The 121,896-nt window shown below is 48.5% G+C and overlaps 7 protein-coding genes across 16 annotated transcripts; 2 read left to right on the forward strand and 5 right to left on the reverse strand.

Annotated features, from left to right (window-relative positions):
* Positions 1–914: 914 nt before the first annotated feature.
* LOC121457180 (granulocyte colony-stimulating factor-like) lies at positions 915–2,355 on the reverse strand. 4 transcript variants are annotated; one of them, XM_041665928.1, is made up of 5 exons: positions 2,316–2,355; positions 2,056–2,228; positions 1,619–1,726; positions 1,353–1,499; positions 915–1,079 (listed from the first exon to the last, which is right to left on the reverse strand). In XM_041665928.1, the coding sequence occupies exons 1-5, from the start codon at positions 2,353–2,355 to the stop codon at positions 915–917; spliced, it is 633 nt and encodes a 210-aa protein (XP_041521862.1). The 4 variants fall into 4 exon arrangements, with proteins under 4 accessions (XP_041521862.1, XP_041521860.1, XP_041521864.1 ...); XM_041665926.1 differs by having other exon boundaries at positions 2,047–2,228; XM_041665930.1 differs by lacking the exon at positions 1,619–1,726.
* Positions 2,356–8,209: 5,854 nt separating this feature from the next.
* Positions 8,210–21,487, reverse strand: LOC121457080 (26S proteasome non-ATPase regulatory subunit 3). The gene is made up of 12 exons (XM_041665737.1): positions 21,110–21,487; positions 18,044–18,234; positions 17,400–17,537; positions 15,706–15,842; positions 13,677–13,867; positions 12,771–12,874; positions 10,565–10,679; positions 10,359–10,478; positions 10,140–10,243; positions 9,772–9,927; positions 8,774–8,824; positions 8,210–8,663 (listed from the first exon to the last, which is right to left on the reverse strand). Exons 1-12 carry the CDS (start codon positions 21,315–21,317, stop codon positions 8,586–8,588), a joined length of 1,593 nt encoding a protein of 530 aa, XP_041521671.1. The 5' UTR covers positions 21,318–21,487; the 3' UTR covers positions 8,210–8,585.
* A 4,641-nt stretch (positions 21,488–26,128) lies between these two features.
* On the reverse strand, positions 26,129–38,462 carry LOC121456791 (gasdermin-A). Of its 3 annotated transcripts, XM_041665250.1 has the most exons (12): positions 38,399–38,462; positions 36,817–37,035; positions 36,446–36,626; positions 32,329–32,494; positions 31,197–31,293; positions 30,694–30,741; positions 30,372–30,398; positions 29,808–29,828; positions 28,981–29,135; positions 28,393–28,507; positions 26,932–27,005; positions 26,129–26,756 (listed from the first exon to the last, which is right to left on the reverse strand). In XM_041665250.1, exons 2-12 carry the CDS (start codon positions 37,028–37,030, stop codon positions 26,514–26,516), a joined length of 1,341 nt encoding a protein of 446 aa, XP_041521184.1. In that variant the 5' UTR covers positions 37,031–37,035; positions 38,399–38,462; the 3' UTR covers positions 26,129–26,513. The 3 variants fall into 3 exon arrangements, with proteins under 3 accessions (XP_041521184.1, XP_041521185.1, XP_041521186.1); XM_041665251.1 differs by lacking the exon at positions 30,372–30,398; XM_041665252.1 differs by lacking the exons at positions 29,808–29,828; positions 30,372–30,398; positions 32,329–32,494; positions 36,446–36,626; positions 38,399–38,462 and having other exon boundaries at positions 28,981–29,168; positions 30,679–30,741; positions 36,817–36,873.
* A 12,419-nt stretch (positions 38,463–50,881) lies between these two features.
* Positions 50,882–51,658, reverse strand: LOC121456156 (leucine-rich repeat-containing protein 3C). Its single transcript, XM_041664016.1, has one exon. It carries the CDS (start codon positions 51,644–51,646, stop codon positions 50,882–50,884), a length of 765 nt encoding a protein of 254 aa, XP_041519950.1. The 5' UTR covers positions 51,647–51,658.
* A 13,284-nt stretch (positions 51,659–64,942) lies between these two features.
* LOC121457148 (ORM1-like protein 3) lies at positions 64,943–70,671 on the forward strand. Of its 3 annotated transcripts, none has more exons than XM_041665879.1 (4): positions 64,943–65,067; positions 67,935–68,128; positions 68,808–68,959; positions 69,194–70,671. In XM_041665879.1, exons 2-4 carry the CDS (start codon positions 67,955–67,957, stop codon positions 69,327–69,329), a joined length of 462 nt encoding a protein of 153 aa, XP_041521813.1. In that variant the 5' UTR covers positions 64,943–65,067; positions 67,935–67,954; the 3' UTR covers positions 69,330–70,671. The 3 variants fall into 3 exon arrangements, with proteins under 3 accessions (XP_041521813.1, XP_041521812.1, XP_041521814.1); XM_041665878.1 differs by having other exon boundaries at positions 64,948–65,067; positions 67,930–68,128; XM_041665880.1 differs by lacking the exon at positions 64,943–65,067 and adding an exon at positions 65,103–65,202 and having other exon boundaries at positions 67,930–68,128.
* A 4,670-nt stretch (positions 70,672–75,341) lies between these two features.
* Positions 75,342–86,135, forward strand: LOC121456149 (gasdermin-B-like). The gene is made up of 10 exons (XM_041663998.1): positions 75,342–75,451; positions 76,258–76,497; positions 80,192–80,405; positions 81,925–82,090; positions 82,725–82,806; positions 83,166–83,210; positions 84,695–84,855; positions 84,969–85,110; positions 85,438–85,508; positions 85,979–86,135. The coding sequence occupies exons 2-10, from the start codon at positions 76,263–76,265 to the stop codon at positions 86,126–86,128; spliced, it is 1,266 nt and encodes a 421-aa protein (XP_041519932.1). The 5' UTR covers positions 75,342–75,451; positions 76,258–76,262; the 3' UTR covers positions 86,129–86,135.
* A 10,224-nt stretch (positions 86,136–96,359) lies between these two features.
* On the reverse strand, positions 96,360–103,803 carry LOC121456789 (zona pellucida-binding protein 2-like). Of its 3 annotated transcripts, none has more exons than XM_041665246.1 (8): positions 103,634–103,803; positions 103,446–103,511; positions 102,276–102,401; positions 100,975–101,136; positions 100,212–100,430; positions 99,605–99,687; positions 97,860–98,040; positions 96,360–96,774 (listed from the first exon to the last, which is right to left on the reverse strand). In XM_041665246.1, exons 1-8 carry the CDS (start codon positions 103,680–103,682, stop codon positions 96,680–96,682), a joined length of 981 nt encoding a protein of 326 aa, XP_041521180.1. In that variant the 5' UTR covers positions 103,683–103,803; the 3' UTR covers positions 96,360–96,679. The 3 variants fall into 3 exon arrangements, with proteins under 3 accessions (XP_041521180.1, XP_041521181.1, XP_041521182.1); XM_041665247.1 differs by having other exon boundaries at positions 102,709–103,511; positions 103,634–103,684; XM_041665248.1 differs by lacking the exon at positions 103,634–103,803 and having other exon boundaries at positions 102,702–103,616.
* Between the last annotated feature and the right edge of the window lie 18,093 nt (positions 103,804–121,896).

The following is a 121,896-nucleotide window of genomic DNA, read 5'->3' on the forward strand; positions in this document are numbered from 1 at the left end:
GGTGAAGAGACATTGTGTGCACGTGTTCAGTATGCCCAAGCTGCAGCTCATCTGCCCCCATCACCGTGCCCCCTTCTCCCGCTGACTCATGATCCATCTTCCTCAAGAAGCTCTGACTTTGAAGGCAAGTGTGCATTTCCACTATTGTGTCCCTGTCACTTAGGACGTACAGAGTGGCACCCAGACCAGTCAGTCCCAGCCCCGTCCTCTCCTGCCATCCACCAGCCCCTGGACAGGCATCAGCCAAACCCAAGAAGGAAAAAGGACTTTTACTGGATACAGACACTTTATTCCTCAAGCTTGGTTACAGTGAGCAAGTGGGGCCTAGAGGGAGTTTAGACAGGTAGGCTTCCCTCTATGCTGTGCCCTCCCGGGGGGGGGGGTCCTCCTGCCTTTTCTCTCTCACCCCCCCTCCCAGCCCAGGAAGGCCCTAACAAAGAATCCAGTAAATTCCAGGGCCAAACCTGGCTGCCTCTGCCGCTTTGGGGACAGGGAAACATGCAGCGTATGGTGAGCAGAGCAAGGGATACAAAAACCCAGTTTGGGAACACTTCTGTTTAAATATTAAACAGGGTTGTCTTGTCTCCCCAAAGGGAGACCTCCTGATGCTGCCAGGACCCTGAGATAGGTGTCTCAGGGTGGTGGGACTCACTGTGGCTTTTTGTACCGCCACAGAACTGGGTGCCTGGAGCAGCCTCAGGAATCAATACTTGGTATTTACCTATCTCCCTCCAGCCCTGGGGGCAGGAGGACTCAAGAGCTTCCCCTCTCTATTAGAAGCAGGAGAACAAAACTCAGGAGTGGAGAGAAGGGCCTAGAAGCTTGGCGCTCCGTTTTCTCCATCTTTAAATAGTAGGTTTAAATAAGCATAAATATTAAATAGAGATAAATAAAATAGCTGGAAAGGGCTTTGCTCAGGGCTGGACCAGGTGGTTCAGAGCACAGTGAGCTGTCTCCAGGAATCTCTGCAGGTGAGAAGTGGCAAGGACACCTCCCGCCCGGCGCTGGAAGGCCGAGGTGAAGGTGGGCATGGTGCCCTGAGTGGGCTGCGCCGTAGGGGCCACCCCCAGGTTTTCCATCTGCAAGGAGGAGAAAATGAAGTTGGGGATCAGTCCTTCCTGCAGGCAACGGAGTGCTGGGAGTTAGTGAGCTGTCCCGTGGGGCTCACTCTTCACGTGGACAGCAAGAGCCAAGGCTCCAGCCCCCATCTGTTTCCTCTAATCAGCCAGAAGGAACGGAGGGGGGACTCCCTGTACATAGGCCTCTGAGAATACAGGAGCCTCCAGGGTGCCCAGGTAAGCTGGTGTGACCCCATCCTCACTCTTTTCCTTGCCCCTCCAGATGGAGCTCACCTGCTGCCAGATGGTGGTGGCAAAGTTGGCAACATCCAGCTGCAGCGTGTCCAAGGTGGGAGCCAACTCAGGAGAAATGCCTGCCAGGGCCTGAAGGAGGCCTTGGTAGAGGAAGAGTCCTCTGTGGAGCTGGCTCAGGCACTTTGTCTAGGGACAGTAGGAGGGTTAGGCGGTATGCAGTGGGACACCCCTTCTTTTCAGGAGCCCAAATACCACGGTGTAGTCCCTTCCCATTCTTCTGGTCCCCTTCTCCTCCAAGTACTCACCAGCTGCTGAACTTGGCTGGAACAGCGGCTCAGAGAAGCCTGTGGGATACCCAGCGAGTGGCCGAGCAGCACCAGCTCCTCCGGGTGGCACAGCTTGTAGGTAGCACACTGTAGATGGATGGGTCATGAGGGGCACTGGGCCAGGCTGTGCCTCCCTCCCAAGTCCTCTCTGTCCACTTGGCTTCTCAGCTCCCTATCGTCCCAGGACCCTAAGTACTGCCCCACTGCTGCCTCTTCTCATTTTCTCCCAAGTCCCCTTCATGTCCCATGTTCCCTTCCTCAGTGTTTTGTCAGTATTCTGGGTGTGGAATCCAGGCCCTGTGCACACTAGGCAAACGCGGCCGCTGCGTCCCCCTAGCCTGCTCCCTTCCCCTTTGCCCTCCTGTGCCCCTCCCTGCCTGCTCCCCCCCCCCCCCCCCCACACACACACTACTTACCAGCTTCTCCAGCAGCACCGAGTTCCCAGCCTGAATCTTCCTCACTTGCTCCAAGGACTTAAGCAGGAAGCTCCGGGGCAAAGGCAGGGGTGGTGGCAGAGAGGTGACGGAGACTAGCGGAGCGGCCTCTTGTCCTGCCCAGAGGATACTGTGCCACAGCAGCAACTGTAGGGCTGGCAGCAGACAGACAGGTTAGAGACACTTGGCCCCTCCAGCCTCCCTCCTTTCCACGCCCAGGGCAGGTAATCAGGGCCACTCACCCATCAGTCTCCTGGGGCTCTGGGCAGAAGGCTGAGCCATGGGTTCTGGGTGCTGTGGGCTCAGCTCTGGGTTCTGCCAGGGCCTAGCTCCAGGGGGCCTTTATACATAACCCCATCAAGGCCTGGGAGGAAATTACCTGGGGCTGGGGCAGTCAGGCTTAGTAATAACTTCCCAGGATTTATGCAAATTTTCTTCTGTCGCCCAGGACAATGCAGGGGGTTGGGAAAAGCCTTTGCGAAAGTTTTGTGAAATCGGGGAATCTCTGCTCCTTCCTTGACGTCTTGTCCCCCTCAAACTCTTCCTCCAGCCACACCCAGGCCTGAATTGCTCCAGGGTGTTTGGGCTGAAGTGCTGACGAAGCCCTGGGGGCTACAGAGGGAACTCAGCCAGACCTTGGGGAAGAATCAGGCCCCCAGGTCAAGACTGTTCCTATCTTTCTGTCCTCTGCCAGATATGCCAGGGTTGCCCCCTCTGCCCTTTCTGTGATTCTCAAGATACCTATACCTGGGGCAAACACTCTGAGAGAGAAGGAAGAACCCATTGTTCTCTTTCCGTACCCATAAGCTCCCAGGCAGCTGCCTCCTGCAGTAGTGCCAGGAGCCCTGGACAGCACCCTGGGGTATTGTTTTCTGTGCCCATTCCACATATGGATAAAAAACAAAGCAATTCAGCATTCGGGCTGCTCTGACCCAGGCTGATTAGCTGGGAACTCCCCAATACCCACCACCGTGACTCATCCCTTTAAGCCCCTGGATCCCGGCAGAGAGGCCAGAGGAAACCGGATGTCTGTCCTGAATGAATCAAGACCCTTTGGGGCACTTTGCTCACCTGACCTTGCCGTTCTGTTTCCCTGCCTGACTCTCCTGGCATGTTACCCTACCGTGGCGGAGTCTGGGGGTTCTGGAGTCGGAGTAGGACACTCGGGGTCCCGATGATCTCTACCCGACACAATCAAGTAGATGCAGGCTGGGGTGAGAAAAGAGAAACTGCATCTCCAATCCTAGAACTCTGTCCAGTGATGGCTCTGGAGAGACTGAGCCAGAAAGGGAAAAGCCTTGCCCAATCAATGGTAGGAGAGTTGGAGGGGCATCCCAACCTCTGTTTCAATTCCCACAGGGTTTTACTGGCTAAAGAGGAGGAGGAGCACGCTTATCTTTATCTGACTCACCTCATCTCAAGTTGTCTATTTCTGAGCCATTCCACTCCCACCTTTTGGGTCAAGGAACATAGACATCTTCTGATGCTGAAGCCTAGCTGACTGGGCGGGAACATTCCTGCAGCGAGGGTGCCCTCTGGTGGCCACATGTTTCCTAGGCGTCAGCTACCTATCTTTGCTTGGGAGGGCACAGCAGGAGATTCCTTTTCAAGACAGGGTTTCTCTATTGCCATCCTGGAACTTGGTCTGTAGACCAGGCTGGTTTCAACTCACATAGATCCGCCTGCCTCTGCCTCCCGAGTGCCGGGATTAAAGGTGTGCGCCACTGCTGCCGGACCCGAGATTCCCATTCTTTTAACATGCTGACTGGCAACAACTGGCTACCTCATTTGTCAGAAACTCTTCATTGTGTATAGGTCAGTGGTTCTTAGCCTGGGGGTTGCTACCCAGGGGTCGCATATCAGATATCCTGCATATCAGATACTTACATTACGATTCATAACAGCAGCAAAATTACAATTAAGTAGCAATGACATTTTATGGTTGGGGGTCACCACAACAGGAGGAAATTGTTATTGCTGCTAGTTGCTAGCCAGACCTCAGTGGTAAGACTGTCCCTGCATGCAGGAGCTGGGCAGGCTGCTGAGAGAACTGTCATCCCCTGTCTTTCTCAGCTGGGACCCGTGTGTGTTGCACTATTGACTGGCTGGGTAAGATGTGAACCCAGGGCCTCTGGCATACAGTAGTGTCAAGTAGAAGAGCAAGCGGTGACTTCCTGATTGGGTTTGAGGCTGGCTCCGCGGGAGGGAATCTACCCTGTGCTGTAGTCAGGGTCAGTGTCTATGGCTGGGAAGTCATTGGACCCAGCAGGGTAGGTACTGCTTTTGTTTTGGAAAATAGGCATGATGTGTTTGTCTAGTTGACATCCAAATAGTGATTTTTTTTTTGTTTGTTCTTTTGTTTTTGTTTTCCAAGACAGGGTTTCTCTGTGTTGCTTTGGAGCCTGTCCTGGAACACACTCTGTAGACTAGGTGGACTCAAACTCACAGAGATCTGCCTGCCTCTGCCTCCTGAGTGCTGAGATTAAAGGCCTGCCCCACCACCGCCTGGCTCCAAATAGTGATTTTTATGCCCATAGATAGTCAACTTCGGTCAGAGAAGCTTCTTTTTGTAGGGGGGTTTTGATAATTTGTCATAACTGTCAAAGTGCTGAATCCTCGGCTATTAGTGAGACAACCGTCACCTACCCAAGGCCCGGGGATCACTGTGGAGGAAGGCGGAAAAAAATGCAGAACTGGGGGCTGGAGAGATGGTTCAGTGGTTAGGAACACTTGACTGCTGTCCCAGAGGACCCAGGTTTAACTCCCAGTACCCACATGCCATTACTCAAGCTCCAAGAGTTCTGGCACCTTCATACAGACACACATGCAAGCAAAACACCTATGTACATAAAAAAATAAAAACAAATGATTAAAAAGAAAAAAGAATGCAGAATTAGAGGAAGGGGCTGTGTTGTAGAAAATGACACAGCCACGACACTCCAGTTTACAGCTTTTTTTCTATTTTTTATTTTATGTGCATTAGCATTTTGCATGTGTGTATGTGTGAGGGTGTCAGATCCTCCGGAACAGGAGTTATAGACAGTTGTGTGCTGCTGTGTGGGTGCTAGGAATTGAACCTTGGTCCTCTGGAAACCAGTGCTTCTAACCACTGAGTCATCTCTCTAGACCTTGTTTTGTTTTTCAAGACAGGGTTCCTCTGTGTTGCCTCTGCCTCCTGAGTGCTGGCATTAAAGGTGTGCACCACCACCGCCTGGCTGCTAACAGCTGTTGTAATGGTTACCTGCGTGAGACTGGGCCTGGCATCCTATTAGGGTAGGAAAGGGGCTCACTGCTCACCCCCAGGGGATTAATTAGCAGTTTGTGGTTACTGGGGGAGGAAGAGATTTTTCTTCAGGGTTATGGCAAGGTGCTCATGCCCCTAATAACTTCTCTGAGTTATTGTTAGAACGCTCAGAGCTTGGTGGTGGTGCACGCCTTTAGGCAGCTGGATCTCTGAGTTCGAGGCCAGCCCGATCAAAGTCCCAGGACAGCCAGGGCTACACAGAGAAACCCTGTCTCAAAAACAAAAGAACCCTAAAGATCACCAAAAACTAACGAGAGAGTAGAAGGGGAATTGGTTATGAGGAGGGAGGAGGAAGGGGATGAGCAGGAAGGAAATGCAGGGTAATGAGGAGCTAATATAGTCATCAAAATAAATTATATGTACTCTGTAATAGTGTATACTTTAATAGTGTATATATATATACATCATATATACTCTGTAATAGTGTATACTTTAATAGTGTATATATACATCATATATACTCTGTAATAGTGTATACTTTAATAGTATATATACATTATATATATACTCTGTAATAGTGTATATATATACATCATATATACTCTGTAATAGAGTATACTTTAATAGTATATATATATACATCATATATGCTCTGTAATAGTATATACTTTAATAGTGTATATATACATATATACTCTGTAATAGTGTATACTTTAATAGTGTATATATATATACATCATATATACTCTGTAATAGTGAAGCCTATTGTTGTGTACAGTTATATATGCTAATAAAGAAGTTCAAGGTCATCCTCAGCTATGTAGCAAGTTTGAGGCTAGCCTGGGCTATATGAAGGGGGGGGATGAAAGAGTAATGGCCTCTTTCCCCTGGACAGGTCACACAGGCTGAGCAGAGCTAAACTGAGGCCTGAATGGTTCATGCAGGGTTGTCTGCAGAAGCTCTTGCTGCCAGCTCCCCTAAAGGCTCAGGCAGATCTTCATTTTCTTCTTTTTTTTTTTCCAGGGCTGGATTGAATCTAGGACCTGGGGCATGCTAAGCAAGCACTCTACCCTGAACTGTATCCTTAGTTTAATTTAGAAATGTATGTTCAATGTGTATGGGTGTTCCGCCTTCATGTACACGTGTACGCCCATGCATTCATTGTCAGCGGGGCCCTGGATCCTGCGACTGGAGTTGTGGATGGCTATGAGCCAGGTCCTTTGCAAGAGCAACAAGTTCTCTTACCCAGTGAGCCATCTCTCCAACCCCCTTGTCTATGGTCTTTAAATGCGCTCTTTTGTGTTTTTGATATTATCATATAATCTGAGCCCAGCAATTGCAGCACCCGGCAGCTCTCATCTGCCTAGCATCTGGCTGAGGTTATGTTCTTGCTGGTAATGCCCAGTACCACAGGGTCATGGTCACCTGACCCAAAGAAAACCCTCTCCTGGTTTGGCGAGTTTAGGACTTTGAGTTTGTCATTGTTATAGTTGGTCCATTTACCAAGAGTTTCTGACTCTCATTCTTGAATCTGAGCCTTTTTTTTTTTTTGTCAACCTCCTTGCTAAAGACCAGCCTGTTCTGTGTAGCCAAGAGAAGCTACCTTGCCCCAGGAAACAAAAATAATAGACTATTCAAAGCACGAACTATTTGGGCACAGGATAAGATCATCTGGAAAGACAGAGTGGGGAGCTAGAGGGAGTCCTATCTCGTATAAGCAGGTTCAGACATTTTTTTTTTTTTTTTTTTGATTTTTCGAGACAGGGTTTCTCCGTAGCTTTTGGTTCCTGTCCTGGAACTAGCTCTTGTAGACCAGGCTGGCCTCGAACTCACAGAGATCCACCTGCCTCTGCCTCCCAAGTGCTGGGATTAAAGGCGTGCGCCACCACCGCCCGGCAGGTTCAGACATTTTATGATGCCGAGGTGGCATTAACTAGAAGCATGTAGCAAAGCTGGGTCACTGTGACCAGGGTTGGGCTGGGATCAGGAACCGAAGCAAAGACCAAAACACTCGGAGTGAATTGTGTTGCTGGTGAGGTGTGTCAGTGTGCAGTCCGCAACAAACAATACTTTAACCAGCCCAAATGTCGTGCCAGGCAGGTATTTGGGTGGCCTCCGAAGCCCAGCCCTCAAGGAGATTACAGACAGGCTGGCAAGACAAAGTTGTCCTACCACCCTGAAAGAAAACGTGACTAAGTGAGCAGGCAAGGCAGAAAGTGGTGCTGGACCAGAAGCCGAACACCACGCCACAGGACTCAGCACAGACAAAGGGGTGTGTGCGGTGACCCAGGGACACATGCCTAACCACACTGACCCAGTGGGGGCATTGCCATTAGTCCTGGGACACTCGACAACAACAGGTGTATGTCCCCAGCCATGTGCAGCTGGGGTTGGCTGGGGAGCTGAGGTGCCCCTTTTTGCTTTCAGTGAGCAGCCTTTCTCCCACTCACAGGGCCGTTGGGCAAACTGTTCGCACCCTGCCCGGCTTCGCTCTCCTGGGCACACAAGGCCAGCTGCTCATCTCATTCTTTCTTGACTTTTTGAGACAGATTCTCATAGCTAAGAGTTTCCTCTCGAACCTGGTCTAGGGCTGGGTTACAGGTGTTACATCATGCCTGGTTTGTGCAGATCTAAGAACCAAACCTGGAGATTCCCTGCAAGTTGGCAAGCCCTCTGACTTCCATCTCCCGTTCACCCCTTGAGTACCTAGAAGTGTGGGCCCCTGATTTGAAGAGCCAGGAGGCCAGTCTAGTCCTTTATTTATCTGATGCCTCAGTTCACCTCACCGTGGCATCCTTCCCTGCGGATCTGCTGGATCCTGATCACACTGGTGCCAAGAAAAAGAAAGTCACCTGAGCCTGTCAACACTGCAATTGAACGAGTACAAGGAGCTTTGGAGAAGTTTTTATTGTTTAAAAATCATAATTGAAGCTTCAAAAACATACAACCCAACATGTCCCAACTCCAGACCCTAGTCCACACCCTAATCCGCGGTTCTGTCGTCCCCTCCTGCTGCCCACACCACCATTAGGCAGGGCTCTGCTCCAGGAGACTGCCACCCACTCTCCTAGCCAGTTTATTGCCACCAGCTACAGAGAGGCATGGTAGCAAGAGGGGATAGTTGGCTCCCAGCATCTCTGACCCTTGCACATGTGCAGTCTGTGAGCTGTGTGTGGGAAAAGGAGGAGGCCAGGTTCCCGGCAGAGAACCCCTGAGTGAAAAGACAAAAGCCAGTCTCCACTCAGCCCACCCCTCCCCAAGCCCTGGCTCAAGGGAAGCTGTCGTCATCATCCTCCGCCATCTCCTTGGCAAACTCCAAGTCCTGCTGCTCTCGCTCACGCCGTTCCTGTGGAGAAAGGGGCTGTCGGCTTTACCCAAGGGAGGGGCTGCCCTGCCCTGCCCTCCAAATCCTTCCCTGCTTTCCTTTGAGAAGGTCCACCCTTCATTCTCGCTCACCTCTGCCGACTCCAGGTCCTTGTTGTAGGATTTGGGAGGAAACCGCATGGCCTGAAAACAGCAGGTGGAGAGAGAAGCAGGAATCACTGGCATGCACACTGCCTGCTTCAGACACCAACATCTGAACATGGTGGGCCATGGTCACCCTCCTGTCCAGGTGGGAAGTTATCTATGCATGCATGCATGCAAGGCATGTATGTATGTATGCATGTATGTATGTATCTCTCTCTCTCTCTAAAGGCCGGCTGGCCTCAACCTCAGAGATCCACCTGCCTCTACCTCTCTTTAGTGCCGAGACTAAAGGTGTGCACCACCACACCAGTTTACTTTTTTTTTTAAATATTTATTTATTATGTATACAATATTCTGTCTGTGTGTATGCCTGAAGGCCAGAAGAGAGCACCAGGTCTCATCAGAGATGGTTGTGAGCCACCATGTGGTTGCTGGGAATTGAACTGAGAACCTTTGGAAGAGCAGGCAATGCTCTTAACCTCTGAGCCATCTCTCCAGCCCCACCACACCAGTTTAGAACTGAATTCTACCAGATGTCAAAGGTGAGGCATAAAGGGCTTCCCACATCTGCACAGCACACTTAGTCAGATTTGAACGGTGACAGTAACACCCTGGTTCCTGGGTGAGGAGGAAGACCAACCAAGTCAGTGTCTAGGTACAGAGGGGTTAGAACCTTCCACGGAAATGCTGCCCCATGATTTATACAGGTTAGCCTGGCCAAGTGCTCCATGGTGTGCAGTGATAGTCTCAGTAGTCAATCCCTGAAGAAGGCTGGCCAGGCAGCAATTGACCATGTTTCACAGGCAGAGGCAGGGGCTATGGAGCCTTGGCTGAGCCCTCTGTCCTACAGCCCTGCTGCACATCAGTGATTTTCAGACATGGGCTAGGAACTGGGTACTAGTCAAGTACTAGGCTTCCGTGAGGAGTCTGGGGGAGGGAGGGTCATAAATGGCAGCTAGCCCAGTCAGTAGCCAAGGGCGGCTCACCTTGACAGACATGTTGTGGATGTCCAGGCAGAAGGAGATGCGCTGGTGGAAGGCTAGCTGGGGTTCCCGGGTAGAGTAGATATCAGTCATCTCTTTGGATTGAACGTAGCCCTTCTCGTGATTGATGCTGGCCTCAATCACACCATCCCGGATAGCCTGCAGGCTCCCAGAGGGAGGAAAGGTCACCTCCTGCGCTGTTCTAGTCCTCTATCCTAACACTCAAGCCCAGACTCATTTTCTTCCTGGCAACCTCCCGGCTTTGCTACAGTTACTGGCATTTCCTGATGAGACTGGTTATTGCCATACCCTCTGGCGAATTCCTTTCCACTCCTGCCCCCTGTGTAAGAGGCAGGAAGGGCACATCCCACCTTGGCGACAATGAACTCTGCATCCTCTGGACTATCCAGCTGCAGCTTCTGGGCAATGTCCGCCAGGGAGATGCGGGAATAGGAGAGGCTGATCATGCGCACACCTGCGGGGGGAGCAATGGGTGGGCAGGTGGCACGATGGGTCACCATCCACCTACCCGCGAGGCTGCCCGTGCCAGGAAGAAAGTCCACCTGCACCTGTGCAGACCCCAACCACACCTGTCTTAATCACATTGTGTCGCAGTCGGATAATTAGGGTGTAGGTCCCGTCTGTTTGAAACTTCTCTCCAAACTGATCCAGGACTTGGTTGAACTTGGCAAGATTTCCTGTCCTAACAGCTGTAAGGAAACAGGAGCGCTTTAGCTGATGTAAATGGGCACACTCACCAGGCCCCAGGGCAGGGCTCTGGGAGGGCAGCCCTTACCTTGGGTGAGAAGGAAGTAGGGCATGAGAGAGCGCTTGAGGGAGGGCTGGCGGAACTGCAGGCGGTCTGGGATCTCCCCCAGCAGGAGCTCCACCACAATCAGAAGCTTGTGCACCTGCGAGGGGTGTGACAGGGAGCTCAATGGACAGTAAGCATGTAGATGGGGAAATGAATGGGGCAGAGAGGGCAGAAGTGTGATGCACACAGTCAGGTGTATCTTTATTCCTGGAAAATGTCCAAAAATGGATTCTGATCATATTCATCCTCCATTCCCTTCCCCTAATTCCTCTCAGATCTACTCCCAAAGTTTGTCTTTTAAGTTTTGGTGGTTTTTTTTTTTTTTTTTTTTTTTTTGAGACAGGGTTTCACTGTTTAGCTCTGGCTGTCCTGGAACTAGCTCTGTAGACCAGGCTGGCCTCAATCTTACAGAGATCCACCTGCTTCTGCTTCCCAATGCTGGGATTAAAGATGTGCACCAACAGCACCTGGTTATCTTCTTTTTATTATTTATTTATTATGTATACAATATTCTGTCTGTGTGTATGCCTGCAGGCCAGAAGAGGGCACCAGACCCCATTACAGATGGTTGTGAGGCACCATGTGGTTGCTAGGAATTGAACTCAGGACCTTTGGAAGAGCAGGCAATGCTCTTAACCTCTGAGCCATCTCTCCAGCCCCCGGTTATCTTTTAAGGTTTACGGTAGAGAAGCAGCTCCATTAACGGGTGCTAACTAGCCGTTATCTACTCCTGAACAGAACGATTGTCCCCGTTTACCAGCAGTACCAGCACCCAACAGTTCCAGTGCACACTCTGGGGCACTGTGACACCCATCGTTAATCCCAGCATTTGGGGGGCAGAAGCTAGCTTCATCCACACAGAGAGTTCCAGGCCAACCAGGGCTAAATAGTGAGACTCTGTTGAGAGAGTGTGTGTTGGAGAGAAAGACACTTCTTTGTAACCAGGGTCTTGCTACACAGTCCCAGTGGGCTCAAACCTGCAGTGCTCTTCCTGCTCTTCCCAAGTGCCTGAGCATACAGCTGCACCTTCCAGCCCAGCTGCAACCTATATTTTAGTTTCGAAAGGGGCAGAGCGGGGGACAGACCCTCTCCTTAAACACACACATCCCAGGCTTCCTCATCAACCTAACCCTGGTCAAAGACCCCAGGCCAACTCTTAGCACCATCCTGCCCCAGATGCTACCGTGAGGAGCCATGAACCCTTACATCTTGTTTGAGATACCAGACTTTCCGACGGGGTTCCACCAGCATGTGACACACTATTGCACTACCTGTAGCTGTCGTGATTTTTATTATCTGAGGCACGCGCTTACAATACGTAGTTCAGGTCGGCCTCAAACCTGCTACCTTCCTGCGTCAGTCTCCTAATTACCTGGATTACTGTGTGCCTTAGCGATTTTTAAAAGAAACTTTAGCATGTGACTTACAGTGTGAGCAACATTCCAGGCTGCTCATGTGTCTGGAAATTCCTTTGTGTGAAAATTCTAATATTCCAAAAACCAGTTCAAATTTAAGATTTCTTATTCTTTAAAACCAAGTGAGCCTAGTCCGAATGGAACGCCATGCTCTCTGCCACTGCCCCTGCTCACTCACTGACAAGGGGACAATGGAGGCTGGTGCCATGCTGCGGCAGGAACACAAGCCTATAGCTGGAAGAACTGGGTCCCAAAACTGGGCTCTGATACTTTACATAGGCCCATGGTCCTTGGAGGCAACATTCTCTCTCCCTGAAGCATCGCTACCGAGAGACGCCCTCTTCATCCTTGTCGCTCACAGTGCTGAACACCAAGGCCGATCCAGAGGCCTTTCGTGTCTGAAGGCATGAAGTGGCCAAGGTTTCTGTGCACAGGAGCCCTCAGCTTTGTGAATTATGAGACTGTCTGGATTTCCAGGCCACAGACAACACTCATCAAGTCAGGCACTTAAGGGTTCAGGTAAAAGCCTGGCATTCTCAACACGAGCCAGGCCATGCCTAGAATAACTGCTCAGAGTGCTGGGGAATCAGGAACATTCCAAACCCATCTCAGCATGGGCAGCCGCAGAGGAGCTGAACTGCTGCTGGCTGCTCTGGCACTCACAGCTGGGGCAGCTGCAGGGATAAGGGTCAGGAAGTGCAAGCTCTAGCATAGGGAAGCAGACCTAAGGGTACCAGATAAGCAAGAGAGGGAGGGCAAGGAGGTTGGCTGACCGTCTGTTTGAAGCCAACAGCTGTGTGCTGTGGGGCCTTGCGCAGGGCATTGGTCATCGTCCTCCGGGCTTCAGAGTACTCTAGCTGGATAGCTTTGATTCGGCCTGGACAGGAGAGGAGAGTGGGTCAGAAGAGTGTGTGGGGATGGGTGGGGGGTGGCTCAGCCTTTAATCCCAGCATTTAGGGAGGCAGAGGCATGCGGATCTCTGAGTTTGAGGCCAGCTTGGTCTACAAAGCAAGTTCTAGGACAGCCAGGAAAACCCTATCTTAAAAAACCAACCAAACAAAGCCGGGCGGTGGTGGCGCACACCTTTAATCCCAGCACTCGGGAGGCAGAGGCAGGCGGATCTCTGTGAGTTCGAGACCAGCCTGGTCTACAGAGCTAGTTCCAGGACAGGCTCCACAGCTACAGAGAAACCCTGTCTCGAAAAACCAAAAAAAACAAAAAAAACCCAACCAAACAAACAAAAAGTCAACGTCATTCACCATAACCCTTGGCTTTAGAACAATGTAAGCTTTTTTTTTTTTTTTAAATATTTATTTATTACGTATACAGTATTCTCTCTCTCTGTGTGTATGCCTGCAGGCCAGAAGAGGGCACTAGACCTCATTACAGATGGTTTTGAGCCACCATGTGGTTGCTGGGAATTGAACTCAGGACCTTTGGAAGAGCAGGCAATGCTCTTAACCGTTGAGCCATCTTTCCAGCCCCCAGTCTAAGCTCTTGCTTGCCTGATGATTTGTAGAGTAGCCCATGTGGAGGCCTTGACTGTGCTAATCAAACAAGCTTTACCCGATCCCTCCCATGAGGGATGAGTGCTGTCTGTGCCAAATGCCCAACCCTGAAAAGTCTGCATCAAGGAGCCTGAGCCACCTCCTGCTTTGTGGGTGGGGACCCCTGCTTACCTGTGTAGTAGAGGTACCTGGCCCACTCGTTGTTGTTAGCCTGTTCGGGGAAGACAGACTTGGACACTAGTTTCTCAGCCTGGTCATACAGGCTGTAATGTAGGTAATTCCGAAGCAAGAGGTTCAATAGGGTAGCCTGTCCGTCCGCATCATGCCGGAGGGTGGCTGTCCGGAGCCGGGCATGCAAGAAACTTTGAGAAGGAAAGCAAAGGGGTGTCAAACCCTCAAACCATGTCAGATGTGGTGGGTCACATCTTTGATCTCAGTCCTTGGGAGATAGAAGCAGGTGGGTTTTCTGTGAGTTGAGGTCAGCCTGATCTACTTGTCTAGTTCCAGGACAGCCAGGGCTACAGAGTCCCTGTCTCAAAGCCAAACAACACAGAGTCTCAAAACACAGCTCTGCACTGCCTGGCTCACCACCCGTCCACTCTGGTCGGCACTCGTCTAGAAGCACCATCCCAGAGAGGACAGCACCTGTGCTTTACAGCGGAACAGATGGGGAAGAAGCTAAGGAGAAACTGGGGGAAGAGCAGCAGGCAGGCAGGAGGCAAGAGGGGACTGGCTTCTTTCCTTTCGTCCCTTGGTTGTGAGCCCGAGCCTTTGGCAGCTGAGCTGTCTCTCTAGCCCCAGTTTTCCATTTTCTTTTTTTTAAAAAATATTTATTTATTTATTATGTATACAATATTCTGTCTGTGTGTATGCCTGAAGGCCAGAAGAGGGCACCAGACCCCATTACAGATGGTTGTGAGGCACCATGTGGTTGCTGAGAATTGAACTCAGGACCTTTGGAAGAGCAGGCAATGCTCTTAACCTCTGAGCCATCTCTCCAGCCCTCCATTTTCTATCACACTTATATGTGTGCACTCGAGTGCCAGCGTGTACACAGGGCACAGGACAACTTCCAGGGGTTGCTTCTCTCATTCCACAACCTGGGTCCTGGGGATCAAATTCAGGTTCTCAAGCTTGGCAGCAGGTATTTTTACCTACTGAACCATCAATATGGTTGAATTTCTTTTTAATTATTACATTAAAAATTGTGTATGGGTGAGTGTGCACTGGCGCAGCTATGGAGGTCAGAGGCCAACTTTAGGGAACCAGCTTTATCCTTCTATTTTGTGGATCTCAGGGACAGAGCTCGGTTGCTGGACTTTTACACACTGAACGGTTTCACCAGCTGCGATGGATTCTAAACAGCCAGGTCCTCACAGGACTAAGAGGTTACAGGGAAGGACAGACTGAGGAGGTTGTCTTGTCTGCCCAAGGAAGGACAGGAGGCAGCATGCTGGCAGAGAGGAGAGATGAGTCAAGGAAGAAAGAGGAGAGTCAGTTCAGTTCTCAGAAATGCCATGAGGGCTCTGGCTTTTCTAAAGGGCTGGAGCTGGGGTGGCAAAGCAGGTTTTGAACAGAAAACCAAAATATTTCTAGCATGTCCTTTCACCCCTCACTCCTTAGCTTTGGGCTGACAAAAAAGCCAGGGGACAGTTTGTTAAAGCCCAGAGGTTATCTCCACCGCTTACCCAGAATCTCAACTCCCCCTCTTAGGGCATGTTAGCTATTACCTGCTGGATATCTGTGGTGGTCTGAACAAGAATGTCCCCACAGGCCCATATATTTGAATGTTTAGTCACCAAAGAGTGGCACTATTTAGAAAACTTAGAAGGGTTAGGAGGTGTGGCCTTGTTGGAGTAGGTGTGGTCTTGTAGGTGGAAGTGTGCAACCAAGGTTCCAAAGACCCAAGCATCCAAGCACTCAGGAGGCAGAGACAGGAAGATCCCTACATTTGAGGCCAGCCTGGTCTACAGAATGAGTGCCAGGACAGCCAGGACTACACAGAGAAACCCCTCAAATAAGAATGCAGCTCTCAGGTACTGTTCCAGAGCCATGCATGGGGTCATAACAACAACGAACTAACCCTTATGAGTTGCCTTGGTCACGGTGTTTCTTCACTGCAACAGAGCAGTGACTGAGACAGGACCTCACACCCACTAGTCCCTCAACTGTGTAGTAGTGATGACCTTGGCTCTCGTACCTGCGCACCACATCCAGCTTGTCCAGGAACTCATAGACCCGGGCATGGTAATAGTAACACTTTGCAGCTACGAGGTCCAGGGCTCGGCGGTTCTGAGTGCTGATCTTCTGCATCAGGTCATCAGAGATTTTCTGGGCCTGGTGGGTGGGGGCACAAAAGAGAACCAAGTGGTAATCCCTCCAAAGGTCAAAGAGGAAATATCACGAGCCAGCAATTCTGCTCCTAGGTGTATATCCAAGAGAACTGTAAACAGTTACACACAAAAGTCTATAAACAAATACTATTACCTGCATCATTTAAAATAATCCAAGGATTTCTTGGCAGCTGAAGAACACTTAAAAAACCAAGTGTGGGGCTGGAGAGATGGCTCAGCGGTTAAGGGCACTGACTGCTCTTCCAGAGGTCCTGAGTTCAATTCCCAGCAACCACATGGTGGCTGACAGCCATCTATAATGAGATCTGGTGCCCCCTTCTGGTGTGCAGGCCTTCATGGAAGGCATGTTGTATACATAATAAATAAATAAATCTTTTAAAAACAAAAACAAAAAACAAGTGTAGTGCTGCATGCATATAAGTCTAGTGCTCGGGAGGGAGGAAGATCCAGTGTGAGGCTAGGCTGGGCTAAAGACATGAAACTAAACAAAAACTCATAATAAGCGCAGAAAGGTATATCCACTGGAATATGCCACAAAAATGTGATCCTCCAGGAGGGCTGCAGCAAGTCTCAGGCCAGCCCAGATGAGAGAGCAAGACACTGAAACAAAACAAAACAAAAACGACAGGCTAGGGTACGGCGTGGTGGGACAATGCTTGCCTAGCAGAAGCACAAATGACATCCTAACTTCCACCTTCAGTTAAAAGTGTAGAATGATGTGCTCACTGATCCACGCTGTGCCATTACCCACTGCAAGATCTTTAAACTTTGTGTCAAGAAGCAAATCTTCCAGAGACAGAAAGCCCATTGGTGGTTTGTGGTAAAGAGGGTGGCATTCGTGCTGGAGCAAGGAACATGCCCTTGGTGTTAGTGCTGATGGCTGTAGAGCCTTCTGTGTAGACAGAAAAACCACCCAACTGTCTACAGAAACAAACAAAAAACAAACAAGCAGGAGTTATAAAGTCTTGTGCGCTGGCATCCATGTGGGTGCTGGGTGTCGACCCTGGGTCCTGTTCAACAGTATCAGCTGAACCATCTATCCAGCCTTACAGAGTTGGCTTTTTTTAAAATGTAATTTTGAAAAATTACTTTTATTTGAGTGTGCATATGCCTTCTATCATTCCTTCTGTCTCGGCCTCCTGAGTGCTTAGGTAATAGACATGCCCCATGCATGGTTAGCTGTCATTTCTTTTTCTTTTCTTGGTTTTTCGAGACAGGGTTTCTCTGTGTAGCCCTGGCTGTCCTTGAACTCAGATATTTGCTTGCCTCTGCCTCCTGAGTGCTGGGATTAAGGTGTGTGCCACCACCAACTGGTTACTATTTCTTAAAGATGTACCCAAGTTTACTCTGCAAATGTGAGGCAGGGTCTCACTACGCAGCCCACACTGGCCCTGAACTCCTATTCTGTCTCAACCTCTGAGCAATGGGGTTGTAGGTGTGCACTGCCATGCCTGGCTTGGGGAGGCGGGATGAGAGGCAGTTCCCAGTGATCCCCTCTACTTCTGCACTGGAGATAACCTCCCAGGAGCATCCCGGGTACCTCTTTGTAGCGTTTGCTGTTCATTAGGAAGATGACCATGAGCAGCTGGAGATAGGCCTCCACTTCGGGGAGGAGAGGGGCTGATGCAGCTTTTCCTGTACGCGGACGGAACTGTAGATCGGCTTCTGTGTCCATGGGCTAGGAGAGGACAGAATTACCATGGAGAAGTGCAGCGAAACCAAGCAACAAGAATTCCCTGGGCACTCACTGTGTGTTTCGACACACACTTACTGAGTGCCCACTATGCACAAAGAAATTTTCCAGGTGCTGAGGATATGAGAATAAAGACAGTCCCTTTTTTTGGAGCGTCAAGGAGGCTGACGACAGAACAGAATAAAGATTTCTGTAATCTCACAAAAAGCTTAACTTAAGGGGCTGGAGAGATGGCTCAGAGGTTAAGAGCATTGCCTGCTCTACCAAAGGTCCTGAGTTCAATTCCCAGCAACCACATGGTGGCTCACAACCATCTGTAATGGGGTCTGGTGCCCTCTTCTGGCCAGCAGGCATACACACAGACAGAATATTGTATACATAATAAATAAATAAATATTTTTTTAAAAAAAAAAGCTTAACTTAAGAACAAAGCGACCACACCTGAGACCACTGCGAATCCTAGCCAACACCCTTAAAGCTAGCCCACTCACTTCTTCTAGGAAGGGTAGCAAGAAGTCTCGAGTGGCATTATTGGAGGTGAAGAAGCCATGCACGGCCTTATACAGAACATAGTGGTTGAGGCGGCGTGACGTGGACGGCAGCATCCGCAGCGCCCTCAGCACAAACCGAGGCTCCTTGCCCGAGACAGCCTTCTCGAGCTGCTTCACGTGCTCCTTGATGTCTGCAGAGGACCAGAGAGAGAAGTTACTGCAATTCCGCTGTCCCTTACCACTCTGGGGCAGCAGTTACCTGGAGCGTCTTACAAAGGGGGCGGTACACATATTTACGCCTTTGGGCCTAAAAGAATTATGCAGTATTTATGGCACAATCCACCGATTTTCAGACATAACCGGAAACAAGGAAAAATACAATTGGGGCAGGGGATAGGGTAGGCATAGCAGAAAGGCACAGAAAAGAAAACAGTTGAGAAACAAAGCAGAAGAAATACATGGAGATTTATCAGAGCTCAAAATAGGGAAAGACTTTGTAAAGAGCGGAAAAATCTCAGACAGACACACAGGACTGATGAGTGTGTCTGTCTATACTACAAAAAAACCCTTCTGAATAACCACGTCAACAAGAGAAAAATACGTGCAACAAATGGCCGGGTTTACATTTCACTTTACGAAGAACTTACAGAACTGATTAAGAGAAACTATGGGGGTTAGAGAGATGGTTCAGCGGTTAAGAGCACTGGCTGCTCTTCCAGGGTCCCAGGTTCAGTTTCCAGCACCCACATGGTATCTCACAACTGTCTGTAACTCCAGTTCCAGAGGATCTGACACCATCACACAGACATACATGCAGGCAAAACACCAATGTACATAAAGTAAATAAATAGATCTTTAAAAAAGAGAGAGGGAGGTCAGGTGGTGGTGGCACACGCTTTTAATCCCAGCAGAGGCAGGCAGATCTCTGAATTCAAGGCCAGCCTGGTCTACAGAGCAAGTTCCAAGACAGCCCCCACCCCCCCAAAAAAAGAGAAAGAGGGAGAAAGATACTACTGGTCATAACTTCAAAACAAAAGTGGACTTGGACAAAAAGCAAAGGACGGCAAACATAAAAGACACGAAGGTTGTATTTGGCAGTATGCAAATACCTGAAAACAGACTTTTTTTTTGGTTTTTCAAGACAGGGTTTCTCTGGAGCTTTTGGATCCTGTCCTGGAACTAGCTCTTGTAGACCAGGCTGGTCTCGAACTCACAGAGATCCACCTGCCTCTGCCTCCTGAGTGCTGGGATTAAAGGGTGCGCCACTGCCCAACAGAGACACTTTTATGCTACTAAATTAGCAGTATTTTTAAATGGAATGGAAACATAAACAGTAAAGAGAAAAGAACATTTATAATGTAAATCAGATTTTCAGGACAACTTAAAAAGCTTTAGAAATGGGGCTGAAGCGACGGTTCAGTGGTTAAGTGCACTGCCGCTCTTCCTCTGGAGGAGTAGCACCCACTTGGTGGCTCATGTCCATCCACAACTAGAGTTCTAGGAGTCAGACGTCCTCTTCTGACCTTTGTGGACACTGCACACAGGTGGTACACTTACAACCACCCAGGTAAAACACACATACACAAATTTAAATTTAGACATGTTTACCCTTTTGACTTAGACATATAAATTCTGGGAAGCTACATTTAAGTAGTTATAAAAGTCGATTAAAAGTTTAGGTATGGAGATGATAATTGCAAAACTACTTAAAAGAGCAAGAACCATGAAAAACTTTAACTGTGCAGTCAAGGGGCAGTTTCTTAGTGGCATCCCCTCACTGGGTGCTTGTGATACCAATGACCACAAACGGCAGCAGCTCCTGCTTATGGAGGGTTTGCGATGTATTTACTATGTGCTGGGCGCAGTTCATGCATTCTACGAAAAGACATAAAATCTTTACATACTAATATCTTGAGTCTAACTGTGTACTGCAGCGATTTCAATGATAGAACAGCTTGAAAACATGTTAACCATGCTTGAATTTTTCCCCGTTACTTTAGAATTCCCAAGCTTCAAATTCTCTGCAGTGAACACAAACCACAATGAAATGTACACACACTCTCGGGCGATGCTGAGTGACAGCTCTGCCACTGGCTACTTTCATTTCAGGTAAAAATCTTTACTAGGCACAGATACTGTTGCCAAGTTTTTAAGTGGGAGTTGATGCAGTCCACACACACACACACAGAAGTACCACTCAAGGCATAATGTGGCTTATCTCCGCGTTTTAAAGTGGTTTCTCATGCAGTTAAGCAAAACGAGAGAGAGAAAAAATTCTAGTAAGGAGCCTGTCCCACTTGAGCCAGAACTTGGGGAACTACTCCGGATCTTCTCACCTCACCCACTTCAAACATGGACAGGATGGACTAAGTGGGAAAAGTAAAATAGCAACTCTATAGAGACAAGAGGATAGGAACCCGAGAACTGGCATCTGGAAGAAAAAAGGTTGGTGGCTTTATAGGAGTTGAGGCCACAGGTAAGCACTATAAACAAACAAGAAGACAAACTCAGGAGTCGAAGTGTGGATGTGCTTGAACTCTTTAGGCGTGGAGGGGGAGTAAGGACCTCAAAAGAGAGGAAAAGAGCAACGGGACAGTTTAGATACTTCAATTACAGAAGGAAGCAAGACAAGGTAGAAATGGCTTTCCTAAGGCGTTCGCTAAAGGAAACCCTCTATAAACGCTCAGCTAAGGGGCCAGTGTACTACTACCCTGGCCTCTTTAGACACAAATACAAACGCTGATTTCTAGGGATCAGCAACGTTTCGGAGGTGCTAGAATCGGTTGGATGGGGTGTACATGGAGTAGATCAGTGGGAAGGACTGAAGAAAAGCCTCGGTGAGACCAAGATGCAAGAGGAAGTATGAGGAAGGCAGTCCGCAGCCTGGAGAACAGGTTCAGTCACCGGCTGGGGTCGAGAGCCGCAGGGTGGTGGGACGGGCACTTCCGACCCCGGCCCCATAGACCGAGGTAGGTGGAGGCTGCTCTGAGGTCCCAGGGAGAAGTCGCATCACCGTGGCCGCTGTCACCCGTGATCGCGGCACGTCCCGGACGCGGGCTCCCGTACCTTCCAAGGTGACAGTGTCCAACTCTCGCTGGGAGTGCTCGGTTGTGGCTGCCTTGCCGTCTCCCTCCCCCGTTGAGCCGCTCCCTGTTGCTGCCTCCTCTTTCATCTCCACATCCTGGGGGGCCGGCGGCGGCGGTTCTTGTTCCCCTCCCGGAGGCGGCTTTGCCTTGTCGGCGCCTCGGCGCCGCGCCGAGCCCTCCTGCTTCATGGCGCCCGGGGTCGCGGCCTGGTCCGGGGACCGAGGCAGGGGCCTCGCCTAAACCCTCACACCAGAGACCAGGCACAGAGCCGGGCCTGCACACCAGCGCGCGCTCGCGTCGGGCCGCACGATGACCGAGCAGCTGCAAACTCCTTCCCGGCGCTGGGGCTTCTGGGAAATGCCAGGCCCGGCGAGCGGATGGCCGAGTCCAGGGAGGGGAGAGAAATCAACAGCCGAGGTGCACGATGAAGGCGGATCTTCCAGGAAGGGGGAGGAGTCCGCAAGAATTTGTGGGGCTTAAGAGTGGTGATTTTATTTTCCTCTCGAGTGCGTATCTCCGGATGTCCGCGAGAGGTCCCTCTTAGGCTCCAACCTGGGCTACCACAGACTCTAATACGTAAGTGGATAGGACCTATCCGAGCGCAGATCCTGAAGACATCACAAGTTGCCGGGCTTTTTTTTTTTTTTCCTTTCTCTTCTCCGCCCGGCAAACTCTCCCAGTTTGCGCAGGTCAGGTCCTCTGTGAAATCCGTCAGGCTCGCGCTCTCAACGCACGCCGGGTGCTTCCAGCGCCGGGAAGAAGAGAGCCTGTGTGCTTGTAGCTAGGCTGTTAGATTGAACTGAGCTCTACCCCTTGGCATCCGAACTTCCTTGTCAAATTTTTGTATAGTGCTGAATATAAGGTAGACCTTCTCTGCAGCCTGAGGGTATGTTGGGGTAGGGTGTATTTGTGTAGAATTAGTCAAATTTAATAATAGGAGGCCACATAGTATACAGCTCAGGGCCAATATGTAGAGGATTGTTGCGAAACCCAGATCAAGTAAGGCTCATTCCTTTAACCCCTGCGGCGAGCTCCCTGACCAGCAGGAAGGAACAGCCACCAGACGAGGAGTCTTCTCAAATCACACTTTATTGGAGCCTCTTGGTTGTAGGGAGAGCAGAAAGTAAGGGGCAAGGGGCGCTGAACTATAGCTGCTTATATAGGGAGTCTGCCTAGCAACTTTTGATACTTTGATTCTGGAGACCCACCGGCAGGAAAGAAAGCAGGGGAACATCCTTGTCAATTACAGACCAGGATGTTCCCCTGCCGGTCAGGGGAAGTGTGGGCAGCTAGATCACAACAACTCACCCTGTTTTCCGGTGGAAGAAATGGAACCCTAATATGGAGTTATCTATCAAGCAAGGCTGGCGCCAAATGCCATCTTGTAATGGCAGCTATTCAAATCGGCTCCCAGCAAACCCCAGCCCTCGGGAGGCAGAGGCAGGCTGATCTCTGTAAGTTCGAGGCCAGCCTGGTCTACAGAGCGAGTTCCAGGACAGGCTCCAAAGCTACAAAGAAACCCTGTCTCGAAAAATAGAACAAAACAAAAGTAGGGCCAGATGTAGTGCCATCGTTAATCTCAGCACTAGGGAAGAGGATCTACATAGCAAATTCCAAAAAGGAAGAAGAAGGAGAGGGAGAGGGAGGAAGTGGAGGAGAAGGAGGAGGAGGCGGAAAAAGAAAGGAAAAAAAAGTAATATGGGCCCACAAGGATAAAGGACCTTGTTGCCAAGTGTGGAGACATGAAGACATGAGCTTAATCCCTAGGTTCCATGGTAGAACGAGAGAAGAGTCCCACAGGTTGTACTCTGACCTCCACAAGCATGCCATCACAGCACGCCCCCAAAAATAAATGAGAGAGAGAGAATGTAATGTACCCAGACAAGCACTATGTTCCACTCCAGTAATCCCAGTAAGGAAAAACAATTGTCATTACTTGGAGGTTAGCCTGGGCTACATAGTTTCAGGAAAGCCTGAGCTACAGTGTGACAGCCTGCTGCCTCCTCAAACACAAAACAACCGGATGAGCAAGGTGAGTTAGCAGATAAAGGCATTGCCACAAGAGAGGGTGAGGAAAAAGTTGACACTCTACATGTTCTGCTTTGGGACCCGGTGTGCTGTGGGGAGGGAAGGAAGATGCTCTAAGGGAGCAGTTTGCGGAGGCCTGTGAATGGGGAGCAGAATGATGTCCTTTGTGGGGTGCACAGATGGAAGAAGACTGGACCAGAAAGCCTTCCCATCGGCACAAAACAAAACTCCAGCATGGAAACTTGATCTCCTCTATAAAAAGAGCTGGGACTGGCTCAGCACAGGCTTGAACAGGGATTCAGAAGACACAGAATGTGTCTCTTTTATAGTCCAAGTCCTCAAGACGTCTATGTTTGTTTGTTTGTTTTGGTTTTTCAAGAGAGGGTTTCTCTGTAGCTTTAGAGCCTGTCCTGGACCTAGCTTTGTGGACCAGGCTGGCCTCGAACTCACAGAGATCTGCCTGCCTCTGCCTTCCAAGTGCTGAAATTAAAGGCATGTGCCACCACCACCCAGTGTTGTTTGGTTTTTGAGACTCACTCTGTAGCCCTGGCTGGCTTGTAACTCATAGAGCTTCACCCCCTGTCTCCAGAGCACTGGGATAAAAGGCATCTAGATCCTTCTCTGCCCCGTCACACCTGGCAGCTGCATATATTTTAAATTTTTCATTCACGTATGTGGTTAGTTGGGGGCCACTCTTCTCATGTATGTGAGGGAGTCAGAGGACACCCCTTCCCACCTGGGGCCTGGCAGTTGAAGTCAGGTCGTGAGACTCAGCAGCAAGTGCTGCTGAACCACCTTGCTGGTGTCCCTACTTATCACTTGTATGATTTTTATTCTATTGCGGCAAATAATTCTCAGTACTAGGCAGCCACTCGGCAAACAGAAATGTGTGCTCCACTTCTAGGGCGCACACCTGGACCTGTTCTCCCAAGCTGTCCTTCCACCGTCCCCCCCTCAGTGCTGGGGGACAGAGAACAGAGCTTTCTAATGAGCACAGGGATAAACTTACTAAAGACTCTCATGACACCCTGGACTTCAGGTGGCGGGAATGGCGAAGGGAGAAAGCAGACCAGCTTTGTCATTCATCCTTCCAATCACGGAAGTTACCTTGCTGGCTGCTAGTTAAGATGTCAGCTCGCCTCTGTGAAGTTTACAGCATGGGGAACAAATGAATAAGTCACCAGAGAAGACCGCAGTAGAACCCGAGGGCTTCCAAAGATGCCAGGAGCGGGGGAGGAGGGCTAACCGTGAAGCTTTTGGCAGCTGGTCGTGATGAGTCTTGCTGTGGAGGAACTGGCCTGGGCAAGGAGGTCGGTAAGAAGTGGGAGATTCTGACTCCGGGGGCCTTGGAGATATAGTCTACTCATAAAATTGCTTGAAAAGAGATTGATGTGTATAATACGTGTGGGTGTGGGCGTAGGTGTGGCTCGGAATGCTGGGGAAATGACTCAGAGGTTAAGAGCGCCGACTGCTCTTCCAGAGGACCTGGGTGTGAGCCCAGCACCCACACGGTGGTTCACAGCTGTCCATACTCCGGTTCCCTCCAGGGATCCAGCCTTCTCTTCTGGCATCTGAGAGCACCAGGCATGCAAGTGGTACACATACATACATGCAGGCAAAATACCCATACATGTAAGAGGGAAGGGGAGATGGAGATATTGGTGGGTTGGTGAGATGGTTTTGCTCAATGCCAAGCCTGACGACTGATCCAATTCTTGGATCCTACATGATGGGAAGAGAGAACCAACTCCCAGAAGTTGTCCTCTGACCCATACAAGCATGGCATGGCACAATGCAGCCCCCATAAATAAGTGCAAATACACAAGACTGGTGACACATGTTCAAAGCCCATCTTAGGCGGAAGGCGATAGGAACCCAGAAATTTGATGAGATTAAAGTATATTGGCCAAGCCTATCTGTATTATTTCCTCCCACACCCATCCTGAATTGAGGCTGAAAACAAAACAAAAAGCGGAAAGAAAGCAAGTATCATTTAACGCGGTGGTTCTCAACGCCCGAACGCTTCGATGCTTCTATACCGTTCCTCGTGTTGTGGTGACCCCCCAACCACAAAATTATTTTCGTTGCTTCTTCATAACTGTAATTTTGCTACCGTTATGAATCGTAATGTGAATATCTGTGTTTTCCGATGGTCTTTGGTGACCCCTGTGAAAGGAATGATTGACTCTCAAAGGGCCCCTTCCCCTCTTCCTCTTTTCTAATTAAAATTTTTTATTTTATATGTGTGGCTGTTTTGCCTGCATGTTTATGAACCACATACAAGTAGGACCCTTGGAGGCTAGAAGAAGGCCTTAGATCCCCTGTGATCACATCACATGGGTACTGGGAATTGAACCCAGGTCCTCTGAAAGAGCAACAAGTGCCCTTACCCCTAAGCCAACTTTCCAGCTCCCTAAAAAAAAAAAAATTTAAGGGGCTGGAGAGATGGCTCAGTGGATAAGAGCATTGCCTGCTCTTCCAAAGGTCCTGAGTTCAATTCCCAGCAACCACATGGTGGCTCACAACCATCTGTAATGGGGTCTGGTGCCCTCTTCTGGCCTGCAGGCATACAACAGACAGAATATTGTATACATAATAAATAAATATTTAAAAAAAATTTAAAACAAGGTCTCACTATGATCACCTGCAGTTTTTCTTAACCATCTTGAAAACTTGTGTTTGTTTGTTTGGGGCTTATATCATCCGCCTCTAGACCTTTCCCTCTCCCAAGCCCTCACCCAGGACTAGAGGACGTGGGCTCCTTGATGAACGCATACGGTTTTGATGCTCTTCTGCATGTAGAGCGGACAGTGTGCACTGTAACCCCCTGGGCTCTTGGAGCATCTTCCAGCCAGCCCGAGGACAGTGTGAGCAGAGTCACGTACACATGGATAACGTCTGCTTCTTTACCTGGCACAAATGACTGATTCCCTTTACATAAGAACCGGAAGTCAGCTTGTCCTAGGATCGACATAATATAATATTTTCCATTTATTCCAGAAAGGGTAGGTTTTTGTTTGTTTGTTTGTTTGATTTGTTTTTTGAGGCACAAGTGGGAAGGATTTGACTGGGAAATTGATGTTTGCTTGCTTCTTTGTTTTTCTTAATGAAATGGCTCAAATTTGCAAAGATTTTGAATGATTCTGTATCTTCACGATTTAAGCATCAGGAGATGGGCTTAGTGGGTGACTGAGATGGAGGACAGAAGGAGAGAGACGCTAGGGTAGGTGGGATTTGGTGATGATGCATGAGGAACATGGCATTTCAGTTAATCCTGGAGACTCTAGCAACTTGGAGAGTTCCAGAGAGCACAGTAAGGTCGGGAAGGCGGGAGGGAAGCAGGCAGAGAAGGTGCCTTAGGAAGCCTTGCTCAGCAGCTGAAGGAAGGAGAGCCCTGCGTAGAGGGCGCAGAGGCGTGGGAGGGTGTCCGGATCCCACGTGTACTGGGGGCCGGATCTCTGGACTTCCAGGCCGCTCAGCCCCACTAGGGCTTCTGTGAGGGTCAGTTCCTCCTCCCCGAGGGAGGAGAGCAGGTCAGGCCGCAGAGGGAAAACACCCTCTTTATCTTGCAGGAAGTTCTGCTCCATGGTGCTTTCAACCTGCAAGGGACCAAAGTGGCCTGAAAAGGAGGAACCGAACCCCCTGCCCCTCTCCTGACAAAGGCAGGCTGATTACCCTGAACACCTAGGGAGCGGGAAGACACAGCTCCTAGGATAAGACTCCCAGTGGTTCCAGCTGTGCCCTCCCATCTGCGGCTTCTCCCTGGCATCTCACCAGCTTCAACTGCATTGGGAGGAGCTTCTTCTCCAAGGATTTTACAAGAAGCTTCTGTTGGGCTTCACTTAGCACTGGAGGGAAAAGCAGAGGAAGAAAAATGTGTTGCTGGTCCAGAGGGAACTACAGACTCCAAATAGTGACGTTTCAGAATTCCTGCACACTCTAGTCAACGAATCCATCTGTCCATCTGTCCATCTCTCCATCCGCCCGCAGCTGAACACCTGCTCTATAACGCACATCTTGGCTGGGCACTAAATGCAAAGTCGTGACCCTTGACTGAGTAAGGGGCATGAACCTTTAACCCCAGCGTGTGGGAGGCCGGAATATGGATCTCTGTGAGTTCGAGTCCAGATCATTCTACATAGTGAGTTCCAGGCAGGCCAGGGCTATGGTGAGACCCTGTCTAGAAAGCACAGCGAACCCCAATTCTAATCTTTTGCTGCAGTTTTGGGGGGAAGACAAAGTGGTGCTTTCTGTTTGTTTTTGAGACAGGATCTCATTCTGTAGCCCAGGTCGGATTAGAACTCACTCTGTAACCCAACGTGGCCTCAGACCCACAGTGATCCTCCTGCCTCAACCTCCTGAGTGCTTGGCTTATAAGGATGAGCTACCACAGTGGTGACAACCCAGGGAGTTAAGGAAGTCATAGCTGAGGGGTTTCCTTTGGGTTTGGCATTTTTCTTTCTTTCTATCTTTCTTTCTTCCTTTTTTTCTTTCTTATTTATTTACTGAGAACGGGTCTCACTATGTAGCTCTGGCTATCGTGGACTCACTCTGTAGACCAGGCTGACCTTGACCTCAGAGATCCACCTGCCTCTGCCTCCCAAGTGCTGGGATTAAAGGTGTGCACCACCATGTCTGACTTTTCCCCCACAATTGTGTGTGCATGCACATGTGTCTGTGTGTGCATTCAAGCACTCTCCTGTGCATGCCATGATGTGTACGTGGGAGGGACAGGACAACTTGCCGGAGTGGTGTCCCACCATGTGGGCACCAGGAATTGAATTCAGGTGGCCCAGCTTGGCAGCAAGAGCCTTTACTCATTGAGCCACCTTGTGATTGGTTACTCCCCAAAAGTAAAGCTAACAGGTGGGCAGCAATATGGAAGCCATGAACTTAGCTCTAGGCAGAAGGCTTAAATATGCAGCTAAATAAATAAATAAAGGACCAGCTGAGTTCCTAGGAATGAAACCAACAAAACCAATGGTGGTGACTGATTTTTTTTTTTCTCCCTCCAGTAGCAGGGTTTGAACTCGGGGCCCCTTAGCATTGCATTGCGTATGCTAAGCAAGTGCCACAATACTGAACTACATACCCAGCTGGAATCAATTTTTAAAAAGTGTTTATACAAACGACTGTAGTACAGACCACCTGGCATCCTCTCATTCACGCATTTGGGAAGTCATTCACAGGGTTTATTCTTGTAACAGAAAACCACGTGACTCACTGCTCACTCACCTGTTAGAGCCCCGAGGAAATAGAGGACGGCGCCCATGGCATCCTTTGACAGCAGGACGTCTTTTGGGAGTGCTTCTAGGGTCACTTCATGTCCCTTGTCTAGAGCTGCTTCGAGCTGTGAGGAAAACTGGGTGATTAATCCCTCAGGTAGGGTCTAACCTAGCACCTGGCACACATAGCTTCTGGACTCCGGCTGGCTCTCTCCCACTTCCTATTTCTTTTTTGTGTTTTGTGTAGTCAGGTCCTGGAAAGCCTGGACCTAGGTTCCTTGTTCCCTGGGTTTGGAGCTCTGGAAGGTTCAAGCTGTTATCCAGCAGAGGGCGCCACTGGCCTGTTGCTACACTCTGACAGCAGAGAGTGCACGTGCCTTCCGGGAACCCTGTGCCAATGCTCTTTTCCAGGGACTAAGGGGCCAGTGATGGCTAGTAGCCTAGGTACACTTGGCCAGCCTTGAGAAAGTATCCGCTGTGGATTCTATAGCCTCTGGCCGCTCTGTGCACTGTCAGTTCCCCCTCCCCATCTGCACCGGCCCACCACCACCCAGGCGCGCCTTCCCCCACACTTCCGGTTTTCCCCACGGGACCTCACCGTCTGTTCAAGGTCTTGGAGCTCTTTTTTCTTTCCTAGGAGGTTGCTGAGGGAGGTGAGCAGGGAGCTCTGCCCCACTTTACTCAGTTTCTCCACTTCATGAGTCTCTCTCTGAACCTCCTCTTTTAAAGTCTCGAAGTCGTCATGCATCTCCCCTAGGGGTACAGTCAACACCGCTGGCATCTCCCCTAGGGCACAGTCAAGGCCGAGGGCGCCCCTTCACCTGGCCCCTCCCACCCAGTATATAGTTTCTGCGGGCTCAGTCACACCTCCCTCTCCCCTCTCCACCCTGTGCCCTGCTTCCAGCTTGAATTGGACCTCTTTACCAAGGTGTGCGGTTATGAAGTTATGCTAAAGCCTCATCATGAAGGATGGAGCTAGAAGGCGGACGGGAACCCATGCAGTCAACTAACAGAACAGTTAACCACGCCTCCATTCCCACGACTCCCCCCCCCCTCCGCCCCGCCCCCCAGACTTCATCAGTTCGCAGTTGGTCTGTATTTTCAACCAGTCCAGCTAGCCGTTTAGGGTGAGCCTATTTCCCCTTCTCTTGTGGAAAGGACGCCTTTGACAACTTAGTGACAGTTGAGCTGGGACTGCTTCAGAGCAGTGAGGGTATGGATCCGGGGAAAGAAGTGAGCTGCAGCCTGGTTGCTTAGAGACCCGGCATCCTAAAAGTACATCCAGTCTGTGTTGGAGAGAGTGGCTTCCTGGAAGTGGCTCTAATTTCAGGACCTGGGACTCGGCCTTTTTCTTTTCCTTCCCCCCTAATGCTTCTCCCCCTACCTGTGTGGCAAAGTCTTGAAAACATTCCCAAAACTCCTTACCAACATCAGATGCCTGGATAACTGAGAAAATAAGAAAGTAAGCAGGCAGGTAAGAGCACGATCCTTCAGAATGGCGGCCACCCCTAGGCAGTGAGTCTCTGGGGACCATGAGACTGCACCGCCCCTCTGAGTCCCAGCCCTCTCCAGAATCCTCCGGCTCCATTCTTGCCACACAGTCCTGCGTGGCGGGAGTGGAGAGGAGGAGCTAATGCAATGTGAAAAGGGCAATCCGACCAAACTGGTGTCCGACCAGCAGCTTAGTGACTCAGTGCCTCCTGCCCTAGTTACTGGACAGCAGATACCTGTGCAAACAGGTTGCAGCTACTGGGGCCCTTGACAACAAAGGCCTGAGACAGCTGATCTCCTGCGCATCTTGTCTACAGATCTCCCCCTTCCGTGGCTTTTTCCTAACTTTCTGTTGGAGGTTCTACGGGGGGTTCTGTAGTTGAGGGGTAGCTGTTTGCTGAGACCTGTCTCACTAACTTCTCTGTCCTATGGAAGGGGGAGGAAGATGGGAGTTTTGAACCTGAGTCAAGGAAGTTGTGAAGCAAAAGGCACACTTACGTAAGAATTTTGCCTCTCCTGGCTTTTCTGAAAACACAAAAAGAGCACATCTGTCAGGACGAGCTCTTTGCTGCCTTTCGCTAAAGCTACTGTTAAGACTGCGTCCTCATGAAAACCCGGAGACCCTGTTAGCACACCCTGTCTCCAAATCTCTCTGTTCGTGATGGTGTCTTTGTTTCTTTGTCTCTCTGGGCAGTATTTATATCCCATACCTCTATCTGCCTGAGGGCCTAGGAAACAAGAGCGCATGCTCGTGCGCTGCTCTTAGAGGGTGGGAGATTTTAGGGGTTGACTTGGGGCAAGGGACGTGGGGCGCACCTACCTCCTGGAGGGAAGGTCTGCATGCTGTCATTGCAGATGTGTGGGATGTCTGTAATGGACAAGAGAAGGCACCCAAGAGTTACACCGGCTAACACACTCCTCCTTCTGTAGCCTCAAGCCCAAGGGTTCTGCTCAGGGCTAGATTCTGCCCCTCAAATGCCCCCTCTAATTCTCTACCCAACCCTACTGCTGGAAGTTGTAAGCTCTTGCCTACAATAGCATTTTCTCTCCTGAAATCCAGTTCTGGCAGCAGGATCTGTCTCCTTGGGCTTTCTAAGGTCAGAGGCTGTGCTGGTTTGGTCTTTGTGTCACTCCCTATGGCTTCCCCAGCACCCAGAGATACCTGGAACTCAGAGTCCCCCCCCCACTTCTGTCTCTGGCAATGGGCAATAGAATCTGCTGCCTCCCCGATCCCCCCACATCATTGCAAGATAGGACCAGGATGCCCCCGCACTGATGGAGACACCCCTATCTTGAGGGGAGAACGTGCCGGTCTCTGCTCACCCCACTCATCTTTGCCATTAACCATCAGCTGTCTCACACGAAAGGCCAGGACACAGCCCTTGGGGATGGTTACAGCCTCCTTGTGGTTCACGGATCCCTAGGGTTACACAATGAGAGTCTGTGAGTCCTCTGAGGTCCTGCATAGGCGACATTACAGCAGGGGCAGGAGGCAGGTGCGGAGCCGGGGCTGAGAGCCTCTGGGGAGGCCCCAGCAGGACCTCCAGCTGTCTCCAGCTGTCTCTGTGGTCTGGACTCTAGGGCTCACCCTCTACCGTGCTATGTCTGCTTCTGGATTCGACATGTGAAGGGAACTGGGCAGACCTGCTCCAGCACCTGCCTGTGCACCATCCTGCTTCCTCTTCCTCTACACCAACTACCCCATTCTTATCTCATCCAGGAAGTCTTCCATGACTAACTCCTCCCCTGCTCCCAATCCCAGGCCATCCCTCATGAACACACTCACTAGGTGTGTGTAGAGACGGAAGAGATGCACTTCCTTCTTCTGAATTGTCCAAGCCTACATCCTCTGGCCTTTCACTGTGTGTCTCGTGTATATGTGAGGACTTTTTTTTTTCTTTTTGATTTTTCAAAACAGGTTTTCTCTGTAGCTTTGGAGCCTGTTCTAGAACTAGCTCTTGTAGATCAGGCTGTCCTCGAAAACAGAGATCCGCCTGCCTCTGCCTCCCGAGTGCTGGGATTATAGGCATGTGCCACTGCCTGCAGAACTTTCTGACCTACCCCCACCACAGGGGCTCACCAGGTAGCCCAGACTGACTTTGAACCTGTGACCCTTCTGGCCTCTGCCTTCAGAGTGCTGGGATTACTGGTGCGCCCCCTCCCCCACCAGGCAGGAGCTCTGCTCTTCAGCTTTGGCAGGTGGGAGGGGAGGGATGAGGACAAACTCGGTAACACTTGGATTGCTCCGTATTGTCTGTGGTGTGTGGACCGGGACCCTGCCCTGCTTGGTACTGCTAAGCAAGGAGAGGGGTGTGTGGCCAACAACTTGGCTTTGGATATTTTTTTTCCATGTCCTCTATCCTGAGTAGGCACCATTCAGGCAGCGTTAATGGAGCCTGTGTGTGTGTGTGTGTGTGTGTGTGTTTGTGTGTGCGCACGCATGTGTGAAGCAAACCTGCAGTCCCAGCGGGGCAAAGAATGGAAGGGAGAAGCAGCCTTCTGCCTTGCCAGCTCTCTCCAGAGTGACTTCCTGCACCGTCTCCACCACCTCCATCACCACGTACAGGTTCTCCCCACGATCCCGCATCTCCTTAAGGAAGGGGTGATCCGCTGCCAGTTTCCTGAGGCAAGAAAAGCATAGGACATCACTCAGTGCCTCCTCGCCAGGGCCAGCTTCGGGGCTTTATATTAACGTTTATTTTATTTCTGAGATAGGGTCTCGCTATACAGCCTTGTTTGACCTGGCGTGCTCTCTCTCTGTAGAGCAGACTGGCCTTGAACTCACAGAGATTTACTTGCCCTTGCCGCCCAAGAACTGGGACTAAAGGCATGTGTCACCATGCCCCGCAGTGTCTACTTTTTAATTTGTCAATCCTAGCATCTAGACAGTAAGGTGCCAGGGAAGGAATGAGGGTTCAGTCAGACCACAGTGCAAACTCAGACCTCCAGCTTCCGGGCAGGGCAGTTGCTTTGAGTCTGCGTTGCCTCACCTATAAAACAGAGCTGACGCCAACAACCTCCCAAGGTGCAAGATAAACTGGGCAAACAGCCGGAGGCGCAGCACCTGGCCTGGATCGAGGCCTGGTGGTCACTTCCTCCTCTCCTCCTACCCAGGAACAGGTTCTCCTCTTGTGGCCTCTTTTTATGTGTCTGAGACTTCTCTGCCTCGTTTTTTTTTTTTTTTGTGTGTGTGTGTGTATGCACATATGATGTGTGTGTACATGGATATGTGCTACAGTGTGGGGGTCAGGTGACAGCCTCAGGTGTCTATCTTTGCCTCCCTCCTTGTTTAAGGTAAGATCTTTCATTGTCTGAGTATACCAGCCTAGCTGTGTCCTTCTTTCTCCAGTTCACACCCCCAGGGATTCTCCCGTCTCTGAGCCCTATCTTTCTGTGAGAACACTGGGTTCTCAGAGGCAGGACAGTACGTGCGCCTTTTACGTGGGCCCTGGGGATTAAACTCATGTACGCACACTTGTGGGACAAGCAGTGCACCTATTCCTGCCTCCGTTTCCCAGATGTGGCCCGTCACCGTCACCTCTTCTCCATCTTTAGTCTCACCTCTTGCCATTCCCAAGGCTTCGTCTCCTTCGCCTTCCTTCCGTATGTAAACACGTCTCTGCCCCTAAAAGATCTGCTTCCATTCCTGAACACTCCTTCAAACCACCACCCAACTTGTTTCCTTCGCCTTATTGGCAAAATCTCCAAAGATATTTGTCTTTGTCTAGTCTTTACCATCCCGTCATGATTTCTTCTGATTACTAATTTCTTCTAATTTGTCTTCTGATTCTGCCCGTCAGCTGAAATCACAATGGCCCTGCACGCTCTGTACTGGGTGCCCCTTCCTAATTGTGCAGTGTGACTGTGTTGTATCTCGGCTTCTAATTGTGTGCTGCTGCTTCTTCTCCTCCTATCTTTCTGGTTTCTAAATCATATACATTCTTCTTTGTTTGTTTGCTTGCTTTTGTTTTTAGTTTTTCAAGACCAGGTTTCTCTATATATCCCTGACTGTCCTGGAACTTGCACTGTAGATCAGGCTGGCCTCGAACTCACAGAAATCCACCTGCCTCTCTGACTCCCCAGTGCTGGGATTAAAGGTGTGTGCCACCACCGCCCAGCTCTAAATCATATACATTCTATCTGACTCCCATTTTCCAGTTCATTTGGAACCTTAATATTTTCTGTCCTCTGAGATTTTGCTGTTTTGTGTGTATGTGCGTGTGTGTGTGTGTGCATGTGTGTGTATGTGCATGTGTGTGTGTGCATGCGTGTGTGTGCATGTGTGTGTGTGTGTAAGCAAGAATAAAGCATCAGATCCCCTGGAGCTGGAGTTACTGGTGCTTGTGAACTGCCTGATGTGAGTACTGAGATCTGAACTCGGGTCCTCTGCAAAAGCAGCAAGTTCTCTTAGCCGCTAAGCCATCTCTCCCGTCCCCGAGATTCTGTTTTTATGCCTCCTCTCTGAGTATTCTCCAGCCTCCTCATCTCCCCACCCGATCCCTGCCATCCTGATTGGTATCTTGCTGACTGCCACATGTTCGTCTTTATCCTGACCGCTCTCTGAGCTTCCTGCCCCTTTCCCAGCTCCCCCTTGACCATTCTCAGGAGGTAGGTACTCCAATTGTGCCATGTTAGGAGCTGGCAGCCAGCCCTACAGAACTTCCTCGCTTCTGTCTTCCTGCTTGTCATCTCCAATGTCTTGTAATGTCACAACCTAAGTCAAGACCCAGAGTCACCTTTAACAAGACCCTCACCACCACCATGTCCCCATCACTCTATACCCAGCTGTTGCGTTTAATCCATCCCATCATCCTTTGCAATAAGCCTTGCACCCATTCCTCCCTGCCTTCCAGCCACAATTCCCAGCTCATGTCGGTAAATATAGCTTCTGTGTAATTATTCGAGTTTGGGCGGCTACATGGCGTCTGCCCGACTCTGCCTTCTTTCCTCCTCTGTCTCTGTTTAGATTTCCTGCCTTGCTATAGTCTGTCCTGCCATAAGCCAAAGCAGATTTGTTCTTTGCCAATGGTAACAAAACATACTCACAGCACACAGAGGCAAATCCCCCATCCCATGTCCTCATTTTATACGTCTGATGGGCAGCGGGACAGGGTCTCTCCTGAGACACTCCTAACCCCGCCTTCCTCTGTCTAACGCACTTCTTCCTTCTGGTCAGGTCGGTCACAGGCCACATCAGAGCCACATCAGGGTGTCCCTGGTGTCTGCTTATTGGGCTCCTTGACCTGGCTTCTGGTTCCTACCTGCTCTGAGTCTACCCTATAGCTTTCTCTCGTTCCTTTGGTGTCTCCTTTGCCTCTGTCGCGCTAGTTCTCCCATGGTCCCTCTTGGTCTTGAGACATCTCACCTGCTTGTCTTCATAACGCACTTCTCTCTCTGCATGCTCCCATCGCTCAAAGCCTCCACCCGAGACCACCACCTTGTGAGGGTCCTGTCTTACTTCCCCAGCCAGAAGCCCCCTCCCCGCCACAAGTCGAACCGAGTGCTTCCTATGCACGGATCACTTCTTGCATTGAATAATTACTCTTCTGTTTCAATATAGGGTTTTAATATGTAGCCTTGGCTGTCCAGTAACTCACTCCGTAGACCAGGCTGGCCTTAAATTCAGAGATTCGCCTGCCTCTGCCTCCCGAGTGCTGGGATTAAAGGTGATAATTATCTGCCACCACCAGCTGGATAATCACTCTTACAGAGTAGTTTTCTCCTTCCTACACCACAGGGTTGTTTGAACATAGACACTCTAGAAACACCAGCACATAGCAGGATGCCTTACACTCAGAAATCTGGAAGTGTTTCCAGGGTGACTTGTCATACTTGCAAGCCTTTCCTTCTGGCCCCTCCAGTCCTCACCTGCTTCTTTCAACCGCTACTTAATTATTTGAAAGTCAGGTCCCCTGTCAAGCCAGGCGTGTGCCTTGTGTAAACATCCCTTCCGACATACCCCTTGTCTGGTGGGGCAGCGGTCCCTAGGTGTGTGGATGGAGCCAGTCTGAAGCTTGCTTATGGGAGAGGGCTCCGGATAGTCTATGCCAGGAACAGTTACTATGACCTCTGCCTTTTCCATTACGTTTCATAGTCTTAGGGTTGAAGGAACCTTAGCAACTGTCATTCATTCCCACTGTGTGATAGCAAAAAATAAAAAACAAACCCAAAAAACTGAGGTTCCCTGAGAAATGACTTTCCCAAGGTCACACAGCAAGTGAATATGAACATCTGAACGTCCACATCTGTGTATGTGTGTGCTTATGGGTGTGCATGTGTGCATGCATGCATGCGTGGGGGGAGGAATGATACTGGAGGTGCTGGATGATGGGGGCAATGTCTAGGAAGGAGCTTGGTTGTGCCCATAGTTGCAAAAGATTCCCCTTGCCCCTGCTAGACTCCACTATTGAGCTACTTTCCCATCCCCCAGGAGAATTCTCTTTAAGGATGTTCCTGTGGAGACTACATTGGCAAAGGTCGGGGTGAGGGTTTTACCCTTCCACCTGTGGTCCAGAGCATCTGTGCACTGCCCAACCCCATCCCATCATCCCATCAGCCCCGGCCCCTCTCACCTCTCCTTGTGCAAGTTCTCCAGAGCCTTGGGAGCCACGCTGAGGGTCTGAACCTCCAGTGTGCTGCTTCGTGACAGGCCTGCAGTCCCTTTTACCTTCACCGTCTTTGGCACGTCCACATCTCCCTCCACTCGGGCATCCAGCATGTTCTTAAAGCTAAAGTTCCCAGAATCTGTGGGATCTACAGGAGGGAAAAGCCAGGAGCTGAACTGAGCTGAATCCCCATGGCGCCTCAGCACCCAGTGAGAACTGTGGGCTTGGTGACCCCTAACCACATCAGGCAAGAGAGAGCTCCACGGTCCTAGAAGGACCAGATGGCTGGTCCTAGCCCTACGGAACCCCTAGAGCCCAGCTCTGTTTGAGAGGCTAACCTGAGGGGCAGTTGCCTGGCTCCAGCACATCCAGGAGCGTGTAGTCGGTGCGGACATAGCGGGCTCCCCAGAATAGCGTGCTCTTCCTCTTCCTCAGCACCAGGCAGAAGGGATGGAAGCGCTTGAAGTCGATGAGGCTGTCTAGGGGTGTCAGATCCCCCCGAGGGTTCAGCTGCCTAGCCAGGGCTCGGGTAACATTCTCAAACATAGTCATTATGTCTGTGGAGAAAGAGATGGGGGATGTCAAGGTGGCCGCTGAGGATCCCAAGACCCGAGAGGGACTTTGTAAAGAGGGGTCACCAGGCTCTACTCCTAGAGCTAGGGGAGACCTTAGAGAGGCCTGGGTTTTTGAATGTTGGGTCTTGAAGGAACCCAAAGAGTCCTTATTTGGTGATGAAGAATCCTGGGTTTCAGAATTTACATGGCTGGCGGGAGACACCAGACCTCCCCTTTGTCAAGGGCTCTTTTCTTATTATATGTTATTATTATATTAATATATTATTATATAATATATTATTATGTTATTATTATATTCTTATTATATGTTCATTTCTTCACAGTCACGGAGCCCAGCTGGCGTGTCATCAATAGAGGAAGTGAGGCTTCCTCTCATACCAGGGGACAGCTGTAACCAGAACCTGGGGACACTAGGGAAAGGAAGCAACCACCCCTGGGGCCAATAGTGGACAGTCAGAGCTGGGTACCGTCCTCAGTTGCCTTTTCCTTGGCAAGGGGACACTTGCTTGAACCCTGAACATCCCTCACCCCTGCCTCCTAGCGACGTGGCTATAAGGAGGCCAGTTCCCACTCCTTTGCCTTGGTTTCCCCTGCCTACATTACACCCCTTTTCCAATAGAGAGAATTCGTAGTCATCCTGTACCACTCAGTTCAGGGCACCTGCTCAGCCCTTTACCCCTCGGGCGTGTTGGTAACTCTGCCTGGATTCCCAAGGCACCTTGTAGATCCACTTCGGAAACACCTGCTAATTCATCTTGTTACCATCTGTTCACCTGCCTGTCTCACCTCCTGTAATCTCCCAGAGGACAGGAAATGAGCCTTAGTCACCTCTGCAGCATCAGCACCAGGCGCTGTGCCGGGTAGAAAGAAGGGAAGAATGAACGTGACCCTGGGAGATGTGCTGGGGTGAGAGGGTCCAAGGAGGACCTGAAGTTCACGTTCACTGTCTTCCGTCTCTGTCTTTGAAGTCCAGGAACATCACCTGGGCAGCCAGAGACACACCCAGATTATCCTGGTGGGTGGCAGTGGACACATCAGCTAGCCTCCAAGGCTAGCATCCATCCTCCCTCCCTCCCTCCCTCCCTCCCTTCGTCTTTTCTCTCACAGGATAACCTCCAGGGACCAGAAGAGCGGCCCTGGGAAGTGCTCTCCATTAGAGAAGCATTCAGAGGGTTCTCTCTTCTCTCTCAGAAGCCTACCTTGATACCTGATACCAACTCCCAGTGATATCCAGGGGGAATTTTATGGCCACAATAAAAGACAAGAAACCCCACACCTTTTAGTCCAACGATTCCCCCAGACCCCCAGAATGTTCCCCTGCCTCCTCTGCTGTCACCAATCTTACCAGGGAAGGAGTGATGCTGGGTCCTGTCTGGCAGCTGGGGGTGGGGTGAGGGCCCAGAGCTCGCTCTGTCTACAGGTTGGCAGAATGACTGTCTCTTACCAGGACGGGCCACTTTATGCCTCTGCGGAGGTGGGACGTAGGCTTCCTCAGACCCTGCCTGCCTCAACGGCCCCACCCCTTTCTGTCCCACTTCCAGGAGAACAGCATCAACCTGTTCCGTGTGCCCCGCCTCAGGCCCTGGGCCCTGGCCTCCTAAGAGATGAGGGGGTGGCTAGGGAGCTGCCACGCAGGTGCCAGTGTAGGTGTGGATAGCCGGGGTTGAGAGAGAAAGAAGGTGGCAGCTGAAAGTTGCTTGGGGACACTTTAGGGAGCAGGGAGGCAGTGGGAGTCAATCACATGTGTATATGTATACCCTAAGTGTGCTTGTATGTGTACACGGGGGATAAGGGTGGATCTCTTCTCTGCTGTCAACACGGTCCTTCAGGAAGCATGTGTGATTCGTGTGATTCATCTGAGGCCTGTGGATGTGATACATGATAAGAAATCCTGTATGTTCAGGGACAGCAGAGCAGCTGAGGCCCTGCCCTTCATCTTTCTGTGCATCAGCCTGCTGATCCCTACCTTTCTCTGCTGGTGCTGACAATACAGGCACAGCTTAATACCAGTGTACACACCCGTCTGGGGAGGCAGGGGTAGGGCGAGCTCGAGTGGCCTTCAGTGGTTCAGCATTCCGTTCATCTCTGCTTCTCGAGGAATACTGAAGACACGCAGTGGAGGCGGGTCCCAGCAGTGTGAGATGGAAAGCTCTGGGATCCAGCGGTCACCCTGCGGGTCGCTCAGGGTCTGTCCTTATGTTTAGTCTCTGCTTGGAAATAATTTAAGAGGATTCTGCAGGCACGGGTAGGGCTCCAGAATACAAATAACATGCTTTACAGCAAGGCCCTATGAAGAGTCAGTTTGCTGGAGATTTCCTTCGGGGGCTGAGGGTGGCGAGGATATAATTTCATACTCTGTGAAACTTTGTTACTTTATCACTCAGCTGGGCAGGGTGGCGCACTCCTTAAATCCCAGCACTTGGGAAGCGGAGGCAGGTGGATCTCTGAGTTCAAGGCCAGCCCGGTCTACAGAGAGAGTTCTAACACAGCCAGAGCTCTTGTTACACAGAGAAACCCTGTCTTGAAAAGAAAACAAACAAAAATTTACAAAAAACCACTTTATTATTTCATTTCCTCAAAGCCTCCTTCAACAGGGAGGATGTTTCCTTGTCACTTTTCCCAATGTCACAGTAACACTTTGCCCCGCCTCTCTGGTCCCCATCCCTCATCCTTTTGCTGCCTCACTTCACGCCTTTCTGGTATAGCAATTGGCCACTAAGACAGCTCCAACCCCTGCTTGTAGTCAGGTGTCCATCTCCCTCAGGGGAGGCACGGTTGGGGACTTGGTAGGTAATGGTCGTCATTGGTCATCTGTTTTTTGTCATGTGAGCATATATGTGTAGAAACGTGGTATATGTGTTATGCACGCCTGCCACCCTGACCCCCCGGATTTCTGCCTCTGTCTCTTTGGATCACTGCACTGGTAAGGTGTCTGAACTCTGTATATAGTCTGGGGCTGTGCAGACTCCTATCCCGTCATCAGCCCCGGGAAGGAGGCCCAACTGCCCATTACCTGGGCCAGACATTGGGGAGGTTCTTCCTAGAGTCTACCCTCGTCCAGTGGCTGACGGCCGAGCTGTCTTGTCTCCTTGCTCTTTGGAAGGTCTACGAAGCGGGAGTTGAGTCAAGTCACACATGTGTTTGTGCTTCCTGAGGACCCCAAGTCCCTGTACCAGTTCCTCCCTCTGGCCTCTCATCTTGCTTCTTTCAATTCTCTTGCCGTCCTCCTGTCACGTGGATCTCCCTTCCCTGCTCCCTTCACGCGGCTCTCTCTCTACCCTGCCGTCCTCCCTTCATGTGGATCTCTCTCTAGCCTGCCGTCCTCCCTTCACGCGGCTCTCTCTCTTCCCTGCCATCCTCCCTTCACGCGGATCTCTCTCTTCCCTGCCGTCCTCCCTTCACGCGGCTCTCTCTCTTCCCTGCCGTCCTCCCTTCACGCGGATCTCTCTCTAGCCTGACACCGTTCTTGTCCTACCTCCACCTCATCTCTGCCATATTGCACCATTTCCCCAGACTGACTAATGGTGTCTTAAGCACTGGCTTAGAGGGCTCAAGGAAGGAAGAAAGAGGAAATGAAAATATGTCCAGGTGTGTCCCTGGGCTGCTGCACGTCACATGCAGGATGCCCTGACTACTTTACATCCCTGGTCTCCTCCTTGAAATTTGCTTAGTAAGAGTGTTGGCTTATTGTGTTCAGGGCATTTAGGTAAGAATTTAAATTGCACTTGAATGAATTTAATTAACCTGTCAGATTCTTCTTCTTCTTCTTCTTCTTCTTCTTCTTCTTCTTCTTCTTCTTCTTCTTCTTCCTCTTCTTCTTCTTCTTGTTTTTTTTTCCCCCCAGACAAGATTTTTCTGTAGCTTTGGAGCCTGTGCTGGAACTAGCTCTTGTAGACCAGGCTGGTCTCCAATTCACAAAGATCCGCTTGCCTCTGCCTCCAGAGTACTGGGATCTGTCAGAATTCTTTGTGTGTGTGTGTATTTAGAGTTTGTGTAGCCCAGGGTGGCCTTGAACACACGTCCTCTTGTCTCAGACTCTTGAGTATTGGGGTTACACTTGAGCTTACTACCCTTGATTCTGTAAGAAGTTCTAAATTCTTATTTTATTTATTTTTGTTTTATGTGTAAGAGTGTTTAGCTGAACACATGTAAATGTGACTAGAAGACAGCATCAGAGCCCCGGATCCGCAGTTACAGGTGGTTGGGAGCTACCATGTGACCATGTGAGTGTGGGGACTAAACCCAGTCAATCCTTTGTTTGTTTGTTTGTTTGTTTTATACAGGGTTTCTCTGTGCAGCTGTGGAGGCTGTCCTGGAACTCATGCTCTAGACTAGACTGGCCTCGAACTCACAGTGATCTGCTTGCCTCTCCCGAATGCTGGGATTAAAGGCATGCACCACAACCACCCGGCTTTACCACCAGCTTTGGCACTGAGCCCACAACAGTTCTCAGTTTGGGGTTAAGCCACTTTTTCTGGGTTTGCTTGGTTTTGTTTTATCCTCCGTCTCCGTCCTCCAGGTCTCTGGCCTGACCTTGGGGATTCTTACAGGAGCTGGAGAGAGATGGCTCAGTGGTTAAGAATGAGTATTGCACTTGCAGGGGGCCTGAGTTCGAGTCTCAGAAAAATCAAAAAAGAAAAAGAAAAAAAAGTTAATGGTAGGTTTTGATCTTTATCTCCCTCTGGTGGTCAATTCATGTAAGTGCTAACTCATCTCTGATCCACTGATACGTGTACATATGTATGTGTGTATGTATGTATGATGTATGTGTGTGTGTATATGTATGTATGTGTTGTTAGTAAATGGGAAAAGGAGGAAGACTCCCCAGCTGCATGCTCTTTGGGGACTTGTCTCTTTCTGTCACAGGAAGACAGACACAGACATAAGACAGGCTTTTATTTCCTTGTTTTTCTTTTTACTGCTGCTGACTTTTCCCTTTGGAAAGGGCCAAAGAGTAAAGAAAGAAAAGCAGACTGAGAGAGTCCCGAAGTTTGGGAGTCATGGATCCTGGCAAGAGTGGGGAATCTGACATCTGGAAGTCAAGGGGCAGAGGAGGTTCTGAAATGCAGGGGATGGGGTGCACCATGAGGTGCTGGGTGGCTGGAGCAGCTGGGGACAGTGACTTCTCACCCAGACACATCCTCAGCTTCCCCAAGTGAAGGGAGATAGAGAGGATGGCAGTGGAGACATGATGGAAGGAAGGAACGACTGGGGCAGGGGGAAGCTGCCCCAGGGGTGCTGTGTTTATATCTCACCTGGAGGCAGAGAATTTTGGGGTGCAGGTTCTCCTCTCTTCTTGCTTCTGCACCTCTGCTCTCCTCCCCTCCCCCATCTTCTCCTCTCTCCTTCTCCCCTCCCCCATCAATATAGAGTGCAGGCTGGCCTCAAACTCCAGACTCCCCTGCCTCAGCTGCTTGGGTGCTGGGGTTATAGTTGCATGTCATCATGCTGACCTGCTGTTTTTCATCTTTTCCTGTCCTCTCCTCCTTTCCTTCCCCACCTCTTTCCCCATCTGTCATGTCGATATAAGCATAAAGGTTACTGCAAGCCTCAGTGCCAGTTCTGAGAAATTTCTTCTGTCTGCTGCTCCCCCCCACCTCCAGGACCTCTACCCTTCCCAAGGCCCCGATGTTGCACCAGTGACAGGCATCGGCATCTTGCCCACCACGTGGTTGGTGGAAGAGATGACATCTTCCTTAGCTGAGACTGCTCGACCTGCCTGCTGGGACATAGCTTCCTCGTTCTTGCTGAAGAGCCTGGACCCCAGGTAAGGAAATCTTGGGGTCACAGCTCCCCCAGACTTATTCCAAAGCTCCACTCAGCTTTACACAACCACAGCTGCAGCAGGGCAGAGGGTGGGTTTTGTTGAGCAGTGCCCCCCAAATGGAGGCAATATTAGGGACCGTAGAGTTGTGACAAAGCGCTTGGCTTTGGGCATAGAGAAGCTTGTCTGCATGTGTGTTTTGCTTTGTTGGACACCGTCTCACGTAGCCTAGGCTGACCTTGAACGGTCCACATAGCTGAGGCTGGCCTTGAACTGCCGATTCCCCCACCCCCCAGCCTCATGAGTGCTGGGATTACAGACATTTGCCATCATGACCAGCTGTCTGCTTATATGTAAAGGTCAGAAAAACCCCATCAGGGTTTAGTTACTGGTGCCTCATCCAGATACCACAGAGCATCTAGACATGAATCTGGAATGGCCCTGCCTCTACTTGGAAGGAATTCTGGTCCAGGATGGCCTCCATCTGCACAGGAGGGAAAACAGAACAAATGAACAACAAAAAAAAAAAACCACAAAATATTTTGCACTCCAAGAGCCATTGACTTCAGAGATGAATTGCAGCAAACATTTTAAAATTCAGCTCCATCTTCATCCTTAATGAGTCTCTCGAGACCATGAGTGCTAGAGTTGAACAGAAATGGACGAAGATTTGGAACCAAATACCTAAGTTCTGTACCTCTGTCTGTTAGGGGCATTTGGGGTGACCCTGAAGTCCCCATGCTCTCTGGGTGTCAGAGGACTCACCCATGACAGCTGGATGAGGTCAAACTTGATTTTGTCCTAGTAACCTCAGAATCCTGTAACCTATGACCCCAGATGCCACACTAGCCCATCTCTGGCAGGTCTTTGTCTCCACGGATGTGGCCAGCAGCTGCTACTGCTCTCAGTCCTGCAGAGGTAAAGGAAAGGGAGGGTGTGCTCTACTTCAGGAAGTGGGAGAATGTCAGGTGATTCTGGAGCTGGGGTTAAGGTGTGTGTGTGTGTGTGTGTGTGCATGCGGGTGTGCATGTGCATGCGTATGTGTGTGTGTGTAGTGGGACTGGAGAGTCAATGTGTGTGTATATGTGTGCATGTGTGTGCAGTGGAACTGGGAAGTGAATGTGTGTGCTTGTGTGTGTGTGTGTAGTGGGACTGGGGAGTCAATGTGTGTGTGTGTGTGCATATGCGTGCATGTTTGTGTGTGTGTGTATGTGTGTGTGTGTGTGTAGTGGGACTGGGGAGCCGACTGACTCCCTACCCCAGAGAGGGTGAGAGAAAAATCCCTGGAAGAAATTGCTCCTCCCTCTGTGTTGGTAAATGAATGTGTTGCAGAGGAGGTAGATGGGTTCCTACATTTGTCTTTTTCTAGAAGGAATGGACCACAAGGTCATATTCTGCTTCACCCTCCCTTTGGCTTGGTGCCAGGGGTGGCTTTATGGGCATGGACCCTGTGCGGTGGCCACAGGCCCTATGCTTAGTCTAATGCTGGACCAAAGCCATCTTGAATAATAAGAAACCACATTTATTTAATAAATCTTTCTACTTTCCAATTTTTTTTTGAGACAGAGTCTCTGGTTGTCCTGAAACTCACTCTGTAGACCAGGCTGGCCTCGCACTCACAGAGATTCACCTGCCTCTGCCTCCCCAGTGCTAGGATTAAAGGTGTGCACCATCATGTCTGACCCTAAATTTTTTTTTATATTTATTTGTTTTATATTTATTATATATTTTATAAATTTATTACACACACACACACACACACACACACACACCATGTGTGTGCCTGGTATCCACAGAGGCCAGAAAAAAGCATCGAATCTCTTGGAATTGGAGTTATGGATGGTTGGCAGCCACCACGTGGATATGGATGCTGGGAACTGAACCCAGGTCTTCTGCGAGAACAAATGCTCTTAATCTGAGCCATCTCTCCAACCCTTGAATAATACTTCTTAATTTTTAATACTTTTTTCTTTTTCTCGTATGTATGTGCATGTACTCAGGGAGACTTGAGATTGATATTGGGAGTCCTTGTTGCTTGGTCTCTGTCTTATGCATCAAGGCAAGTCTCTCAGTTGAACTCAGAACTCATCCATACTAGTCTAGCTAGCCAGCTTGCTCGAGTGAGACCGTTTCCACCTTCTAATGCTGTAATCACAAGCAGGCCACCACACCGCTCTCCAAACTCTAGACCCCATGTATCTAAGCAAATGATTTAGCTACAGAGCCAGCTCCCGATCCACCCTCTAACTCTCATTTTTATCTCATGGGGAGTCTGTGCACTGTGTGCATGCAGTGCTCATGGAGGCCAGAAGAGGGCGTCAGATCCCCTGAGACTGGAGTTACAGACAGTTGGAAGCAGAGATTGCCAGTGCTGAGGCCACCGGATGGGTGCTGGGAATCCAACGCACATCCTCTTCAAGAGCAGTAAGTGCTTTTATCCCTGAGCTGTCTCTCTAGTCCTGCCCATGAGTTTGTGTTTGGATAATAGCAAATCTTGCCTTTATCATATGACAATTTAGTTCTTTTTTATTTATTTTTTTAATTTTATTTATTATTTATTTATTTATTAAAGATTTCTGCCTCCTCCCTGCCACTGCCTCCCATTTCCCTCCCCTCCCCCGATCAAGTCTCCCTCCCTCATCAGCCCCAAGAGCAATCAGAGTTCCCTGCCCTGTGGGAAGTCCAAGGACCACCCACTTCCATCCAGGTCTAGTAAGGTGAGCATCCAAACTGCCTAGGCTCCCCCAAAGCCAGTACGTGCAGTAGGATCAAAAACCCATTGCCATTGTTCTAGAGTTCTCAGTAGTCCTCATTGTCCTCTATGTTCAGCGAGTCTAGTTTTATCCCATGCTTTTTCAGACCCAGGCCAGCTGGCCTTGGTGAGTTCCCGATAGAGCATCCTCATTGTCTCAGTGTGTGGGTGCACCCCTCGCAGTCCTGAGTTCCTTGCTCGTGCTCTCTCTCCATCTGCTCCTGATTTGGACCTTGAGATTTCAGTCTGGTGCTCCAATGTGGGTCTCTGTCTCTGTCTCCTTTCATCGCCCGATGAAGGTTAATATTCAGGAGGATGCCTATATGTTTTTCTTTGGGTTCACCTTCTTATTTAGCTTCTCTAGGATCGCGAATTATAGGCTCAATGTCCTTTATTTATGGCTCGAAACCAAATATGAGTGAGTACATCCCATGTTCCTCTTTTTGGGTCTGGCTTACCTCACTCAGGATAGTGTTTTCTATTTCTGTCCATTTGTATGCAAAATTCAAGAAGTCATTGTTTTTTACTGCTGAGTAGTACTCTAATATGTATATACTCCATACTTTCTTCATCCATTCTTCTATTGAAGGGCATCTCGGTTGTTTTCACGTTCTGGTTATTACAAACAATGCTGCTATGAACATAGTTGAGCATATACTTTTGTTGTGTGATAGGGCATCTCTTGGGTATATTCCCAAGAGTGGTATTGCTGGGTCCAGGGGTAGGTTGATCCCGAATTCCTTTTTTTTTTTTTTTTTTTTTTTGGTTTTTCGAGACAGAGTTTCTCTGTAGCTTTGGAGCCTGTCCTGGAACTCCCTTTGTAGACCAGGCTGGACTCGAACTCACAGAGATCCGCCTGCCTCTGCCTCCTGAGTGCTGGGATTAAAGGCTAGCGCCACCACCGCCCGGCCTGAATTTCCTGAGAAACCGCCACACTGCTTTCCAAAGTGGTTGCACAAATTTGCATTCCCACCAGCAATGGACGAGTGTACCCCTTTCTCCACATCTAATTTAGTTCTTGTTAACGATGTATTTTGGTTATACACCTCCAACTCCTCCCCTCCCACTCCCCCGGGCGTTCCCCAACATGGCCCCTTCTCCACTTCATGTCCTCTTTTCTCCCCAACACTGAGTCCACTTACTGCTGCCCATTGGGATGTTGGCTGATGCTGTGGGCTTAATCTTGTGCCGATCCTGTTTCAGTAATCACAGGTGAGTGAGTCCATGGGGCCATGACATGGCATGCCCAGGAGACACGTCACAGCCCTCTTCTCCACCCTCTGGCTCTTCCGTTCTTTGGGCTCCTCCCAGGGTCTTTCTGGAGCCTTGGGTGGGGTTGGTACAGATAGCCCATTTAGGGCTGAGCACTTTTGCCAACTATGAGTCTCTGCATTAACTGTCTTGAATTCCTCTGGTTTCCCTGCCTTGGCCTTCCAAGTGCTAGAATTGCAAATTGCTTGCTTGTTTTGAGGCAGAGCATTGTTATATAACCCAGACTGGCTTCAAATTCTCGGCAGTTTTCCCACTTCAGAATTCTAGTGCTAGGATTATAAACGTATGCCATCATGTCCGGGTTTCATCTTTTTTATTCTATCTATCTATCTATCTATCTATCTATCTATCCATCCAGGGTTTCTCTGTATAAGCTTTGGAACCTGTCCTGGAACTCACTCTGTAGATCAGGCTGGCCTCGAACTCACAGAGATCTGCCTGTCTCTGCCTCCCGAGTGCTGGGATTAAAGGTGTGCACCACCACTTCCAGGCTTAGATTTCGTTTATTTTTATTTCACGTGTATGAGTGTGTACCATGTGCATGCAGTGCTCATGAAGGCCTGAAGAGGGCGTCAGATCCCCTGAGACTGGAGTTACAGGCAGTTGAGAGCCGCTATGGGGGTGATGGGAATCAAACCCTGGGTATTCTGCTGAGCCATCTCTCCAGCCTAATTATTTTTATTATTATTATTTTTTTTGAACAAGTAACTCTGCACTTTCCTTTTGCACTTATACCTACAAATCATACAGTAGGTTCTTCTTGGTGCTATTGTGCCGTTTCTGGCAGGCCCAGTACATAAAGGATTGGAAGATGTTCCTAGACAGCTGGGGCATAGAGCTTACTTGAAGTCTCCATAGCTGTTTAAGGACTGTCTCCATGCCTCCTTCCCAAGACCACTTGGCTCCATAAAATTCCAGGCCATCACCAAACACTTGAGATACTTCTGCAGTTCAAAGAACAGGAAGCTTCCGGAGGGAGGGTAGTGGGCATTCCTTCTGGCGAAGGCTCCAGACTCTCCTGGAGGCTAAAGATAAATCTCCCAGTTAAGGCCCCAGTTAAGCCCTTCTCCCGCCCCAGCAGCCCGCAGCCCTACCCTCGAATGACCAGCCCCGCCCCCAGTACCCAGGAGTCACCAGCCTAGCTCGGCGTCAGCGCGGCACGGTCCCCAAAGCTGCTACGCTTCCGTTCTTAGCTGCCAGGGCAACCCATCCAAGCCTCCAGCCTGCTTCAGCACCACCTTCCACCTTCCTTCGGTCCCACCCCGGCCCCACCCCACCCCTTCGGCCCCGCCTCCCGCCTCCTTAGGTCCTGGCCCAGTCTCACCCCCCACCCATCACTAATTACTCCGCCTTCCCACTCTCTCGTCTACGGCCTCTCCTGCAGTCACGTTGTCCCCAGCATGTGCAGGCTCCGCCCTGGGACCGGCTTAGTACTCTTTTCCCTTTGTGAGAAGTGCGCCAGCGGGATCCAGCCTTCAGTTTAACCTCCACCTCATCTTCTGGCACCCGAAACCTCGTGTGTCCACGCTCAGATTGAGCTTTGGTACCGGGCAGTAGCAACTGGATTTTATAGGGTCCTCAACTCCCAGGAACAGAAGCCTGGGCTTTCTGGGGCTTGTTGTCTCGCTTCCTTCCTTAGACACACCTGGGAAGGGAACCATGGACAGGGCAGAGTCTGGCGTGGAGTGTCCCTATGGCCTTGCCCCTCCTCCATGTCTAGCGTCTCCACACCATTGTCCATTCTGTGCTTCAACTGTTCTGCTTGTTTTTTTTTCTTTTTTCTTTTCTTTTCTTTTTTTTTTTTGTTTTTTTTTTTTTTTGTTTTTCGAGACAGGGTTTCTCTGTGGTTTTGGAGCCTGTCCTTGGAACTAGCTCTTGTAGACCAGGCTGGTCTTGAACTCACAGAGATCCGCCTGCCTCTGCCTCCCGAGTGCTGGGATTAAAGGCGTGCGCCACCACCGCCGGCTCTTTTTTTTAAAGCTCCCTGTGGTTGGTGAGGTGGGCCGGGCCCTTTCTTTCCTCTTAGCTGCACCCCTGGCCCTACCCTCCTCTCTCCCACGGATTCATTGGACAGGGAGGGTGTATGTTCCGCTAGGACAGGAGATTGGGTTCCAGTCTTGTTCTCACTTCCTGTGGACCGCCCTTCAGGCTCAGCTTCAGTGGCCCAAGCTTGCCCTCCACCCAGCCCCTTTTATAGATAACCAGGCTTTGAAGATCCCATCTCTAGTCTGAGGATAGGCTTACCTTAATCAGGTTCCGATTCTTGCCTTGGTCTGAGTTTGCTGGGGCTCCCTGAGGAAGAGTGAAGCTGGTGGCTGAAGGCTCCATGATCTCTTCTCCCTTCCTACCCCTCTCGGCTAACAGCCGTCTCCGGGAAGTTCCTGTTCATGTCAGCCTGGGGCTTGCCCCAGGTATCTGGAATCTTGCTTTAGTGAGAGACTGGGCAGCCGGGTTCTAGTACATCCAGGTAGAAGAGGGTAGTTTTGACATACCATGCTCCTTGAAAAAGCTTTCCCTTCTCTTCTTTGCTGGGCCGTATATTGTAACATCATCGAGGCTACCCACCTGCTAGACAGGGCGGTTGGCATCTTAGAACCCCCTCTGTCCTCCCTGACTCCTGGAGAGCGGCAGGTAGGGCTGAAGCCAAGCCACCTTCTCTCTTGTTTTCCTTGAGCTTCAGGTTCCGTCCTTATTAGTTCATAGACTCTGGCTCCTACTCTAGGACTCCAGTGTCCATTGGAGGCCAAAGCAGGTAGAGAGATGGGTGAGGTGGTGGGCGGGGCTCCACATGCACCTCAGTGCCAGACCATACAGGTTCAGTAAAATGAACTGAGAAAGATATCAAGGATGCTCATAAAAGTTTTTTAATTTTTTTTATTGTCATCCATCCTCAGTTTAATATGTAAAGGGGACCATCTTTCTCCAAGGGAAATGGCTTAGGAAAACTGTCAGTGAATAAAGGAGAGGTCTGAGGGACAGGGAAATTCTGGGAAGGAAGTAGGGGACCATGGCACAGGGAATCCTTGTGAGGGCAAGAGAGAGGTAAGGCCGGGTGGTGGTGGGGGCACACCTTTAATCCCCGCACTTGGGAGGCAGAGGCAGGTGGATCTCTGTGAGTTCCAGGACAGGGAGAGTTACACAGGAAATACTCTCTTGAAAGACAAAAACCAAACAGACAAGAAAAGGTGGAGGAGAGGAGGCAGGGAGAACCCAGAGGCCCTTCTCAATATGGCTACAGGCTTGCTTTTTGTTCCTATTCCCAGATTGCTCCCACCATCCCCTCCCCCTTCCCACACCCTCTCTCCCACTCCCTCTTTCACCTATAGGCTCCAAATCTTCTCATATTATCCTTTCTTTTGTACACCCTCTTTGCTTCCCCAGCTCCTCATTTTGGGTGGATGTGTGTGGGTGTGTGTTTACGTGGTACGTGTACGACGTGTTCATGTGGGTGCAACTGAGGCTGGAGGTTTGATGACATTAAATACCTTCCTCAATTGCTCTCCCCGTGATTTCAGGCCAGTGTCCAGTTGCCCCCTGAGCCTGGAGCTTCCTGTTGGCTAGGCTGATGGCCAATGAGCTCCAGGGATCTGTTTGTCTCTCTCCCACCCCCAGCTCTGGGGTTACAGGCACCCCATCCTGTGCCCAGCTTTTAAGTGGGTACCAGAGAGCTGAGCTCAGGTCCTCATGCAGGATAGATTCTTCACTGACTGAACCATCTCCCCAGCCCCCCTCAAAGCCGTCTTTGGAGTCATTACCCACATCTGTATGGCCAGGCCTCTATGGTCACCTGGAGCTTGCCAGGCTCAAGCTTTTCCCGTAAGCTCCTAAGCTGTTGTCTTCTCCCTCTGAGTTGCTGCCAACTGAGATGGTTGTTTATTCTGCTGCCCCCCACCCCCGCCCTCACAACCCCCACACAAGAGTGTACCAGTGGAGGTATTGAGGAGGTCAGGAAAGGATAGAGGGCAGATGGGACAAGGGATGTGGTAGCGGTAGAAGAAAGGCTAGTGCATAGGACCAAGAGCGCAGAGCGCTCCCGGTCATCAGACCATCGTGCTGAGGATAGAGGAGTCCTCTGAGCGCACGGGCTGCGCAGGAGCCTGCTTGAGCGGGCGCCGGGTTTCGTCCCGGTTCTGCCACACATAGTGGATCAGATAAGCTGCTACCAGTGTCAACCAGCCCCCCATGGTAACTAGGAGGGCCACATCAGTGCTCCTTCGGGTCCCACCTCGTCCGGTGCCACACAGTTCTTCCTCCCTAGTCAGCAGAAGGAACTCCTGTCCCACGAGATCTGGTCGGGCTCCTGGACCACACACGATGCCTGTTCCAGAGCCTGGAGCTAACCTCACCTGCCTGAGCACTTCTTGTAGGGCACAGTCGCAGCGCCATGGGTTGGCAGACAGGTTCACTTGGATCTGCAGCCCCATGAAGGCTGCCACAGGCACGGATGCTAGCTGGTTGGCAGAGAGGTCAAGGTGGCGCAGAGTACCCTCTAGGCCCTGGAAAGCAGCCCCTGAGAGGTGGACAAGGACATTATGAGACAGGTCTAATTCTTCCAGGACAGGCAAGTGCTGGAAGGCACCCGCTGGCACTGATGCCAGTTGGTTGGCATCCAGGTAAAGCTTTCGGGTGTTGTTGGGGATGCCACTGGGCACCACACTCAGGCCAGCCTGGCTGCAGCGGAATGTCTGTTCGCCAGCTTCTTCCGCTATGTAGCAACCCTGGGGCATTACCCCAGGGCTGGGCACAGAACCCCCTGTGCTTATCACCAGCAGGAAGGGCAGGAGGCCAGGAGCTAGTAGGAGCATGCTCACAGATAAACATAATCCTTGAGTGGAGGAGAATCTGGGCAACAGACGAGCCTAGGAAGAAAGACCAGAGTTAGGATACTAAGTCCCCCTGAAGCTCTCTCCTGCTGGGGTCCCTTGGTGGTGTTTCTTTGGGCCAGGACCTCTCCTTTGGGGGCTTTCTCAGCCCTAGGTCTGTCTGTTGTCTGTTTTCGACAGGCTTCTAGGGGAAAGAATCCCTTAGGCTTGAAGCTTTTAGGTTCTATTGATTCTAGGTTAGTCTATGAGGTCCCTTTGTCCCTTTGCCCTGTTGAAATGATCCTGGCAGGTTCCGAACTATTGCTTCTGTTTTTATATTCCTATCACTTCTTGAAATAAATATTTCTGTCCTCCACGTACCTGTGCGTCTGCCAGGGAGGCCAGGCAAACGCCAGGGGTTCTGGTTGGCACTAATGTAAAGACCAGAGGGGCAGATTAGTGATGGGCCTCCAGAGTGTTCAGCCAGACTGTTCAAGTAGGTAACAGGTACTCATGGTCCCACCTTCTACTCTCATCAGCCCCCTTTTCTGGAAGCATCCACCCTCTGCCTTCCCCAGCTCTGTGCTCATGGCCCTGCTCATCTTCCCTCCTTTCCCTTTCCTTCCTGCCTCTCGCCCCGGTTGATTGCAGAGTCCTCTCTCCTGTGCTGTTACCTTTCTCCCTGGAAGTAGTCCCCCTGCCAGTGGGCTCTGGAGACCCGTTTCCTCCTTCAGAAGTCCTGTTTGCTTGCTGCGGCTGGAAGCTGCGACCTGGGGCCCAAGTGTATAGAGTTTCCTGGCGTGTGACTCTGGGCCCCAGGTGTCAGATACCTGAGCCATGGCCTGGCCAGGCAATGCCAAGAGAGAGCAGATCCCAGACCCTGATGAACTGTGTGTGGGAGGACGGGCCTGGATTCCACTCCTTGCCTCAGGCTTTCCTCCCACAACTCAGTGCTTGCTTCCTTCTATCTGCTGCTGAAAACTGCCTTCCGGAGTCTCCTTTCCTCGTCCAGAGCCTGGCTGGCCAAAAGGATGGCTGCTTGGTTGAACCCTGCAATTCCACTTCAGCAGCTTGCAACTCAAGCCTTCCCCACTGTTCTGTATTCTCTGTAGGCCTCATGGGCCTTTTGTTAGCCAACATCCCTCGGTCTTTTCCTCGGGCCAACACTCTTGACTGCCAGGGGGCGCTGTGGCTCAGTTTCAGTTTGCTGCTGTAGATGGTCATGACAAGCGCCCCCCCCCCCCCCCCCCCCCCCCCCCCCCCCCGAGACAGGGTTTCTCTGTCGCTTTTGGTTCCTGTCCTGGAACTAGCTCTTGTAGACCAGGCTGGCCTCGAACTCACAGAGATCCGCCTGCCTCTGCCTCCCGAGTGCTGGGATTACAGGTGTGCACCACCACCACCTGGCTATGCCAGGCTTTTGAAGGTTCTTGAAGGCTCCTGAAGCCTGATGCAGTACCAGCCAATTTTTCTGTGTCGTGATGTTCTTGGGCTCTCAGGATGACATTTTGAGTCCTTCTTCATGCCTGAGACCCAGAGCTGGCTAGGATGACTTTTTATTTTTCAAGGGTCCCACCCTACACCATCTCCTCTCCTGATGTCCTCTGGGGAGTGGGAAGGAAGGACATGAGGCCACAGAGTGTATATATATATATATATATATATATATATTTATGTATATATATATTTATTTATTATGTATAAAATATTCTTTCTGCATGTATGCCTGAAGGCCAGAAGAGGGCACCAGACCTCATTTCAGATGGTTGTGAGCCACCATGTGGTTGCTGGGAATTGAACTCAGGACTTTCGGAAGAGCAGGCAATGCTCTTAACCGCTGAGCCATCTCTCCAGCCCCCACAGAGTGTTTTGTGTGTGTCTCTGAGTCCTTGTGTCTGAACAAAGGAAGATCATGTAGAGGCCCCATGAGGTGGAGTGGACAGGAGAGAGCTCGTGGAGGTGAAATGCAGATGCTCTCTTTCAGTCTGGCTTCATGGTTGCAACACTGAGACCGGTTTTCCTGCTCCACCTTACCTCCCGTGTTTGCAGAGGCAGGGGTAACCCCAAGTCATGGATATGGAGGTCTGTGTAGACCAGCAATTCTCAACCTGTGGGTCACGACCCCTTTGGGGTTTCAAACGACCTTTTCACGGAGTCATCTTAGACCATTGGAAAACATGGACATTTACATTACGATCCATACCAGCAGCAAAACTACAGTTACAAAGTAGCAACAGAAATAATTTTAGGGCCGGGTCAGCCCAACCTGAGGAACCGTCTTAAAGGGTTGCAGCGTTAGGAAGGTTGAGAACCACTGATGTAGAGGAGCCATCCGTACCTTAGCTCATGGGCTTCTTCTGCATAACTTTCTTGGTTTTTTTTTGGGTTTTTCGAGACAGGGTTTCTCTGTGGTTTTGGAGCCTGTCTGGAACTAGCTCTTGTAGACCAGGCTGGTCTCGAACTCACAGAGATCCGCCTGCCTCTGCCTCCCGAGTGCTGGGATTAAAGGCGTGCGCCACCACCGCCCGGCTCTGCATAACTTTCTTGACCCTCATGGCCAGCTGACCACATTGCCGCCACCTCACAGCCTGGTCCCCTGTGGTGTCATCATACCCACACCACCTCCTGTTTGATGCAGGTGCTATAGTGATGCACGGAAGCTCAGAAGAAGGGACCATCCCGCTGAACCCCTCAGCCTGCAGGAGCTCTAAAGAAGGGACCATCCCGCTGAACCCCCTCAGCCTGCAGGAGCTCTAAAGAAGGGACCATCCCGCTGAACCCCCTCAGCCTGCAGGAGCTCTAAAGAAGGGACCATCCCGCTGAACCCCCTCAGCCTGCAGGAGCTCAAAAGAAGGGACCATCCCGCTGAACCCCCTCAGCCTGCAGGAGCTCAAAAGAAGGGACCATCCCGCTGAACCCCCTCAGCCTGCAGGAGCTCAAAAGAAGGGACCATCCCGCTGAACCCCCTCAGCCTGCAGGAGCTCAAAAGAAGGGACCATCCCGCTGAACCCCCTCAGCCTGGAGGAGCTCAAAAGAAGGGACCATCCCACTGAACCCCCTCAGCCTGGAGGAGCTCAAAAGAAGGGACCATCCAGCTGAATCCCCTCAGCCTGCAGGAGCTCAAAAGAAGGGACCATCCCGCTGAACCCCCTCAGCCTGGAGGAGCTCAAAAGAAGGGACCATCCCGCTGAACCCCCTCAGCCTGCAGGAGCTCAAAAGAAGGGACCATCCAGCTGAACCCCCTCAGCCTGCAGGAGCTCAAAAGAAGGGATCATCCCGCTGAACCCCCTCAGCCTGCAGGCAGGTAAAACATGTTGGCCCAAAACATGACTAGACTTGTATTATGGCAGTGACCAATCAAAGACCACAACCCAACTGCATCCTTCTCCAATTTCTCCAACCACTTCCTGTTTCTGTTGGTATCTCTCTCACCCCCATGCCACACTTAAGTATTCGATGCTCCTTTGATCATCAGTGATCTTGTGCGGAACTAACTCTCTGGTTCGCTCCCACTAGGGTGGAAGAAAAGAGGAATGTGGGGTGTCACAGAGTAGGGGAGACATGAGAAGTACTCTAAGGAGGACAAAGTCAGACTACAGATCTTCCTGAAAAGAAAAACTTACTGGGTTATTATTATTATTATTTTTGTTTAAGACAAGGTTTCTCTATGTAGCCTTGGCTGTTCTGGGACTTGCTTTGTAGACGGGGTTGACCTTGAACTCAGAAATCCGCCTGCCTCTGCCTCTAGAGTGCTTGGATTAAAGGCGTGTGTCACCACGCCCAGCCAATTATTATTATTATTATTGAGACACTGTTTCACTACGTAGCTCAGACTGGCCACAGAGTCACTATGTAGCCCGGGCTGGTCTTGGACTCACACTTCTACTCCCTTAGCCTCCCAGACCTTGCTAGATTTTGAATGAGCGTGTGTTTGATCAGGACCAGACACATAGCTGTAGAGTCTGGTGCACAATGAAATGTGGGGCCTTTGTTTGAAAACGTAAGAATTTCATGGTAGTATAGAGTTTAAGACCCAGCCCGAGGTTTCTCCAAGCGTTGATGTGGGCTTTCCTAGAACTATGAACGTTACATGTCATAAGACTGCTCTTGTGACTTTGGAACAAGCAGTTTCAGAAGCGTGGTGGAGTTAGGACCAGATGGTAGGATACCAGCTGTCATCACCTCTGGGCATGTACTCACCTCTGACTCAGTCTTGTGATGTCAGCAGGGGCATTTCTCAGCTTCACATCTGTCTGAAGAATAAGATTATATATATATATTTCCATTTTTTCTGTGTAGGTGGGTTGCTTTTCTATGTGGGTGGGTTGCTCTTGCATTAAGGCTAGATAGACATTCTGCCACGGAATGCATGGGAGTGCATTTGCGAACCTTTCCATCCTGCTGTTCTCTCGCCCCAGCAGGGAGCTTAGTCAAGGCCCAAGGGTTGAGCCTGGTTGTTTCTGGAGTTATCTTCTTGGACTAGGGCATCTGGCACATCAGAGTGAGACTGGGCTGCCTCACACACACAGGCAGCTGGCAGTCTGCCCGCAGGAGGGGCCTCCAGGAGCTGCGGCTGTGCTTTATAAAGAGAGACCAAGTACAGCGCTCAAGAGATGAGCGATCTGAGGGGAGAAGAAACTGCAGTTAGGACGGTGTTCACTACTGCATGTAGACTAATAGAGATCAGAGGAGAAAAAGTTTAGCAGAAATAAGCAGATCTCTGTGAGTTCGAGGCCACCCTTGTCTACAGAGCTGGTTCTAGGATAGCCAAGGCTATTGCTACACAGTGAAACCCTGTCTCAAAAAAATTCATTCCAGGGGTTAATCTGGAGCAAGTACATTAAAATCTTCATGCAGCCGGGTGGTGGTGGCACACGCCTTTAATCCCAGCACTCGGGAGGCAGAGGCAGGCGGATCTCTGTGAGTTCGAGGCCAGCCTGGTCTACAAGAGTTAGTTCCAGGACAGGAACCAAAAGCTACAGAGAAATCCTGTCTCAAAAATCCAAAGAAAAAAAAATCTTCATGCATTGATTCTAGGCACTAGTATGTTTCCAGTTTTGTCCAGGAATTTCTAATGTGAGCCTACAATAAGACTTATCAGTTTAGGAGATGCAGACATGTTGACACATGTCTTCTTCATACATTAGTCTAATGTCTGCCTTGACTGACATGTGTATAAGGAACTTGAAGCACAGACAAAATATGTAGCAGGACCTGGTGGCTTCCATCTTGGTAACTAGACTCCACCCCCTTCTGTAATGGCCACACGGATTTGGGAGAGTGTGTGGATACTGAGTCTCTGATGACGGAGCGTGATTGGTCCTTCAGACACCTCAGATTCTGTGGCTCACCTTTCCCACTCCTTGGCAGCTAGAAATGGTCCAGATTCCAGCCAATAACTTCTCAGGGGTTGGCTAAAGTATTTTCCGGGACAGTCTTTAATTTGTTCATAAGAGAGAATGGGGCCAGTCCCTTCATGCCACTATGCTTTGAACAGGGAGGGGCAGTCTGGCCGTCTTCTCACCATGGGGCAATAGAGCAGAGGAACAACCTCAGTGGGGTGTTGGCCTGGGCATCATTGGGTCAGTCATCAGCCTTACAGGGGGCACAGAGGGCTTTGGGCTCACAGACAAGCACCAGGGAACCTGGGATGTTAAGCAGAATGGGTTGTTCCTCCAAGGGAAGGGATACAGAGCCTGTTATCCATCCAGAAGGCCATAGGGGACATGCTTTCTAGCCTGGTGACCTTTGCACTCTGTGTGACTAGACACTTTTCTGGTACTGGACCCTCCCTTAGATCCTTCTCATAAATTTGTTCTTCTTACTCAAGCAGTAGAATCCATCTTTATGGATTTTACAAAAGTTTCCACGTAGACACGTCGGATCTGTATTTAGCTTACTTTGTTCCTCAAGGAGATAATTTATGTGTACTTTGTTGTGCATACGGGATCGAGTTAATTATGACCAGAATACTTTCCACCCAATTGTGCAGTGCAGAAAAATGCCTGAAATAAACCATTTGGAGTCAGACTACCAAAGTTTGAAATGACACTGGCTTCTGAGTTGTGTTAAGCTGAATTGTCTTCTTGCCTCCTTTGGCTGTCTCTCTGCTGCCTGTGAAGGTCACAAAGACAGCCCACCTCCCCTTGCACCTCCCTTCACCAGGTGGGATGATAAGCCCCTCCTTTAATGTAGCTACATAATAGGATACTGGCAGCTTTAAGAACAACTGGTGTGGGCCGGGCGGTGGTGGCGCACGCCTTTAATCCCAGCACTCGGGAGGCAGAGGCAGGCGGATCTCTGTGAGTTCGAGGCCAGCCTGGTCTACAAGAGCTAGTTCCAGGACAGGAACCAAAAAAGCTACGGAGAAACCCTGTCTCAAAAAAAAAAAAAAAATTCAAAGAACAACTGGTGTGGATAAAGGAAAATATAATATGAGATATATAATGGAGGGGTTTTTTTGCTATGAAGAGGAGTAAAATTATGCCATTTGCATAAAAATGGATTGATGGAGAACCTCCTTCAGCCAATGATCTTTCAGAGGCTGGATTGGGTTAGGGTGTGACTTTTGGGTACCCAGAGAAAAACTGCCAGCCTGCCCAGGGCACTCTCTCTGGTTCCGCATTACACACCTGAGGTTGGACTTCTCTTTCCTGTTCTGTGAGTTTGCCCTCTATAATAAAGCATTATAACTGAAATCTTTTGGAGTTAGCTTGGGATTATTTGATTCACGTCCTCACCCCCCTTTTCAGTAACAATGGATATAACTAGAGATCATTATGTTGAGCATATAAGACTCAGAAAAGTAATTATCGAATTCTTTCTCTCATGCAAAATCCATACACACACACACACACACACACACACACACACACACGAGAGAGAGAGAGAGAGAGAGAGAAGAGCTTGGGGGGGGAGACACCTTTTGGTATTTATTAAGTTACATATCAAAAGGTTGCTTGCTATAAAACCTTCTCTCTTGCTGGGCGGTGGTGGCAAGTGCTTTTAATCCCAGCACTCGGGAGGCAGAGGCAGGTGGATCTCTGTGAGTTCAAGGTCAGCCTGGTCTACAAAGTGAGTTCCTGGACAGCCAGGACTGCTACACAGAGAAACCCTGTCTCGAAAAACAAAACAAAACAAACAAAAAACCCAGAAAACCTCTCTCTCTCCCAATGAGTGAGACAATGAGGGGACTCCAGAGAGACTTAGCTAGCATTATAATCCTTGAACTATACCTGGTAAAGCGGCAGCAGGAGTGACCAGGGCAGCACAGGATCTACTAATGCCCTTTCCCTGTAAATGGAGGTCCAGGTGAGGCTCATGGGAAACTGGAGGTCTCAGCTGGGAAGGGAGAATGGTCTTCAGAGCTTGGTAACTGTGCTGGATTTCCTGCTGCACTGTTGTGTAGACATCTGGGTCGAGGGGATCCTGGGATTCTGCTGCATGTTGTGTAGACATCTGGGTTGAGGGGATCCTGGGATTTCCTGCTGCATGTTGTGTAGACATCTGGGTCGAGGGGATCCTGGGATTTCCTGCTGCATGTTGTGTAGACATCTGGGTCGAGGGGATCCTGGGATTCTGCTGCACTGTTGTGTAGACATCTGGGTCGAGAGGATCCTGGGATTCTGCTGCACTGTTGTGTAGACATCTGGGTCGAGGGGATCCTGGGATTTCCTGCTGCTTGTTGTGTAGACATCTGGGTTGAGGGGATCTTTTTCCTTTCTGGGTCCCTAAGACTTTCCTTGCCCTCGTCTTCGTCCTTTTTTCTTCAAGATGGGGCTTCACTGTGTAGCCCTGGCTGTCCTGGATCTCACTCTGTAGACCAGGCTGGCCTTGAACTAACAGAGATCTGCCTGCCTATTCCCCCTGAGTGTTAGAATTAAAGGCTCGCACCACCAGCAGCCCTGGAATTTTTCCTCAGCCTTCTATCCTGCCTCAGTGTGGCTCTCCTAGGGGTAGGCTTCACTCTCCTGTCCTGAGGAACCCAGAGGATGGAGTAGCTGCATCACCTGGGCGATGGGGCCGGTCTCACAGCGAGGATAACAGCTGAGTGAGGCTTTAGTGTGACTTGGGGTCTGTTAGATGGAGGCAGAGAAGAGGGATCAGAGATTGAGGCAAAATCAAGAGAGTGCAGATGTGTTCTGGGAATGAAAGCCCTAATGGGCGGGCGACTGAGTTCTATGGTTTTTGTGCAGAAACATACTCCGTTTGTCAGCTCTGCACATGCGTTAAACTTGAAGCGAGCAAGCCTAAGCTGGGACGCTGGGTCACCAGTCTGCACACATCAAGTCCTTTGCCCTGGAAGTATACCGAGTGCCCAGCAACTCTTGTTGAGATCTTTCCTACAAAAGGGGCTGGCCTCAGGCAGGGGGAAGAGTGGTCTGGGAGTGGAGGCCACCCAGAATTTCTAGCTAGGTGAGGCCTGCTAGGAGCAGGAACTCAGTCGGGAGGACCTAGTTATTGCCTGGCCTCTGGCTCTGCAAGCTCTCTGGTGTTCTCAATTGCTTTCGTTCTTGAGAACTAACGTCGGTACGCCACAACTAGAAATATGCAGACAAGTATCTTTCCGCCCTTGGTTCCCAGAGGGAGGGGTTCTGGTTCCCAGGTACTGACTAGGGGCCCGGAAGCCTGGCCAGGCTAGTCTTTGGCCTTTGCAGCCCACGATAGCCAACTCTCCAGGTTCCATTCTTCCTGGTCCTGGATGTCCAAACAAAAGCACAAACACAACAGCACATCGCTCTTTCCTTCCTTGAATTCCTGAAGGAAGTAGAGGGCAAGGTGGGGAGGGGCAGGGGAAGGGGTAGCATTTGTGGCCCAGTGGCCCAGTTGACAGGACAGGACATATGGGTCTCCACGTCCCAGTGGCTCTCTTCCCAGCATCTGCGGTGGCTTTTTTCCAAAGAATGTGCTCTCTGTCTACCATCGTATGGATAGGTGGCCAGCTTGGCCAACTATGTGTGTCTGTCACAAGCAGGACCTCCCCAGCCCCAGATGGAATCACCCCAAGGCTGGGGAATGTGTGCCCCACAGCTTACTGCATAGCCTGCACAGGACAGGGAGAACTTGTGATATTTAAAAAAACTCATTTCATAAAATATTTAAAAGTACTATCACATTACATAGGGCTTGAAACTGGAGAATGAAAAGATCGCCCTGAGTCCGTCCATCCTAATACAAGGGCTCTTTCCTTTCGTTGACTTTCCATAGCCTAGGAAAGGCCTCAGCATCATTCTGACCTGGAATAGACTAATTAGACCTGCACTGAGCACTTAGCTGTGTGCCAGGGACAGTCCCGAGTACTGTACATACTCTGTTCTCAGTGAACGAGGTGGAGTGAGCATTGCCGTTTCTGTGCAGAAATGAGAGGTTCTGAGACTTAAGATCCCAGAGCTGGTAGCTGGAGGAGCAGAGAGCTGAGCGGAATGCCAGATCACCACCCTTGTTTTGCTTAGCGTATGCACAGACTCATACGAAATCCTTTTGTTATGGGCAGTTTCAAACATCCAAATAGAGAAAATAGCATGAGGAACCTCATGTCCCTATCACTCAGTTTTAATAGTTATCAGCTTATGGCTGCTTATTTTCCCACGTCTTCAGTCCATATCATTTTGTAGGAAATCCAGGTATTGTGGTATTCCATCCACAAGCACTTTAAAATATATCTGTCTCTGGTCTTTTGTAGTGCCTGCACTACGGGATGGTATGCAAGCTGGGAACTAAGCTGGTGACTTAAACACTCAGACACACACACACACACAGACACGGGGACTCGGGTCATCCTTGATACAAGAATGCCAAGCATGCCCCCTTTATTGTACTCAGGGGCAGCTTCTATAGGGCTCTGGCCACGCCCCCAGACCTCGGGATCTTTCGGCTGCAGTCTCATCAGAACCCACTCCCCTGCCATCGGGGTCTCGTGCTCAAAGCAGCTGCAGGCTGCTCAGAGCAGAGGAAAACAAGTTGTTTACAAGAAATTCAAGGTCTGGTGGTCCACAGTCCCCAACAGGTTTTTTTTGTTTGTTTTTGAGACAGGGTCTCTCTAGACACTCTCTCTACTTAGCTTGGCTGTCCTTGAACTCACCATATAGACCAGGCTGGTCTTAAACTCACAGAGATCTGCCTGCCTCTGCCTCCTGAGTGCTGGGATTAAAGGAATGTGACCTCATACTTGACTTTGCCTTCACATCTGTGTGTGTGTGTGTGTATCATATGACACATATGTCATGTGATGCACACATACACACTACATATCTCTAATAAGGTAGTCTTAAGCTGTACACTGTATTGTGCGCATGTGTGAAGGCCATGCGCACTCTCGGGTGAGAGGACAACTTCTGGGAGTTGGTTCTCCCCTTCCACCATGGATTCTAGGGATTGAACCCAGTTAACACTTGTTTGGCAGGGGCTTTTTACCCACTGAGATGTCTCACTGGCCCTAGATTTTTTTCGACCTAGCTCTTGTTTCAAATAAAGCCTTTTTTTTTTTTTTTTTGAGTTAGGGTTTCTCTGTAGCTTTTGGTGCCTGTTCTGGAACTAACTCTATGTAGACCAGGCTGGCCTCAAACTCAGAGATCCACCTGCCTCTGCCTCCTGAGTGCTGGGATTCATAGAGCCTTGCTATGTAGCCCAGGTTGTCCTAGAACTCACTATATTCTCCAGGCTGACTTCCAACCTGTGAACTTTGTGTCCCTGCTTCCCAGAATGCTGGGATGACAGGTGCAGCTCACAGCGCCCGTCTAGCGCTCTGTGTGCTATCATACAGTTTGCGAGCTTTGGGCAAGGGGCTGGAGGTTGAAACATACACAGACAGACAGACAGACAGACAGACAGAGACACGGACCTGTAAGCACTGGTATGAAGCCCTTTATTCAATAGCACCATGGAGGCTTATATACCCAACAGTCAGGAGGGCCAACAGGTGAAAACCTTATCCTCTGATCCTCAAGGCCAAGGCAACACGTGCTCGTGAAGCAGAGCTGGTAAACAACTTTGACACAGTTTTCAGTAACTCACATCAGAAGGAAAGTAAGGATCGCTAGCAGGGAAGAGCAGCTGGAGGCCTGGACTCTAAATGGTCCCAACAGACAGGCACTCAGCACCAGGTCCATGTTTCCCTTGATCTAGCCTTTGTTGCTATACCCGAGAAATGCTTCGTCTCTTCCTTATCTTTTCGTATAACCTGGCAACTGTTTCCCCATGCTGCCACGTAGTTTCTACAACCATAAGCGGTTTCATATTTTTCTATCCCGTGTGGATAGAATGTTCACTCTTTTCTTGGGCACTTAGGTTGCTCTCAGGGTTGGACTACCATAGACATTTCCGGGATATACGGGCTCACACACGGAGTCCTGTCATGTACATGGGTTCACTTTCTTAGACTGTGCTATGGAAAGTACAATCATGCCTTCTAGGCATGGACAATTTCTTCCCTTGGCACACAGCGCCAATTGTTTGTCCACGGGTGTTGCATATTCCCTGGCACCACGAGAGCTGTCACTCTTCCCAAATAGTGCTCAGGCCAACACAGCTAAAGGACCTTTGCTGAAGACTTGGTAATTCTGAAGGAGTGAGTTAGAGATGATGACAGGAACGCCAGCTAACTCAAGTGGAATGTGCCCCACAACTTACCACAAGGCAGAAAGAGCTGGACCTTGGTCCATCTCCATTGTCAAAAGCAACGACTTGATAACAGGAGCTATTAATAGGCCGTGACATGTCCAGTGGCCTTGCCCATAGACTCGGCATTAGTCAGAGGGCCTTGCTGGGATGTAGACCCTGACCTTCAGAGTGATGTGAGAAAGCTGGCAAAGATCCAGAGAGCTCAACCAGTTTGATGGACAATGGGAGAACCCCAGAGAGAAATCAAAGCAATCAAGCAGGTTCACTTTGGAAAAAATGAACCGTTGTTTTGACTCTGCTGCTGAGCAGGTCTCTGCGAGGCATTTTCAACATCTAGGACGATTATTTAGCTGCCAGGATCTAAAGGGCTCTGGCTCTGGAAATGCTTGAGAAGCTGCCTAACTCTAGGTAGGTCATATGCACACTCACTATTTCTCTCAGGGTTCCCACTCCAGCCTGGCGACCACTATTTTCTGGCAGCTCCCTGAGGATGGGTGGGTCGAAGGAAAATGCTCCCCCGGTTGTCTGGGCAAGCCTTCTCCTTCCTGTCCCTGCATATTCAGTTCATGTGCATTTACAGCCGGCCAGGTTGGTATCTATTAACATCTGATCCTGCCATTCCTGCCTTGCCAGGACTTATGGGCACGGGACTTAGGAGATGGGCGGGGGAAGTGGAAACGACCAACAGGAGGGCCCTCTTGTTGACGTGGACATTGGGCGTGGCTCAGAAGAGCTTAAGACCTATTTAGTTTAGTTCCTACAATGTAATAGGTGCTTTATATTACATTCTTTTGAAACATCAAAACCACCTTGGAGGTAGGTTTTCACAGCTGTGGAATTGAGATTAAGAGAGTAATTTGCCCAGGGTTACACTGCCAATAAAGGCGTACCTACATTCTATGTAGCTAGCAGTAAAATCTGTGCCCTTCTCTTCAGAGCTTCCAGACATGAAAATTGCAGGTCAGGAGGCTCACTGCGTAAAGCCACCCATGCTAACCTGAGACAGAGACTTAAAGCTCCTTACTGTTCGTAAGGACTCTTCCTTTGGCACACATCCTATCTGATATCTGATACGGAGAGATCCAGGATGCGGCCAGACCCACGTCAGCAAGGATTAAATGTAGCAACCAGGTAGACCAACGATGCCAACAGCCTCCCGTCCCTACCCTACAGACATGCAACCCAACCAAGGCTCTGAAAATGTGATCCCAAGTGGGGGCGGGTGGGTGGGTGGGTTCCTTCAGGGCAAAGGGCCGCCCTTCTTGGCTTCTAGAATCAGTCTGGGGCCTAGGCAGCGACGTTTCGCGGAAAAAACTCTGCACTTAAGGTTAGACTATCTCAGCAGGGCCTTACTGCAAGTTATTTAACTCTGAGTCTCTTGGTCTAAAAAACGAGAGCTTGGGCAAACGGCTCTTGCGTTTACTAGAAGGGCGCAGATGCAAAAGCTGGGATTGTTACGCACCAAAGAGACTCCACCTGATCTCACTATTGCGTCAGGATGAGACGTTCTGCCGTGCGGCAGCTCAGAAGCTTGGGGTGAGCTCGGAGACTTAGCCCAGGGAAAAGCCTACAACTCCCAGGAGGCTCCGGGCGGGCGGCTGAAGAGGCAGTGTAGAAACTACACTTCCCAAGAGGCGCAACGTGTTTAGGCGCGTGGCAGTGACGTCACGGAGCCCGGCTCAGGGAGCTGATTCGGCCAGAGCTGCCAGCGGGGTGGCTACCGCTGCTGGTTTGTTACAGCTGCTGGAGCGGCCGCGGCCCGGGTTCTCGGGCTCCTCTCCCGGGCCCTCGACCTCCGGCCCCGCGCGGTGAGTCCTTACGGGCGGCCTCGGAGTGGTGAAGCCCGAAGGCTCCAGGGGTAGGAGAGGCGAGAGGGAAGGTTGCTGCTGAGGAGGCGTCCGCGCAGGAGGAGACCTGAGCTGGGTTGGCTGGGGGTGGAGAGAGTGAGTGCATCAGCCGAAGGAGTTGGGAGCGGGAGGCCGGGGGTGGGGCGTCCGGGAGGAGAGCTTCAGCTGGGGGTGGGAGGCGGGGAACGGCTGGACTACAGGGATAAAGGTTTGGCTGCCTCTGGGGCTGAGTGAATGCGTGGAGATGGGGGTTGGGCCCCGAACCCTGCCAGGCTCCTAGAGCTTAGGTACCAGGCTGCGGAGCAGAGCGGCAGGCCCTATGGAAGGAGTTTCCTCGCTTCTGGTCAGTGGGGCTTCGCTTTCTTTCCACTCCCAAGGAGTCTGGGCCAGCAAGGACCGCCTTGGTCCTGCAGTTTGAAGGTGGGCCGAGGGGAAGAGACACATTGTCTGCTGCATGAACTCCCGGTTGGGATCCCTTGGGAACAAGTTTGCTGCGCAAAGGGCCAGCCTTCAGCTGGGGAGGGAATGGGAACTGCTTACCGGATGGCCACGTTGGGGGATAATCTGGTTTTGGCATGAGTGTCTGACAGACTGTCTGGGCCCAGACGGGAAAGGGGGGAAAAGCTGTAGCAAAAAAAGTGGTTAGCAAAACGGAGTTGCTTCGGGCTCTCATTTGAGGCAGGTTATGAAACCACATCAGGGCCTGGTCCTGGCAGCCACCTGCCAGCTGTGGTAGCTGAAGTTTTCAGCCTGGCTGCCCCAGATCTTTCTGCCTCTGCCAGGCTCGTATTTCTTCACTTAGGGGAGAAAGGTCAGTTGTGTGCTGATGGAAGTGACATGTACACAGAGCCACATGAAAGTCTCAGAAGTGCTTTCTGGCTCCCAGGCTTGTTCTGAGGGGGGGGGGCATAGTGGGAGAGGGTGCAAGGGGTCTCTCGGTTTAAAGGGCATGGGCATCCAGGCTTGAGGAAGACGATTCCCATGGGGTCAGCTAGGCTTTGCTAAATGCCCTATTGAGCCAGAAAGGGGTGGAAGGTCTTCAAATCCTGGGATTCAGCCAGACTTTTGGCACTCATGAGCAAAGAGAGTTCTGTCTGTGGCTGTGCCCCTGGAGGGCTGGCTTATGGGAAGGGGCAGCGGTTTCTGGGGAGATAACGCTCCTCTCCACCGTAATCATCTTTCAGAGACTGCACATCTCAGTCCCTGCCCCTCACGTGGAGGCTATTACACAGCTGTCCCAGGGGCTGTGTTAGGGAAACTGAAGCCCTAAGGTCTGGGAAGGTAAACAACTGGTTTTCTAGTTGTTTGGGTTTCTGTTGGGACCAATTATCCGCCTTAATGGGCCAGGGGTTTGGTCCCAGGGGTATGACCTCCACCAGGATGCACCCTAGGCCAACTCTCGGGTCTGTTTGTCCGGGAGCTGTTTGTTCTGTTTCCCGAGGTAGCTGAGAAAAGGAAACTTGCTTCCATTATACTTAAGGAACTTATCTGAGTGAATTCTGGCTCCTGTGGAGAAGGCTTGGCTGGAGTCCTAGCTGGGTGAGATAGCATCTGAGTCTGGGGGTGAGGTGATTGCAGCGGGGTGAGGGAGCTGTTCTGGCGCTTCCAGACTATCGCTCTCTGCTATCCTTTTCTGTCCATCTTGAAAAGGTGGCATTGTTAAGCACATTGATGACCTTGGGTTCTTTACCAGGCAGGACCCTAAGCCAGGTAGGTAACCAAGCACACCGATGCCTTCTGCTCTTGTCGGCAGAAATCTGGGGACAGCCAAGCTCCCAGGATAAGGGACAGACCATTCTCCCCTCTGGCCACTGTGGGTTGCTGCTACCATTGTTTTCTGGGTACTGAGGGCAACCCTTTTGGTTCCTCCTGCTGTAGAGCTTTTACCAGTGGAGCTGGGCAAGCAAAGGCTGTTGTTAACTTACACCCACAAAGAGATCCAGGGAAGGGAGGCGAGGTCAGGTGGGGCCAAGAAGGGAGGAGGTAAGAGGGAAGCCACAGGTACTTTTGTATCCTTGGGAGGGGTAGGCTGATACGGGTCCCACATCCCACTTGTGGGAACTATGGATATTGGCTGTGTGCTCTGTCCTGTGTTTCTCCCTCTCTGGTGGGGTAAAGGGCTCTGGTCATTTGGCAGCCTAATGGTAGCACCCCACGAGAGTTAGCCTGAGCAGATGACAAATGGATAAAACGTCCCAATGGATGGGTCATTGTGTGTTGAAATGTTAGGCTTGCTGTTTCTTTTCCCTCATCTCCTGGCCCTGTCAGTCCTTTTGGGCCTGGGCTTGAGGAAAATCCAGGATTGGAAAAACAGGGCTGGCAGAAATAGTAGCCCTAGAGCACTTCATCCACTGCTGCCTGTGCCCACAGGCCTTGCCTGCTTTTGCTCCTCTGGGGAGGGGCTTAGCGTAGGGGATGTCTTCTATCAGCTCTCCAGTAAGAGCCAGCAGAGGTTATTCTGGAGAGTTCTGAGAGAGCAGCCTCTCATCCCACCCCAGCGGGAAGAGGGCCTCAGGGTATTCTAGGGGGTGAGTTGGTGAACGGACATTGATTTCTATGTCCAGGCATCTCTTGGTGACTTGTCCACCAAGACTTTGTCAGCATGTAGTCCCAGTGGATCGTACGTGTGACAGCCGGAGCTAATCCCATCCCAGCGATGTAATGGCTAGCGTTACATTCATGTGGACTTTCTCCAGCCTCTGAGCTGGAAGATTGAAACAGTGGCCGGTGGTGTGGTGTTCTCAGGGAACCTCTGTGGGGCTCTGGGTGTGAGGGGGCAGGGAAAGTGGTGTGACCTGTCTCACCTGTGCTGCTTGTTTGCAGAGCAGCAGTCGAGAGGGGTGGCAGGATGAATGTGGGCACGGCACACAGCGAGGTGAACCCCAACACGCGGGTGATGAACAGCCGCGGCATCTGGCTCTCGTACGTGCTGGCCATCGGGCTGCTTCATGTCGTGCTGCTGAGCATCCCCTTCGTGAGCGTCCCTGTCGTCTGGACCCTCACCAACCTCATCCACAACTTGGTGAGAGCCTGCTTACCATGTTCCTCCCACCATGTGGGCCGTTCAGTGCCTGAGCTGAGAGTCACTGGACGGACTCCTCAGGTCCTGTCAGCATCTGTCACCAGAGCCCAGGATCGGCTCGTATCTCTGCCTTGCTCCCCCTTGTGGGCTGTAGTATGCCTACAAGAATGAAATCTGCACATCGTCTGTGTCTTCAGGAAGGGCTGGACTGGCTGGTGTGTGTGGAGGACGGCCAGCTGAGAGCTGAGTCCTTGTTGAGGCTCCCCAGGTCCCAGGAATCTAGTGCAGAAGCGTTCCTTTCCCACGATAGGATCCCAAACCGTGTTCTTCTGACTCTCTGCTCCCTAAGACCTGTTGCCCTGTACCACACCTCAGCAAGCAGGCGTCTCATCCTTGCTACTTGGCTTGCTCCTTTTAGCTGGCACGTAGAGACCCAGTCGGACTGGAGGGCAGCATGTATGCCCATTATGTGGCTAACCCCTCCCCTTACGCAGTTCCCGTGTTCTCCCACCACGTGGGCTCCTGGGTGCCCTGTCATGTATTGAGTCTGCCTGCCTTTGCCACTGCGGCAGAGGAGGTGGCAGTCTACCTGGAGCTGCTTCCGTGTGTGACCGGTGGGGATATCAGGCTAGGAGTTTACTTGCCTTTTGTATTTTCTGATGAAGTCCCCTCCTTTCAGGGCATGTACATCTTCCTGCACACGGTGAAAGGGACACCCTTCGAGACTCCAGACCAGGGCAAAGCCAGGTTGCTGACCCACTGGGAGCAGATGGACTATGGGGTCCAGTTCACAGCCTCTAGGAAGTTCTTGACCATAACACCAATTGTACTGTGAGTGCTCAGACTCCCCTCAACTCTGGTCTTTGGCGTAGGGATGAGCAGAGGGAAGGAAGTGAAGTATCCGGGGTCACCGTGGGCCTTGGGTCTCCCTGGCTCTGACTTTCCTCCTAGGCCTGGGGTATGCTGGGGGTAGGTCAGGAGGGCTTTGTTAGCTGGTGATTCTCGTCTCTCCACTTCCTATCCGGGACCCTTATTTTCATCTCCCTCCCCCGCCTCCCCTCCCAGGTACTTCCTCACGAGCTTCTACACCAAGTATGACCAAGTCCATTTCATACTCAACACTGTCTCCTTGATGAGTGTGCTCATCCCCAAGCTGCCCCAGCTCCATGGAGTCCGCATTTTTGGAATCAATAAGTACTGAGGTTGCAGCCCCTTCCCCAGCCGGGTTGGCAGGGGAAGGGTAGAAGACCTTTGCTGTGATGCTGAAGACAGGAGTCTCTGGACACTGCCAGAGATGGGGGTGTGCCCTGGGCCTGGCTTCCCCCTCGCTTCCCCAGTAGCCGACTTGGAGTAGCTTGTAGTGGGGTTAGGGTGGGGCCCTTGGGCTCTAACCCATTCTGAAGTTTTTGATCTTTTCCTTTTGCCTTTTGAATAGAGATGCCATGGGGGTGGTCATGAAAGGGGCTGGGCTTTCCGACTGACCGTGGACCTGAGAAGTTGGTACAGGAAGCCAGGAAAAACCCCTGTTGGTTTGTCTGCCTTCAGGCAGTCATAGCACTTTAACCTCTGAGAAGGGGCGGAGGGACGGTACGGCTGGCTTCTGCATTGTCTCACTTTTGTCGCTTGGAAGTGCACACTGCTATGCTGCCTCTGCCCTCCAGGTAGAGCAGTCAGACTTCATTGACGTCCTTGTAAGATGGGGTTGGGGGACACCTGGTGTAGAAGTGGGGGCCAGGATGCTGCCGCCCTGGTCCTGGGGAGAGGGGAGCTCTGAGCAAGGGTAGGGTGGGGTCTTAGAATGGTCAAGAGAACAGCAGCTGATATGGATTAGTGTAAAAAGAGGGTCTGGGAGGAGAAGCCAGACCCAGCCTCCTCTGGGTGTGGGCTGAAAGAAGGGCTGGCTGGGAGGATTCATTTACTCACAGAATGATGGTGATGGGAGGGTGTTGGAGCTCCTGGCCTGGTATGAGGGTGTGCACAGGCTGGAAGAGGGAGGCCTGTGTGTCCTCAGAAGCATAGGTCCAATTTGAGGCTTCCCTTAGCAGTGTATGAGGAAGCTTCAGGGCGCAGCTCTTTTCAGCCCTTCAGCTTGTATTCCCATTTAGATTGTGCCGGGGCAGTGCCTCTTGTGTGGCATGCATGTGAGGGGCCGGTAGGCCACCTCCACATGAGGTCAGTGGGCTCCACAATGCTGTAGGGTCCTTGTCCAAACAGGGCACTAGTAGGGACAGCTGCAGGCACTGTCTCCTCAGCCCAAAGAGAGGTGGGTCACAGAGCCTGACACTAAGCTGAGAGGGGCTGTCTTCTCCCCTCGCTGGTTCGATTGGGGCATGTTCCTTTGGAAAGATGTGGGTGCTTGAGCCCTCTGCCAGGGGCTGGAGGGAAGTCACGCACCCCGTTTTCTTCCCCTCACCCTCATTCTCAACCCCGTGTATCATAGGGAACTTTCACCTTCTGGTCTTTCTAAGCAGAGTGTGAATAGGATTTTTATGCCCTTTGTACAGTATTCTGAAAGAGAAAATAAAGTGCAACGTGTTCTGGTAGCATCGTGTCTGGACTCTGCTTCCCGTTGGCCCTGGGGATCGGCTGGCAGTGTGGGCAGCAGCTCTTGCCTGGCAGTGGTGGGGACTCTCGGGTGGCCCGGGGAGAAAGCCAGAGTGGGTGTGAGGAAGCTGGAGAAGGCCCTGGAAAGTTGTGCCTCCTGCTGTTCCGCTGATCTGAGCCTCTTGACTTCACAGGCCTGGCTGGGGGAATTGGGTTGGGGGGTTGGCCACCAAGCAAGGTCAGTCCAGACAGGGCTTACAAATGGAGTAGGGTCGGGGGTTACTACTGGTGCTCTGATATTGTCTATCTGTCCTCACTTCTCTGTTGTGGAGGGCTGCCTTTGCTCCTGGCCTTGGTGCCCCTCCTGTTACGATGAGTAGGAGGGAAAAGAGGCCCCAGCCGGGAGAGGGCGGAGTCCTTATCTCCTGTGTCTGTGCAGTATTATTTGCTGCTCCCTGGCCAGGTACAAAGTTCTAGGCTGGCAGAGGAGCTCTGTTCCCAGTAGTCTGTGGCCCTGGCCCATCATCATGGTGTTCTTAGAGTCAGGGAGAGTGTGATCTTTACACTAGTCTGGTCAGACTGTCCCCTCTTCAGATAAGGACTGCGATGTTGGGGGAAGAGCTGCCACTGGGCTCAGTCTTGGGAGTGGGCCGATCTACTTGCTTCCTTGGCCTATAAGCCAGTTGGGGTGAAGTGCCAGGGTACCTGAACAGTGATCTTTGTTCAGATGCCAACTCTGCTACCTAGAGCTGTGTGGTCTTATCTAGCTGCCTTTCTGAGTTCTTCTGTCGAGGAGGCGAGTGCCTCTCTGGGCTGTTGTGGCGTGAGCGCGGTGAGTAGTTGAGTAGTAACTACAGTTAGTACCACCGCCACTTCCTTCAGTGTGCTTCTGAACCGGAGGGATGGGGAGGCCAGAAGGTAGACTAGGCTCACTCACACTATCCTCTGAGGGAGGCCAGAAGACTCTAGAGAGGAGAAGGTGGATGAAGATGGGTGGCATCCAGATAAGGAAGGTCTGAGGAGAGGGCACATAGAAATGTGTCACATTGGGGGAGGCTGGGTATGTACTGGACCAGCCTGATTCCTGTAGTTGTTGCTACAGTTAATTTAAAGTCTTCGTTGCTGCCTGCCATACCATGGCATTTGTTCGCTGGCCCTGAGGTCATTTTTGTATTCTTGGTACAGCCACGGCTATTACCTCTCTTTACTTGGGACCCACTCGCGGTGCTCAGGGCAGTCTGGCCACATATATGGGGCCCAGGTCGCATAGCTGCCATGACAGACAGGCTTGATAGAGACCAGCCAAGAGAGTAGGTTTGAGTTTCCATTTACTGGCAGGCAGCACCCAATTCCAGGAAAAGCCATAAGCTGATATCACCCAGGATTGGACCAGCATCTAAGGGAAGTACCTGAATATCTCACCCATTAGATAAGATTAAATAAGATCACCAGATATCCTTGAGCCCAGCACATACCTATTCCCTTCCGCCAAAACACCCCTAGACAGATGTTAGCCAGTCAGGGTCTTGAATCTTGAAAACCCTCTCACCCCAACCTCTACTATGATAAAAAGTCTATCCTGCCCTGCTGGGCAGACTCTGTTGCATCGGATACACGGAGGGTCCAAGTCCGGGCTTAAATGAATAAAGGCTCTTGGCTTTTGCATACGGATTCAGACTCCTTGGTGGTCTTTGGGGAACTCCAATTTGGGCGTAACATTTGGGGGCTCATCCAAGATGCCCCAAGCCCACAGGGACTACCGCCCATAGAGCCTTCAGCCTCAAGTCGGCCTCTGAGTTTTCTGTTTTGTGTCTTTCTGCTTGAATATCCTTCTGCAAGTGCGTCCAGAATCAGTACCAGAAACTAAGAACCTGTAGACGGTCTATGCGGACACGTGAAGAGATCACAGGTGGGTCCCAGGGCCATTCTGTAGACAGCGGATCTCTCTGGTTTCTGTAAATAGATGTGCAGTTGTTGCCAGTGTCTCAGTTTCAGTTCTGCCTCTGGGCGCCAGGGGGCTGTTTATCTGTTCATTGTCCTGTGTGTTGTTCTGTTGTTTGTCCTGACTTAGACTGATGCTGACAATGTGGGCACCTAAGAGTACTCTTACTCCCCTCCCTACCTTTGATTCTGGACCTCTTTCAGGACTTTAGAAATAGAGCAAGAAAAAAGTGACTGGAAATAAAAAGGGTAAACTGGCCATCTTTGGCCAGACCGAATGGCCAGCATTTGGAACTGGGTGGCTGGTAGAGGGAACATTTGACTTACACGTCATTTCTAGGACAAAAGACCTGATTTTTGGCAAACCCAGATACCGGGACCAGATTTCTTACATAGTCACTTGGGAGACCTTGTAACACACCCTCTTCCTTGGTTAAAACCCTTTATCTCCATGGGGCTGATGAACAAGACCATCCTCGCCTTATAGGAAGACAAAAGGCAAGATGACCTTAAGCCCTCTGCCCCTGTGCTGCAAGGGGGTACAGAAGATGAACTCCTTCACTTGCCTCCTCTTTCCGGCTACCTCCCCCAACTGGTCAGGAGGCCAGGAGGGGGGCCCAGGGAGGCTCAGGGAACTTGGGAAGCCCACCTTGCACCAGGGGGCAGGCCTAGTGAGAATTGCCCTGGGAGGCCAACTCTGTCCCTCTTCCCCTGAGTGCGGTTGGCCCACAGGACGGTGAGGGCAATGAACAGATGCAGTATTATTGGTCCTTCGCCATGAGTGATCTCTACAACTGGAAAAAGCAAAGCCCCCATTTCTCAGACAATCTTTTCTGTTATGTTCACTTACCAAACTACTTGGGAGGATTGCAGTCAGCTGATACAGGTCCTGTTTACCACGGAGAAAGAGAGAATTCTGACAGAGGCCCAAAAATTGGTCCCAGGATCTGATGGAAACCCAACTGTCAATTCTGTGCCAATAGACCAAGGCTTCCCCTTGACCTGTCCTAACAGGACAGGAATTTCACCTTGGCAGAAGGTAAGGAAAGGCTCCAAGTCTACTGCCAGGTTTTAATGGGAGGTCTCCATGTGGTCCACCAGTCTGGCCAAAGTCAGTGATGTACTACAAGAAAACACAGGATCCACTCGGGAGGCAGAGGCAGGCGGATCTCTGTGAGTTCGAGACCAGCCTGGTCTACAGAGCTAGTTCCAGGACAGGAACCAAAGCCACAGAGAAACCCTGTCTCGAAACCCCCCCCCCAAAAAAAAAAAAAAGAAAACACAGGATCTCCATCAGCCTTCTTAGAATGGATTATGGAGGGCTTTAGGGCATACTCCCCTATGGATCCTCAGGCCGAGGAAAATAGGTCATCTGTGGTCCTGGCCTTTGTTAATTAGACCACGCCTGACGTTAGGTGCAAGTCACAGAAGATAGATGGGCTTACAGATCAGAGCATCCAGGAGCTGTGAGCAGTAGCTCAGTGTACAACAGAGAAGCCTCAGAGGATAAACAGATGAGGGTCATTGCTGCAGAGAATGCAAAGTAGCCTGGAAATACAGCAAGAACCCTAGCAGCCACCGCAGGAGACCCAGGTGAAAAGAAGGACCGACTGAGACGCCTAGCCAGAGGCCAAGGTAAGGACCTCCACCGAAGGGAGCATCCTAGGTGCAAAAAGATCCATGTGCTTATTGCAGGGGAATGGGACATTGGGCTAAAGGGTGCTCCCAGGAGTCCAAACATAAGGACTATGACTCGGGATGTGACTCCTGCCACGGGGTTTGAGTCCCCCTCCCTGAGCCCAGGGAAAACCTACAAATTTAGTAGTAGTAGAACTGGAACTCAACTTTTTTTTTAAAAAATATTTGTTTATTTATTTATTATGTATACAATGTTCTGTCTGTGTGTATGTCTGCAGGCCAGAAGAGGGCACCAGACCTCATTACAGATGGTTGTGAGGCACCATGTGGTTGCTGGGAATTGAACTCAGGACCTTTGGAAGAGCAGGCAATGCTCTTAACCACTGAGCCATCTCTCCAGCCCCTGGAACTCAACATTTGATCTAAACCAAACACCAAGGGAACCTCTCTCAAAAAAAGTCTTGGGTGCAGGGAGCCACAGGTATGAGCCAATATTCATGGACTACCCGAAGAACAGTGGATCTTGAAACGGGTCAGGTATTCCCCATTCCTTCCTGGTCATACCTAACTGCCCCTACTCCTTATTACAAATGTACCAACCATTGGATAAGATTAAGATGTCATTGAACCCAGAATGTACCTATTCTCTTACACACACACACACACACACACACACACACCGTAGACAAATGTCAGCCAATCAGGGTCTTGAATCCTGAAAACCCCCTTACCCCCAACTTCTACCATGATAAACGGCTGGGCGCGCTCTGTTTGTACTGCTGCATCAGACACACAGCCCAAGCCTGATCTTGAATAAATAAAGACTCTTTTCTTTTGCTTACGAATTTGGACTCGTTGGTGGTCTTTGGGGAGGGGACCTTGCGGTTTGGACATGATTCTCATTCCATCTCAGCTCCCTAGATTGTCCAAGTCAACACACCATTCTCTGGCCCAAAGTCACCGAGCCCCTGTGTCAGAATCTCTCACTCATTGCTGAGTCCAAAGAGCAAAGTCTCTTCTGGCCCTGCCATTCCACCTGGGCCATAATTTGCCCTATATGAAGGCTAGATGGGTGGGGCACCTGTTGTTATCCAGATTTCCAGGAAGTGCTGCTGTTAGGGGCTTTCAGGTGCCTCCATTAGCTCTCCTCCAGCCGGGAGCCGCACAGAGATCTGACAGGATTCTGACTTGCCGTCTCAGGTAAGAAGCTGAGAACGGTGCATCTGAGCTGGCTGTGTCTCTGGGCACTGTCCACACACCTAGAATCCCTAGACTGGAAGAGAGTTGAGAGCAGACTACTGTAAGATAGGACAGACAAAGGGCAGTGGGGGCGGGGGTTAGGTGCCTAGGCCAGACATTAGGGACTTAGGAGGTCACAAGGGGTAGGATACAGTGATGGTGGAGACCCAGGAAGCTTTTGCTTCTTTCAGGGGCAGACTTAGCACCCTGAAATTGGGAAGGGGTTGGTAGGGAGACCCAGGAATCCCAACTGGAGCCAAGGGAAGAAATAGCTGTTAGGACTGGTATCCTGAGGTCTGGCACTTGACAATCATCGGACCTTGCTCTGAGAAATGCAGAAACTGGGGTTCACTTTCCTGTGTGGGGCAACTCCACCCCATTTGTCTCAGTAGGTTCTGTGAAGGCCCGAGGGAGATTTGTTGTCTGTGTGTCACGATTGCCTCACTTTCAACACGCAGGGAAGATTAGCTATTCCAGTTCCTAGTTGTCTGGAACTGTGAGCCCTTGCTTGACCCCAGGCTGTGAAAGGCAGTAGATTAAAAATCAGGAGTCAGGGACTGGAGAGATAGTTCACTGGCTGCTCTTCCAAAGGATCTAGTTTCAGTGCCCACCTGTAATTCCAGCTTTTGGGAGGTGGAGGCAGGAGTTCCCGGGGCATCTTTCACTACAAAGCAGGTTTGAGGTCAGTCTAAGCTAGACATGACTGTCTTAAAGCAAAACAACAAAAAGCCCTTTCTGACCCAATACATCTCTCACTGTTGGTCCAGGCATAATGTCTGTGTTTGAAAGTGTCACAAGATCCCTGGTCCAGGAGTTGGATTCTGGAGGGGATATGATTCCTGTCAAAAGTATGGTTGACGCTGGTGCATTCAAGTGTGGTTATTTGGTGAGAGGACGGAAGAGGTTCTGGCGATGGTCCTTCTACCACAAGACAGACCTCACCCTGGAGGACATACTGGACGAAAAGGACGAAGGACTATTTGGTAGGCTGCCTGCGGGATTTAGAGGTCAGTATGTGGCAGGTGAGAAATGACCAGCTTGAAACCTTGCCTGCTTCTATTGTACCCCGTGCTCAGCTCCGCATTGCCCTCAGCTAGTTGATTTGTACACGCTGGCACACCTCCAGGAAGACACACACAGAAGGGTTGGTGAGCAAGAGGAGTAAAATAGAGATTTTTGTTTTGGCTTGGTTTTTTAAGACAGTTTTTCTGTGTAGCTCTGACTGTCCTAGAACTCACTCTGTAGACCAGGCTGGCCTTGAACTCAGAGATCCACCTTCCTCTGCCTCCCGAGTGCTGGGATTAAAGGCAAGCGCCACCACCACCTGGTGAGATTTCTTTGTATTGGAAGTCATTCCTGCATAGCCTCCCTTTCCTGTGTCTCTCTACAATTCCAATTCCTGAGCTCTGAGTTTATATTTTTATAATTAAACTGATGGGTAAATGGAGGAAGATGTGATAGTCAGGATGGACGCAGACTTCACAGCTAAGGTTGCCTGGTTTTGAAGGCCACTCTGCTGTTGACCGGCAGGGTTATGTATGGACAAGCTGCTTTTTATCTGTGTAGGTTTCAGAGTCTTCACCTGTGAACTCGAGATGACTAAGAAAAATGGCCCTAAAAAAAAAAAAGAAAAAGAAAAAAAGAAAAATGGCCCTGCTGGCCATGGGAGGTGCATGCAGACTCTCCCTCCGGTAGCTCTGCTTCTGGACAGGACCCCTCTTCCCTGGGCATGGGCTGAAAGACAAGTTGAACTGAAATTTAGAAGGCATCAGTTCTCAGCTATGGGTCGTGACCCCTTTGTGGGTTATAACGACCCTTTCACAGGGGCTGCATGTTAGATATCCTGCATATCAGTTACATTATGATTCATCACTAAAAATACAGTGATCACATAGCAGCAAAATAATGTTATGGTTGGAGGTCACCACAACATGAGGAACTGTATTAAAGGGTTGCAACATCAGGAAGGTTGAAAAACCATAGCTCTAAGGGTTTTTCTTATCTATCTATCTATCTATCTATCTATCTATCTATCTATCTTTAGTGGCTAAAGAGACAGCTTGGGTGCTGGGAACTGAACTCATATTTTTGGTTGTGAGCCTAGCCTTTTACGGCTGAGCCATCTCTCCAGGGTTTTTATAGGAGGGCTTTACAATGCTGTTTCCTTGCCTCTAAGTTCAGATATTCCTGGGGTTTCTTCTTTTTGTTTCCGCCAACCCTGGAATCCATTTTAGTGTCTTATCCTGAATTCAGAAAATCTACCATATTTTAGGTGAACAAATATTTGAGTATGAAACTAAAGTTGTGTGGTCCAGACCTCTCTGCTGTAGTCTCTTAGTCTCTCCGCCCTCTCATGTTGTAGGACGTCTGTAGTCTTTGTCTCTCCGCCCTCTCTTGTTGTAGGACGTCTGTAGTCTTTGTCTCTCTGCCCTCTCATGTTGTAGGACGTCTGTAGTCTTTGTCTCTCCGCCCTCTCATGTTGTAGGACGTCTGTAGTCTTTGTCTCTCCATCCTCTCATGTTGTAGGACGTCCGCTTTCGCTTGGTTGTTTTCCATATTTTTCTCTGTGGTTCAGCTGTGGCTATGGTTTGGGTAGTCAAGTGCTCTGCACATCCATGAAGGGTGTGCGTGCTGTCTGCTTGCCTTCCCACTGCTGATCACCTGACCGAGGGGGTTTGTTGCGTTTCTCTGTGAAGTTCATATTGCCCTCCCACACTGCACTCCTTGTTTTCATCTTTGTCTTTTCTGTCGAGGCATCTTGTTTGTGTGCATGTTTTACAGATCCGGGAAGAGATGCCCAGCATTTTCCCTCCTCTGTGTTTTCAGTTTGCTCCTTTATGCTCCATGACGTCAGCCAAGGTGGCCACACCTCGAGACGGGAGGGATGAGAAAGGAAGAGCTTTCTAGTCTCTGAGCCACACATCCCGACTGGGCTGATGACCCCACACAGTTTAACCTGCCTGTGAAGTGATGATCAGAATCAAGTTCGCCAGTATCACCCTGCTTCATTGTCATAGATAGACTGGACAGTGACTTTGGCGTGGTCCTGAGAAGGACCTCCTTTCAGTATTAGCACCATTGAGGGCATCAGCCAGGACACTTGTATGCACCATCAAGATGGCTTAGAAAGAGGGCCAACGTGGAATACGTGGAATTCATTTTTCCTTTTTTTCTTTCTAACAAAGTACATATCAAACTTATACTGCTTGAGAAATGAACAGGCCCTGAGACATTAGTGCCCTATGGGTTGATTTTTGTTGTTGTTGTTTTTGTTGTTGTTTTTTGAGATAGGGTTTCTCTGGCAGCTTTGGGGCCTGTCCTGTCACTTGCTCTGTAGACCAAGCTGGTCTCGAATTCAGAGATCTGCCTGCCTCTGCCTTCCAAGTGCTGGGATTAAAGGCATGTGTCACTACTGCCTGGCCCCATGGATTGATTTTAAGTAGTTCCTAATTTGGTCATTTTCTATTTCAAATGCATTTCCTCTGGAAATCCAGCTGGGACCCTCACCCGGCAGCAGGAGCTGTCCTTTTTTGCAGGTCTGTACTTGGGAGGTCTAAGAGGAAGGCCTTCCTGCATCCCCTATATCCTCCCTAAACCACGAGCAGCAGCAGAATCAGCCTACCCAGCGCTGGGCCCCTGATGAATGCTACATCAGACGCCTGGAGTCTGTGCAGATGGGCAGCTTCCCTGGCCACCTCACTCCACCCCTGCACCAGATTCCCATGGCCACCTCACTCCACCCCTGCACCAGTTTCCTTGGCCACCTCCACCCCTACACCAGCTTCCCATGATCACCTCACTCCACCCCTGCACCAGATTCCCATGGCCACCTCACTCCACCCCTGCACCAGATTCCCATGGCCACCTCACTCCACCCCTGCACCAGATTCCCATGGCCACCTCACTCCACCCCTGCACCAGATTCCCATGGCCACCTCACTCTACCCCTGCACCAGATTCCCATGGCCACCTCACTCCACCCCTGCACCAGATTCCCATGGCCACCTCACTCCACCCCTGCACCAGCTTCCCATGGCCACCTCACTCCACCCCTGCACCAGCTTCCTTGGCCACCTCATCCACCCCTGCACCAGTTTCCTTGGCCACCTCCACCCCTGCACCAGCTTCCCTGACCACCTCATCCACCCCTGCACCAGCTTCCCTGACTACCTCATCCACCCCTGCACTAGCTTCCCTGGCCACCTCATCCACCCCTGCACCAGTTTCCTTGGCCACCTCCACCCCTGCACCAGCTTCCCTGACCACCTCATCCACCCCTGCACTAGTTTCCCTGGCCATTTCACTCCACCCCTGCACCTTCATGCAGACACCAGGGACTGAGCTGCTTGCATTTTGTTTTCCACGTATCCTTTCCTTGCCTCATTTCAGAATCCCAGTGGCATTAGCTTGCATCTGTTGAACCCTGTAATGTGTGCCAGGCACTGTCTTAAGTTCTTGCCTGAATACTTGGTGTCCCCAAGCATGGGAAGAACTTAGTTAAGATTCTCTCTCTAGAGAGAGGCCAGATGACTTAACAGGTTACCTGGGAAGAAGGGTGCAGGGCAGGCTGATGCCATGGACGGTGGCCTGTAATGTTGAGGACGGCAGGCTTCACGGAGGAAGGGGCAGTGCTAGCAAGGGCTTTCTGGAGAAGGGCCTTTTAGGTTAGCGTCAATGTGATATTTACTCTTGTCTTTCCAGGTGAAAAGGCTAAATTCCAAGTCCAGGATAAAACAGATTCAAAGCTGTCACTAAAACTGTCGTCAGCAATATTGCCAGCAAAATTGTCAACAATATTGCCAGCAAAATTCCCTGAAGAAATACTTGCCGTTGAAAGACTCCGGTCCTGTGATTGGAAAACCACCATAATACATAGGAAGCTAACCCAGAGATATTTGGATTTGCTTGTCAACAAGTGAGGCGGGGACTGAAGAGATGGTTCAGTGGTCACGAGCACTTGCTGCTCACACCAAGGACTTAGTATTGGTTCCCAGCACTCACATGGGGGCGCCCAACCATCTGTAACTCCAGTTCCAGGGGATCTGATGCCCTTTTCTTACCTCCATCTCTTGCACCTATATGGTACGCATACATACACGCAGGCACTTACACATAGATAGCTACTTTTTAAGATGGGGCTGGAGTCAGGCAGTGGTGGGAACGGACAAGGGGAAGGAAGCCTTCTGGGCATGAGTCATCTCAGGGGCACCCTGGCTGTTCACCCTCAGGCCCACTCCTGTGCTGACCTTCCTTATCTGCCCAGGCAGCCTCCTGGCTCCCTCACAGCCTGCCATCTTCTGAGTGACCGATTGCTGTGGGTCAGATCCAATAGAAACCCAGGACAAAAGACCAACTGTGGTGCCTGTTAGCTTACCAAAGAGGATGCTGGCCCCCAGGCTCACTCAGTAGGGTGGCTCTTCTCAGCTCGCCACATCTGCCCTGTCCTACCGTCAACTTCTCCAGCCCGTGGGCTTTGCTTCTCTTCCCCCAGCTTCTCATTCCTATATAATCCTGCCATTTTGGCCGTATGCTCTTTTGGTTAGCTTTCTCTCTCTCCTCTTCTCTCTCTCTTCCCTTCTCTCCCCCAGTGCCTGCTCCCCACCCCAATCTCATCATCACCTGGTTCAGTCTACTGGTTACATTTAGTCTACTATTTTCTCTCCCTGTTCTGGACAGTTGTGAACCACCATGTGGGTGCTGGGAATTGAACCTGGGTCCACTGGGAGAGCAGCCAGTGTTCTTAACCACTGAGATAGGCTTTAGCAAACAAATTTTTGTTTGTTTTATAACAAGATCTCAATTATTGTAGCTCTGGTGGGCCTGGAACTCGAATGTAGACCAGGCTGGCCTTAATAGTAATCCACCTTAGTAAGAGTCCATCACAATGGGGAAATTTGGTAACAAGCAGCAGACATGGTGGCAGGAAGCAGAAGCTGAGCGTTCACATCTCCGACCACAAGCAGGAAGCAGAGAGAGTGGTCTGGTGGTGGCAGGTGGCTTTGAAACCTCAAAGCCTGCCCTTAGTGCTGCACTTCAGCAAGGCCACACCTCCTAATCCTTCCCAAACAGCACCACCAACTGGGAACCAAGACTCTGGGGGACATCTCACTCAAACCACCATGTACCCCCCCCCCCCAAGCCAACAAGTGTAGTAAAAAAAAAAAAAGATGTAATTCTGCCTACATCATAGAGGTGGGGTAAGAAGTCTCCCACCATCTGTGATGGGCAGGAACACACTGAAAGCTAGTGAGATCCCTTCCCATTGAGCACCCTGCCCCCACCCCACCGTGGGTGGAATGGAGGGTGATAGCTGCAGTGTGTAATGTCCCTTGGCTTTGCAGCCCTACAGGAATTTACTCTGTAACGGAGGTAGTTGGTGGACAGGGAGAGGTCACTGAGAGGCCCTGAACTCTTATCCCTTCCATTCCCTCTAGGAAGGTGAAGCAGAAACTACCCGCTTCATTTAAAACAATTAATATGAAAGAAAATATATATCTGGTGACAGAAACTCTGGAGACAGAGGAGGAGGAAACCCTACAAAGAGAAATGGACTATAAAATTTTGAGCTCATTTTTTATGGACAGTAACTATGAAAGCAAGGTTAGTACCCTGGGAGATGGGGTGTGGACCTTGTGCCAGCCACAGAAGCCCCCCCCCCCACCAAGGGTGCCTGCCAAGACTAGGCCTACTTAGCTCCTCCTCCCTCAGGCCTCTCGGAGCAGTGCTGGCTGGCCCTGTGCCTTGTGGAGGAAGAGCTTGCCGCCTTGAAGGAGTCACAGGCTGACTCAGGATGCCCTCTTTTCATTTCCTTTCTTCTTTTATTTTTATTTTTTGGTCTTTTGAGACAAGGTTTCTCCACATAGCCCTCCCTGGCTATCCTGAACTGCGAGTACTGCGTGCACCAGCACACTCAGTCTGGACAGTCTCTACCACGTGGTTATTCTGTCCCGTGTCTGTCTCCCTGTCTAGCAGGCAGGAGGAGCTAGAGTCCCTGGGACAAAGCTTGTCTTCAGTATGTTAAATGAACAGTGGAAACAGCATGGGTTTGGGGTCAGACACGGGTTCGAATTTCAGCTCTGCCATTGGTTTCAGCTGTAGGACTGGCTCAGATACTTGTCTTAGAGTCTTAGTTCATCTGTAGACTTAGAATAAAACTGTCTACCTTATAGGAGTGTTCGTGAAATCAGGCAGGATAGCAGTGTAATATCCGTCAACACAAACTTGTTCTCCCTAGAGGCAACGCAAAATCACCGTCCCTGCCAACATGATCCTGGCCTATCGAATGAAGCAGCTCATCTTCAAAAATGGGTCAATATGTAAGCAAGACGCTGTGGGCACAGGAAATGGGGCCCTGAACACATGAGTGGGTGGATGTGGATTGAGCAGAGATCTGTAGCAGCCTGGAATGGGTGGTGAGCCCAGAGGTGGGGCAGGAAGAAGGCTCGAGGGCCAGATTGGCTCTGGCCACACTGACAGGGAATGCACCCACCATGACATCAGCCTGCCCTGCAGGATTGCAATCCCAGTTTCCTAACAGATTGGCGATAGCTTCTCCTTCCTTTCCTTGGTTGGGAGCAGTGTGGGGACTGGGAGGGAGGGAAAGGAGGGCATCAATACAGAAACCACTATTTTCTTATTCTTTCTTTTTTCTTTCCACCTCTTGGTGTTGGCTTAGTTATTGACTTCTGGAATGAAAGAAGAAGAGGGTCTTTTCAAGGAGGTGAGTGAGCCCCTGGCCTACCCGGTCATCGTCTCAGAGCATGCAAGGACGTTATTAGACGCAAGGCAGTGCACAGCAGAGTCTGTAGTCGGATGTGTTCAGAAGGGAGGACGCATGCTTGTGGAGGAGCAGCCTGGATGCACTGTTGGCCCAGGGCCCCCAGGCTCCTTCCAGGGCCACGTGTTAGCGTGGGGTGGGTGAAGGAACTGCACTGAACTAGTCTCAGGTACCCTGACGTACCACTCTTGCTCATAGCCTCCCAAATCTGAACTTTTCTGACCAGGCTGGAAGGTCTATGGCTCTGTATGTGTTTCCTCTGGGACATTTGGGGCTTTCCCTGTACCCAAAGAGGCCTCAGGAAGGGACGGAGGATATTTGTACCTTCTCTGGGTGTTGGCTGCCGCTCGAGTCACCCAGGCACAGCCCTGTGGCTGCGGGTCGCCGAGAATGTGGGAAGGAGCTTGTAAATATAACTTAGATTACGCGGTAAGGATGCAGGCTCCCTGACATGGGCAATGGTGGCTCATCACTGGGAAAAGAATGCCTATAGGGTTAGGTGTGCTCAGAGACCCTGAAGATTTCCTCCCTTGGCAGAGAGAGGACTTACTAGCTATGTGTGGGGCCTTGCCTGTCTCTAGGCCCACATATAGTGTGGCAGAATTCATCTATCCTCAGGTTGATATGATGTAACACTACCACTCGGTGAGATCAGCAGAATGGTGCAGGCTGGTGTCTTAGTTAGGGTTAGTATTACATGGTATTGTAAAACACCATGGCCCAAGCAATGGGGAGAGGAAATGAGTTATTTGGCTATATTTCCATATCATTGTTCGTCATCAAAGGAAGTCAGGACAGGAACTCAAACAGGGCAGGAACCTGGAGGCATAGCTTTCTCTTTTCTTCCTCCTTCCCTCATTCTTTCTTTCTCCCCACCTCCTCTTGCTGCAAGTCTCTCAGGCTGGTCTTGAAGTTCCTAAGAAGCTGAGGTTGGCCTTGAACACCTGATCCATCCTCCTGTCTGCTCCTCCCTAGTGTTGGAATTACAGAGGTGCACCACTACACCTGGCTTTGGGGACTACACTTTGGTGAAAATTAAACAAATTTATTTCTGGATATGGCAAACTGGGACTAGATGGGGTGAACTAGGGAGATGGAAGCCAGGTAAATGGGTGATGGTAGGCATGCCGGAAGAGGGAGTTTCATTTTAACAGAACAAATAGTTTAAAAGAAGGCAAAACACAGAGATGAGGTAAAAACAACAGCAAAAACAAAAAGTAGATTAAAGTCTAGCCAGGCGTTGTGGTGTTCTATTGTGATCCCAGTTCTTGAGGCAAGATGATCAGAAAGAAGGGCAGTCCTTGGCTACAGAATGAGCCTGGGCTACAAGAGACTATCTCGGGGGTGGGTTGGGGCAAGGTATAGTAGACTTTACAAATGGAGCCTGTTGGCACAGTGAGTCAGATTCATAATTTTTGTCTTTATAGAAATGCCTCTAGGAAGACAGGGAACTACTGGAACTTTGAAGGAGCATGTAGAGAACACAGGGAGAAGCCTGCAGGAACTGGACGAGAAGCAGAAGAATGTGCTATGCTCTGCCACTACATGTGCCATCAAGGAAGGGGGGTTGGAGGACCTGGAACAGAAAGTAAGGGACCCAAGGAAGAACTGGGGTGGACACAGAGGACTGTGGAGGGCAGATGGCAGGATGGGAATCAACTGGACAGAACCATACTTAGCTTCCCCCTCTCCCACCCCCAGGTTTCTGCTGTCTTGTTCTCTGATGCTTCGATGCAGACTGAGGGCCCAGCAGGTCCTCTCATTCGCACCCTTCATGATAATGCCGGATGCTTGGTAGAAGCACGTGCAGAAGCCATTCTGATGCTCTTGGATGCCTTAATAGGTGAGGAGGAAAGCAGAGCAAGGAGGCTGGTGGAGAATCAAATCTTAGGGAGTGTGTATATTTCATGAGGGGTAGCCCTCAGCATTTTGGAGACTGTCAGTCTTTCCCAGGCCAGATATTGAGGGGGAATCTCCCTGTTCCTTCTGGTATAGTCTATAATGCTCCATATTTTAACAGGGGAGCAGGAGACATTTGGGATATTCCCACCAGGCCTCCTGGGAGCTCTCTGAAACCCCCTGATGATGTATGTGTGGTGAGCCACTGAAGATCGCCACCAAAGCCACATGTCCCTCGCCTTTTCTACTAACAACCTTTTCCTGCTTCCAGCCCTATCTAACATAGCCAAGTATGTGAACGAAGCTCTGGAGAATGGGAACCTGCGTTTGCTGAAGGATCAGGTGAGACATTGGATAGAGAGGGCTAGGGCCATAGTAGAGACCAGTGCCTGTGTTCTGGAAGGACCTGGAAACCCCACAGTATAGCCCTTTTTACTCTGTAGTTACTGCCTGCTCATGTCTGTGCAGCAGGTTTGTGACAAGTCTCTGGACATACATATATACCAGGAGATTTGACATGCTCTGCTGCCTGCCTGTGGGCAAAGAGCATAGAAAAAGACTAGTCCAAGATGGCATCTAGTGCCATCATGAGTGCCTGCTGCTATGTGGAGATGGTGTGGGGTTCTTCAGCTTTGCAGGAAGAATTCCATGATGGCTCCAATGTCTGTCACAGCTCAGAACGAAGGGGTGTGGCCAGCTGTTGGCCATTGCGGTCTGGGTGGCGTGCGCGAACGTGTGTGTGTGTGCACGCGCGCACGCATGCGTGCGTGTGTGAGAGCTCCTAGCTTTTAATCTGGTGAGCTTCCTTTCAGGTGGAGTCAATCCTCCAGAAGAACTGGGGCGATCGGCTTAGGCAGGTTGTGCGCTGTGACCCCGAGGCACGGACCTTCTGTATCCTGTATATTGCTTGCTCTCTCCTGCAAGATCTGAACCCTAATAAGTCCACCCGCGTCTGTTCCTAACCTAATGTTGGCCTGGATCCTATGCATGGTCTCTGATTAAAAGTGGCAGATTGTGAATAGTGTCTTCTATCATTTCTTCCTTTTGGCATGGCTGGTTTCAAAGCCAAGGTCTTTACTACCACTAGACAAACGCCCGTGACACTGAGCCACACCCCAGTCCTCCTCCTCCTCTAGAAATCTCATTAGATGGCAGAAAAAGGAACAGGCTAGGAGTGGTGACACACACCTGTGACCCCAGCATTCAGGAGGGGAGGATAGGGTCAGGAGGGGAGGGGAGGATCAGGAGGGGAGGGGAGGGCCAAGAGGGGAGGGGAGGATCAGGAGGAGAGGGGAGGGCCAAGAGGGAAGGATCAGGAGGGGAGGGGAGGATCAGGAGGGGAGGGGAAGATCAGGAGGGGAGGGGAAGATCAGGAGGGGAGGATCAGGAGGGGAGGGGAAGATCAGGAGGGGAGGATCAGGAGGGGAGGATCAGGAGGAGAGGGGAAGATCAGGAGGGGAGGATCAGGAGGAGAGGATCAGGAGGGGAGGGGAAGATCAGGAGGGGAGGGGAAGATCAGGAGGGGAGGGGAAGATCAGTAGGGGGGGAAGATCAGTAGGGGAGGATCAGGAGGAGAGGATCAGGAGGGGAGGGGAAGATCAGGAGGGGAGGATCAGGAGGGGAGGGGAAGATCAGGAGGGGAGGGGAAGATCAGTAGGAGAGGATCAGGAGGGGAAGGGGCGGCCAGGAGTCCAAGGCCATTGTACACGTCAGGTGCTCAGAGGATCAGAACTGACGGATGAATATACAAATATTCATTCATTTTATATATAGAAAGGGGGTTTATTAGAATGGCTTACAGGCTGTGGTCCAGTAAGTCCAGCAATGGCTGTCTGTCAACAGAAAGTCCAAGAATCCAGCAGTCACTCGGTTCCCGAGGCTGGATGTCTGGTCTCCAGTATATGCCGGGATCTCACAGTAGACTGTCATGCCAGTGAAGGGATGGACCTGCCAGCAAGAGCAAGCAGGCAGAGAGACCAAGCTTCCTCCTTCTGTGTCCTTAATATAGGCTGCCAGCAGAAGATGTAGCCCAGATTAAAGGTGGATTTACCACCTCAAAAGATCTGGGTTAGAAATGTGTCTTTCCACTTCAGATGCTTTAATTAAGAAAAAAATCCAACTTACACCCAGAAAGACAAATATCACATGTATTCACTCATAAGTGGTTTTTAGACATAAAGCAAAGAAAACCAGCCTACAATCCACAACCCCGGAGAACCTAGATAACAGAGAGGACCCTAAGAGGCATACATGGATCTACATAGGAAGGAGATAAAGATAAGATCTCCTGGGTAAACTGGGAGCATGGGGGCCCCTGGAGATGGTAGAAGGAGAGAGGAGAGGAAGGGAGAGGAGTGGGGAAAAATGTATAGCTCAATGAAAATAATAAAAAAGAACAAAAATCCGTCACAGGTATATCCAGCCATTTGGGTTTTATTTAGTTTCAGATTAACTTGACAACCAAGAACAGCCATCACAATCGTGTCTGCCACTTTGGGAATTTTGAGGCCAGCCAGGGCTACATGAGATCACATCTCAAAAGACAAAAACAGGGCTGGAGAGATGGCTCAGCGGTTAAGAGCATTGCCTGCTCTTCCAAAGGTCCTGAGTTCAATTCCCAGCAACCACATGGTGGCTCACAACTATCTGTAATGAGGTCTGGTGCCCTCTTCTGACCTACAGGCATATACGCAGACAGAATATTGTACACATAATAAATAAATAAATAAATAAATAAAATATTTTTTAAAAAGACAAAAATAAAACAAACCAAACTCACAAAGCAATAGGAAAAAAAAAACTGGCTAAAGAGGCCTAACTTAACATTAGTGGAGCCATGATGGGCTGCAGACTAATAATACTGGGACTAGGCTCCACCCTCAAAATAACCAGGAAAAAACGCAAACTGTGACCAATCAGAATTGAGACAAACAAGTACTAGATGCTCCAGAACATTAAGAATAGCTTATATAACTTGTATACAGGTTAGAATTTTCCTTGCAGCAATGTAGTACCAATCCCTGTTTGACAAGACTGTTGCCCCACTCCTGCCCAATCAGGAGTTCAACCCCTATCTGAATCTCCTACCCTTTACCCCTTAAAAACCCTGCCATAGCTGAGCTCAGGGCTCTCCCTGATTCAACTGTTGTGTTGGAACGGATGGAGAGCCCATGTTTGAGCCTGCAATAAAGGCTCTTTGCTTTTACATAGGAACTGGGACTCTTGGTGGTCTCTGGGGGGCTCATGATGTGGGTATAACATTAGCAACAGAAAAGAAGTTTAAACACTTATTTGGGATCTAGAAAGCAATGCAAGCTGGGTGGTGTGGGCCGGAGGGTGCAGAGGAGTGGCAAGAGAATGTTGTTTTCATCACAGGTGTTCTAGAAGAACTGCAGAAGCTCAACACCAGAGACCTAGGATCCCCCAACCTGTCGGGCTAATGAAATGAAAACAATTTTTAAATTTTTTTTCTTATTTATTAAGACTTATTTATTATTAAGACTCAGCAGAAGAGGGCACCAAATCTCATTGCAGATGGTTGTGAGCCACCATGTAGTTGCTGGGAATGGAACTCAGGTCATCAGGAAGAGCAGTCAGTGCTCTTAACCGCTGAGCCATCTCTCCAGCCCCAACAGTTTTTTGTTGTTGTTGTTGTTGTTGTTGTTTGGTTTTTTGTTTTTTCAAGACAAAAGTTTTGGCCTCAAACTCACAGAGATCCCCTGCCTCTGCTTCCCGAGTGCTGGAATTAAAGGCCTGTGCCACCATCGCTGAGCCATGAGTACAATTTTTTTAATTTTTATTTATTATTTATTAGTTTATTATGTATTCAGTGTTCTGCTTGCATGTATCCCTGCAGGCCAGAAGAGGGCACCAGATCAGATGGATGTGAGCCACCATGTGGTTGCTGGGAATTGAACTCAGGACCTCTGGAAGGACAACAGACAGTGCTCTTAAACTCTGAGCCATCTCTCCAGCCCCATTAGTACAATTCTTAAAAGAAGAAACACAATGCTTGAGAAGTATTCAACAGCCCTAACAACCAGGGAAATGCAAATTAAAACTGCTTCTTCAGTCCCTCTCGCCCCAGTTAGAGTGGCTAGCATCAAGAAACAAATGACAAGAAATGCTGGTGGCAGTGTGAAGGAAGAAAAAAAACTATGGTCACTGATGGAGGGAGGGAAAGGCACTGTGGAGGTCTGTCAAAAATCTAAAATGTTCCAGAACCATATGGCTCGGCTACATCATCTTTGAGTCTGTATCTGAAGGGCTCTAAGCCCACAGACACATCACACAGGCGCGTGCACATCCATGTTTGCTGCTCAATTCTTCACAGCACCTAAGCAGTGGAGGGAGCCTACATGTCCATCAGTACATGGATGGGTAAAGTGTTTGGTCGGAAGCACCACCTCTTTATACAAAACCCTGGTACCCCTTTATACAAAGAGCCTGGCATATTTAGTCGGGGGCTTCACCCCAGCCCCCTGGTATTCATTTTTGGAATGTTGGGTGGAAAACTCCATTCCAAGCTTCCTCCCCTGGGAAGTTGCCTTAGTTCAAACTCCACCTCAGAGAAATCTGGCCAAATGGTTAACCCCTCCCCAGGGAAGGTCAGGAACACCCCCACAGGCTATGTAAGCTGCCCCCCAGAGAATGAATGTGTGGTCTCCTCTCTTCCCCTCTCTATGTTTCCCCAGGGCCACCTGGGAGCATTCCATTAAACATGGGCATCTTTAATTCGGTCTGATTGGGATTATTTGTGTAGGCAGAGAGGCTCGTCTAAGAAAATACCAAAATACCTAACATAAAGAAAATGTGGTACATACATCCTATGGGGTTCGTGCAGCTGTAAAGACAAATGAGATACAGAAAATGGAAATATGAAAATAGGCTGGACAAAGAGGCACACACCTTTAATTCCAGCACTAGGGAGACAGAGGCAGGAGGATCTCTCTGAGTTCAAGGCCAGCCTGGTCTACATAGCTAGCTCCAGGATAGCCAGGGCTACATAGACTCTGCCCCCCCCAAAACCAAAACAAATTCAAGCACACACATACACATGTGTGCTCACTCACACATACATAAATATACATGCACACACTTGTACACACACACTCATAGATACACGTGCACATGGATGTGTGCATACACACTTTCACACATACTTACATACACACACACATACACACACACACACACACACACATGTGCATACAAACAGGACCTGCACTGGAGAATGTGCTAGCTCTGTCTCCCTTCAAGGTGACCATTGGACTCAGACTTTGCCTCGGGTGAACCTAGGGTTTCTAGTTTGGGGAAGTCTCCCCAACAGGGATGGCACATACTTTAAGTAAAATACAAGCCAAGGGAAAATCCTAATATAAATTACAAGTTTTTTGGGTTTTGTACTCAATGGTACTAAAATATACATATAAAATCTGTGGGGGTAGGCGAAAACCAGTTTTTAAAACAGAAAAATATGAACTGCCTTAATTATTTATATTAGAAAAAAAAATCAGGGCTATAGCCTGGAGAGCTGGGTCAGTAATTAAAGCACTTACCACGTAAGCAAGCAGTAGGGCTGGAATCCGGATCTCCAGAAGCCAAGCAAATGCTATTTCAGGTGTGGTGACCACCCGGATTGCAGCCTCGGAAGGGGAACCTGGAGTAAGCTGGTTATCGAGAGCAGCCATATCCATTAGCTCTAGGTTTGACTGAGAGATCCTGCCTCAAAGGTGGTGGAAGATTGAGTGAAGACTCAGTAATAGCAGTCTAACAAGTGTGGTCAAGGGAAGATGCAGGTCAACCTTCCTCACTAGCTTAGAGGAAAAAGCAGAAAAAACCAAAACAAGGGGCTGGAGAGATGGCTCAGAGGTTGAGAGCACTGGCTGCTCTTCCAGAGGTCATGAGTTCAATTCCCAGCAACCACATGGTGGCTCACAACCATCTGTAATGAGATCTGGCGCCCTCCTCTGGCATGTGGGCATACATGGAAGCAGAATGTTGTATGCATAATAAATAAATAAATCTTTAAAAAAAAAAAAACCAAAACAAGCAATAAAAAGGATCTATCCTTGCTAATCTGAGGTTTCAATCTGGTTTACATTTCAGATTTTTAGCCCATTTACAATTTTAACTGGGCATGGTTGTTCATTCCTATAGTCCCAGCTCTCAGGATGCAGGCTGGAGGATTTCAGCAAATACCAGGCCAGCTGGGGCTACACGGAGAGACTCTGTCTCCAAACAAACAAAATAAACCAAGGAAAGAAATTTAAGAAGGAAAATGATGTGATTGTTTCAATGGAAATGAAAAAGCACTCTGTAAAATTCAGTATGTACTCATTTCCTAGAAGACCAGGAACACACAGGTACTGCTTTAACCCGATCAGAGTACACGGAAACACACAGTAAGCTAAGCCACCACAGAGGAAATGTTTATGTGCGTTCTCTCTGGGTCTGGCAGGATGAGCATGCACACTCACACTGGCTCCTCCTCACACTGTACAGGAGAGCCAGCAAGACCAGGACAGCAAGGGCAAGAGGCCAGGCAGGTGAGACTCGTGAAAGGAGAAGGCAGAAGAGAGCACCGTACTGCGACGAGATGATCAAATATATGCATCAAAACTGCAGATTTACAGACGAATTATGAAAAGAAAAGACAGTATTTTGATACAATCAATATTTCCTAGACAGAACACCAATAAATGCAAAATGAAATTTGTACAATATGAAATACTTCGGAAAGTATTAGGCAAAGGGTATAAGAGGGCTCTACTCCCTTGTTAATATGAGAGATCTTAGAGAAGATTAAACAAAAGATAAATACAATACAGAAGAATTAGAAGACACAATATCGTGAAAATATTGACTTTTCTCACAGTAACTTCAGATCAGTACAATCCCAACGGTTGCCTGTCTGGTCTGAAAATGCAAAGGATTAAAACCAGCCACAATATTAAAAAAGAATACTGCTTATTTATTGATTTACTTTTATTTGTGTGTGTGTGTGTGTGTGTGTGTGTGTGTGTGTGCGTGCCTGCATGAGCTCAGGTGCATCATGTGCGTGCAGTACCTAAGGAGGCCAGAAGAGGGTGTTGCATTCCCTGGTACCGGTGTTACAGGAGGTTGTGGGCTGCCTGATGTGGGTACTTTGAACCAAACCCAGGTCTTCTGCAAGAGCAGTAAGTGCTCATAACAGCTGAGTCATCCCTCCAACCCCAGCCACAATATTCTTCAAAAAGAACAAGGTAGAAAAACTTGTTCCCCTAGATTAAAGACTGATTATAAAACCTGTAACACTTCAGTGTGATGTTGGAGCTGCTGTAGACAAAAACAAAAGCAGATGAGATGCCTCCGGAATGGATCCCATGTGTACAAGGACATCTGATACATGAGAGAGTAATGACCAAGAATTAGTGGGAAAGGCTAGTGCCAGGACAATGGGACAACCCCAGAGGAATTGTTGAAAGCCCAGCCCTTTACACAGTATTCACTCCAGAAGCACTCTGATTCAACCTGTAAAAGGCCAAACTGTAATTACAGTAACATCAAAACTTCAGTTTCATCGAAAATATATCACAAGTTGGGTAGAGGCAGCACAGAGTGAGAGACGCTACTCAAACAGAGGCACCTTTTGGAGACCGCCATCCGGGACGTGAAGGGGCTCGAACCATTCGGTAACAAAAGAATGAACCACAGAGAAAGAGGTGAGTGATTTCAACAGCACTATTTTTACAGTGTCTATGTAAAATGTCCCGTACGTTCATGTGTTTGGAAACCTCCTCCAGTTGGAAGCATTGTTTTGGAGGTTGTAGAAGTACTGGGATGGAGGGCCTAGGTCCTGACACAGGTCACACAGGGTAGGTCTTCAGGGCGACAGCTTAGCTCTGCTTCCAGATCCCACAAGATGTACACAGGTCACTTAGCAAACTTCTGCTGCCGTGGGTGGGGCTACCCCAACTGCTCCACCTTCCCTACCACCACAGACTGGCAGCCCCTAAGTCAGGGGCCCGCAAGAACTTTCATGCAATGCAAGCTGGTACAACCAACTTGAATATGAGTTTGGTTTATACATAGAAGAGTTGCCTTTACTTTGACGGTAGGTAGCTCAGTGTTTACTGGATGTGCTGGCTCGCTTTAGGACAACTTGACACAAGCTAGAGTCATCGGAGAGGAGGGAGTCTCAGCTGAGAAAATGCCGCCCTAAGATCAGGCTGTAGGCAAGTCTGTAGGGCATTTCCTTAACCAGTGATTGCTATGGCAGGGCTCAGCCCATTGTGGGCTGGTGGTAATGGGTTCTATAAGAAAGCAGGCCAAGGGGCTGGAGAGATGGCTCAGTGGTTAAGAGCATTGCCTGCTCTTCCAAAGGTCCCTGAGTTCAATTCCCAGCAACCACATGGTGGCTCACAACCATCTGGAATGAGGTCTGGTGCCCTCTTCTGGCCTGCAGGCATACACACAAACAGAATGTTGAATACATAATAAGTATATAAATAAATATTTAAAAAAAAAAGAAAGCAGGCTGAGCAAACAACCGGAGCAAGCCAGTAAGCAGCAGCCCTCCGTGGCCTCTGCATCAGCTTCTGCCTCCAGGTTCCTGCCCTGCTTTTGATTCTTTTAATGATGAACTATTACATGGAACTGTGAGTGAAATAAACCCTTTCCTCCTCAAGTTGCTCTTGGTCATGGGGTTTCATCATGGAAATAACCTGTCGTGAAGAGGTGAGATGAAAACTTAGTTCAGACTGACTTCATCAACCTGGATTAAGACTTCAGGGAGGGGGCTGGAAAAATGGCTCGGAGGTTAAGAACACTGGCTGCTCTTCCAGAGGACCTGGGTTCAATTCTCAGCACCCACATGGCAGCTCACAACTGTCTATAACTCCAGTTCCAAGGGATTGCACACCCTTACACAGACATACGTGCAAGCAAAAAACCAATACACATAAAACAAAATAAATAAATAAAAATACAAGACTTCAGAAAGTCTGATACCAGGCAGTATTGCCAGTATATTGAAACAGCATAATTTGGGGGAAAAAAGGTTCCTTGTGTAATATAATCCTCATTGCACAAGAAAGCATAATTACATCAAAATCAACTCAGGTATATGCCATTTCTTTCAAGAAGATGGAGATAGGCTACCAGATAGGCTACCTGTGTATACTAACTTAAGGGCCTAGGGCAGGATCTGGCTTGGTATTGGCCGTACAGATGATATAGAGGTCATTTGAGCTGTTAGCCATCTCTGATCCTGTTGTGAGAGCCTGGGGGAGCCCCTGGCTACACAGATAATGTAAGGATCGTTTAGACTATTAGGTTGTGGGAGCCTGGGGAGCCCCTGGCTGTAAGGGTCATTTAGGTTACTAGGCACCTCCAGTCCTGGTTATAGGAGCTTGATATGGGCTGGCATTATGCAGACCACCATGCTGTCCATCACTTCCTGAAACTGGAATTAAGGATGGCTGTGCGCTACCATGTGGGTGCTGGGACTTGAACAGGGGTCCTCTCCAAGAGCAGTTGAGCTATCTCTCTAGCCTGAAATGTTGTTCTTCAAAGTTTGTATGATCAGTAATTTTCTTTTACTTCAATGGTATTTTGCATATGGCTGGAGAATTATTACTAAAGTATATTATTTGAACTATACAGTAAATGCACTAACAGTTTCAAGCAAAAGCACCCACAAGTCAGAAAGGCAAGACTCTCACATTTAAAACTGAAGCCTTTCCACACTGCAGAAGTCAGATGGATATTAGACCAAACAAATGGGATCCAAATGTTCCTCATTAATAATCTACTAATGTTGGAAAATACCCTTGTAGTAGTACAAAGCACAAAACATTTAACCGTGATATTTGGTAGATAACAGTTAGGTGACATTTGACTTCTATGATAGACTCAAGATGAAAGAGGGCTGGGACTTTCCCAACACTACACTGTGAGGATGAAGTGACAGTATTTGTTTTTATTGAATAATGTGAAGATGTAACTTTGTTGCCATTTCAGGACCTGGACAGTCACTGAACTTAATTTCTGTTTTACCATCCAACACGCCCTTCCTATTTTGCTGTATTATATCTATATGGGTTATTTTGGATTAGGGTGTTATGGGTGGGGGAGTGTGACCCAGTAAGCCACCAGGAAACAATTTCAAAGCTCAAAATAATAGTGAGCAAGGGAACCAAAAGTTGACTTCTAGATGCAGACTCAGTAGCTAATTTAATTCATTATAACTCTCTAAGTAGGTAGATTCAGGCCTGCAACCCCAGGACTTGAGAGATAGAGGAAAAGAGGCTTAGGAAATCAAAGTTATCTTTAGTAACAAGTCGAAGCTAGCTTTGGCTACAGAAGACCATATCTCAAAAGATCATATAACATCACAAGAGACAAAGTAAAGATTGCCAAGGTCATGTTTAAGTAGGTAAAGTCGAGTAATAGGAATTACAGGAATCACAGGCTGGCCTGCAACTCGCTGTGTAGCCCAAATTGGCCTCAGCCTCGCTGCAACCTTCCTGCCTGTGCCTCTCGAGTGCTGGGATTACAGGTGTGGACTACCACAGCCAGTGACGATGTTTATTACATTTTACAAGGATGAAGCTTTAAAGTATAAAAGAGTGTGATGCTTGATAAAATCAGCAATGGGAGGGGGACAAGGAAGAAAGCGATGGGTGGACGCATGATTCTAAGTCAACGCGCGAAGAGCAGAAGGGAGAGCGGGTGTGGTGGCTGTGACTGTAACCTCAGCAACCAGAAGGCCCAGGCAGCAACAACAAGGACTTCAAGGCTAGCATGGGCTAAGAGTAGGCTGGTGTCTCCAAAACACATACACACAAAGGAAAGGAAGGAAGGGATGAAGGGAGGGGAGGAGGAAAGAGAGGGAGGGGTTCTACACATGAGGAATGAATGTAGTTTGTCCAGGAGGCAGAAAAATGAGGCTGGTAAGAGGGAAGAGCTCAAACTGAGATTTTTAGATTTTCAGAGCTCTCTCTCCTCATCTCTCTCCTCTCCCTCCCTCCCTCCTGGAACCAGCTCTGTATTCCAGGCTGGTCTCTAACTCACAGATCCACCTGCCTCTGCCTCCAGAGTGCTGGTATTAAAGACGTGCTCCATCACTGCCTGGCATTAAAAAACAAAATTAAAATATGTATTATACATGTCTTGATAGAAGTAATTTCAAACAAATTAATATATGGAAAATAGAAATGTTTTATTATACTTCACTTCTCTTTTTGACCTTAATACCAGGTACAAAGTACGTTTTAGTTTATAGACAACAGAACATATTTCATTTCAAGCATCCACTAACACTAACTTCCTCTCGCACACAGGCGGTACTGAATCAAACCCTTCTTAGCGGTGCCACGTCAGCGCTCTTCTGTTGTTCTAAACGCACGTTCCCAGAGTCTTGCTCTTACTGATCTTACTGTATGGAGGCGTCTATGATGCTCTCAGATGGGAACAAATCTGTCTCCACCTTCAGAGGCAAGTAACCACGCTTTCATCTCTGGGCTTGAAGTTTATGGGCAAGACTTAGCTCCGTAGGTATGGACAGAAACACAGATCTGACAGGTGACATCGGCATCAGGACTGAATGTACCAGGACTACAGACCACTGCAAGAGAAAATGCAGGCCGTCCGTCAGTCACTATAGTTCACATATCAACAATACAAAAGCATTTTCAATATTACACCTTTTTATATAGGATACCTATCCCTATTTAGCCAATTAAGTTGTGAAGATTACCTCAAATTTTGTAATGTGATAATCTTAAAAATGGGAGTGTTGTGGAATATTACTTTGATTATGTGTTATATTTATGTTGCAGAATGTTACTTTAACTATGTAAAGGTGTGTTACACTTGTTTATGTTGCAGAATGTTACCTTAACTATGTAAAGGTGTGTTACATTTGTTTATGCTGCATTTGTTTAACAATGTAAAGCTATATTGCTCTGCCTGTCTAAGGCATCTGATTGGTATAATAAAAAGCTGAATGGCCAATAGCTAGGCAGTAGAGGGATAGGTGGAGTTGGTGGGCAGAGAGAATAAGTAGGAGGAGGAATCCAGGCTCTGGAGAGAATAAAAGAAGAGACCGAGGGAGAAAGAAGACGCCTGGGACCAGCCAGCCGGGCAGTCTCCAGCCAGTCAGACATGGAGTAGGACACACAGAATGAAAGAAAGGTAAAAAGCCCTGAGGCAAAACCATAGATGAAGAGAAACAGGTTATAATAAGTTAAAAGAGGTCATGGGACGAGCATCAGATAAGGCTGAGTTCTCATAACTAACGATAAGTCTGCGCGTCATCATTTGGGGGCTGGTGGTCTCAGAAAGCCTGTTACAGGCAAGAGTCTATAAATACTGTGTTTTTATCAGTCTTTGCCGTCTCAGTGCCTCATTTATAAGTGCCTGCCTGCAGTTTGTACCTCGTGTCCTAGCTTTGTGCTTCCCAGGCAGGACCATTCGGCTGTCCTGCACAGAACTGTATTGTATGTCAGAACACTATGGAAATGCTTTGCCAACTAAGAGACAACAGTACAAAAAATATGCATTGGGATTTAGAAATGTGGGCTTTCAAGGTTTTTTACTTCTCTTTTCTATGAAAGGATCAATGAGAAGATCCAGTTCAATAACCCTTGTGGGTTGTCCACCTTTTCTCTGGAACATACAGACATTTAGGAATTTATATTGTATAATTACCGCAACAGCTAGCACAATTGGTGTGCAGACCTTCGTTCTTCCCAAAGCCTGGCCGACAGTTATCTACGCGCACTACTTGAAAACTGTGGTCCACAAAGTGCATCGCTGGTATACTTTTATTAACGTGATGGTGCAAAATGTATGCCTGGCTCCGGAAAAACTCTTCTATCCGATCTCTTGCCTGAGATTTAGAAATACCAGAGAAAACTACAATTACTAATTCAATAATCAAAGTCCTCATGAATCACAGGCCATAAAATGTAGCAGAAATATTTCTTGCTCATGCATTAAATGAAATCCTGAAAAATCTATGTTAAAACCTAGAGTGAATCTTGCTTTGACTTCACTAATTACCGTTAATTTATACAGGAAGTGGTTAAGGAAAACAGTTATAAAAACTTGTTTTAGGAATGGCTCAGGTGGCCAAGCACTTCCCTTGCCTGTAATCCCAGTGCTGGGGAGGTGGAGGCAGGAGAATTCCTGGGGTGTGCTAGACAGACAGTCTAGCCTAACTAAGAAGAGACCCTGTCTCAAAGGAGGAGAGTGTTCCTGAGATTGACAGAAAAGTGGTACTGTAGCCTACACACGCCCCATGGACTTACACACACACATACACGCACGCACACACACACACACACACACACAGGCTTGCTTTGATTTATTTATAATAGTTTTTTCATACATAAATTAAGCATGATCTCTAACTTTCTAAGTCACGATGGAGAGATGGCACAGCAGTTAAGGGTATGTTCTTCCAGGGGATCTAGGTTCAATTCGTAGCATCCACATGGCAGTTCACAACTGCCTGTAACTCCAATTCCAGATGATCCTACGACTTTCCCTGGCCTTCTCAGGCACTAGGCATGTATATGACACACACACATACATGCAGGCCAAAACTAATGTACACAAAATACACAAATAAAATTTTAAAAGATCAAAGCAAAATAGAAATCAAGGCTTTAATTAGCATTACAACTAATTGTGTGATTCTGGCTCTGGGACATGTTGTAATAATGACTAAGCCTAAAAGAGGACTTCTTAGATCACACTATAAGTACACTATAGGTATAGGGAACACGACAGAATGAAGACACTTTTTGGCTGTTCTTGTTTTCAAGACAAGGCTTCCCTGTGTAGACCTGGCTGTCCTGGAACTCAACTCTGCAGCCTGCCTGCCTCTGTCTTCTGAGTGCTGGGATTAAAGTGCATACCACCACCACTGGGTCACAAACATAATTTTAAAAATTTAGAAGGAATAAATTTAAATCATTCTTTAAAAAGCTTGAGCAGGCACACGCCTTTAATCCCAGCACTCGGGAGGCAGAGGCAGGTAGATCTCTGTGAGTTTGAGGCCAGGCTGGTCTACAGAGCAAGTTCCAGGACAGGCACCAAAGCTACAGAGAAACCCTGTCTTGAAAAACCAAAACCAAACCAAACCAAACAAACAACAACAACAACAACAAAAAAAACTTGAGCAGTAGTGTTGTGTTTCATATGTGTGTATATGTATACATGTATTGTGTGCAAATGAGTACCACATATGCATATGTGGGTGCGTGCATACCATGGTTTGCATGTGGAAGTCAGAGGACATCCTGAGATGGATTCTTTAAGAATGTTTTTCTTTTGACATAGGTTTTCATGTAGCCCAGACTGGACTTGAACTCCTACTAATAAGACAAAGCATTTACCAAAATCTTTCTAGGTCACTCAAGGGCTTTCCCATCAGGATGTGGGCTCACCTTGAGGATGTTGCGGTTAGTGGCATCTTCACAGTCGGAAGAGTTGTTGCACACACTTTTCCAGCCTGGTGCAAAAGGATTCACTGGAGAGAAAAACAGGACAGGTACACACCAGCTTCTAAAGAGTGTCACACACTCCAGTAAAGCCCCACATGCTTTGGTTGGTATGCAGACATATGTGCGTTAAAGCCAGCTCTAACCAGAATAGTAAGGTTAGGCACACAGTTTGAATAGCATGCACTGTGACTTTACTCCATCTGGGGGCTAGTGGGAGTAACTACAAGATGAGAATGGAAATAGATTGGGTTTGGGTATTCCCTCTCAAGTCATCAAGAATAAAAAACAATAAAATGTCTTTCCTAAAATTGCATAGTTAAAGGTTATGTTAATAAAATGATACTGACTTAAAACCATAAATACTGTATTTGGAGGCAAACAGCTGGTCTGCTGACGTTTAAAGCACAAGCAGCCATTAGTGTATATTAGTGATTAGCAAACATTTCAAACCTGTCATTTATGAGACCTCTCGCATTTACATGACAGTTAATTTTACAATCTTATCATGGTTTTCGACTAAAGTTATACAATCAATGTAAAACTGTTTCACCTTGAAAGGCTATGAATAGCTCATACACGAAGTCGCCCTCCGGAATTTTAACAGAATGGCACTTGTATGATGGTTCTATGACATGGCACAACAAATCAGAGATTAAATTATCCAGGATTTTCTTCAGCACTCGAAAGAGCAGGTCATTATATCTTCCTACACACGATTTCGTGGTAAAACGCACAGCCATATGATAAGAATAATCAGGCTCCCGATAGGCTTTGGGAAAAGGTGAGAAGAAAAACAATTGTGCCTTGCGTTAATCTCTGCTATTAAAAAAAAAATCAAAAACATGTAATATCAAACATCATTAATCTTTCAAGTCAGCTTAGGAATTTTACTTATCTAATAGAATACTCCATAAGTCTGTTTACAAAATACATATAACTAATAATTTTAATGAAAAAAGTCATTGTCATCTGGTATCTACCTACTTAGGACAACTGGCCTCTGTGGGGTGGCAATACGGGCAAGTTAAGAGTATCGAGAACACATTGGAGCTGGAGACACAGCTCAATAGTTAAGAGCTGAGGGGTCAGCACCCACAGCAGATGGCTCCTACCTGCTTATAACTCCATCTCCAGGCCGGCACATGCCCGCTCTCTCTCTCTCTGCGACTCTGCCGGTCCCTGCACTCACAGGCACGTAACCCACACATACAATATACATAATAAATCTTAAAATGTAAGAATGTTTCTGGGGAACTGGGGAGATGGCTCATGTGCTTATACAATTATCATATTATAATTAAATATATTATTACCAAAGATCATAAAGTCATATCTCTTCTTTATTGTAGTTTCCTCTTGGGTTTCTGCTTTGATAGTCTTATAGGAAAGAGTACACGTGTAAAGTCCAGATAATGACTCTATAAAATCTTTCACCACCAGTTTTCCTGTGTTTGTTATATTTATTTGGCGATTCCCTAATCAGAAAGAGGAAATTACTTGGTTATTTAACAGGTAACTTAATCATTATTCAGTAAACTCAGGACTGTAAACAAACATGCCAAAAAATAAAATTAACTATTTCAACTTCAAGAACCCAATAAAAAATTAAAACAGGGTCTCACTGTATAGCCCCTGACTGGCCTTGAACTTAGAGATCTGCCTGCCTCTGCCTTCTGAGTGCTGGAATTAAGGGAGTGTGCCACCACACCCAGTAACCCAGAAAAAAAAAACCCTTAATTGTCATATTACTCTATGGAAACGCTACATAAGCTGGGTACTCTTTTGAAATCTTTGTTAATTTATTTCTTGGTATCTAGTTTTGACAGATTCACGTCAGTAATTCAGTAAATTTATATATGTATGTATACATATATATTTACATAAGACAAATGAATAATGCTGATATCCTAAGGTATCCTTCTAAGATGAAAAATTACATACTGAATCTCTCATATCACTGGCGTTTCATGGGTAAACCTCAGTGCTTATGAAAACTGTTGAATAGCTTTGGGAAGTGGGGCACAAAATCACTGCCTGAGCATAGCAGGACAGCTCAGTGGAAGAGCGCCTAAGAGGCTGACTCTGGACTCAATTCCAAGCACTAGGAAAAAAAATAATAAAAAACTATCTCTTTGGTTAGTTCAGGCTACCTTCAAACTTGTAATCCTCCTGTCTCAGCCTCTTGAGTGTTTTGCTCACAGGCCTGTGCCATCCTTTGGATCTGCTTTAGTTTTTGCATAGGAAGAACTTAAGTCATAGAGTCAAAAAAATAACAACTTACCTAAATGTTGAGCAAATTTAATTATAGTTAAAATTAAATTTATTGGAGCTGGAAAGTGTTCAAGAGCATTTATTTCAGAGAACCTGGCTTCTATTCCCAGCCATCTACATGGTGGTTCACAACCATTAGTAAACTCTAGTTCCATGGGATCCAATACCCTCTTCTGAGCTTCGAGGGCATCAGGCATGCATGTAGTGTACATTCATGCATGCAGGCAAAAAAAAAATACACATAAAAATAAATTTGATAAATGTTTAGAATTTGTTCTTTTCAACAATGACAGCACTTTTAAAAACAATGTTCACATCATTAAAATATATTAAAATAATTTACCTTGTAATTTGTTTTCATTTGGCCCAATCCATAAGTAGGCGGGGTCCACTATTTCTTTATTAGCACGATTAATATCCATACAAATAAGGACAGGGCTTTTATGATGTAACTTTACGTATATTTTCACTGTGACAAAACAAATTTTTGCAGTAACTATATTATACCACAAAAGAAACACACTCCTATTTATTTGTCCCAATAATACCAATTAATTCTTTCTGGATTTCAGTACTTAAAAAGTGGTCAGAACATGTTGGATGCTAGTTGTCATTCAGAATGAAGTCATTTTTGCTTCTCATGGTAAGCCTTTAAACCATACCTTGTCGGGATATATAAATTGTGTATATTATTTATAATATATATAAAAATATATGAACAATATATTTATATATTCTGTGATAATCCATTAAAATGTAAGTGCCTTACAACGTACACATTCATAAATAGCTCCAATAATTGTTTGAAGGGATCGTGGAGTTAATGTTCAGAGGATATGAGCTTGACTGATAAACTATTTCAAAACTGAAAATTTGGTATTTTCCTTGCGCTTCCTGTTGTCCCACGACGAGGAAGGTGTTCTGTCGAGATCTTCACTGACTCAGTTGGTGGAAGCTGCGACAGTACGTGATCTCGAGATATTTCAGGCCCAATCATTGCCAGGGTCTGAATCTATAAAGGCTATCGTACAATTCGGTGTAGTTGTGGTGTTGGGAAGGGAAAGGCCTTAAATGTAGAAATGGTCTATACACAACACAGTGAAGTGGCTCAAAGTTATCGCAAAATAGCTGGCTCACTAATGTTTCCTGAAGAGTGTAGGAAAGTTAAACTACAAAGGGTAACACTGGAGCAGGAGCTTGATGAGTAGCGCTGGTTGATACACAAGGAGAGAAGAGCCTTCCAGAAGGACGTCCACCCTGCTAAGTGGTTTTCCCCGTTACAAAGCAGGAGTATTTGGAAGAGAGGTGATTAGATCCCCAGAACTACGATGGAGACTGGGACATAAGACTAGCGTTGCTTTGAGGACGAAATGTTGCAAACTCCCGAAACTGCAGAATTCAGAGCAGACGTCACACCGGCTCGCTCCCTTTCCCCTCCAGGGCAGAACCTAAGCAGGTGCACGGCATCCCCAGCTCTGGGGACAGGCCTTGCGTGGGAAGAGGCACTTATTACCTGGCTGTTCTATCGTGCCGTACACAAAGCCTTTCTTACTGAATAAGGAAGAACGTTGCGTTCCAACTGCGGAGGAAAGAAAACCTCTGAGTTATTAGTGTTTAGAGGACCCAGGGTTCCGCAGGGAGCAGGCGAAGGGAGGCGCGGAAGAGGTGGGACGTGGGAGGAGCCTGCGGGCCAAGCCCCACCTCCTACGAGAGACCAGAGCACCGCGGAGAAGAGGGCCCAGGCGCGCATCACGGCTCAGGCACTAGCGGAGACAGCTGGGCTTCCTCCTACCTCAGGCCGGGCCCAACGCCTCCCCATCGCTCCTCTACAGAGCGAAGCAAACCGCCGAGGGCATTTCCCCCTACCGGTCCGTGGCTACCACGGGGGCGGCTGCGCCCGAGAGCGCCTGCGTGTTCCGGCTCGGCGCGAGGGGCGGGGCGAGCGCGCGGAAGGGGAGCCCCGCCTCCCGGCGCCTGCGCAGTCGCAGAGCGCTGCCGCCGCCGAGCGTTTAGCACCTCGCCTGGGGTGCCATGTTCCTGCGCTCTAGCTCTCCTCGGCACGGCCGTGTGAAGAGCGGGTAGAGGAAACGAGCTCAAGATTTCCTCAGACGAGGGGTTGAAGAAACCGATGGGAGAACACAGTGGGTCCCTAGGACCGTGCTGGCGCCGAGTAGCCCGAGGGTGCCATCGTCTGGGGAGCTGAAGAAGGGAGAAGTTTGTGAGACTTTCCTAAGAGCGAGGGCCCAGCTCGGGAACTCCCTGGTCTGACATAAAACTGGCGTTGCCGGATCTGTCAAAGCGTCACACAAAACCAAGATCTCGAAGAGCATTCAGTGCCCCGAAAGGGTGCTCCCAGACCTTCCCACGTGGAGAAAAGCTGAACCTTTAGTTTTCAGCTGAGGGTGTGAGATGATGTAGAGGGACACCCCCTTATGCAAATTGACTCGGAAGTAACTTTGCTTTAGAAAATGGGCCCCATCGAAGGGCAAGAGCATATGATCTTTTCCTCAGCTGGTGTAAGATAAGTCCATATCAGGGAGGTCCGAAACAGTCTTTCAAAGGTCCGCTCCACAACCCCACGCCTGGACCAAACCCAGGACCTTCATTCACTGAGCTGATTGTCAACCGCACAGTGCGTGGTCCCATCTTGACTACTATTTAGGTGACCCGAAAGGCCCGGTGTGTTGTTTATTTCTTAGCAGTAGGGCACCATCCTCAGTAGTGGTTTTGAGTAGGTTGGTAGGTAGAGAGCTCAAGGTTCAGATAGGGTGCAGCATGGTTCTTGGGGGTGAGATCAAGGGTTTTCAGTTTTATTTTCTTTGAGCCAAGTCAGTATTTGGACTGTCTCAGATGGTCCAGGAGCAGCCTTTGTCAGTCATTTCGTTTTTAGTCACTTGTTAATTTGATCTATATAGCACAAGCGTGAAATGTGAGCCAATGAGTCAGATCCAGCCATTGTCAGTTACTACGTCTAGACTCATGGTTTACTCTCAACTGTTAAAACTCTGTATGGGTGTCTTGCTTGCACGTCTGCCTGTGCCCTACAGGCTTGCACTGCCCACCGAGGCCAGCAAACGGCATTGGATCTGGAACTGGAGTTAAAGATGGTTGCGAGCTGGCATTTGGATGCTGGGAATCAAACATGCGTCCTCTAGAACAGCAGCTGATGCCCTCAACTGCTGAGACACCCCTCATTTCATATTTAATCAAAGCGTTTTCCAAATGTACAATGTGTTATTAACTTCCCACCTGTTGCAATTGATTCTTACAGACTTTATGTGTTAAAGTTTGACTCCTATGAGAAGAGTCTTAAAAAGAGAATAGTGGGGCAGGAGAGAGCTCAGTGGTTAAGAGTTTATCTGCTTTTCTAGAGGGCCCTAGTTCCAGTACCCTGTTGGGCAGCTTGCAAGAGCCGCTAACTCCAGCTCCAGGTGATCGATCCAATGACGCCTTCTGGACTCCATGGACACTTGCGTTCACCTATACATACTCCCATCCCTCTCATATATACACAATTAAAAAATAAAACCTTTAAAAATGGAGTAGTGGTTTGTATTGTGTGGACTCTTTTAAAGTGAGCTTTGTACTTTGTAAGTTCTATTTATTTTTGAGACAGGGTCTCTGTGTACCCTTGACTGGCCTCACAGAGGTCCGCCTGCTGCCTCTGCCTTCTGAGTGCTGGAGTTAAAGGTGTATAGCATGATGCTCAGCAAAACTAGGAAAAAAACTTAATTGTTATATTATTGTATGGGAAAGCTACACGAGGTGGGTGCACTTGTGAAATCTATGTTGATTTTCTTGATTCTTGACATCTACTTTTGACTGATTTATGTCAGAAATTCAGGAAATGAGACATATTTTTATACAAATCACAAATCTCCCAAGTTACTATTCTAACATAAAATTGTATATTCATCATATTCATATTTGGGACAGATGCACCCTCAAGCAGTCCTCCTTTTTATTTAATTTCTTTTTGAGACAGGGTTTCTCTGTGTAACAACAACCTGGCTGTCCAGAAACTTGCTTTGTAGACCAGGCTGGCCTTTAACTCACAGAGATCCACCTGCCTCTACCTCCCAATGCTCCCAAGATTAAAGATGTGTGCCTCTATGCCTGTTGTGATACAGTGTTATTAAAGTTCATACTTTATTCATATTTCCTTTCACCTTAGTTTATCTGACCAGAGCACATTCAGGCTTCCATATTACATTTGTCTGGTCCCCTCAGGCTCCTCTGGGTTATTGACAGTTTCTCAGACTTTTCTTTCTTCTCTTCTTTCTCTCTTTTGGTTATTGTTGTCTTTGATAGTTAAGACTGCTGTGTTGATCCTGACTTAGGCTTAAATGGTCAAGTATTTTGTAGACAGCCTCTCTGTTGGACTTTGCTTGATGTTTCTTCTCATTATTGTATAGTAGTATGGATTTCTGTGAGGACAGCAGCTGTAAAATGACATTCCCAATACACCATACTATGTTTTAGCACTTTGATGTGAAATGTGTTCAGCTGGCTGAAGGAGCGTTTGTCAGGTTTCTCCATTATAAGGTTACCCCTCCCTCTTCATACTTTACTATTTGGAAGGATGTCACTATGTGTTCCTTACACTTAAAGAGGGGAGATTCATGCTCCACCTACCTGAGGGTGGAGTAGCTACATAAATGATTGTGCGCATCTGCTTTTTACTTATCCCTTCAAGTATCTGTAGTCGGAAATAAGTGTGTGCCCCACGGTAATGGTCTATTGTTACATATAGAGACTATTGTAACACCAAAGTTTCTAACTTAAGAACCACCGATTAACTATTCGTCCTTATCATCCCTGCGAAAGCTTACAGTTCCTCTTCTGCTACTTTTGATGTGCTATTTTTGCTTTTAGAAACTAACAAACAACAAATTTCCCCTTTCAGTACTAAAATTAAACGTTAGTGTTTAGAGTATTTCTCTGAACTCCGTGTTTTCCTGCAGAACTCTAACTCATGTGTCCGTGGCGATGCTGCTGTGGCTCTGTGATCTTAAAGCCAGTTTGAGCCACTCATATGTTATATATGCATATGTGCACAAATATAGTATGTATGCATTATATACACATACTATGTTTATGTACACATGCATATATATATATGTATATATATGCGCTGCCTATACCAAGGCACCAGTTAACATGAACTTAGGTTCATAAAATATAAGTGTGCTTAACTCATAAGTATGAATTTTTTCAAATATGGGTGACTGATGTACAAGTCCTCAGCCTTAAATCTCACGTGAATGTGTGCTTTGTGTGTGTGTGTGTGTGTGTGTGTGTGTGTGTGTTGGTCTTTTTCAGACAGTGCCTCTCTATTATGCAGTCCTGGGTGTTCTAGAACTTGATCTGTAGACCAAGCTGGTCTCAAACTCAGCATGCTGAATGCTGGGATCGAAGGTGTTCACCACCGTGCCCAGCTTCACATATATTCGTATGACTAACAGTATCATTTTCTAGCAAGAACGACAGTGGGAAGTGGGATCGGTCCTTCAACACCTTTGAGCATCCTCAGAAGTGCCCGTCTGAGGACTGTCTCTTCAGACTTCAGTGTGATGTGTTGAAACACTGCTGGGAAAACTGTCATGTTGTCATTTCCCTCCCCCTCCCTCCAGGCAGATGTTTTCCTCTGTTAGTGCAGATGATGGGAAAGGATGTTGGTTGGTATGTCTGTCTGTGAACCGACACCTTCCCTTGTTTTCCTTCATCTACCCCACAGAGCTCTCCTCTTTACTCTTCTGACACATCATCTGTGTATTTTTGTAAAGTGCCCTATTTAGAAGAAAGAAGATTCCTAGGAAATGAATACACATATGGAGAGTTGTCTTTTTAAGCAGTGGTAAGTCAACCAGTTCTCAGAAAGGACAGAAAATAAGAGAATTGGTCTCTCAAGTTAAAAAGTTGGAGTGCTGTAAATGCCAAGGTACTTTTGAATTATCTTTATAAATCTAGGCCAAGTACTTTTAAAGTTTGTTTTCTGAGAAAATGGCTCATACTGTAGTCCAGGCTGGCCTGGACTTCATGACAATCCTCCTGCCTCAGCCTCTCAAGGCTGGGATTACAGTGGTGGGCTACTCCAACTGGAATGGAAAAGCCAAGGGTGGGGAAACCTCCATAAATAAACTTAATGAAGTAAGTTCTCATTGATAGCTTTCAATGACTGTCATCCCCGAGCCTAGATAAAAAGTTCCAGATCGGTCCGTGTCAGGTGAATCTGGAAGTTGTGCTTGCGCACACCGCTCTCTTCCTGCGACAGCGCCCTCATCCCGGGTGTGTCTGAAGTAGACGTCCCGAGACCATCACTGAGGCACTGTTTCCACAATCAGGGTTCCTCAGGCTTGACATTCAAAAGTGGGTTGAGGGTGCGGAACCCGCGGCGCTCCGAGCGTGCTTTTAAGCGGCCGCCAGCCAGCGCCGCTGTGACCCCGCGCACCGGCTGCTGGCCGGTTCCCGAACTGCATCTGCGCCGACGCGACCGAGCCATCCCCGGGCCTCCCCGCTCCGGGAATCTCCCGCCATCCGCGTGGGTCCCCACGGCAAGAAGCACGTGGAGCGGCCGCGGAGCCTGAGCGACAGCTGCAGCCCGAGCGGCCCGCGGCGACATGGAAGGTGAGCTCCGCGCCGGGGCGCTGGGGTCTTTGAGCAGCCGGAGCGGTACGCGCAGCGGCAGGGCTTCGTTCTGAATCTCGGTTTTGCTTCTATTTATTTCTTTTTGTTAATTTAAATGCGTGTCGGTTCTCAGACACCCCCTCCTCCAACTTGGGAAAGTGCTAAATTCTCTTCAGTTTTCTTTCTTAGGGGTTGTAAGACGATGGGTGTAAATGGGTCGCCTTAAATCTTCAAAGGAAGAGCGTTCTTGGAGCGTCTCTGAATTTGGCACCAAGCCTGAAATGTAATAATCTTTTCTTGAGTCTACGACTTCAGTGTCCATAGGACTTATGTTAATCTGAGTTACTTGTGGCTACTTCTCTATAATTTTTCTGTGAATTCTGCCTTAGGGGCAAAGCGCTCATTTTAAAGTGATTGACATTTGTAGTTAGTTAGCTTGGAACTCAGTCTTCACTATGAACTTTTTGAAAAGCCCCAAACAAAACTAAGACACATATTAAGGATTTCATGTGAGATCACTTCGGAAGTTATAGCTTTGTTTCTCGGAAGCTCCGCAGTATGAACTTCCTTAAGATAAGTGCAATTTCACATTTTCAGCAAGTGTTTCTAAAACCCTGAAGATGGAAGCTGTGGCTCAATTTTGGGGGTGGGGAGAGGTGGTGTTTAGAAAATCAGAAGTTGAACAGTACGTTCATTAAAAAAAATAGAGATGTTGACACTTATTAAAATGTTCATCTGATAAATATTATGAATATCAGATAGTTCCTTCATAATGGCTGAAGAAGTTTTAAAATAGGAGCCTCGATCTTTGGCATCTTCACTTAGTTCTAGGGTTTGTGAAGCTATGGAATTTGACAGAATGGTTTGGGACACAGTTACATACGGTAAAGCTTTTGTTTCACAATGTGATTGAGCGCAACACAGCCCTCAGTTCCCAGTTTGTGCATGGGTACCTGGCTATGCCTTCTCTGCCTCCTCCTTCTACTACTCATGTAAGCCTACTTCTCTCAATATAACGGCGAGTGGTAATTCAGTGAACAGAAACTGAAATGCCCACTGTTGGATGATGCTTCAAACCTTTTCTCTTCTTCAGAAATCTATATGCTTCTAATGTTTTTAATTGTCAAGGTTTGAAAAATAACTTTAAAGTTTTTTGACATTTAAATAATGACCTATGAAGTTTAATTTTTACATGTAAAAGTTTCCTCATCCAAGAAGAGAGAAAAAAAGTTGGTATTGTATATACTATGGGGAATTTTATTTTTAAAGCAGACTCTTATGCCTAAATTATTACAAATAATCTCTTTCCTGGAGTTGCTAGTCAGTTCTCCAACAACATTTTCCTAGTCCTAACTGTGTCGTTCATTAAGAATAACACAAACCCACAACTGTAGTGTTTCTGTGCAAATGTTATTTTCTCATTAATTATTCAAGGTGAGATACAGGCACTAAGCTAAAAAAACGTATTTTAGAACATGGGTGTCCTACAGGCTTTGCAATAAGACCAGTGAAGACTTTCTGAAGGAGAAAGTAATGAAAACTTGTATAATTCAACATTTGTAGACGTGGGAAAAGAATGTATAGAATATAAGTTAGTGATCTAAAGAAGTTGTAAGTCTGGATGACTAGATTAAAATTAATAAATACATTGAGATAGATGTCATATAGTATATTTAATACACAACTTAAGTATTTAAATAAAAATAAAATTAAAAGGTTAATAAGGGAAACTTGGCCATTTTAATGGTAGCTCCTTGAGGATATAATAGCTGATATAGTAAAATTAGACTAATCTGGCAACTTTGCTTGTTTGTTGAGAGGTGCAGGGTCAGTCTTGCATTCACTAGCTCGTGGCAATCCTCCTGCTTTGCCTCCTGAGTGATGAGATTGCGGGACGTGCAGCACCTCATTCGCTCATGGTTTTGGTATTTAAAATAAAACACTTTGTGCTATTTTGATATTTGGTGTTACAGAGATTTGACCCGCATCACCCCCCCTCTTACTAGTGTAAGAAGTAAAAAGCCCCATGAAATACCTTTGTTTCTGCCTAATTTGGCGGTCAAAGTAACACGCTACAGTTATTGTGCAACACAAGGCTCCCCTGCCATTCCTTCAGTAGATAAAGTCATGTTTTCATTCATTTATCTTTGCATTCACCAACGCACATTTTTGGGAAATTTTCTCTGTGTGAAGACCTCAGATGAAATAGGCCTTTAACACAGAAATCCTGAACTGTGACTATCTTTTTACACAAAAAGGAATCTGCCGTGTAAATATGAAGAGGCAGGCTAACAAATCAAAAGTTATAGCATTTATTTCCTCACGGTCAGTGACGGATCCTTCCCACCCCAAGGCTGGTGTCACTAATGTTGCATGGCTATTAGTGACTAACGCTACAACAGCATCTCTTTCGTCTGGCTTGGTTACGAGAATAGGTCATTCATGAGGGTGACTTTTAGAAGTCATGATGGGTTTCTCACTTAATCTAAAGCCTTCACTTTAACCATATGGAAAGATCTTTTAAGCGTGTGTTTTTTAGATTTATTTATTCTATGTGTGTATATATGTTTTGTCTCCATGTATGTATGTACACCACATGCATGCTTGGTGTTCATGTTCTCATGGAGGTCAGAAGAGGGTATTGGGTGCCCTGGAATTGGAGTTACAGGTGGTTGTGCACCACCAAAGGGGTGCTTGGAACAGGACCAGGGTCCTCTGAGAGAGCAGCTTGTGCTCTTAGCTGCTGAGACATCTCTCCAGTCCCAAGTGTGTATGTTCTTTAGACAGCTTCCTGTTTTATAAACAAGATGCACACAGAGAACTATCCCGGTGCCTCCGGCTTTCCATTGACTACCGGGCACTTGGTCTATATTTCGCTCTTCTGGGGGATTTTAAAATGCCTCTGCACTACTCGTCCCTCATTATGCAATCTTCTTGCTTCTGGCTTCTGTTGCCTAGTTCAGTCCGTGGATTTTTGTGGGTAGCCATTCTTAGAGTCCCCTTCCATGTTTCGGATGTTGAGAGCTAACAGAGACTTAGCGTCTAGGTGGTGTTTCCTCGCTCTGTATTAGGAGTGTACAGAGGTTAAAATAGCAAAGTTTTAAGCAACCACAGCTGTCGAAATGTCTTGGGCTTCTGGTAGAGCGTAATTTAAAACAATTCAGTTTGCACTTTCTATAATCTAATATTGCATCTCACACTTCCGCGTCTCTCCTAATGCCTCCCCCTACCCTCCCCAGGGGACTCAGGTCTAAGTACCACCACCATGAAAACTGCTGAGAAGCCCCTCCGATGACTCCCTACCGCCATTTGGTTCTCACCCCTACCCATTACCTCACTTCCTTCCACTTGTGCCAAAGCCCTCTCCTTTCTGTAGATACTTCTGCTCCAGTGGATATCAATCATGGATTGCTTTATCCTTCCTGTGGGCTTTAAGGGTTTTGTTGTTGTTGTTGAAGGAGGATCTCACTGTGTAACATAAACTAGTCTCAAATACATGATCCTCCTGCTTCAGCCTCTTGAGTTCTGGGATTGCAGGTGGCTACCATACTTGTGAGAGACTATTTTTACTTATTTATTTTTGTGCACATGTGTCTGTTGTATGCATGTGTGTGAATCTGCATGTATATGTATGTTGAGGACAGAGGTTGGTGGCCAGTGTCTTCCTCTGTGACCTTCCACCTTTTTTGTTTTGTCTTTAGAGGCAGGGTTTCTCTGTGAGACTCTGGCTGTTTTGGAACTCACTCTGTAGACCAGGCTGGCCTTGAACTCATAGAGATCCACCTGCCTCTGCTTCCTGAGTGCTGGGAATAAAGGCGTGCACCATCATTGCCCAGATCTCCACCTTATTTTTGAAACAGGGTTTCTCACTGGACCTGAAGCTCACGAATTCAGCTCAAGTAGTTGGCTGGAAAGCCTCGGGAGTCCTCGTCTCTGCTTCCACCCTGCTGGGATTACTGGCATGCACTGCCCAGTCTGGCTTTTTATGTGGGTGCTGGGGCTCCAAACTTGGGTCCTCTTGCCATCTTCCCATCCTTTATGTTTTACTTTTGTATGCCCACAGCTTGGTTTGTAGAAGGCCACCAGAGTTTGTTGCATTCAGTGAAGAAAACAGTACTGAAAATAGTTTTTATGATGTCTATTTAAACTTGTATTATTTATTTGTGGGGGGGAGGGGGCACATCCTTGCCCATCACACATGTGGAGGTCAGAGGACAGCTTGTGGGAGTTGGTGTTCTCCTTCCACCATGTGGTAGTGAGCTCTGTAGCAATTACGGCTGTCTGATATTAAGCCCCTGGTCCCCAGAGCTACATAACTTCCTTTGTTACACACTACTTCCTAACTCCATCTTGGTACTGTGGGTGTTATGCTCTAGCAATCAGACTTTGAGCTGTGCATGGACCAATAGTTTGCAAGAAGCGTTTTGTCTAAACCAGTTATGTGCAGTAGAGTTAAGGGAGCCAGGAGGGAGAAACTGTTCATAGTCAGAGTAAAATGGCATTTCTCAAGCTCGCCTCACTCAAAACCCCCTTTCACCTGAGAAACTTTTCTGTGTGCATATATAATTCTATAAAATAAGTGTGCAAGGCCAGGCATGGTGGCATACGCCTTTAGTCCCAGTACTTGGAAGGCAGAGACAGGCAGATATCTGAGTTCGAGGCCAGCCTGGTCTACAGAGTGAGTTCCAGGACAGCTAGAGATACACAGGAAAACCCTGTCTCAAAAACAAACAAACAAAACAAAAAGTGTACATATCAGACACAGGATAATCATAAACCAGAAATCAATTTATTTTGAAAGAATCGTTTAGCATTTGTATAATTTTATCATTTATGAAGACAATGTTAACATTTTCATATTAGTGAAATGGATATGATTATTTTTGTAAAAGAATTAAATCTTAGTTGAGTATTAATTTAGCAAGACAATAACATTTTTCAGGCTTGATTGATATTTTTATTTTATAGTCATCAATACTGAGAACTCTACTTCACAAACACGTAGAACAAAATGGCCAATGTGTGTTCATGGCCATTTCAGAAATTAAAGTTTAATTACAAGTCAAAATTTACTTAATGGTTTAATTCTGCAACTCATACAGCAAATTTACAAATGACTTTTATTATGTTTGTGTGTGTGTGTGTGTGTGTGTGTGTGTGCCTATGTGAGTGCAGTATGTATAGTGGCCAGCAGAGGGCATGAGAGCCACTGGAGCTGGAGCTGCAGGAGTTTATAAATCCCCTGATGTGGTTCTGGCAATCAATGAACTGTGATCTCTGTGAGAACAGCAAGTGCTCTTAATTGCTGATCCATCTAACCCTCAAATAGCAATTAAAGAAACATAATTCTAATCCAATCCAATCCAAAGACATACTAACTTATCTTACATGCTGAGGGATGATGGTAGGCACATATCAAAAGTGTTTATTTTCCATGATTAAACCATTATATCCCTATAAAAGGAGAAAATTGTCTATAGTTAAAAAAAAAAAGTCAGGTGTTGTTGGCATACACCCTTAATCCCAGCACTCCAGAAGGCAGGTAGATCTCTGTGAGTTCAAGGACAGCCTGGTCTACAGAGCGAGTTCCAGAACAGCCAGACCTATATAAAGAAACCCCATCTCAAAAAACCCAACTGACTTAATTTGTGGTTATTACACATTTAAAGCTGTTTTGCTGTTGCCAAGGTTTTAGGAACACCCATACTGAGTTGTGTGGCCCACAGTTTAAAAGGCCATGGTGTGGCGTGGCTGTGCTTTGTGAATCTTAGCATCAGGACAGAGGTGTTTTGGACTGTCCTAACAAACAAACATCTGCATGCTACCATTTGTTTTATGTGTATGGATGTTTTGCCTGCATGTATGTCTGCACCACATGTGTGAAGAGGCCAGAAGAGAGCATTGGATACCCTGGAACTGAAGTTATAGGTGGGTGTGAGCCACCATGTTGGTGATACGTATTGAACCCAGGGGCTCTGGAAGAACAACTGAAGCTCTTGACCTCTTAGTCATCTCTTCAGCCCTTTTCTTCCTTCCTTCCTTCCTTCTTTTCTTCCTTCCTTCCTTCCTTCCTTCCTTCCTTCCTTCGAGATAGGGTCTCACATATACTACACTGACCTTGAACTGTCTGTGCATCTAAAGATGGTCTTGAGCATCTGATCCTACTACCTCTACCTCCCCAGGATTACAAGTCTGCATTTCCATGCCAGGTTTTTTGGGTTCTGGGATGGAATCCAGGGCTTCCTGCATACCAGGCAAGCAGTCTGCCAATTAGCTCCATCTTCAGGCTGTTTGCTATCATTAAAATAAAATTTCTCTGAATAACCGAGAATGTATCTGTGAGTAGATGAGAGGATTAGGATAACATTTTAGCATTTTCATACATTCTGGAAATGAAGTTAGGAAACTGAGAAGCGAGAATGAAATACAAAGATCAACCCTTGATGCTGGAGAGGCGGCTCCCTGGTTAAGAATGCTTTTTGCTTTTGAGGCAACTGGAGTCAGATTCCCAGGACCCGTGTTGGGTGACTCACAACCACCTGTAACTCCAGGGGGTCCCACATCCACTTTGGCCTCCACTGGCACCTCAAGTGCATTTATACAGAGAAATAAAAAGAAAATAAATCTTTCTTTAAAAAAAAAATCAACCCTTGTATTTTAAAATGTAACCAGTTGCTTTGACTCTGTAAATTATAATGCATATAAAACATAAAAGACATGATAATTTGCAAGTGTTATGACTTATAGATGTAAAGATTTAAGTGGAATAAATCTTACTTCTCAAATTTGAATTAGTAGGACGAGGAGACCAGAATATACAATCAAGTACACAGCTTCGGATCATGCCAAGCCAACAGTACGGCATACACAGCTCATTGAGAGGAATTTGTATTTCTCAAAGGACTTTATACATAGCTGTTGCAATACCAGTGACCTAGTATGGTCCTGGTGGCTGCAAAGTTAAACAGCTAGAAATTTAACATGGGATGGGCATGTAAGGACTATTACAGGACAAACAATAGCTGATATCAAGTGATAGAAAGAATTCCTATGGGTCTCTCTCTCTCTCTCTCTCTCTCTCTCTCTCTCTCTCTGTGTGTGTGTGTGTGTGTGTGTGTGTGTGTGTGTGCAGTTCTGCTTTGAGACAAGGTCTCAGAACATCCAGGCTGGCTTCAAACTTGCTATGTGGCTAGCTGGCCTTAAACCCCTGATCCTCTGCTTCTGCCCCCAAACCCTTGGGATTACAGGGTGTGCTGCCATACCTGGCCTTCGATTTTATTTTTACTTGTTAGACTTCTTTTTATTATTTTACATTTGTGTGTGTGCTCGTGCATGTGTGTGTGCGTGATAATGTGAGTGCGGGTGCCCTCAGAGGCCAGACGCCTCAGATCCCCTGAATTTGGAGTTATAGATGTGGGTGCTGGGAACCAAAGTCAGGACCCCTGGAAGAGCAGCTAATGCTCTTAACTGCAAGCCATCTCTCCAGCCTGTAGGTTTCATTTTTTGACAAGGGTCTCATTGTGTAGTCCAGGCTGGCTTGAACTTGGTCCTTCTGCCCCGCCTCCCAAGTGCTGGGATTGCAGGCATATGCTTGAGGACCTATGGATTGTGTACCGCTTTTCTAGCCCCTCTCAGTACCACAGTGCAACAGGAATTATCATTAGATGCAAAAATGAGACATAACTTGTATTTAGCAATGGAACGAATTTTTGTTTGTTTGTTTGGTTTGGTTTTTCGAGACGGGGTTTTCTCTGTGTCTCTGTGACTCTCCTGGAACTCACTCTGTAGACCAGGCTGGACTCAAACTCACAGAGATCCACCTGCCTCTGCCTCCGGAGTGCTGGGATTAAAGGCGCGTGCCACCACCGCCTGATACTGAAACACTTTTCAGTACAGAAGCCGATGAGGCCCAAATATGAGTGTGTGTTCCAGACAAGAGGGAAGAAGCAGGAGAGCACTGTTAGGCCTACTTTCTCTCTAGCAACGGTCAATGCCCTGGGTGGTCCCTCCATTTTGAAAAGAAGTCATTCAGAATGTCACACCCTCCCCATCCCTACCTTGTATCTAGATTTCCATTGTTAGTATATTTGAGGATTGCCGCCACATGATCTACCCACCACAATAGAAGGCTATTCTCCTACGCAGAACACTTCACAGTGTAGCTTCAGTGTGTTTCCCCAGCGATGTTTTCTGTCTTCTAATATTGCCATTCTAGACCACCAGTGTTCCCAGAACACACATTTTCTTCCCCAACTGCCTATTTTTCTAATGCATTTCTTCCACTTAGCAAGTTCAAAATTGAAGTCATCCCCCAACTCCATCATACCCACACCAGCTTTCCCTGGCTTTCCAACACTGGTAACAGCACCCCAGTCATGCCTGTGGGGCTTCTTGTCCATTCATTCCGGTTCCTCCTGGATGCTCTCTGTGAAGAAGCTGCTGCTCATTCCAGGATTCTCTTCCTTAGTTCCAAGTCTAATTGCTTGTAGATGCTCACTCCTCCTTATGTTTAAATGTAAAGTGTTTCTGCACAGTGGGAGTGCATTCTGGTTTGTCCAGGATTGTAACCACCATGCTCATTGGGAGAGGATGCTTTATTTATTCAGCTCACCCCAAATCCTTTTATCACTGCCAGTGCAGTGGCATTCTTCTGGACGCAAGCGCCCCCTTTCCACAGCAACCCTACAGACACATCGGCTGCCTCATCACGCTGGTTTCTAGAATCAATGCTGGTGCCTTTACATTTTGAAATACAGATTATGTATTTTGCTATTAGTTTATTTTACATTATAGTTAGGACTTATTTTTAAAAGAAAACTATCTGTCAGAAGGCAATATTTAACCACAACAATAAAAAAGAAATTTCTTCTGTATGAGGACACTAGATCTTGGTAGGAATGATTGATCCAAAAAAAAAAAAATCTTTCAGACGAATAGAAGCTTATTACATCGTGAGAGACCATCCAGCCACAGTGTAAATAAGATAATGTGTATGAAATTAACTTACTTAATAATAGACACAGAAGCCGAGCTGTGGTCACACATGCCTTCAATCTCAGCACGCGGGAGGCAGAAGTAGGCAGATCTCCGAGTTTGAGACCAGTTTGGCCTACAGAATGAGTTCCAGGGTAGCCAGGGCTATACAGAGAAACCCTGTCTCAAAAAGACAAACAAAAATCTCCAAAAGACACAGACTCAGAGTCAAGCTAAGCAGTTTGTGTTAGTTCACACATCCCTTACAAGAATTTCAGGACCTTTTCTGATAATCTTGGTTGTAGGCTGCCTTTAGTTACCATTCTGTTCTGACCAAGGCAGCTTATAAAATAAAACATTTTATAGTTTTAGAGGGTTAGAGTCCACGATGGCTGAGCAAAGGGACAGCTGTGACATCTTGGTCCACAACCACAAGGCAAAAAGAAAAGGTGCTGACAATGGTGGGAGTCTTCTGAAATCTCCAAACCTACCTCAGTGATGTGCCTTTTCAACAAGGCCACACCCCCTCATCCTTCCCAAACAGTTCTACCAACTGAGGCCAAGTATTCAAGCGTATGAACCTATAGAGGCCTTTCTCATTCAAACCACCACATAGACCAAGAACATCCTCATCAATTGTATCATTGGCAATTGTTGCAAGTGCAGAAACACAGGCTAAATACTGAATTGGTACCTTCACCCAGATCCCTGGGAAATCCCTGTGTACTAAAGCATGACAGCATTGCTCTAGGCTGGGCTGGTATCAGCCAAACCTATGACTGCTTCCCTAGTGCCTATGGCAGCAATGGGTTTGGCACATACATAGACTTAGGATATCATTTGCTTAAATGCCGATTTTATCTTATTTTTGCTTTTTGAGACAGGATTTCTCTGTGTTGACCTGGCTGTCCTGGAACTCACTGTAGACCAGGGACCTGCCTGTATTTGCCTCCCAAGTGCAGGGATTAAAGATGTAAGTCACCACTGCTAGCTGTTCGGCTAGATTTTAAAAACTTCTGTATTGAATGCCTCTTACGGGTCATATATGCTGAGGACTGGCTATACAGTGAGGGGGGAAGACAGGACTTTGGTTCCAGTCAATCAAGGCAAAAAATTTTAAGAAGAGGGACTAACAGCTGCACAGTGGTGGTACACATCTTTAACCTAGGCACTCAAGAGGCAGAGGCAGGAGGATCTCTGTGAGTTTGAGGCTAGCTTAGTCTACAGAGCAAGTTCTAGGATAGCCAGTGCTACACAGTGAAATCTGTCTCGAAAATTAAATAGAAAAGAAGAGGTAGTACCAATGGAATAAATTAGAGTTATGCTAAGTACTATGTAGGAAATAAAATGAATGAACCATATGGAAAACAATGGCAGAGGGCAGGACAGGTGAGGAAGAAGCCTGGCTCAGTCAGGAGTTTGGCCATCTTCAGCACATCAATAGCATTTGAAGCCAGGAGAATGAACAGAATCGCCTGAGGTCTGAGAGAGTGGGGCTCAAGATGAAGCCCCAAGAAAGCTCATGTGTTCAGCCGTGGATGTGAGATAGCGAACTGAAGAAAGGAAAGAAGCGAGGCTTTGCTGATGGAACCGTGGGAAATGTGGCTGTCGGTTATAATGGATATGTGAGGCCGGGAGCGTATGTAAGGGGAGCCTTATTCAATTCATAGTTTTGTCTGTTTGGCGTCCAAGATCAGGCAATACCATTGACTTAGCCACTGCTGAAGAAGGTGGGTGGGTTACATCGTGGTGGGCTGTGTGGAGGAACAAGAGGGCATTTCCCAAATTAGGAAGCAGAGATGGAAGAAGGTAAGTCTTGCTTCTCTTGTAACCCTCTCTTAATTCGTTGTAGACAAGGTTGTGAGGGAAAACCAAGCTCACTTAAGAACTGCCAAGGGAACTGGGTGGTGGTGGCAGCACTTGGGAGGCAAAGATAGACGGATCTGTGTGAGTTCAAGGCCAACTTGGTCTACAGAGTGTGTTCCAGACATCCAGGGTTGTTACACAGAGAAATTCTGTCCCAAAAAAACCAACCAAACACACACACACACACATACACACACACACACACACACACACACACACACACACACACACACACACACAAAACAAATAAAAGACCGCCAAGGGGCGTGGCTTTAGAGCACTTGCTGCTCTTGTAAAAGACCCAGGTTCAACCATCCTTAAACTCCAGTTCCAGGGGCTCCAACACCCTCTTCTGACCGGTGATGGCACTGCACACGCGTGACACACAAACATATATGCAGGCATGCAGGCAAAACACCCATACACCTTTCGAAAGAAAAGAAAAGAGCTACATGAGACCTCCCTTCATTCCTTTTCGGGGCACAGTGCTCTCAGTGACTCAAGGACCTTCCACCAAACTGCAACTTTAAATTCCAGTGCCACCACCCTGGGGACCAGCCTTTTACACACAGACCCTGGAGAGGCTCTCAGGCTCTATTCAGACCATTACAATAGGTGAACCAATTTCTCATTATGAGAAATTTAAAGCTATTTCGGGCATTTGGTAAATACTTGGCATGTATATTATAAAGATTCTATACTAGAACCATAAGAAACCTTTGAATTTGGGTGGTTTTTGTTGCTGTTTTGGTTTGGTTTGGTTAGCCCTGACTGTCCTAGAACTTCTGTATTTTTTTAATATTTGTTTTTATTTTATGTATGTAAGTATTTTGCCCACATCTGGAAGTGCACTGCGTTAGATTTCAGAACCTGGAGTAAGGGAGAAAAGGCAGGAAAGAGGCCGGAGTCTCTACAGATGAGACTGTTCCTTAGCACAGAGCAAGGGGCAGCCGCTCTCCCACAGGAACGGAAAGGTCTGGGAAGGGAGAAAGCTGCTTGGGACCTTTCATAGAGGGAGCAGAGGGTGTGGGAGTGAGGAAGTTGATGCAGTTGTAGGGGGCTACCTGTGGATCTGTAATCCCTTCTTTCTGAAACTATTTGTTCAAGCAACACAGACCGTCTCAGAAGACAGGTTGTCTAAGCAAATGTTTCTCTTTGTGACCGACAGATGACGGTTGCGCAAGGCTGGCTGCAACCACATAGGAATTTTACAGCTGGATCACTCTATCTCCTGCATGTGTGCCTGGTGCCCGCAGAGGCCAGAAGAGAGCGCTGACTCCACCAACACTAGAGTTATGGATGGTTATAAGCAGCCACTTGGGTGCTGGGAACAGAATCTGAGTCCTCTGCCAGAGCAAGGAACAGAGTTTAATATCTGAGCCATCTCTCCAGCCCTGAAATTCTACATTCCCTTCAAAGTGGCAAGTTTCTCCTATACTTGCATTCCTGGGGTTCAAGATTTTTAGAGAGTTAGGCCTGTTTTGCTTCAATAGATTTAACATTTAAAAAAAATTCCATCTTGGGCTGGAGAGATGGCTCAGAGGTTAAGAGCGCTGACTGTTCTTCCAGAGGTCCTGAGTTCAATTCCCAGCAACCATATGGTGGCTCACAACCATCTGTAATAAGATTTGGTGCCCTCTTCTGGCCTGCAGCAGGGAAAACTGTATACATAATTAATAAATAAATCTTTAAAAAAAATCCATCTTATTTTATGTGTGCGCGTACAAGTGTGGAGGTTTGAGGACAACTTGTGGGAGTTGGTTCTTTCCTTCCACCAAGGGGGTCCGTCTTAGTTAAGGCTTCATTGCTGTGAAGATACACCATCGTCACAGACAGCATAGGAAAGAAAGAGAACATTTAACTGGGGTGACTCGCCTACAGTTTCAGAGGTTCAGACCATTATCATCATGGCAGAGACCCTGATGGCATGCAGGCAGAAGTGGTGCTGGAGTTGACAGTCCTTACATCTTGATCCAGAGGCAACAGGAAGTCGGCTGACTGTCACACTGAGGGAAGTTTGAACAAAAGAGACCTCAAAGCCCACCCCCAGATTGACACACTTCCTCCAACAAGACCACACCTCCTAATAGTGCCACTCCCTTTGGGGGCCACTTTCTTTCAGACCACCGCAGGGTCCCAGGGATCAAACTCAGGGCGTCAGGCTTGGCAGGAAGACACCTTTAGTCGTCTTGCTGGCCCTCAGTGATTTTTTTTAAATGAACACACAGTAAAGTACACACACACACAACCTTCTACGTCAAAGTAAGGGATTTGTCTCACCAAAAACTGTTTCCTTGTGTCCATTGATAGTTAATCTCTCCCTCTGTGCTCAGTTAGACATTATTCAGGTCTCTGCCATATAGACCATGGTTGATTACTTTTGAATCTCATTTGAATAGACTCATACAGGACAAGGTAACTTTGTTCCTCTCCTTTTTCTCGATACATTTGAGATCCATATGTGTTATATTTACAGTACTTCAACATCTTTTATTTTT

This window comes from Microtus oregoni, unplaced genomic scaffold (assembly GCF_018167655.1).
Source record: "Microtus oregoni isolate MIOR12 unplaced genomic scaffold, Mior012 000015F_ref0000493, whole genome shotgun sequence".
NCBI classification, from domain to species: Eukaryota; Metazoa; Chordata; class Mammalia; order Rodentia; family Cricetidae; genus Microtus; species Microtus oregoni.

Excerpts from the sequence above, each read along its gene's own strand:
- LOC121457180 (XM_041665926.1), bottom strand. The coding sequence starts at position 2,355 with ATGGCTCAGCCTTCTGCCCAGAGCCCCAGGAGACTGATGG. Across the intron at positions 2,229-2,315 it reads GAGCCCCAGGAGACTGATGG|CCCTACAGTTGCTGCTGTGG; the intron begins GTGAGTGGCCCT and ends GTCTGCTGCCAG. Across the intron at positions 1,727-2,046 it reads TGGAGAAGCTGGTAAGTAGT|TGTGCTACCTACAAGCTGTG; the intron begins GTGTGTGTGGGG and ends ATCCATCTACAG.
- LOC121457080 (XM_041665737.1), bottom strand. The coding sequence starts at position 21,317 with ATGAAGCAGGAGGGCTCGGCGCGGCGCCGAGGCGCCGACAAGGCAAAG. Across the intron at positions 18,235-21,109 it reads GGACACTGTCACCTTGGAAG|ACATCAAGGAGCACGTGAAG; the intron begins GTACGGGAGCCC and ends GGTCCTCTGCAG. Across the intron at positions 8,825-9,771 it reads TCCACAACATGTCTGTCAAG|GCCATGCGGTTTCCTCCCAA; the intron begins GTGAGCCGCCCT and ends TGCTGTTTTCAG.
- LOC121456791 (XM_041665250.1), bottom strand. The coding sequence starts at position 37,030 with ATGACTATGTTTGAGAATGTTACCCGAGCCCTGGCTAGGCAGCTGAAC. Across the intron at positions 36,627-36,816 it reads GCCAGGCAACTGCCCCTCAG|ATCCCACAGATTCTGGGAAC; the intron begins GTTAGCCTCTCA and ends TCCCTCCTGTAG. Across the intron at positions 30,399-30,693 it reads GCAGACCTTCCCTCCAGGAG|AAAAGCCAGGAGAGGCAAAA; the intron begins GTAGGTGCGCCC and ends TTGTGTTTTCAG.
- LOC121456156 (XM_041664016.1), bottom strand. The coding sequence starts at position 51,646 with ATGCTCCTACTAGCTCCTGGCCTCCTGCCCTTCCTGCTGGTGATAAGC.
- LOC121457148 (XM_041665879.1), top strand. The coding sequence starts at position 67,955 with ATGAATGTGGGCACGGCACACAGCGAGGTGAACCCCAACACGCGGGTG. Across the intron at positions 68,129-68,807 it reads CCAACCTCATCCACAACTTG|GGCATGTACATCTTCCTGCA; the intron begins GTGAGAGCCTGC and ends CCCTCCTTTCAG. Across the intron at positions 68,960-69,193 it reads ACCATAACACCAATTGTACT|GTACTTCCTCACGAGCTTCT; the intron begins GTGAGTGCTCAG and ends CTCCCCTCCCAG.
- LOC121456149 (XM_041663998.1), top strand. The coding sequence starts at position 76,263 with ATGTCTGTGTTTGAAAGTGTCACAAGATCCCTGGTCCAGGAGTTGGAT. Across the intron at positions 84,856-84,968 it reads TGGAGGACCTGGAACAGAAA|GTTTCTGCTGTCTTGTTCTC; the intron begins GTAAGGGACCCA and ends TCCCACCCCCAG. Across the intron at positions 85,111-85,437 it reads GCTCTTGGATGCCTTAATAG|CCCTATCTAACATAGCCAAG; the intron begins GTGAGGAGGAAA and ends TCCTGCTTCCAG.
- LOC121456789 (XM_041665246.1), bottom strand. The coding sequence starts at position 103,682 with ATGCGCGCCTGGGCCCTCTTCTCCGCGGTGCTCTGGTCTCTCGTAGGA. Across the intron at positions 102,402-103,445 it reads CGGCACGATAGAACAGCCAG|TGAAAATATACGTAAAGTTA; the intron begins GTAATAAGTGCC and ends GTTTTGTCACAG. Across the intron at positions 100,431-100,974 it reads ATATGACTTTATGATCTTTG|CCTATCGGGAGCCTGATTAT; the intron begins GTAATAATATAT and ends CTTTTCCCAAAG.